Source organism: Amblyomma americanum, chromosome 1, assembly GCF_052857255.1.
Source record: "Amblyomma americanum isolate KBUSLIRL-KWMA chromosome 1, ASM5285725v1, whole genome shotgun sequence".
Lineage (NCBI taxonomy): Eukaryota > Metazoa > Arthropoda > Arachnida > Ixodida > Ixodidae > Amblyomma > Amblyomma americanum.
Window position 1 is genome coordinate 143,545,144 of NC_135497.1, and position 119,036 is coordinate 143,664,179.

Consider the following 119,036-nt stretch of genomic DNA (forward strand, 5'->3'; position numbering starts at 1 on the left):
AGTAGATTGTTTTAATTCTTTAAATCGTGCGGGTCTGCCTCTCAGCTACAAAACCAAATATTTTCTCGACGGTGGCGATGACCAAGACGACGGGCTGGTTTCGTGAGGTGTGCCCGTGAGAAACCGTGGACAAACCGGAAACGGCTTTGGGGGGCTCTGATTGGCCAGTCGCGTGGGGGACTTCCGGGCGACGAGCGAAATTTTCTGTGGGTGCAGATCCGAGCGACACGGCAAGCGACACATGCATTTTGCTTCGCGCGACGGCGTCGCTCGTCGCTTGCCGCTGTCGCCTTCGCGTTCGCGTGAGTTTTCGCGTACATGAAGTCCAGGCTTCATGCGGTTACTGCGCAAAGTAGATCTGTAAACTTTCCTCTATATTGACTAGATCATGAAAAGTTAAGTGTCTGTAAATAAAACCTGGCAAAAGCTTGATAAGACATTAAAAGCTTTTTCTTGCGGCATACGCACTTTTAATTTTTCTTAGCCACTTTTCCTGTTTTAATGAGTCGTGATGAAAATATGAGCGTCCGTGTGGTTGGGACGTTTTCTATAAGTAAAGTGATCGATACCGGGAGCACGGTAGATCTCCACTAGAGGAGATCAGTGCATCTCACCAGTGATCAATCATCAGTGATCAATGCGCATCTAATACGCATGCGATACGCATGTGTTTGCCAACGCGTCTTCAACGTTCCCGGCTAAGGTTATGGTTAGAAATGCTACTAAGCCGTCTTGTTTCATTAATACAAAAGAGATGAAGGTTAAACTTACGCTTGTATTCATTATAAATACGTTTCTGTACGCACGCGAGTCACTGTCTGCTGATGCTCCTCAAGCTAGAAGTAGCAGACGACGCACCCATCCCAAAGCGACCGCAGCGCCACCGCCCAATCGGCAAACGTTTTGGGTCCGTTCTGTTCCCTGGCGCGCCGCCGCAGTTTTCCAATTGCCCTTATCTAAAAACGTTGGTTCTGTGCCACCTGCGGAGTGCTCGTTGAGACAACTTTCTATTCTTACAGCGTGAAGCATTGTTAACCGGCGATGTCTCAATCCGCGCTAAAAACAGACGAACGCACATTTTCTATTCCGGAAGTGACGGCACCGCAACCTCGGAGCGGGTCAAGCGAGAGCGCTTCGCTAGCTTTGCCGCGGAGCGAGTTTCACCAAACCAACTAGTGGAATTCACAATTGCCGCCGTGGAGCAATAAAAGCTGCTCCAGATTAGGCACCCTATCCGGATCGACCGTTGGTTGCAAGGTATCGCGTTTAAACGTACATATCGAGATTGCGCGAGATGTTTTCTTAGAACAGGAAGCACAGGAAGACAGGAAGTAAAATAATCACGTGATAACAAATGGTGGGGTCTTATCATCTTACGAAGGGAGTTGCGATGATGTGACCGTTTGTTCTCAATGTAAATGTTTGGGAGGCCGATCACTTTGTTTAGGCCCGTGTTTTCGAATTTTGCCATTATGCAAGGTAAGACGGTGGTCATGTGTGAACTTCTACTTCTGCTCAGTGCTTTTCTTCGCTTTCTGCAGAATCCAAGGTTACTCTCGAGCAGTGTATTTGCTTTTTTTGTCGTAATGGGTATGAAATAAGCTGCGAGGTGCAGTCTGTTAGGTTTGTATTTTCGTGCACCTTGCTGGGGGTATGTGTTCGTTCGAATCATCGTTGTCGCCTGGCCGAACAGTTTCCGATTTGTTGCTCGTGCCGTTCGTTCCTGGACTGTTGGGAGGAAGGGAAAGAGGCGCTCCGGGGAGGCCCTTCGCGCCGATGTGTTTCCGCCTTGTACCGGAACAGCGAGTCAGCTAACCTCCAGCCCTTCAGCCTGGAGGACCGCAGCGATATTTGCGTGCCCGTAGCTTCGCTTGCGCGTTGGCGCCCAACATTCTTTGCTGTTCATTACATCACGGTCAGATTAGGCCTAAGCCATGCCAGGTTAATTTGCTCGGCTTTCTCGGTTGAGACCTCATCGCTCTGGCCAAGGCGCGACAGCTGCTCGTTCAGCGTCAGGTACTGTCGGCGGGCATATAGTTGGTGCCTGCTGGTTTCAAAACGTTGGCCTCTACGTTCCTGATGTACCGCAAGTTTTAACGCCCGTCGAGTGACTGATGAGCAGCTGATTGGTACGGTATGTTATCTGCTGGCAAACATGCTTCGTGAAACTCGAGCCGACCGATCAACGTTCGCTACCGACGCACAGAGCTAACTTGTGCAACGCTGTGGTCGCTATGCGTCAGCATCAGAATTATTCGTAACGCTAAGAATGCGCTTCCTCCTCGACATGAGTTGAGCCTGCCATACTTGCTGCGTTGTATTTTACCCGCTTTAGGAACTTCATTTGGCGACTAGGGAACGGATGCTCTGAGAATGGCTTCATCGCTCATCTTTCGTGATATAATGGTTACAAAACCTAAGTATGATCTCTGACATTCTCTTAGTTTGACTGTCTTTTTTAGTTTGTCGTTGCAAGGGGTTGTGAAGTGCGACAGGGCATTGCTTTACCGTTGTCTTATTTTCATTTTTTTTTGTTCTTTAAAACGAAAAACCAAGCGTGATAATTGCCTTTTTAAAATACACTTCAGTGACTTTTTGCTGTGTGTGGAGCGCATTTCTAGTATAATTTGCGTGGTTTTCCAGTTATGACATATGTTTACGCAAAGTGGCATACCTCATTAAGTTGATTTGCTAATTTATCGATTTTTGTGAAGTGCTTAAATTCTGTTGCATGCTTCAGTTAATAATATTAAGCAAGGGCTGATATGCTCATAGGATGTTTCTGTTACTTCAGTTGCTCTACCTGGTCAATGCTTCCCTTGACCAGAAGGGTTCAGCAGAAAATGTTTTGCTGCACTCTTCTGGAAAACACCTTGCTCAAGTAGCTTTTGCTGATGTCTAAAGGGTGTGCAGGCTTGTCCATGATGCACAAATGCTGTGCTGCAGAGTGCAGCAGCAGCATTTATTATTGTCTGCTGGCCTCCAGGATGTTTTTCTGTTCGTAAACAGAACTGCCTGTGCAATGACCTTGGCTCATGAATAGCTTTCTTAATCTGTGAGCTGCAGGCACATGTTTCCAATCACTTTTGAGTGTCCCATTTGTGCACTTTGAACAGTGCTGATTTTTAGTACTTTAAATGTCAGTGGCATTCATATGCGTACTTTGTTGTTTTAAAATTTGTAGCAGTTATCTTGCTTGAAAACCTTATCTCCCTCACTGTATTTGTAAAAATTTGAAATCATTAATTTTGTTCTACATTACTTGCTCCACACAAAATTAAGACCCACATGCAAACTGTTCATAATGTGATGTTTCTTGTCATTTAAAAATGTGACAATTTTGATACAGCCTGCACATGCTTACCTCCATGCAAGCTAGTTGCTGATCATCCCAATTTAGCCATTGTCATCAGAGGTAAAAGTCTTCATAGGGGAACCTCATAGGGCTAGTTTGACTCTACAATACAATATATGAAGTACACAAAAAATGATTTTTACCTTACTTTAATAGGTACTGCACTATTCATGGCTTTGGTGGAATGAATTTTCTGTTTGGCTGAAGTATGTCCCAGTAGGGAATTATTGGTTTCATGGTTCAAGTCTACAAAGGGGATCATGTAGAGCAAGTCCTGGCAAATAGTGTGCAATTATTTTTGTTGTGGTGTCTCTGTTAACAATAGTGGGTCGCTGAAATGTGATCTGTAACTGTACCCTTTGACAGTGGTGTCTTTGCTAAGAACCCTGGTGGCCAAATATAGGTCGGTTGGTATTCCCCTTCATTTTTCAGTTGCCCATGTAAAGCTTTTTTTTTTCCTACTGTACTACAGGAAAGTGCTTTGGTCCAAGCTTGAGTTTTTTATATTGTTACTTTTATTTTAAACACACTTCTATTTCATGCACTGCAAGCTAGGGCTTTTGTATAGGCAGGAGAGACAAAGATTGTCTGTAGTTTAGGTTTTTCCAACATTGTGAATACCTTAAATGTACACTCCGTTTCATACATCAGGTGCAACGCTGTGAAAGGCACGTAAGTAGTCAGCACGGGAAAATAAAGGGAGGCGTGTTACTCCGCTCTTGTTCTGTGTCCGAGTGGTCTGTGGCACGAGAAAGCGACGGCGTGTTCTCGGCAATAAGGTGCATTTATTCAAGATCATGACCAATGTGTCAAGTAGTAAGCCTACAGGCAAAACAGTGACTATGTTTCGCTCACCACAAATAACGCACTACTTTCTGGTCGCGGATGCAGGCAGTGCAAACATGAGCGCTAGCTTTGACAGCGTTGCACCTGATGTATGAAACGAAGTATAGTGTTAGCCTAAGTGAAGCAGTGTGACCCTCCTACCTATTGGCTATCTTCCATGTTTTTATGTTTTAACAACTCAGTATATCATTCCACCGCCTGAATTATTTTGTAAGCTACCTTGTTCACCCACTTTTTTTTTCTTTTTTTTTTAGCACGCTGGCCAGTATGAGCTACTGCAATTTCCCACAACTCCTTTTGGTGACGTTCCTGCTTTACTGACCGATTCTAGGCAAGTTTTGCTTTCTTGTACACTTCTGAGAAATCACTGTCACCTGTTGTTTGAACTATATGCTCTTTGATATCTGTGGCTTTGACGCCTTTAGAAAGAATGCTAAGCTTTGTAGTGTCCAGTTTTGTCAGGCTGTGGTTCCCTTCAGCGTTACTGGCTGTCACGAAGGACATCTACATATACACATATTGTGAAAGGTAGCAAGCACTCCTTGATGTGGTTTTGTGCAAGTAGCACTACTGCTGCTGTGACAGTTCTTACAAGGTCTGTTAACACTTGCAGTGGCTTATCATGATAAACACCATGCGTGGCTGATACTACAGTGGCACCAGGGTGTGCAGACAAAGAACAGGAATATACAAGAACATTATTTCTGCACCACATGCCTCTTTACATCCATGAGCAGGGTGTGCAGGAGCACTCATGTAGTACGCAAGGCGTACTCATGTAGACTTTCTCAGATTTTCAGTTACCTGCTGCAACACATGCTCGCATGCAGAGGTAGGTGCATGGCCACGTGGGGCGCACACCTGCCACTGTGCATGCGCAGCAGGCATTCAGTAATTCAGTATACGTGAGTGATGTTCCATTCGGGGAATTTTTCTCTTTTGCAAGGAATTTAGGAGTAAAATTTGGAAAAAGGGAATTTTTGTGTAGTTTTGGGGAGTTCGAAGAACCAAAATTGTTTCATTTTTTTTTTCAGATAGCTAGATTTTTCAAGCTGTTACTGGGAGAAAGGGCCGGAAATAGGGATTTTTTGGGACTAATGAAGGAAATTTTCGGTTATGGCATGAAACATCACTGGTATACGTCTATGCTGACAGATCTCCGCTGAGTTTAAACTATTATCTCTTAATATTCTGCCCTCATATGTAAATAGAATAGAAAGATTATAATCAAATTCTATTATTCAATGCAGTGTTGCATTTCCTGCTGGGTTGGTAATTGCATTATCATGTTTCACTCTCTCATTAGGTCTGTGTCATGCTTATGTCTCCATCTTCGCAGCTTGTTTTGTAGGCCACTTATTTCTGTGCCTGCCTGAACTGCGCCTGACTGCATCTTTATCTGTCCACCAAAATTACGCCTTGCAGACAACATGTCAGAAAAGAGCATACACAGGAAAAGAAGCAGCAAGGTGCTCAGATGTAGGCATATAGATGTGGATAACCTCCATGTCACGGTATAATGTATTGACTGCTGGATGTTATACAGGAAGCCAGTAGTTAACCTAGTGTGGCTACCCTGAAACAAATTGATTGTTGTTCCAGCAGTTCTTTCCCTCCTGGCTGTCTCATATCAGACAAAAACCATTTCAGAAGTCCTTTAACTGAGTGCGGAAGCTTTCTATTCTTTTTTTTCTTTTGAAAAAAGCTCAACGTAACCATATTGGGATGTGTAGACAGCTTTACAGAACCGCGACTACTTGACTTATTTTCTTTCAGGAAAAAAATGCTTTCTGAAGTCATGTTTGTCCTGTGCAGAAAAACTTGTTTACTTGGCGTTCACAAGAGACTTGTTCATTTGAACAATTTCTGAAAGGCAGATGTCCAGATAGACCAGACTTATATTGCAAACAGGTAGCTGGTACAGTCATGGTGCTTGAAATAAAAAAATTCGTATGCGATTTTCAGTGATTCAGGTGGGGTCAGTAAGTTGTTGGTTTAACATTCTTAATATGACGTGGATATTGTTAGTTCATTTAAAATGTTTTTCTGGATTTTGTACCGAAGAAAATTTGGCACTGTGCATGCTCTTATATTCTGTGATAAACTAAAATATGTGTACATTATGCTCTTATGATGCATAGTGTCACTCTCGGGGCATCTTCACAACCACATTACTGCTACAACCCCCGTGCTTCACACATTATTATTAAGTTTGTTTCTGACTGCAAAAGCTTTTTATAGCATGAGGATTGCCTAGAAGTGTGTCTGGCAAGACTGGTTGCTGTGTAGACATGTTATACCCCTGTCACACGGGCACATTCGATCCTCATTGAGTCAATGCTCATCGAACTCAATGAAGATCGACGATTGTCACACGGCCACTTTCAAGCGTAATCGAGCTCGATCATGCTTGACTCGATGCCGATTCCTCAAGAGTGCTTGAGGTTCCAAGCGCAATCGAAAGCACTCTCGCTCTCATGAAGCTATAAAAATAAAAGTTAACAAAACAAAACCACAATTGTTGTTGTTGTAATTGATTAAAATGTAAGACAGAACATTTTCAGGTACTATGCCTGCTTATATGCAAACATTTGAAAATAATCTCTACACCACACTCCAAGCTTCGCCGTCAGTGTAAACAAAGATGGCGTCCTCCTGCTTATCGGCGCGGAAACTGTGGAGCGAGCACGAGACAGCCGCTCTCATCGACTGCTGGCAGGACCGCCTAAATGATTTGGGGCGCCAAAAGAGAAACGCCGCAGTCTATGCAGAAATTGCGGAGGCTTTGCGGACCCTCGGGTTCCATCGCACAGCAGCAGAGGTGCGCCACAAGTTTAGAAACCTGACGCAGATACGCAGATGTACCAATTTGGCTACGGATTGGGCAGCCACTGCCCCCGACTGCACAGTGTTGCCGGACATCTCCATGTTATGACTGTCGGCGGAACATTTGGCGCCACCTAACACACATGAGGGAAACTTCTCAGTGAGCATTGAAAATGCCCGTGTAGCACTGGATGTTTCGAGCATGCTCGAAAATCTCGATGTAGATCGAGTTCAATGAGGATCGAAAGTGCCCGTGTGACGGGGGTATTACTTTTTCATTGACTGCTTTTCTTGGACCACAGCTTTTGAGCATAAGGTTAGGGCACTTCTGCTGCAAAGTTTTCCTTCGAACCTTCAATAGCCATTCCTGCTTCATAAACAGCTGTGGAGTGAAACAATGTTTCTACAGGCACCAAAGCCTGCTTTTGATCTAGTAAGTTGTTTCTTTTTTCTTATAAATTGTATCTTTTTCAGCAGTAGGTGTAAACTGGAAAATGTCAGAAGGCTCTTCAAGTGGGTCTCTCTTTGAACTCAATGTTACAGGCAAGTTCAGATTTTATTGTTGCCATCGTGTGACTTACTGATGTCTGTGGATATGCTTTTTTCACTTGTATCATGCAGTTGTTTCAGCAAAGTTGAATTCATCTGGGATATTATTTAAGCCAGATCCATACGTTGAGCTCAGCGTAGATGGTGGTGTTCCTGTTAAAACTGAGTACAGTAAAAGCACCTGCAATCCAAAATGGGACGAGCAGTTTCCTGTGTAAGTATACTAGTTACTTGTGGCCTCTTTTGAATTGGGTCTGCTAGAATGTTGTCATGTTTTTTTTTTTTTCATTAATTTATGGTAGAATATTACGAGTTTGCATTTGTTGTGTTATCAATGCTATGCTCTATCTGGCTCTTAATGTCACACTTATCGTTTCGCTTTTACTCACTTGCCATGTGTGTATTTTTTCCCCAGGTTGGTGACTCCATATTCAAAACTTCATTTCCGTGTGTTTAACCACAATTCTTTGATGAAAGATGCGCTACTTGGAGAAGGCTGTCTTGAACTGTACCAAGTATTGGAGAAAGCAGATGGGAAATGTAAGTCTTTCTATATTTCTGTTCTGTATGCTAAGCTAATCATGCTGCAGGAGTAGTGGGATGCGACTGCTTTAAGCTTTTAAGGGGGGGTGCGGGTTTTGGAGGTGAAATTTTTTCTTTTTTTACGCAGAGAAGTAAAATTTGCATGCTCCTTAGTAACGCCACTGACTGCTTAAATACAAAATTTCACTGAAATATATGCTTCATTGCTATACTAAACGTGCAGAAACCGTGGGGTAACAACAAAGCAAGGTACGAGTCTGCAGTCAGTCTGTTTTACTCAAAGGAATGGTTCATGCAGTGACATTGTCGAAATATTTTTAGTGGCCTGACTTTTTTTTACACAGAATGTTATATCCACGCTTGCATAATGCTTTCATTATCATCATGATAAGTTAATGGTGGAGTAAAAAATGAGCAAGTAATCCAAAAATATAGGAATGTCATTGTATAACAAATTTCTTAAGGAACATAATGCAACAAACCGCATGAAAATCGTGAAAGACATAAGAGCGCAAACTGGCAACACGAACGAGGAAGGGAACAGGACGAGTTGCCAGTTTGCGCTCTTATGTCTTTCACGAATATGCACCAACAAGCCCAGTTGCAAGTACTTCTTACGCATGAAAATCCATGAAGCGATTGTCATGCGACGCTTTCTCTAAGCAGGACAGTCAAGTAAAAAAAAAACTTTTGAGAAAACTGGCATTTTCAGAGATTTCAGCCAGTCTTTTGCTGCCTAAGGTCACAAAAACATTTTTCAAAGTCACTTCTCGGCTGTTCTCAGGGAAGATTTTTCGGAATATAATCGGAAAGACCTTATATATATGAAATCTGGTGGCCGCGCCCCCCTTAAAATCTTGATGCACTGCACATTCCTGTATTGTCAAGTGCTTTTGCGCATACTTACTTCTCTTTCAGTGGACAAGGTGCCGCAACCACTGGAATTGACTTGTGGCAGCAAACCTGGCCGTAGCTATAGCTACCTGCTGACCATTTTGGATGGAATGAATGTTGATATGAGCCGGTACCCACCAAAGGAAGGCATTGCTACAGCACTCTCTAGAAGAGAAGGTAACCTTTAAAGTTCTGTGAAGGCAGACTTTATGCAATGAACTGCTTATTTTTGCAACAGTGGTGTCTGGAGATGTGTAATCCTGAGAGATTGTAACCCTGTAACCCTCGAATGCAAAACTTGCTGATTATTGGCAGCGCAGTGGCCATAGTGTTCTGCTACTGACCTAAAGGTGATGGATTCGATTCCAGCTGTGATGGGCAACTCCTGAAGGGGTGAAATCCAAAAATGCTTGTGTACCTTTGGAACACCAGCATTTTTGGCGCCCCTTTGGTACACCAAGAGCCCTAGGTGATTAGAATTAATTCGGGACCCCGCATTACAGTGTACCTCATAGCCTGCAGTGCATCTTTTGCACAAAAAAAAAAATGAAATAAAATTCTTAATTTCACTGTTTTATTAGAGATTTTTATAAGTTGCTTAGTTATGAATATAGTACTTGCGTGCCCTGCTGTATTGGTGTGAAGCAAGCACATTTTCTTGTTACAAGGGACATTTTGTTGTTATTCATTCTGCTTGAAATTTTCCTGCTATGCTAAATGATTTTTATGTATTTACCTGCTTTTAGTTTCTAAAAATAGTAATTGGGGTTTTCTCAGTGTAATTTGATTTATGAACATTAGTTGCACTGTGAAACGTGGCTTAAGCTTTCAGTTACAAATTCAAGAGCTGCTTTTAATGCGAAATCATTACTAGTGCCATTACGAGAAAAGTGGGCGGCATGTGTGTGCGTGTGTGTGTGTATTTGTGTACTCACAGATGGTACAGAAAATCCCAACTATGCAAAAAAAAAATATGGTGACGTCATCAAGCAGTCATATTATAATGTACACAGCAAGCCAAGCAGTCCCACTTCAGACAATCCTATACTTGTCATTCATTTATATATACTTCCCACTGGCCAACCTCAATGTGGCGCTAGTTTTCCCGACACCATTTGTACCAAAATTATGACGCAACCGTTGGGCGTACGACGTTCTGAGTGGTGTCATACGATTTCTCATTGCATATAGCTTACACCTGCTAGTCATGTTGGAGGCGCGGTTAAGGTGTCTACCGACTTGTGAGACAGTTACTGCACCATTTCCTTTCCTCAAAAATAAATTGTCCTATCACAATTGTGATGGAACCATTCATCATACAGCGTTCCAGGTGGTAATGCACATGGGTTGGTGGGTGGGTGTCAATGCACCCAGAAACAGTAAGCAGTCTTAGGTGTCTCTGTCGAATTTTTAGCTCAGGATCCATGGACATTGATCCTCTAAGATGCTTTGTACACAACTGTGTACATTGTGGAGCTTGGACTTTGAGCTATTTCTCAGAGCGTGCTCTACCTAGTAGCGATTTCATTATTTCAGGTGAATTTATCATCCCTCACATTGCAAATAGGGTGTGTTTTTGTGCTAGCTAGCAAATACAGCATATAATATTGCTCAAAACAGCGAGCATGCTAACACATCCTTCGTCATTTTCCTGCAGACAGATTTTGCCAGGAGTACTGATGTCAAATATTTTTTTGTTCTGAATTTCTAGTGTCATGCATCTTCAAAAAAGAAAACGATTCCATGATCCCTGGGGTGTTAATTTCCCAATCCTGGCACTTCAATATCACAGCTTCCAACTGTTCTGACAGTTTGTTCGAGATTCTGTTTATGCATGTAAAAAATTAACCTTTGGTGTGTTTCGTAGGAAAACTAGCAAATTGGATTTCTTGAGGCCTGAATACTATTTAGGCAGAAAAATATTTGTTTTGAATCAAAATGGTAAATGGTTCCTGAAATGGTTAAAGAATACCAGTTCATCATAATAGTAACGTTGGATGTCCCACTATGGTCTTGCCTGTGGCCAGTATGTAGCTTTGTGACCCTACATGTGAAACTAGAAAGATATGCTGGTTTGGTTTAACGGTTTGACAAAACGTCACTGTGAAACCAAATTTTTTTTCTTTTCCGAAGAATGTTTTAGCTTTTACCTCTAGTTTACTTGCTCTGTACATGCGAGTAGTTTTTCAGTTTACATAGCTGCTTTAGATTGTCTTGTCAAAGACGGATAAATGCTGCAAATTCAGGTTGTTTTGCTCTGCTATCACTATTGAATGGTGGGACATGGCAGAAGTTGCTTGCAATTTAATTTTATATTCATGCCATTGCTATTCGAAACCTGTGCTGAAGCTTTTCATGCCATAATGGGCAGAATGAGAAGCTTCTATCTATATGCACAACGCTTTCACGATGTTACTGTCAGAGTGTATCTGAAAGTGTGAACCTCTGCCCTGCAGTATGCATCTCTGTTGTAAGGCCGTGTCAGGCACACCAAACTGAGAATGCTATAAGCCAGGTACGCATCTCATGATTCAAAATATGGTCTTATTGTGACCTAAGCGGCCATTTGCGGTTGAAACACTCCCAGTGCTACTTGAAGAGCGCAGATTTCATGTAGTGCAGGACACAAAATATTTGCTGTTTTACTTGATTCTAAAACCCCCTTGATTTTAATGTGCACCCATTTTTCATGGTACAGTAAAACCTCGTTAATTCGAAGTCATCGGGACCGCGAGAAATCTTTGAATTAAGCTGTCGTTTGAATTAACCGAACACACCAAGAAATACGACTCAGCCAAGAAAATTTGTTGCAGGAACACGCTACCTTTATTCGGCATATTCTGAATTACTGAAAGTAATCAGAGATGCTGGTTTGCTGCTTCCGGTAGTTAGCGGCTCCGAAGGTCATGTTCTCGAGTTGGTCAACTAGGTGAAACATTTCAGAACTTCCACTGTGGCACTCAACAAAACTGCGGGCAACGTTCAGCGATCCAGTAACATCACCGAGAGCAGGTGCTCGGGGAGGCTCGTCGGTGTCGTTGTCGCTATCGTCGCTGTCATCGCGCATGTTCGCAACAGCAGTAATCTCACTCTCCAAGTTCGAGTAGTCTGTCTGCTCATCACTCTCAAAGTTCAGGTACTTGGCGAAGCCGACTGCGTGGGACTCACCCTCCTCTGCGCAGAGTGCGTTGATGCCGTCGCAATACTCTGCTCCTTCTTCGTCAAGCGTACATGGGTAGTCTGCATTGGCATCAACAGTGCTTTCACTGGAAAAACCAGTGTGTTCAAAACACCGCCTGAACAATGTGGGCTCCACTTGTTTTCAAGTGTACACCATGAGGCATATGGCTCTGAGGAGGTTGATGGAGTACTCCTTGCCATTGTCATAGCAAAGGAGAATGCGCTTGAGTAGGTGGTGCCGATAAATCTTCCTTGTGTGGAGAATGACGCCTTGGTCCATCGGCTGTGAGATCGAAGTGGTGTTCGGAGGTAAAAATACCATCCTGATGGCCTGAAGATGTGGGATGTCGCCATGTGCCGGGCAGTTGTTGACAACAAATAAGACATTCCCGCCTGTGGCCGCGAACTTGTGGTCTAGTTGCCGCACGTACTACTCAGATAATGCACCTGTCACCAAGGCTTTCTTACTGTGCCTGTAGACAAGTTCATCCTTTGGCGGCAGCCGTGCATTTTTGAAGCAGCGAGGCTTCCACGTCTTCCCAACAACCAGTAGCGGCAGCTTGTGTTTACCGCACATGTTTGCGCCGAACAGTGCAGTAATCCTGTTCTTGGCCTGTTTTCTACCCTTGATTGCGGTGCTCTTCACTGTGAATGTTTTTGTTGACAGCATCTTATAAAAAAGTGCAGCTTCGTCAAGGTTGTAAATGTCGTCTGCACCGCACTCGCTAAGCAGCAGTGCCTAAGTGTGCTTTTTCCAATCCTTGACAACGCTCTCGTTAGTGCTGCCGCTCTTACCACAGATGGTCAGAAATGTCAAATTATTGCGTTCTTTAAAACGGCACAACCATACGTTACTGCACTTGAATTCTTGGTGCCCAAGTTGTAGAGCTAGGTTGTTGGCCTTCTCCCGCAGTAGCGTTCCATTGATGGGTGCGTTTGCTTTCTGCAGCCAGCGAAGCAGAGCAGATTCCACATCTTGATATGTGGGAGCCCGCACTCGTGACCGCATTGAAGAATATGACTTGCCGTAGGCCTCTAGTATCTTCGACTTGTTGCTCAGTATTGCGGAGAACGTCGAGAGGGGCACGCCGTGCCTTTTAGTCAACTCAGTCTTGGAACAAGCGTTCTTGCTCTTGCCTGCTTCTTGGATCAAGCAGAACTTCTGCTGCAGCGTTAAAGTCTTGTACTTCGGCATTTTGTTCACTGGAACGGTCACAAAGCTAGCACTCCTGCACAGCCCCTAAAAAACAACGGCACAGTAGCTGACCCCTAACCACCGCATACAGCACAAAGAAATGGTGCAGGCGAGACCTGTGTGGCAGTGGTGGCGGCTTACTTGCAGTGTCGGAGGCACGGGGGAAGAGCGGTCGTGGTACGGAACATGTGCTCCCACTGACGCTGTGCGGAGAGAGAATGAAGCACGCCATGGGATGGAGTGGGGGCGAGATCACGGGATAAAAACGGGTATGCCCGCCTCGTTACAGTGAAGCAAGTCTTCTCCTCTGCAGGCGCGCATTTCGGCGGTCCGCGGGGCGCACTGTGGACCGATTTTTGTGCCGAGAGTGCCCTGGCTGGTGCGCTTCACCTAAAAATCATCGCCATCGCTATGTGGCTTTGCCTCGCGGCTCTGTAGGGCAGTCGTTTCTCCGGGTTTGAGGCGAAACTTGGATCAGGCATTGCCGCGTAGCACCCAAGAGTGAACGAGGGCGCAGCGTGAGTTGGCAAAAGAGATGGAATAAAAGGAATTTTCGCTCTGCAAAAGGATCGCTTTGTTCTTTCGCGTAACCTTCGCTCAAATCCTCGGATAGTCCTAAATGGAGGCATATTACACTGCGTTCAAGGTCTCAAATGTTCAAGCCACATGAAATAGCCCTGTTCAGTAAACACAGACTACTAATTATTCTTCAAATTAACCGGGCTGGCGCAGGCTGCGTGTTCCGGGATTTCGAATTAACCGAGTTCGAATTATCGAGGTTTTACTGTATAAAAAAATGCTGTGCCTTTGATTGTAACATGCACTAGGCTTTCATGCTTCGGTAATGAAATGAATCTTCTTACTTGGAACAACCAACCTTTATCGCAACCGCTCTGTTACGATGAAGTTAACAGTGCCACTACTTGACTCTCCTTTCCCTACCTGGCCGGCAGAATCTTCTCACTCAGTGTCGCTGTCGGAAGCCTCTTTGTTGCTCTCAGTGGCTCAAAGCATTTCATCCTCAGGGCCGTCCATGGCATTCAAAATTCCACACTACTTCAAGGCCTTGTTGACCATGGCAGGTGGGATCGTGCACTGCACATCTTTCACCCATTCGACAAAGTTCTGCAGTGAGGCACGCTTCATCCTGTTGTTTGGTGTTTTTTTTTTTTTTGATAGCGTTATTAAATAACCTCAGGGCATAAAGGGAGTTGGGAAGTTAGAAAGAAAAAAAAAAGAAGGGGTGTTTGATGTTTCTTTTTCGGCCTGTTAAAACCCTTCCGAGTTGACATGCTGGGGAAAATCTGGTCTCACTGCTTCTGCCAGTCATGCACACAAGTTTCATTAATGCCAGATACACATGGGGAGGCCTGATTGCTGCTTGTCTCTGCACGCAAGATCACCTTTTTTTTTTTTTTTTCAACCTGGTGTCATTGTGAACTCATTGCGTCTTTGCAACCAATAATTCCATGTTGGCTCAAGTCAAGGTCGGAGCCTTGCTGATGTGACAGTTAAATGCTCTTGGGGCCTGTTGGTATTCATGCCTGCGGTAGGCATTGTGGCAATATCAATGCACAAAAGTACCAAGCTGTCATTTTGTGATACCGACGACAGTACAGTGGAATCTTGATCATACGAATCTCACGGGGCCACGAAAAATATTCATATCATCTGAAATTCGTATCATCCAAAACAAACAAAACTCGTGTGCAAAATTTACGCAAATCTATTTTCAGCTGACTGGGCTTATTTATGGCCACGTGCCACCGCTGACTCGTGACGTTGGTGTTGTGCTGGTTGTGTGCTGCCGCTCACTACTCAGTGCACACTGCGCGAGTGACGATCAAGGCAGTGATGTACGGGCCGCTCACTGCTGCTCGCTGCTCATGGCGCGTACTGCGCAACTGGCGATCACGACATTGGCGATGTACGGGTAGTAAATACGTGGTGTTCGAGGGTGCGGTCACGGCTCGACTGTTCGTATTGTCACGTAATGGTGACATGAGTCAGGCAGAAGTGAAGAGGCTTCCGAAAGCAACTATTTATTGGGGTGACTTGTGCTCAAAAAGATCGGAATGACTCGGTGGCGGCAATAGGCAACAAGCAGGCTCAGTGGTCATCGAACAGAATGCCAGCTGCTCTTGGCCGTGCTCAACTTATATCTGACAACAAAGTTGTCGAGATATGGCATGCAAAGTAACCACAACAGTCTCGAACTACATAGAATCGGTTGTGCCTGTTCGTAATCATTCGAGAGAAATCTGGTCACATCTCGCATCACAAAGTGATAAGGCCGCGTGCCAGCGCCACTGAGCGTGAACAAATAAACATTACAGAGCTTTGCAGCAGTGCAATGTGCAGTGGGGCAGGGTGTTGTTCTTAACGTCTGAATTTCTGGCTATTCCACGCAATGCACTCTGGCCAAGGCATCGTACGAATTCGTACAATCCTGAAATTATTGTCAACTGGGATCGTATTATAGAGATTCTACTGTAGGTTGTTGCTGGTGTAGTTTCATTTTTGGTTTGGTTTGTGAGGGTTTAACATCCCAAAGCTGCTGAGGCTATGAGGGACGGCGTGGTGAAGGGCTCCAGAAATTTCGACCAACTGGGGTTCTTTAACGTGCACTGACATCGCAGTACACAGGCCTCTAGCATTTCGCCCCCACAGAAATGTGACTGCTGTGGTCTGGATCGAACCCATCTGTTTTTGGATCAGCAGCCGAACACCATAATCACTGAGCCACCGTGGTGGCCCAGTTTCATTTCTGTGCTCAATTCTAATGCGCATGTCATTTTCAGATGATTTTTTTCGGGAAACAGGTGCACATTAGAATAGGGTAAATATGGTACTTTGACCTTAAGCAGCTACTACAAGTTCACTCTAAGTACACAGCTTTTTGCATAGTTCATGCATGGGAGAATGTCTGGGCAGGTGTGCAATGTTGGCATTTACACTAGGTGAGCTGGTAGCTTTCGAACATCCTTTTTTTTTTTCGTATACTGAGTGCACTGGCCACCTTTGCCCAAGTTTCTTTTTACTGAAGTTGCTTGTATGTGCGGCTTTTTATTGTTTTTTTAACACAGCGCGCTGCTAGAAAAATTGACTCGGGCTGAGATCATAAGCTTGTTGTCTCAGTGTTTTGATAGCATTTGGGTTTTTTTAGCTCTATTTCTGTTTTTAACTTTGGAGGCTTGTTGATGTTCTCTAGTTGAGAGTAGAAACTTTGCGTATTTGGGAAAGTGTAGGTACTGCTGTAGCAGTTGCATTCATTTGAGGCTTTCAGCATCACACCATAAGCACTACTTGCTGTAATAAGGGCTGCTGAGATTTGAGCAGATCTCAACTCTAGGTGGCTGTATGCGGAGTGAACTGCAACACTTATTGGCTTCCTGTTCATCAAGTGAATGTGTGGAATGCATTGTGCTGGAAAGAGAAGTTCCTGTGTTCAAATATTTTTAAGAACATTCATTGCTCTTTTGCAAATGACTTGCAGTAGTCATGAAGCTGGTCACAAATTAAGTCCTCTTGTCTGTGGCCTGAAAGGTCAACTCCAGGTGCTTCTTGAGCTTCACACATTTTACTGGAACATGTACTGTAGGTTCTCCTTTGTCTCCTGATATTTAATACCAAACTTTGCAGCGTTATGATCTTTTGTTTCAGCGAAATGGATTTTGAAGTTTCCTGTTTTGTGACATCAAATGGGATGATTTTTATGGGCAACCATGGGCTTGTGATGTCACAAGCTACCCGCCCATTAATATTCACTCAGTACTTGCTGAAAGGGAAATTTTCGAGCTTTTCTTCAGGTCAGCTCGGACATTTTATGATGGGGTTATTGATTACACTCAACAGTTTTGTCATTCAGTGTGCGTACAGGTTTTTCACGGTGTTGTCTGCAATGTCAACTGTTGGCCAGTGGTGGTATCATTTGTTGGTTGAAACTCAGTTGCAGTTTTCTGTTTCTTATTGCTTTAAAATTCTTCTTGCACATTATTTTGAAAAACAATTTATTGCATATGAGGGGAGACACAGGTATTCAAATCGTAAAAAAAATGCAAAAAGTTCGATTTTTCAGAATTGGCACATTCGGGTTCCATACACTCTAAAGCACCTGCCTACAAAGTTTCAAGATCTAGTTCAACCTCCAGCTACTAAAAAATCGATATATTTCATGCCTCCGAAGACCGGAAATGGTGATTTCGGAGCAAAACGTGGCAGATCTTCACGCCCGACGTTTCCCGCGACGGCGTCTCTGATAGCATCCGTCTTTGTTTTGTTCAAAAGCTGGTGCTCTTCTCTACATCCTGGTATTACTCATTATTGTGAAATCTTTTTGGGACGTTTACACTTCGCCGTTTTGTGAAGTCCCTACAACGATGTCCTAATGGCTGGCGTGCACACTTCAAAAGTGATTTTCCCAGCATAATTGTTTTCTGCCAACATGACTTGTCTTATAGAAGTTTTCATTGTTTTTATGGTGCAGTTCCAATTAATCTTATACTGTTGAACTAAAGTATGAAGCTATGCTATTTTTTTATGGCTGAGTCGAACATATCTAATATTGTGAACCATAATGTCAGCCGATGGTATTTCATAATTACGGTATTTGGACATAATTGAACATTTCTGTATGATCATGTACCTCAACAACAGTATATGTTGCATAGTGCCAGATGGCAGGTGGCTCCGGGTGGCTACAGCTCCATATGAATTGCAACCAGAAATTTTTGAGGGAAAGTGTCTTAATGACCCATAAGAAATTGATTAGGCTTTAGTTATTTTTATATTTCGGGAACTAATTAAGATATACTGAAGCTAATTATATTTTTGAAAACAGGTTTCATTATGATATCTTCAATAATACAACTTTCATTTCAAGACCCGCGTCTCCCTTTAAGAGATTGGGGTCTAGGAAATGTTATGCTATCAACTCAGAATATCCAGAAACCCCCAGAGTTGCCTTTGAACACACCATGAGAGAAATGGAAAAACAAAGAAATGGTGGCTTTGGGAGGTTACGGTTCTATGACTATAATTTTAAGAGAAACAAATGCCGTCGGAAGAAGGTGAAGGTAGAAGCAAATTCCTGTTTTAGCAGCTGTTTTAAGGCATTAACTGAATGTATCATTGGTATTTGTTTACTGTTTCATGCAGCAGCAGCTCCAAAAAGCTCATCATCTGGATCCATCCATCAACAACACAATGGATCTGTGTCTGGCCACCTGAGCGGCAGCTCGGCTGACCTTGGTAGCCGACAGTGGGGTACACCTGCTGGGGCACGAGTCCGAGTGCGCAAGAGCCACAATAGCAGTGAGCCCCCTGTGACCACAGCTGCGGCAGCAGGCTTGGCTTCATCGGCAGCAGAGGCAGCAGGAAATGGGCCCACTCCGTCCGACCAGCCAGCACATCAGAGCAGCCAGAACTCCACAAGTAGTGGCGGAGGTGCTAGACCCGATGGTACTTCTCAAGTAGCCCACATTGCCATGCCGAGCTCTTCAACAGCAGCAGAAGATCCATCCCAACTAGGTATGCTTTATATCGGCCTCTGCATATAGTGCAGTAGAATCTCAATGATACGAAATGGGCTTATATGAATTTTATAGAAATTTCTAAAATTTCTTTGCCTGAGTTTTTTGCGAAAATTGTGTGGAATTTCAGGCTTTCCGAACACTCGCCCACGTTGCTTCGTATGATGCAAATGTGGCAGCTGCAGGAACTGGCAGTAACGTGGTGTGGAGGCCCCAACCGGTTTGGAATTGTGGTGGCAGGAGCACAGCAAGTTCAAACATATAGTGATGGTGTGGCCGAAAAATGAGGGCAGTAGGGAGGACGGGGTGGCATTAAGATTTTTCAGCCGCTCAGCCTGCGCAACGCCATTGTCAAGATTGCCAGTCGCGCAGTAAGTGCCCGCGAACACACACTGCCACTTGCACTTGCACATTGCCGCTTGCACCGTGATGTGTATCCAGCACAACGCCAATTGCATTGTGGTGTGTATTCAGCACATCGCCAGTGCTGCGATCATCACTCTCGCTGTACACACCCGTGAGCATGCGCCAGACCATGTATCCTGCACATTGCCAACGCCCCAATCATCACTTGCACAGTATGCACCGTCAAGCACTAAGCGCTGCCCACACAGCGGCAACACCGTTGTCATCAGTCACAGGTACGCTTAAACCCCATAAGACATGGACGTAACAGACAATAAGAGGCATTTTTTGCTCACTTACCCAAAGTAGACTTTATTTGTAACAGACATTGAATATAAAAGAGATTCGGTAATAAAGAACAAATAATCATTGAATTTGGACCAAGAACCTTGCTTATAAGAGACATTTTAACTTAATCTGTGGGATTTCTCCCTCACTCTGCAAATGCAATGCCATCACTCTCAAAGTGGCAATCGTGTCTGTGTTCCAGAGAGAAGGCAAGGCGTGATCACTCTGGTGATATTTATTACGACAACATTGAACGGCCCAGCTGAATGTAAAACATTGATGAGGGCGCTTTAATTGCGAGTGCTGCACAAAGAATGGCTTCAGAAATACTGGCAGGGATACGGGCGCAAGCGTGCAGGCGTCTGCCCACACCGAGAATGGCAGGAGTGCGTAGCGGTCTTGCTCATGCTACTTCCATAATCAATGAACTCGAAACCCAAAAGAAGCCCAATCAGTCAGGAGTTTGTGTGGCTTGCAGGTTGCGCCATTAACCAATCAGGAAGCCTCTGCCATGCCGCAATGCGCGACTCTTGCCGTCGTGCTGTAGTTGGTACGATTTTCACGATGGTGCTGGTAGTCACTGCACACTATCTCTGCTTCCGGCTTTGAAGCTCGTCAAGTTTACGGTGGAGGACTTCAGGGATGATGCGGGTCTCAAAACTATTTTTTTATGTGGTAAGATTCTTATTAAAATCACTCTAAGTGTACATTTCGAGCCTGAATATGCAATTAGAGTTTGAATGGCTCAATCAGAATTTGAGTTATAAGCAGTTTTGTGATTTTAATTGCTCTCTTTGTTACAGGCCATTAATCAAAAAGTGTTTATAAATTATTTGAAATATTTACAGAATTGAATCATATCCGAGTTGCACTTTGGGCGGTGATGTTATTTTTACACAAGGAAGCGAAAAGCAGCTGAATAAATTTTGGGGTATATTTCGTAGGTACCCAACACAAGATATCCTTGGTAAATTTTATCAGTGAAATCAGTGATGAAACAGCGAGTGGCGAACGTATGTGACCCGCCGTGGTGGCTCAGTGGTAAGGGTGCTCAGCTACTGATCCAGAGCTCCCGGGTTCGAACCCAACCGCTGCGGCCACGTTTCGATGGAGGCGAAACGCAAAGGCGCCCGTGGGATGTGCGATGTGAGTGCAGGTTAAAGATCACCAGGTGGTCGAAATTATTCCGGAGCCCTTTACTACGGCACCTCATTCTTCTCTGAGTACCTCCTTTATCTCTTCTCCTTTCCCCAGCAAACAATTTTCAATTTTCAACCTATGAGACAAGGGACAACCGCCCGCGACAACGTTAGCGACAAAAACTAGTTGATGGCGATGACAATCCAACTGCCACCTCAAAGTGTCAGAGATCGCAGAAACCTCTACTGGCACAAATGTGGTACCAAAATTATGTTAAGTCAATCCAACTGCAGAGTAAATCCATCTCAATCCACGATGGTGCCTTTTGCGGCGGCGAAAGGCCGATAAAATGGCCGATTTTGGCCCGCAGGCGACTGAAATTAGTCAGAAAAATCAAAATATTCGTCGCTAATATGTATGCGCTTCTATGGGGTGACTGACGGTGCCTCATCGAAGTCGGAAATATCCTGCAAGTCCGAATTATTGGAGTCAGAATTACCCTTCGGCTACTGTGTAAAAACACAGCTGGAAGACAGACTGCCGACAGCTGGCAGTGCTCACGGACCGTACAATTGTTCTGTTAACAAGAAATTAACAGAGTACTTTCTTCCAGTAAACAGACAGCACCAAGCCCAGACGAAATTCATTACGAAATGCCGGCACACCTTTCCGAACCTGCTGCAGAGGCACTTCTAAAATTTCTAACAAAACATGGCTATCAGGAGAAATACCGCAGACTTGGGAAAAAGGAAATTTTGTAGCATTGTTGAAGCCTGGAAAGGTGCTAACCTCTCCTGGCAATTATGGGCCCATAGCCCTGACAAGCTGTCTCACTAAATCTTTTGAAAGCGTTCTGAACTTAGGTTAATGTTTGTACCCCCTTTATAACAGACAAGTACTGGAGAGGAGCTTTTGTCTGTTGTATGAGAGGTCTCTTATTAGCAGGGTTTCGGGTTTTCATAACTTACTGATCCGTTGCTGTGTTCAGGTTGTCACCCAGTGACTAGGAGTTTCACAAAAAAAAGTCTATACGTAGCTTGTTACACAAGCTCATTAGCAGAAAAAGTAGCTGTTCACTTCCGTCCGATTGACATATTTCAAGACTCCATATGCCTTTTGCTACACTGCAGCTGCACTTATTGGCAATCTGTGTTTACACTATTTTGTTGCAGAGCAGAAGTACACTTCACCCTTATTAACTTGAAGTCATAAAAACAGAAAAATTTTGAGATAAATGAAGGCCGGAGATATGCAAAGTACTGAAATTTTTTAAGTTACTGATGGTGAATTGTAAAAATTGAAGCCTTCTGTCCAGCGTTATTTTGTAGAGCAAACTCCATTATGCAATGCGTGCACTTAATTATAATAGGGGCTTTTAGAATAGGGTGACCCTATCGATTAGGTGTACAGGGGTATAGCGGGGCACCAGTGCATATGCGCAGGACAATATCCAGGGGGTGTTATTGTCCTGGACCTGTGCACTGCGTGCCTAAGCAGCACTGCCGCAGAACTTTACAGAACTATTGTAGCGAGTGCAGGTGAATCAAAGAGACCTTATATTTTTAGTTCGTGCTCATGTAGACACGTGCATGCATGCACGTTGTCAAAGCGTGAAGTGCTATGCACGTGTGTGGTCTTCCATGTTTTCTGCACAGTGGAAAGGCATGTGTGCATTTAGATGTACTGAAAAACATCTGAGAAGTACCACATGCATGCACCATCACCTCTCATTAGGCTCATAAGTTTTCCAGCGCGGGTCATCATGGGTGCAGTACATTAGGTGTCGGCACACAAGGCAGGGATTTCCCACAAGAAAAACGTTTAAGCTGATATGCCTTCGTCAAGATTATGCATCCCCTGCCGACAGCTGTAGCTGGCAGGTGGCAGACTACAGTTGGGCGGAACGTACCCTGGTTGGTTTCCGTTTACAACCCACTGGAAGCACTTCAAGAATGTAGGAGTGGTAACACCCACAACAGAGTTAATCACAATGGTTGTCTGCGATCATGCATACTGCGTAGTTAGTCAGCAAACGCGTGATAATCGACAGCATATTGCGCCGTTTGATGAGAAATGTGCATGCATTTTTTTCACTCAGATGTGGTGTTGAATGAAATACGTTGGAGCACGACTGCGGCTCACATGCTTTTGAGGATCCCTCGAAGATTATTTGTGCAGTTCATGACAGCAAACAGAACACCGTAGGCTACATGCTCGCGTTATCATCGCCGATCTATACAGGCGTGAGCACTATCAGCAGTTCGTTCTGCAGTCTGCAGCTGCCCTCAGTAACTTCACGAACCGCCATGGTGGCTCAGTGGTTATGGCGCTCGGCTGCTGACACGAAAAACGTGGGTTCAATCCCAGCCGTGCTGGTTTAATTTTAATTGAGGTGAAATTTTAGAGCCCCATATACTATGCGATGTCAGTGCACGTTAAAGAAACCAAGGTGGTCGAAATTATCCAGAGCCCTCCTCTACGATGTCCCACATAGCCTGGGTCGCTTTAAGGATGTTAAACCCCATAAACCAAACCAAACCAAATCAATAACTTCGCGTACTGTCTTTCGCACCCACGGAGTCTATTTCTATTGTACCTGCAAGTTGTAGTGAGGTGCAGACACACATAATGCAGCAGAGAGCTCTCATGGAAATAGGGGGGGGGGGGGGCTGAGGTGGTCTGCGCTTCCACCTTTCTGCCGTGACCACTGATCTGTTGACTTTCGGTTTTTCAGTTTCCGGCTGCGTTTCCAATCTTTGGAAGTGGCGCCTCTTATTAGCCATATTGCAAAGACTTCATGGAAGTGGCATAGAAATGATGTCCGGCAGTTAATTTTTCGCAGGTGTTTTGAATAGTTTCGGGACTTTAATTTGTGAATTTTTTAGCAACGCAATCACCTTTCCATGCAGCAGTGTTCCCGATGAATAATTTAGCCATCTTGCTTAGTTTGATATTCCCCTTTAGCATTCCTTCAATGTTTCGTTTTCGGTAAAAATGACTAATTTGTTTGAATGTGACTGACACCAATCAATCTAGCCTGATTTAATATTCCCCGTTTAAGTGCCGCCTTTTAAGTGCCTCACGATGAACCAGTGTTTCAAGGATGTAAATTTGTATTGACAATTCACAAATACTTTCTAAATTAAGCGTTAAAAAAAAATTAGCTGCATTTAAAATGACTAAGCATGCTTTTTTTCCATGTTCCGTTTTTGCAACATTGGCGTGTCCTATGTACAAGGAAGCTAACGTCGTCTGTTACATGTTTTACGGTCTGTACAGTGTACATTTCTTCTTTTTTTCTATCTAAAGGCTTCCTTATAGCAGCCTGCAGTGTCTTCACAAATTATGTAGAGGAAATTATAGAGAGAGCCACTATACTTGAATACTGTTTCTTTCACTGTGTAAGCCGCATTTCTTGCATTCAGCGCTTCAGAAGCCATTGAAGGCCATTGAAAGCTTTTTTTCAGCATAGCTATGAAATGGACATCCCACGGCGACCCAAGCGTGCCCCTGTTCCGTGACTATGTGACCACCTTCTGTGCCTTGGTGCGCGCTCTAGGAGATGCTGAAATCGGGGGGTTGGGGGGCTTTAATCTTATCCATCATCGTGTGGGTGGCATGGTCGTGAGACACCGCAAACCCTTCGAAACGCTTCTCAGGCACCGCACATAGCTGGGAGGTGAGGCTGCAAAGACACGCGGTAGGTCCAAAATACTTGGGACACTGCCCATGAACGCACAGCCTGCTAACAACTGCAAATCTGTGCCCACACATTTACAGGCATAATGGGACATCGTTTATGCCAGCCAGCGTAGTACTGCGGAACTCTGAGATTTATGCATTCGTCTGTATTTCAATTTTGTTACTGCCGAACACCAATGTTTCAAGAAAGTGACTTTTGCATAAAACTCACTGCCAATGAAACACATACACAGTCGCAAAATCCCTAACTATTTATTATTTACTTTTGCTCTGTTTTGTTCATTTCAAGAATTTTTTTTCCTGCCAAAGGGCTGTATAAACGTCTGGGTGTGACAAGGCCCTAAATATGTCCGTTCCTGAGTAATATTCCAAAGTTGTTTAATAAGTCGATAATAAAAATATAGTTGCAATGTTTTCGACAATCATCATTCAGTGTATGAGAGCAAAAGTTTCAAAGAAAGGTGTATTTTGAAGGGAAATCAAAAAATTTCATATGTTTCAGTTTTGGAACATTGCCTAGTAAAAAGTTAAGCAGCATACTGGGAGATTTTGCATATTTTGTGCAGGTATTTCGGGTGAGAGTAAATTGTTTATGATTTATGGTGGCTGAACGTCCCAAAGCGACTCAGGCTGTGAGGTATGCCGTAGTGAAGGGCTCCGGAAATTTCGACCACCTGGGGTTCTTTCAATGTGCACTGACATCGCACAGTACATGGGCCTCTAGCATTTTGCCTCCATCAAAATGCAACCGCCACAGCCGGGATTGAATCTACGTCTTTGTATCGGCCTTAATATCTGAGAATCTTTTGTGCTGCTCTATTGAAAAAGAATGGGCCCGTGAAACCTTTTCACAATAACAGTGGCAGCAAATGTCATAGTTTGTGTGCCATAGTTAGTAGCAGTGTTTGTGCCTCACCCTGGCTGAGATTCGAGTTTATTTTTAACTCCCTTTGTCGGAAAGGGTGGTTTTGAGAAAATGGGTCGACCTATACACAAGCAAATATGGTACACTAGTGCTGTACTTCAAGGGTGTGACTGAAACATATTTGACAGCTGTTGCATTAGACCTCTTGTGCCCCTCCTTAAAACTATTCATCATTACTTGCTTGCGATTATAATGCGTTACAGCCTCAAATGTCAGGAACCGCAGTATGGTGGTTCAGCACACATTGAGCATGAAAGTTCCTCTGCATGATAACATTCAAGGGGGGACGTGGATCGTAAAATGCGAAAAAAAAGAACGTGAAAAAGTTGGCTTTCTAAAAGTCACACTTTCGGCATGTTTATGCATTCACCTTTCTGTGTTAAAAATATCAGTCTTACTCTATGTAGAAATACGAAAAAATCAGGTTTATACTCCCAAGCGACTAAAAACGATTGATAATGGTGAGACTAAGCCGAAGTTCGTGCCGCTTCCTCCGCTCTTGCACGTCTGATCGCAGTCATTTTGGTGTCATTAGAAAGTTCTCTTTCCTCCACTACGTTTCCTCCTCCAAGAAGACACGGGTCGGGCAGTGCGCGCCCATCGTCATTCCGGCTGACAGCTCTCCTGTGTCGGCAGAAGGGACGGCTGAGAGCGGCGGTAATGCGACGCGAAGAGTTCGTTTCGTGTTGCAACGGTGGCGGGTAAACTGGCACAGATAACATGCAGGAAGAAGCAGGTGCCTCCTCGGCCGGTCTACCAGTGGCAGCGCAGCGGCATGTCCAATTTTTACTCTAGCCCGGTCATGTTGCCTCAGACTCCCCCACTCTCCCCACCCCACTCGTGGCGGCATTGTGCAAGGTGTTGGCGGCTGCTGCAGCAGTCGTGCTATCAATCAGTGCGATCTCGAAACGTTCATCACGTTCATGACTTCGAGCAGTGGGGATTTACTGTGGATTCCCAAGGCGATTTTACCTGCATGTATATTTTAATTTTGGTTTCTGTTGTATATTGCCGTTTCTAGTTTTCACGCCAAAGCTGCATGTAACAAGAACCTGGGTGAACGAAAAATTGTGGACTTCTTTCGATTTCGATATATCCAGGGCAAACTGCACTAATAAAGTATTGCCATCGCCTTGGCTAGATTTGAAGTACACAAATTTAGCTGAATTTTTAATGACATGCACTATCTTGAACTCGTGTAGTTTGTGATAGCTTCAATTTTAGTTGACGTATTCAGAATTCGCACACAGTTTAGAAAATGGGAAGGACATGTCATCTTTACTGGGAAATATCACAGTGAGGCCACTGAGTGCTCATCTTATAACATATGGTCGAACTCCAAATACAGTTTTCTCAGTTCCTTATTCTTGAACGGTTTCATCAACCTTACGCAGGTTTTTGATAACTTCTTTTGTTTCATGCAAGCAACTTTTGTACCATTTTTTTCAGAGAACTGAGGCACCTGATGACATTCTTACTTTTTCTGTTTAGGCCACATATAATAATTTGCAATTAGTTGCATTAATGAGTTGCAGTGTGAAATATTGCCACCTTTAATACTTCGCATAATTTTTCAGGATGGCATATCTTTACAGAAAAGCTAAGAATGTCATCGGGTTTGGAAACTCTGCCTATCAATTCATGTAATTAAAAGCAGCAAAATGCAATGTAAAATTTTATTAACGCTATGTGAGAAATTACCTAATTACACTCTACACTTTGTAAGATAACTTTCGATCTAAAGCCAGCAGCTCAAATATGATCTAAGGCCAGCAGCTCAAATATGATTGCATATTTGAAATCTACAGAGAAAAACATTTGTTTGCAGAGTTTTATAAGATTTTACCTATAAATAAAAAAACAAGGCTCTCTTCCGCCCAAGTGATATTGCTGCACTTTATTGGAAGCACTTGTGCAGGAGTGACATTTGCTGTCCTTCTGGCGCTGCAACTTCTGTGCAGGTGTTGGTAGTGGTAGCCAGCCCTCACCATGGTCTTCTACTTCAACCATGGTTATCCGCATGGACAATAGTGGTGGGGAGGCAGGCGCCCATTGGGCTGCCTCGGAGCCTTCCTCGGAGGGTGCTTCAGTCCAGCAGAGCCGCTTACGCCGAACAGGGGTCCCAGCCTCACCCTGTGGCCGTCCCAGTCGTGCAGCCCCAGCTGCAGGCACCGCCACCGGGACAGGCCCAACAGCAGGCACCCCATCCACTGCAGCTGCAGGGACCTCCGCAGACGAGGAGCAGCTGCCACCGGGGTCAGTGTAGATTGCCCATTTTCATTTTTACCTGGCTTGTGCCGCTTATTGTGGGCCAGTCTGCTGGAAATGTCAATTGCAGACTACTTTTTTACTACCATTCCACTTCTGCTGAGCATGCTCCCAGTAAGTACAGTTCTTAGTGACCTGGGAATGGCAGCTGTGGTTGGATGCCTTTAATACTTAGTGACCTGGGAATGGCAGCTGTGGTTGGATGCACTTCAGTAAGAAATGTTTGATTTCTCAGTGTCTTTTTTTTTTTTGCATTTTTCTGTGTGGGAACAAAATTGGTTAACATGAGAAACATGCTTCATATCTGAAGAGCACTGCCGCTAAAAACAGCACTGGATGCACCCATTGTATTAGTCTTAGCACTTAACCATTCTGCACCACAAACATAAGCTAAGGAGTGTGGCAGTAAGGACTGTGGGCATAATGGCTGCTGCAGAAACTGCACACGTGCACAGAAGTGTGGTGAAATCAGTCGCTGTGTTGTGACCGTATTCTGGTAAGGAGTGCAGGATGTGCTCATTGCAGACATTGCGGATGGCCACTAGTGCTTAGAAAGGTCACTAATGGAATTTCTCTCAATGTGGTCTTAATAACGCTCCTAATTTTCTGTAGTGTAAAATTTTAAATCCTGAAAATTCATATCAAAGAGTCTGCAATATTCCTCAGGAAACATAACCCACATAAAATTAACATATAATTATCCATTGTAAGCAGCACAAAAAAAAAAGACAACAGAACAAGCATGACAACACGAGCGCTGGAAGGTTTGCTAATGCATGCAGAACACCCCTTATCAATGTGATACACTTCGACTAACTCCCTTACTGTTTGATCCTTATGCTTGAAAATGACTGTCACACGTGCAGCTCATTGTTTCACCAGACAGTCATTTTCAAGTATGAGGATCAAACAGTAAGGGAATTAATTGAAGCGTATCACATTGATAAGGGGGTTCTGCATGTGTTGGCAAACCTTCAGCGCTTGTGTTGTCGAGCTTGTTCTGTCGTCTTTCTTCGTGCTGTTTACAATGGATAACATATTCCAGGGGTTCTCAAACTTTTTCACCCCAAAGAACCCCAATTGCCTTAAACAATCGGTCATCACAAGTGTCACAATTGGTCGATGTTGCTTGTGAATGGACCATATGTGCTTTTTTCTTGCTGTTTCATTCACTTTTGTAAGTGCCGTGATAAAAAAACACTATGAAGGCATAACGCACAATATATAGTAGTGTATATTGCCGCCCATACGTAGACTTCCCATCTCACACCCTGCCCCACGTTATGTACCGTGTTTACACGATTGTAAGTCGACCCTTATTTTGAAATTCCGAAGTGGGGGGATCGACTTACAATCGAAACGAAACCTTGAACTGCCAATAAAAGCAAGAAAAACAATCTATCAGGGACGCTACTGCGATGTTAGAAGTTTTTGTTTGCTCTACGGCTCCAAGCATAGCATTCAGGTATTCCGCGGGCTTTTTTGGCCAGGATTTTTCATTTTTTATTTTTACTGCGCTCACCATTACCCACCGCGATGGTTCAGTGCTACTGAACAGGATACACTGGTTAGAACCCGACTGCGGCGGCAGTGTTTCAATGGAAGCGAAACGCAAAGGCGCCCGTGTGCTGTGCGATGTCAGTACAGCAGGTTAAAGATACCCAGGTGGTCGAAATTATTCGGGAGCCCTTCACTACGGCACCTCGTTCTTCCTTTCCTCTTTCACTCCCTCCTTTATCTCTTCCCTTACAACTGGGTTTCCGCCGATATTTGAGACAAATACTGCGCCACTTCCTTTCCCCCAAAACCAATTTCATTTCATTTCACTCGCGGGAAGGGCCGCTGTCCTGCTGATCCAATCGCGGAGTCTGCGCAAGCGCCCGGGACTGTCGCTAGCTGATGGAAGAGCCTCTATTTCAGTTGGTTGCGCAATACGTAACAGCGGCGCTTCTGGGGAATGCCGATGTTTGCTGGAAGAGCCGACGCCCCGACACCGATCACTCTTTTTTTGGTGGTGCTTGGAGTTGGTGCTTTTGACTCAACTGCCGGCCGCGTGCTTCGCCATGAGCTCTCCAGGTTCGAAAAGCATTCGGCGCTCATTCACTGCAGCGTTCAAGAGGCAGGCCATTATTTACGCCGAAGAAACCAACAACTGCACGGCGGGCCGCAAGTTCGACGTTTCTGAACGGTTGGTGCGAGAGTGGCGGAAGCAGCAAGACAAAATTTTCGATTGCGACTCCAAGCGAAGAGGTTTCCGCGGGCCGAAGTCGGGACGCTTTCTGGAGCTGGAGGTCAAGCTTGCAGCGTATGTCACCGAAATACGTGATCGGTCCCTTCCAGTGACATGCGAAATGATCACGCAACAAGGCCAGGTCTTTGCTGCAGAAGCTGGAATACTCCGAACAGATTTCAAAGCCTGCAGGGCTTGGGCTTCGAAATTTATGAAGAGGGCTGGCTTCTCTCTTCGTCGGCGTACTAGTGTATGCCAGAAGCTGCCTGCTGCTTACGAGGAGAAAGTTCTCGCCTTCCATAGGCACTACCTCAAGCTCAAGCCCCCCCCCCCCCCCCCCCCCCTCCAAATTTTGACAGATAGAGCTTTTGTAGTGGCACAAACGGGCTCGGTGGCAAAACTATGTGCCAGCATCGCCGATACCATCGAATCGCCCGGAAAAACACCCAATGAGATTCTCACACTTTTCTTGGCTGGGCTCGGCTAATTCAGCAGTGCGGCCCACAATTTCAGTTGCCATGCACACAAGTGCACATAACATGCGTCGCCTTGTGCACTGTACCCTTTCCACACCACGTTGCCGGCATTCTAAACGTACCACCTTTGCGAAGAATAACCGAGCAGCCACGCCGGCGGCTGGAGTGGGCTTGCAGCCGAGCGACGGTGCTGCTATCTCCAGCGCTGGCCACTGCTCCCTGGCTGTGAGTGTAAACTGGCTGACGTAAGCCTGCGCCCTCACTCAGTATGACAGCACTCCAAAGGCGTGAAATTGATCACTGCACATACTACTACCTGCTTAATTCTTATCATCCAAGGAAGGAGGGCGAGAGCCTGGGCTTACATCACCCAGTTTACACTTCGCAGCGCTGGGTACCGCAGCGCTGCTGCTCGGCTGAGAGTCCGCTCCTGCTACCGTTGCGGCTGTTCTGTTATTTTTGGCAAAGATGGTACGTGCACTGGTGAAACTGAGGAGGAACTAGCGCTCAGAAATGACTTTAACAAACCAGGTACTGTTTCTGCTTCGCGCCCACCCACCAGCAGTGTACCGAAAGGGGGGACAGGGCAGTGCGGGTGCTTGCGGAGCCCTCAAAGGCAGCCCCAGGGGTTCCGCAGAACCGAGTTTGAAAACCCCTGGCCTACAGGGCAGGTGTTGCTGCCATCAAGTGTTCCGACCTTTCAAGCCTCAGTGCACTGTCCCGCGGTGCACCTGCATGGAGAGATGACTTTGTATGTGTACGTATGTGTTTCAAGGCAGTGTGTTTGTTTACTAATGTGTGTTTCAAGGCAAATTACTAGTGTTTCAAGGCATTGTATGCCTATGAAGTGGAGCCCGTTTATAATGAAGTGCTGGACATGTGAAGATATTGTCCGCAAGACTAGCGGTTCGATGTAGCCAGACTTGCGTATAACTAACTTTTGTGAGCAATTCATTACATGCGGGTTTGTCTACACCAGCCAATTCACGTTTCGCCCTTCTAAAGTCAGGAACACAACTTACACCAACTGTAGGTTTAATAATTAATTATTTCAATGTGAATTAACTCACAATGCGTGACATTCAGCAAAACTACTTTTCCGAACTACATTAGAACGCATAAGTACAGTCCCGGCCATAATATTGCGGAGCACGCTTTGGCGATCAAATTCAACTCGCGCCGAGTCGCCGTGGTAGCTGAGTGGTTATGGTGCTCGGCTGCTGACTCGAAAGACACGGGTTCTATCCCGGCTGCGCCGGTGGAATTTCGATGAAGGCGAAATTCTAGAGGCCCGTGTACTGTGCGATGTCAGTGCATGTTAAAGAGCCCCAAGTGGTTGAAATTTCCGGAGCTCTTCACTACGGCGTGCCTCATAGCCTTAGTCGCTTTGGGATGTTTAACCCCATAAACTAACTAATAAAATGAATGATTTCGTTTTTGAACTTAATTTCTGTCCAAGCTACTGAACACAACATTGCTTGAGGTCCTTGAAATTCCTTGAATTTTTTCCTGTAAAACTGCTATGAACCCTGAAGCAGTGATGCTCATTTCACACATTGCTGCGCATAAGCTTTGCCATATAGGATGAATAAAGCTAAGTCAAGGGGTCTGCTTCACATTTTCCTGAGGCTATAAACTTCTTAGGGTGGCATGCTTTCAGCTCATCGCAATGCTCTCTGCCTTCACTCAATCTTACAAGCATGTGACTAGCACCAAGCTTTCCCCCTTGTTTCACTCTTTCAGCTAACTTCTGTTACATAATGTGCCATTCGCCAACTGCTGCATGAGTAAACTTTTACCAGTGCAAGAGAACTGCCACTGCGCGAGAACGGCAGTTCTCCAGTTCGTCATAAGGCACCAGCCTTATGGTGCTATGGGTTGTATGAGATTTGAGGTTTCACTTTGTGCCTTTTGAAAGGGATCACTGATACTAGACCATGCTTGCAATGTCGCATGTGTGCATCAGTCTTTTCTTCCTCTTCAGATGGGAAGTGAGGTATGACCAGTTTAACCGCAAGTACTACGTGGACCACAACACCCGAAGCACGACATGGGAACGACCGCAGCCTCTGCCTCCCGGGTCAGTTTAGATGCCTTGTGGTTTGCATTGTTTGTTTCATTTTTGATTGATTTTCGGAGCTTGGAAATGTAATGTTACTGCTACTGGCTGCTGCTGCTGCAACTTCTTTAATGCAGAGTGGCACACTTTAGTGCAGCCAAACCTTGTTGTGATTGGGCCCTTCCATATCTTGCGGTTGCGATTTATCTTTTTCTTTTTGTAGCACAGATATATGCTTAAGGTATAGAACAACTCTGTTCAGCAATATGGTGACTAGGGCTGGCTGGTTACATTACAAAACATGAACAGCACAAGACGTAGAGACAAACAGGTAGACATCATAAGTACTGAAAAGTTTATTGCAGCTTTACTATCTTTAGGAAAAGGGTATGAAACAAAGGAAAGATAAAAAGGGACATGGACAGAGCAAAAAATTGTCCTTATATCCATTAACTGTAATGCAAGTCGGTAATTTGAAAGTATTTCTTCATTGCATCTGCAGCTGCATTGCGAGATTACATTCCATGTGATTGCAGTGGTAGGAACATTGTGATAGTGGTAGGAGCTTCGTGATGGCAGCACGAGCAAAGGGCAGTTGATGGTGCTTACATCTGCTCTCATCTTCCCGTGAGTTCCCTGTCTCATTCTTCATAACCATCACTGAAAATAGTGGGAAATGCACTGTATCCCCGCCTTGCTCATCAGGTGGTATGTGTAATGGCAGGCTGGCGCGGAATCAGTCCATGGCATGGTTTGTGACATGACCTGTGGCCGCTTTGCACATGTTGGTGTCTGCAACATGAGGTATGCTGCGAACAAGGGCAATGCGGACATGACAAAAGCATAGCTCCGTCTCGGATACTACAAGCTAATATTTACGCTTGTAAGCACTACATGAGAAATGCCGAAACTGACGAGTTTTCAAAATCCTGTTGTTTTTTTTTTTCTTTGCAAAGTGATTTTGTCTTCTAAGTTCACAGATTTTTTGGATTTTTCAATTATTCAGACCATTTTTCATGTTCGCCAAGTCCAAAATGTCAGTCAGCGACTGTATTAACTTTGTGGGGATGTAAGGTGATACTCGAAGTCCACAAAAATTGCAGAGGTGGATGCTGTCACGTACACCTTGCAGTGCAAGCATAGATACGAGAACTTCAGAGAAGTTATGCCAAAATTATCTTTTTACATTTAAGCAGAACAGATGTGAAGGCAGCTGTATAGACCATATCTCACATTGATTAGCATGAGGTAGGACCAAACCATCTTCAAGGTCTTCCATACTACTTATTGCAACTATAGGCGTGCAAAGATCTCTCTCTAAAGGTGTGGGTCCAAGATCTTGGTAATGTATTGCGGTTCGTGTTTTCTGGAAAATGGGGGAGATTATGGGGCAAAAGCTGTGTCCCCTTTCTCATGGCTTACTAAGAAGAGTGCCCCCCCTCCTCGCTTTGTCTTGTGCACCTCTATGAATGCAACAGATAGTCTGTTGGCCTCTTTTCTGTAATATTGCGAAACTGCACTAGAATCACCAGTTGTCTCTTGGCGCTTGTCATATACAGTAATCCCTCGCTATAATGCAGTCAGTGGGACGGCAGACAAATTCGTTATAAGCGGTAATTCGATATGTGCGACCACCCGAGAAAATCTAAAACAGTCTAGCTTTAATTTTGCTGCAACTGAGAGGAAGTCAAAATACAATGTATTCAGTGAAGCAAAACTTTATTCAAGTGCACAAAAGGCAGTGAGCTTTGGCTGTTTCAAGTTCTTATCGGGCACGTGCAACCCCGGCTCTAATCTGACCAAGCACTGCACGATGCCGCTGTCGACGCCCATGCATTGGACCATCGGGGTATTTCGAATCTCAAAGGCAGTGGCCGCTTTTATGGGTTTGTTTCGGGGTATTTCGAAGGCAGTGGCCTTTTTTATGGCGTGCGGGGCCACGGAAGACTACATGAGTATTGCACTGGAAAGAGCCGCAAATGTCGTGGCTCGGGTTGGAGATTGTGTTTGTTGTGCTCAAAAAACAGTTAGCCACTCATTGTGGGTATGCAGGGCGATCGTGAAAATGGAACGGTTTTGCAGTTAAGGCTTTGCATGATTACTGGGCAATTTTTTCCCGAGGTGTGCAGCCGTGAAGTTTGCAGAGCAAGAGTTTTCGACGCACCATTGTCGACGAAAATGGGCCAATTCTACGGTTTGAGTGTTAGTGTTCGCGCAGCGCTGCGTCCGCGCTGTTGACAAATGTCTAGAAACAAAATTGAATGTCCCTACCACGCATTTAGACCGTTTGTCTAGTCTTATGGCGTGAATTGAGCATGATCGGCCCGAGAAAATTGCCGGGGAAACACCGTGGTTGCACTGACCCGCCATTTGACGGCCTGACTCGTCGCTGGCGACGCTCGGATTTTTCGTGTTTTTGGCAAGTTATTGGTTGATTTGCACCGTCAAAAATGCAATGAGGCTAGGGGCGATGTTTCACTGCGATGCAGGCCGGTTATGGCGAGCGGCAAGCAAATCTTTAGACCAGCTTCCCCAAAGTCATCGTGCCTTCTCGCGTCGAACACGGCAAAGGGCATGCGACCAGCAGTGGCTTGCGACAAGGCAGCAGCTCAACAACACCGTTGTTTACACTTGCAAGTGCGGCCTGCGGTCACCTTCTCGTCAGAAACAAAAACTCTCAGGAATGACGTTGTTCATGCACTTTCGAGAGTTTCATCTGCTTCGGCCAACGTGAAACGGTTAGTTACGACTACGGCAGCAAGGGAGCAGCCCAGTTCGTTTCCCGGCGCGACTGCGGACAGTGTCGTTACTGAAAGCTCAGCTCGCTTGCGACTTGCATGTGTGAATGGTCTCATAATCGGAGGGACACTTCTTTTGTGCTTTTTGGCACGTTGCAGCGCCAGAAGGGCTCTTTAGAGTGGTAAAATTCTGTTCATCGAGTGCACCCCATGGAATGCTACAGCGCAAGGCTGCCCACGGTCTTTTGGTCATTTTTCGGCATCCAAGAGACTGCGGTTTTCTGGCATCGCAAAACTTCGCAAAAACTTTAAATTCGTGTGGATTCTATCACGGGGGGACACCAGCGATGCGATTACTACCGATTCAAGCGCGCTGCACCATGGAATTTGACAGCTTCCGTTCGCTTTGCTGTAAACAGCTGGGGGCACTCGACTCTCACTTGGTACCCGTTACTAGGCAGGTCATCGGTCGTAGGTTTGGTACTTTTCTCGCCTATTCTGTGCCTGCAGGAGACTAATTCATCGGCGGTATTAATTTAACACTGCATGCGCAAAAGGGTCGCCGTCTCTCAGCGGTGATGCCTCCGCTCGCCATTTCGCTCTGAGCGGGCCAAGCTCTTCATGTACTTCGAGTAATGTGGCTTAAAATGTGTGCGTTTGGGTCGGGACTGGAAGAAATTTCGAATAAAGCGATATTTCGAGTAAAGTGATTTCGTTATAACCAGGGATTACTGTATTCATTCATCTTTTTGTCTTGGCTTTTCATAAAATCTAACAATTTTGTTGTCTTGTGTTGTAGTTCAGCTTTAAATGATTCCCAGTGGATTTACTGCTGGTGAGCTTTTAACTTTTCTTCAAATAAGTGCGAGGTGGATCGGAATAATTAGAGGTTTCTGGTTGCTGACACTTCAATGATGCCTTTGAACTGAAAAAAAGAGGATTTGAGCTGAAAGTTTTATTAGTTTAAAATAAATTTTTTAGTCAGCACAGGAAGAGTTTTGCAGTGCCAGAAAATATTTAACTTTTTATACAAAGCCTCATTGCTGAATTAAGTGTCACTGGCATCTGGTGTTTTTTTTCAGATGGGAAATGAGACGTGACAACCGAGGGCGAGTGTATTATGTGGATCATAATACCCGGACAACTACATGGCAGAGGCCAACCGCAGAGAGTGTGCGAAACTATCAGCACTGGCAGTCAACCCAAGCTCAAGCCATGCAGCAGTGCCAGCAGCGTTTCCTGTATCATGTAAGAACATGATTCTGGAGCTTATTTTTGATACACCTTGCTAAGCCTGCTAACTAGTAGACCTTTTGCCAAGGAAAACATTCAAGGTAAGTAGTAAAAAACTGCTTAGAGGTGCTTGTTGTCATTGGCACCTACTGCATTAACCCGGATATAATGCAGCCACGATTGTAATATGAGGGCCAACTTTGTGGGTCTGAAACGTTGAAGAAGAAAAAATGCACAAATGTACAGACCACAGTATACTGAAGGGGGGGGGGCAGAAGTTTATGACCAAAAGCACCCCAGAAATGGCTTTCCTATGACACTTTTTGTAAGGAGGAGGGTGAGGCCACTGTCAAAGTATAGCAGTTGCTTTGCTTGCTACCACTGCTACGTGTGGAGATTCCATTCTCCTCTTCTTCTTTAAGGTGAGTCACTGGTCTTTGGGACCAAAAAATGGCTCAAAAGTCGATTTTGATGATAGTGAATTTTTATGGCGCAAGGGCATCTGTGGCCAAAGAGCGCCATGGCACAAGGCATTTTCTTTTGCTCAACTGGGCTCAAAGACCCATTTCCCAAGCATCTTACCCTGAATAAGCACCAGGCAGGTGAAAAGTTGTACCCATTGTATCACCAGTAGGTACTTGCCGGCACTAGGGATTGAACCCCGCACCTCCAGCATGTGATGCGGGAAAAGCCGATTTTCTAAAAACGACATTTCTGGAATCTGCAGGTATTATTCTCCAACTCTACCATTTTTTTTCCTTCTGAAAATCAGTATTTTGACCATAATATTACATTCAGATCATCGTGTGGGCTGATTTTGTGTTGGAGGAGTTGATTTAATGGCATGAAAATTTTGGCCTTTTAGGTTGCCTGCAGTGCAGCGCCAAATTCGAACTGGCTGCCCTGTCCAAAGAATTGTAATGCTCCCTCAGCCGTTCGTTAAGACATCGCCCAGTCTGGCCAACATACCACCCACCGCATGAAAGAGAGATCTTGTATACTACACCTTCGACGCACTCAACCCTCCTCTCATAGTGACAAGGGGGGTGCAGCATGCATTAGCAAGCCCTCATTATCATTGGCTAACCACGAAATCACCTGCTTGGAGCATGCATTTGCAGCAAGGTAGATTTAATGTGTTCAGTGATGACGCAGTGTTTCTTGAATATTTTTTGTTCTGTGTAGTGTTTGGTGGGAATAGTATATGTACACACGTGCGTAATAAATCACCAGTTGAAATTCAGCGCTCGTGTCGTCGTGTTTGTTCCGTCCTTGTGTTTTTTCCACGCTGTTTTACCATGGAGCACAAAGGGGTCGGAGGCTGGTTATCTCGCATCGCGGCGCCGGGTTTATGTCGTCCGTTCGCTGTAACCGATCAGGGGGGCTTAATGATGTTCGTTGTACGTGTGATTTTGTGCCATTGAAACAATGCATATTTTGATGGTTGCACAGGTCTCGTTCGTTATAAGCGAAAGTTCGTTTTAAGTGGGGCCGTTATATGTGGGCTCGACTGTAATTTGTTTTGGCGCGCAAGAAAAAGCGACCTAGGAGCTTGGAATAATGTTTGCTTTCTTCTTGGTCTTCTGTGTACACCTGTTCCCCCCGCCCTCTTTCTTTTTTGCATTAGACACCAGTACAAGTTGACGATGATGATCCACTAGGGCCTTTGCCAGAAGGATGGGGTATGTAGAAAACTTCACATTCCACGTGTTTTGCCACTTTGTTACTGTATTTTGCTCACTATGTTCCCTACTTCAACAGAGAAAAGAATCGACCCAAACAACCGTGTGTACTTTGTGAACCACAAAAACAAAACGACCCAGTGGGAAGACCCACGTACTCAAGGGCAAGTTCCATCGCTACTTTTTCAGCTTGACTGTTTGAAACTGTTGAAAATGGTTGATGCTTAGCTTTTTTGTCTGGTTGTTGCAGAAAAGAGGAACCGCTGCCTCCTGGTTGGGAAATCAAGTACACAGCAAACCGAGTGCGCTACTTTGTGGACCACAACTCCAAGACAACAACATTCAAGGACCCTCGGCCATCGTAAGCTATTGAATGCTGCATCTGTCACCATTGTGGATGCGGCTACATTGGTGACAAAAGGAATGTGGGGGCGTATTCAGCAGCAATTTGTTTCGTTTTTCATTTTGTAAGTCATCCTTTGTCATTGGTCATGGTTTCCCTGTGAAGCAGACCATGGCAGATGACGTCACACTTGTCTGCATAATAAGCGAGTTCGTGCCGCTCCTTTAGTAGGTATGCTTATCATAAAATGTGTTTTTTTTTTGATAATGGGTAACTTAATTACAAAGGAATGAGAATTGCATTACTATTGATGGTAGAGGCACTGGCTGATTTCGGCCAACTTGTGGACTAGCATGACGGCACATTTGACGTGCCAGATGAGGTTTTTTTTGTGCTGCTTCTGTCTAGAGATAGAAACGTGCAGTGGTTATGTTAGAAATAGGGTAACAAGTTGGAAACTATATGGGCATCAGCACTTTTACTTGACTGACAGACGTTGCACACACATCAGTGCAGACAATGTGTACTCTTTAGAAGGAAAATAATTAGCAAAGATGACCACTGACATCACATCACATTTTATGATCAGCTGTTTTCCTATGCACCACCATACCCCCCCCCCCCCCCCCTCCCCCCCCTCTGGAGATTCGAGGTAAAAAATTGCGCTGAAAAAAAAAAAAAACATGGTTTGCTTTCCATCGTTTTCTGCTTGTGTCAAGTTTGAAAGTACATTCTGTGGAGCATGGCTCCTTTGATTGGTTGTTTTGCTACCCCATGTTGTTTTGCTACCCCTGCTTTTGTCATGATTGATGTTGCACCCAAACCAATTGGAAAATGAAACAAATTGTTGCAAAATGCAGCTCCTGCGTTTGAGTGAACCATTTAATTAAAGTTTGCTCCCTTACCTGACCCTGAGAACTGTCCTGGGCATTCCATGCAAGGTATAAATTATGACTATGGCAGAACTTCGGTGTTAGGTATTAATGGGACCATGAAGAAAAAAAACTTAACAGCTAAATACACGTTGTGAAAAAACAGTATATTGTTTACGTCATTTTTTTTATGTCCCGCAAGTTCAGTGTGCTTCTCTGAAATTTGCAGAGTTTTGTGGCTCGCACGATCATTCTGGATGCATAGAGCATTCGAAACGCCCTGCGGTGGCACTCCAGCTGCCTGAGCAACTTTCACAGCGACGGGAGGCAGCTGTGAGGATGAAGTGTGCATGGAGAAATATTGGCAGCTTTCATTTTCTTGTTTTCTGGGTTGAAAATGCTCAGCTACGCTAGTGCAACATGCTTTGTTGGCCTGGCCATTTACCTCATAGTTGTGTAAACCATCTTACTCAATGCGGTCTTACACTTTTTTGTCTAAGTAAGGAACCCAGTGCATCCGCTTAACTGATGTCAGGTTGTGCTGTGGAGCTCATTTGGTGTTTCTTGCTTCAAAGTCATATAAGAGTTAAAGGTGCTACAAAAGCTCCAACACCGCTCAGCCTGGCACCAACCTCTGGGGGACCCTTTTAGACTTATACCTGTGTTCCAGAGCTCTCACTTGTTTATAGATCGCAAAAGTTATGTTGTCAAAAGAGCATCTTAGAAAAAAATTTTTATTAATGAAGTCACAATTATGAAATCTTCGGGGAACATGTATTTTTGTGTGCTGATTCCAAATATGGAATTTAATTTCATGTGCAACAATTTCTTGAGCACTTATGCAATATGTTATGTAACTTTTTTTGGAAAGCTTTCAAGAGATCCTGATGCAGGGAGCTTGCTAGAATGCATGCCATTGGTTTCTCGTGACATTAAGCTATGCAATAAAGCTAAAATTATCATCCTGCCTGTTATAGAAGCTGAGTTATATAGAATTTTGAAGTTTTCACTTCAGAGACAGGAAGACAAATTTTTCTTCCCGTTTGAGAAGTACGAAGTTCAAAAGCCTGTAACTCAACTTCTGTGATAGGCAGGATAATAATTTTACCCTTATTGCATAGCTTGTTGTCAAGACAAGCGGACGGCATACATTCTAGCAAGTTCCCTGCAGCAAAATTTCGTTAAAGCTCTTCACAGAAAGTTACATAACATATTGCATCAAGTCCACAAGGACTTGTTGTACATTAAATTAAATTCCATATTTGGAATCATCACACAAAAATACATGTTCCCTGAAGATTTCATAATTGTGACTTCATTAATAAAAATTTTTTTTCTAAGGCCAGCTTACCCCCTTTAAGTGGTATACAATAATTTGTTTTATTTATTTGTTGAATGCTTTATTGAATACATTTATTGAATAGATTGCATGTCATTTTCATTGTCATAGCTTACACATGTTGGCTTAATCAGTGACCTGTGCTGTCTGTTAAGCTTTAGCGTGGCTGAACCCAGTCATACAGGCAAGTTTTTATTACAGTAAAAATTACTGAGACCTTCCCCATCAAGGCTTTTACCATGGTGTTAGAGACGGGGTCACCAGTTGAATTGAGAGCAGAGAATACCCTCATTGAATGTCCGTTTTCATGCAAAGAAGAAAGAGTGCATCTAAACTTGCATGGAATGCAGTGAACAAGGTTTACAGACCCTGAACTTCACTTTCTGGAATCTGATGGATGTTGTATGAAGTTATTTTTTGTCTGCCCCGGTCACATGTGCAGTGGGCTCTTCACATTCGACAAAGAGTGAGCCTGCTACAGACACATACTGCTTCAGAATTTCGAGGAAAACCTTTAACCACTCTTGATTGTCCGTTGGGTGTTGCCCAACAGTGAAAAAGTGAAAACCTGGTCAGCGATTGATTTTCCCTTCCATTTGTGGTGAAAAGGTGTGCCATCTGATGGGAAAGGGTGTAGCCTGTAGATCAGCCAGTTTATTTCCCCCAAGGGATCTCACCTTCATAGTGGTGCAGAAATATATTTTGATCACGTGGTTTTGAGGTCCTGAAACAGCGCGAAAACGTCACAGCAGGGCTTTCATTCTACCTGTCATGTTTTGCGGACTGTTGTCAAATGATTTTGTAGGATGTGAAGACGACTTCAGTGATGAGGAAAAATATGTGCCTCCTTCAATGCAGGAGTTAATGTGAACAGCAAATTCCGACAGTGGAGCTGAGGAGTACATCAGCACAACCTGAAGTGTTTAATACATACCGGAGAGTGCTTGGAGAAATACCACACTCTCGAGAAGCTCCATTAAGAACATTGTGAAGCAGAAAAAATGCTGTAAAGAAATATCTCAAATCATGATGTGGCATCCCTTTCCTTATGAGGTGCTTAAAGGCCCAAAAGAACTTTAACTGGAGCAGTAGTCAGTGGGGAAATTGCACCTGACCGGTAGGGGTCAAAATGAGCCTGGCTTGCATTGGTGCAGATGCTGTGCTTGCTCTTGTTCCTTACTGCACATGTATGGTACGTTGCGGCTGTGCGCATCTGGTATTGGATTTGTGCTAGTCCCATATATTCCTGCTGTATATTCTTTCCTATTCTAGTGTTAGCACATATTTGCCAAGTATAAATGACTATATGTTTTGAGTATCTGCCATGATCATTGTGCCAGGTGATACTTTGCTTTTTTTTCAATTTTTTTTTTTTCAGTCCAAAGGGAGCTTATGGTGTGCCATTAGCTTATGAACGAAATTTCAAGTGGAAGCTTACACAGTTTCGCTACTTGTGCCACGTAAGTTTCTGCCATATTTTTTCTGGTGTCTAATGTGCAGACATGACAAAATATTCAAAAAAGTCAATGCAGAGTTCTGTCCGTGGTGTTATTTATCCTGTTCCTTTCCTTCCAGTGTAACTCCTTGCCTAGCCACATAAAGATAACTGTCTCCCGAGGAAACATATTTGAAGATTCTTTTGGCCAAGTGAGTGAACTTGTGAATGTGCTCTGACAGAGCTGCTGAACCATTTGCATGCATTTGTACTGTACTGTTGCGATAGAAAGAAATGCAAACAGCACGATGCCTTCACCGTGCTTTTATCTTGGTGGTAAGAAAATGACGAGTCGACCTAGAATGCATCATTGACGACTCTAGCATCTTTTTGTTACCACCAAAGTAAAAGCGTGATGAAAAGAAGTGCGAACAGCAGAGTGCCTAGACTCCGCTCTGTTCGACTTTCTTTCCATCGCGGTAGTACATATTTGCACAATTAGAAATGAACAGAAGCACTTGTATTTCATTTCTTTTATTCTACTCTTCTGGTTGTGTTTGCTTTGGCTTAGTGGTGTCACTGTCTGCCTTATGCTATAATTTTGGCAATTAACTTATTGATCGAACACCTTTATAATAGACGAGGACTGGGGAGGAGTTTTTGCCTGTTAAAAAAAAGATCTCATAAGCAAGGTTTTATGCTTTTGTTACTTACTGATCTCCCGTTGTGTTTATGTTGTCACGTAGAGACTAGGAGTTTACAAAAGAATTCGGTAGCTTGCTACACAAGCTTATTAGCAGAAAAAGTAGCGGTTCACTTTTATTTGATTGGCTGATTAGCAATGTCAAGACGCTACATGCCTTTTACTGCACTGCAGCTGTACCTGTTGGCGAGCTTTTTCTGCACTTAGCCCTCAGAAACTTGGAAGTCGTAAAAACAAGATAAATATTGTGAGAAAGATGGAGTTCCAAGATAAACAAAGTACCGAATTTTTTCCAGTTTACTGATCATGAATTGTAAAATTTTAAGTCTTCTGTCCAGCGTTATTTTGTAGAGCAAACTCGGATATGCAAATCAGGCACTTAATTATAATAAATCTAGCCCCTTGTAGCAGCGCTGTAGTGCATGAAACATGACCGACGAAGAGCGTGCGATCGAATACGCCTTTTTCACAAGGCCGCTCCGCTCATGCGCGCCTGTTCTCCTCCAGCTCCTCTGGTTGAAAACAGCGTTTTTTGTTAGGCCAAGGGAAGGGAAAAAAAGGGCTCATTATGACATACATGACAGAAGCCAACAGTCACCAAAACCAAGGAATCATAGGAAAATTCTTTAAAATTTATCGTGTTTATTAATGGGAGATCAATTGGGTAATTATTTTAAAGGTAATGGATTTAAAGATAATTGTAGAAGAATTGAGGAGTTGCAAGTTCAGCGCCTTCGTGTGTCTCGTCTCGTCCTCTGTGTGTGTTTTTTGGCGCTGGTTCTTAATGTGATGGACCCCCTAATTTCGTGTCCGGTGCTCTACCAACTGAGCTACAGTGACGGCTGTCCAATGTTCTGCTTTTGGGAGTATTAATGTGTAGTGTAAACGAACCTTGAGAGTGTTCACCTGCACCACCCTCGTCTATAGTGGTGGACGTAGTATGTCTTGTATTACCACCATTGCCACTTAGGAATGTGATCGAACGGTGAGGACGGAAGCTATGCGAAATTCGGAGGTCATGGGTTCATATCCTACCTGCGGCATGTGTTTGTTTTTTTCTTCTGCTTTCTAATCAGTTATCTTTAAAATAATTACCCAATTAATTTTTCATTGACGAAGACCACAAATTAAAAAACAACATTCCCAGTGCTCCTTGGTTTTAGTGACTGTTGGCTTCCATCTTGTAGATCATAATGAGCCCCTGTTTACCCTTCTCTTGTCTGCTCAGTAGCTAACGAGGATGTTACTTATTTAAGGTGTTACTTTGCACATTTTGTTTTTTGCACATTTCATTAAATTTAGGTTCGTTATATCAAGGTTTGACGGTGGTAATGGCTGTTAAGTATATTGTGTTAACAGCAGTGGAATACTCCTTCAGCCTTAACTTATGCCATTGTGTAATGGAAGGCAGCGTGAATTGTAATCTGCATATTTTTGTGTGAGCTGTCAAGCGCCACTTTGTTTTGGAATCTTTCTTTGATGAACGTGTGCACCTGTTAAACTCTTTCCTTGCCTTGAAAAAATGACTGATTTTGTGTTTTAAAATAAAAATTATTTCTTCAAGAAGTGTTAAATGCACTGTGCATTGTAATACGTCAAACTGTCGCTTATTGGTTATACTTAAGAATGACAAGAAATGCCAAAGTTGTGTGTGCAAAACTTTTCAAAAATTTATTGTTTAAATATGCTGGTAACACAAAAAAGAATACAAGCAAAACAAAAATAAGGCCCTGCACGGAGCTAGAAGTTGATTACAAAAAATTTAAAATATACAAAACATTGCACATGTTCTTAGCTACCATTCTTGTGATTTCCAGCTGCGTACATAATACACTGCATTTTCTGAGGCCTTTCGAGTTAGTGAATATAACTGCTGTGCTATTAGAGAATGCAGTCACGTGGGAACGTCAAGTAGACATGGGATGTGCTGTACGTTACACTTGTTCTGATCTTTTTTTATAGCAGAGCTTGCAGTTCCTCCTTTTATTATTTTTTTTATTTTTTTGTGGGTAGCAAATGGGCATCATAATAAAATATCTGCTGGCACATTTGGTAAAATGTCTAAAGCACCAAATAAAATGCAACATGAATGGTAAAACGAAACACTTGTGAGCGTTCGCTGAGGTTCGGGGCTCTGAGGCAGTCTCGCAATCAAAACTGATATCTGACCATTCCTCATAGTTGTCTGACTTACCACTGCTGCTCTAAAAAAAGACTGCATAAGAACTGACAAAAGTGCTCAGTGTAGCCTTTCGCTTTTTGAGGAGCATGTGGTGAAACAGACTCCAAGTTCGCCAACTGTAAGACATGTCGGGTCAGTGTCATTTTTAAGGTCGCTTCCTTGTGTTAAAAAACGGAAAAAAACTGATACCAAAGAAATGGTGTTATACAGTCGAGCCTGGATATATAGCAAACCTGGTTATTTTGAATTATTGGTTATATCGAGCGCACTGATTATCGCCTTGAAAATCTTGAGCAGAATTAAAGGAAAGTCAATCAGTATATCGCACTGGTCATTCAGAATATCGAACGGTGCACTGAGCCTTTGCAAGTGGAGTTCCTCCGAACAGCGCTTTCGATCATTTTTTGCTCGTGGATACGGGTGGGCTACACGACCTTGGAAACCTGCTGGCAGTGCTTGCGCATTGAAACAGCGTGACAATATAAAAGTTGGTGCACTTTGTCTGGGGTGGCCGTTGGTCTCTACTACTCAAATTTCAACGCCACAACGCTGTCATTTGGTAAAGCCAACCTAAACTAAAGCCTAGCGACGCCCTTCTCCAGGTGCACTTTGTCCGCGTTTGCTTCCGAAGGCGTTGTGGTAACAAACGGTACCTTAATTTTAATAAGTGATTATTCTACATTTAGTGTACTGGTAACAGGATTAGGCATCATAGACATGACAGGCAGTGGCTAAGTCCAGATCACCGTCTGCTGCGGCTTGTATGCGAAGCAGGTTAGGCCAGCACGCTGACGGGCGGCACGTCGCTGCAAGAAGCACGTCCCTGGTATCGGTGCAATGAATTCTTGCCTCTAGCTTAGAAATAAGTTTATGTACTGCCATTTTTTACATGTCGATATATCGAACTATAGCACAATCCCCTTAGAGGACAATATGTTCGGGTTTGACCCTTAGAAGCAAACTAGTTGGAGCAGCTTGCCAGGAGCGCAATCTTGAATTTTTGGTGGCAGGTTCTAGTCATATATGACCAATGGCCTATGGCACAGTAGCGAAAGAGTTAAAAAAAGAATGGCTACTTGCATATAAATGTGTCATATTTAGAGGTCTTTCATACCTGAGCTGTGGCAAGTCCGCTTTCATGGTAGAAGAATTGTGTGAATGGCATGGGACAAGCCAAGCACACTCCACAAGGACTAAGTGGCAAGAAGAGGTTTCGTCATTGCAACATGGAAACACATAACTAATGAACAACACTTGCACCGCTTGCACTAAAGTGACAGACTTATCACAAGGACTAAGAAAAGAAAAGCACAGGAAATGTTGCTACAAGACTTCTGTAAGCTCACACATGTAGGTTCTTGCTTTTGACAGTCATGCTGGTAAAATTTTTGTTAGCTGTGGCTGAAAGATCTTGCTAGTTTAACTTTATTCTGCTTTACAGTTTAGTGAATTCAGATGCCGTCCACTCATAAATCTTGGAAAAGTTATTCATTAAACGTTAGAAAGTCGCTTTTGCCATTTCTCTGGTGCTGCTATGTATTCTTTCTTACAATATTTCATTTGTGGTTTTGCTTGCAGATTATGCGGGTTCCACCGCATGAACTGAGAAGAAGGCTCTTCATCACATTCAAGGGGGAAGAAGGCCTTGATTATGGAGGAATAGCCAGGTGAATTTTTGTGCATAACTGAAAATTGGAAGCCAGGAAGGTGACTCGCCACGGTGGCTCAGTGGTTTGGGCGCTAGGCAACTGAGCCAGAGTTCCCAGGTTCGAACCCGGCCGCGGCTGCCGCGTTTCGATGGAGGTGAAACACAAAGGCGCCCATGTGCTACAGTGTACAACGTCAGTGTGCATTAAAGATCCCCAGGTGGTCGAAATTATTCTGGAACCATCCGCAGTGCCGCCGTTGTGGCTGAGTGGTTATGGCACTTCGGCTGCCGGCCCGAAAGATGCGGGTTCGATCCCGGCCGCGGGGGTGGAATTTCGGTGGAGGCGAAACACAAAAGGCGCCCGTGTGCTGTGCGATGTCAGTGCACGTTAAAGAACCCCAGGTGGACGAAATTTTTTGGAGCCCTTCACTACGTCGTCTCTCATAGCCTAAGTCGCTTTGGGATGTTAAACCCACATAAACCAATCCGGAACCCTCCGTTATGGCGTCTCTTTGTTCTTTCACTCCCACCTGCTTCCATTCCCTTACGGCGCATTTCGGGTTTCCACTGAGATGTGTGACAATTATTGCGCCATTTCTTTTCCTGAAAAACCCGTTTCCAATTTCCAAGCCAGAAAGGAACTTTGCATTTTCTTTGTTTTCCAGAGAATGGTTTTTCCTTCTGTCACATGAGGTCCTCAACCCCATGTACTGCTTGTTTGAATATGCGGGGAAGAACAACTACAGCCTGCAGATTAACCCAGCCAGCTCTGTGAACCCAGACCACCTTCTGTACTTCCGGTTCATTGGAAGGTTCATTGCCATGGTAATTTTTTTTTTCCTTGCTACCCAGTGACCTGGCCATACTTCTGGCTTGATGGCCATGGCTCAGCTGTATGTGGTTCTTTACAGGCTCTCTTTCATGGGAAATTTATATACAGTGGCTTCACGCTGCCATTTTACAAGCGCATGCTTGGCAAAAAGCTGACCATGAAGGACATCGAGTCTATAGACAATGAATTTTATAATTCTCTCATCTGGATAAAGTAAGTGATACAGTGGCAGCTTTTTCTTGGGAAGCGGTTGATTAATATATGTTTTTGTTCTTTCAGAGAAAATAATATTGAAGAATGTTCACTTGAACTGTACTTCAGTGTAGACTTTGAGGTGCTAGGCCAGATCCAGTCTCATGAACTTAAGCCAGGTGGCGGAGAAATTAGAGTGACTGAGGAGAACAAAGACGAGTACCTGAGGTGGGTGCCTCTATGGTAGGCCACCTTGTATCACATGGACAGTCTCGTGATTTTCCATTCTCCAAACAGGTTGATGACAGATTGGCGGTTTTCACGAGGCCAGGAGGAGCAGACAAAATCCTTCTTGGATGGCTTTAATGAAGTCCTTCCTTTGGAATGGCTCCACTATTTTGATGAGCGAGAGCTTGAGGTGGGCCTCCTTTTGTTCTACATTTCCTGGTGTATTCTACAGCATGTGCACATACTATACTGGTGCTGGTCCCCCTCAACTAGTACTTGTTGCTGCCAACAGTGCTTTTATATTGGGCAGGGAGACATGACTACACTAGGAAATCAAATTGTAATTCTCTAGCGTGGACTGTAGTTTTCTAGTTTGAAAGCTTCGCAATTTTTCGTTTTCTTGAAAATCTAGCTGCAATGTGAAGACTTAGTGGGTAGAATTTCATCTTGCATGTAGTGATTTAATTGGCACAATAAGTTGATGAGTTTGGCCTAACTGAAAGAACCCTCCTTTCTTAATTAACATTACTCATTTTTCTTGTTTTATTTTGCATAATTAAATGCCCGCACTGTATCTCTTGAACAGTTGGTGTGAAATTGCCACAAGAAAATCACCAGTGTACAATGTCTTAGTTTTTATTGTACAAATCGTTGAAAGATACAAAATTATCAAATAATATTTCACATCTCCACATCTTGTGATGCCTTTTATTTAGGGGTATGTGAATGTTTGAAATTTAGAATGCGAATTAGGTATGTTTATTTTGTTCATATTAGATTCTAGAAATTGATATTTGAGTATTTCTGAATATTCGGGAGCTATTGAATACCGTGCCAACATTCATAAATCCGACCAAGTCAAAACCAAACGCATAGACAAATTATCCAAAGGTCGAGTTTAAAATGTCAGTAAGGCATCCTTTTCGCTTTCATTATCGTTTATCATGTAGACGGGTCACAAGCGGACGCTACTAGGCTTGGGCCTCATTCAAAATTCCTCAAGTGGGCTTTCCCACCTGAAATCAAAATGGTCGACCACCTGCTTCAAACAGTCACTACACGGAAGTGCATTTTTTTTTCGGTTTGATCCTTCCATTATGTTTCATGCTAAACACCCACAGCCAAAGCAGCCGCCGCGGTGGCTGAGTGGTTATGGCGCTCGACTGCCGGCCCGAAAGACACGGGTTCGATCCCGGCCACGGCGGTCGAATTTCGATGGAGGCGAAATTCTCTAGGCCCGTGTGCTGTGCGATGTCGGTGCACGTTAAAGAACCCCAGGTGGTCGAAATTTCCGGAGCCCTTCACTACGGCGTCTCTCATAGCCTGAGTCGTTTTGGGACGTTAAACCCCCATAAACCAAACCAAACCACAGCCAAGGCGCTCGACCTGTCGCCTTTACAACTCTTCTAGCTAGATCTCCGCCGTCTCATTTACTGTGATATGCTGGAAAACCCACTCGTGGAATTTCTTGTGGCGCTCCCAAAAGGGGGCCGAGCCCAGGTGTCCCCAGCATGGCATGTGAGGGTGTAAAAATTCCGCCTTATGCATGGCGCATTGGTAACCGCGCACCTCTAACATGTGCGTAACGCCAGGTGTGGTGACGATGATAGTAGGGCCCCTGTCGCTAGGCAAAAAAAAAAAGCCTGGCCACGTAGTTCTGGTTTCTGTGCCAGCCCGCAGCAATGGTGGCTGCCAGTCATGCATTTTCCAGCCGTCTAAACCCAGCTGCATACCGCTTTTGGACTCCAAATGACACCCCGTTTTCTTTTTAGAAGCAGTCTCGGCATTCTGATGCCAATGTGTGTTCTCCCTTATGTCCACGTTATTGTTCCAGCACGCTGAAACTACGGGCTTGTTACTGTTTGTGGGAGAGGGCCTCTTCACAAGGCTTCACTGCATTTTTGCAATTTTGCAATTTTGCAATTTTGGCATTTTTTTTCCTTGGGGACGGTCAGTGGAGGGAACTTAAGAACTCAACCTTCGAATAATTTAAGTGTTTTGTCACATCCCTTGAAGTCTCAATTGATGAGGTTTTACAGCCCATCATGTTATATGTCAGTTCATGGATTCCATAGTGTCACTCATTTTGCATTGCCATGCAACATACAGCATAGACAGCTTATAACGCATGCCGCGGGAGTCGGGAAAATCCTCATTATAAACGGTACTGCACTGTAACCAAATTGTAGATTTTCCATGCATTCACATTTTCAGAGCTGCCAGCCTACCTTTCAAAGTGCACCTGACAACGCATCAGACGCAGAACACTGCAGTCACAGGCAACAAAGTTATCTGATCGTTTTTTTTTTCGAAGTGTTGTAATAGATGAAAGAACGACGTTAATTTAGTCTGGCGCTGCTACTGAACTGCATTGCTAATGGCTTCATCTTCAAGAACAGTGAGGCACTTGAGCGCTTGCTCGCTGAGGTTTTTCTGAGCGTAGTAGAGGCGCAGTTTGTTGCAACCGTCGAGCGCTTCTTTGCACAAAACTTCTGCTGCTCTTTCACTCACTTCGTCAGGCTCATCCTCTTGTAGAGGCTCATCGCGACCGCACACCGCTGCCACAGTGTCTTCATCTGTGGCGGCTACTTCACACATAATACCGTCGGGGTCGGCGACGATGATGAGCTTATCTCGTGCCAGTCCTTGAAACGCTGAATACAACTGTTCAGTGGATTGAAACCATCATGCCCCAAAATGTGTGCAAAGCACCTGGCCTTGGTTTGCAATATCGGGCCGTTCATGGGAACGCGCTGGGCCCGGACCGCGCGAAACCATGCAAACAAAGCGGCGACATCTTTGTACTTCAATGCATGAATCCGCTTCCTTGCAAGCAAAGCGGAGTCTTCCTGCAGCTGTTGTCGTAACTTGTCATTGTTCTTCCAAATGGCGGACACAGTAGCTTCGGCGACACTGTACTTTTTTGCCACCGTAGCCTTTTACACGCCGTTCTTGACGTGCCTCACAATGCTCTGCTTGGTTTCGAGAGCTTGCCATTTCCTGACTTTCGGAGGCGCAGACTCCATCGGAACTGAAGATAGCCGAGGCTGGTAGACTTGCCCATGTTGTCCACTTTTCGCTACACGTGACGACACATATCGCGCTCATGGGCTCAGGCATGACAAGACGCTGCCGAACGCGCGTGTGGTACAAGCAGTGCTTGCAGCGCCATGCCATGCGGCTGCCGTTCCAGCATGCTCGTCTGGCCGTGCCATTACGTGCTTCCCAGCTTTGTGCAATCAGTGTCAGTGTGCCCAATGGAGACGCATCGGAGAGAGAGGAAAAACGCCTGCTTTGGGACTTTTTTTTTCCTATCCTCTCCTGCCTTCAGCCTTGCGTGAAAAACCCTGCCTGTTGCCCCCTTCTTGCACAATCTGTGAAGCGCGCTCCTCCCTCTCGCCCGGTACCCATGGGCCTGCGCCGGTACGTGGGCCACCAGGCTTTCAAGAAATCGCACTATATGCGGTCTTCGGTTACACGCTGCCGCGTATTAAGCAGTACGCCAATACATTTAACTCTATGGGAAGCGAAGCAGTTGTCACAAAAAGCCGCATACCATGCGGTCCCGCATTATAAGTGGTTGCGTTATAAATGGTCTGAGTGGTACTGTCATGCTGTCTAATCGAGCAGTGTACTTTCCTTTGCAAATCACGTTTTTTTAATGTTTGGCAATTTATCTGTGTCTGAAATTTTTTTCGTACTGAATAGATGCTCAATTCGATATTCAAAGAATTTTTTCATCATAATCTTATTCAATCTGTATCCTGAAATTTCAGTATTTGCACACCTCTACTTTTATTATTATTATTATTTTGTGAGTGATGACAGCACTGTTACCACACAAAATTGTGGTTGATCCCTTTGTACAGACAGTTTTGTTATCTAATATGAACAATTAATTGAAAACAAAAAATAATGAATACTATCACGGCCATTATCTAAATATACCCTCTAATGTCCTGATGCTGGTTAAAACAGGCAATGTTGGAAACATACTCAACTAAATTTCCTGTTCAGGGTAGAGGGTTCTAATGTGGCCTAGTTTGTTGATAAGACAAAGGATTGATTGTCCATTGTACTAGCACAATAAAACTATCGCCAGTGTGAGCAGTGCAGAGTGAAAGGCCTTTTTTTTTTGCAATATTTTAAAGATGTGCAGTACACGCAGTCACAAAACTATGTGTGCAGCTGCATGCGAGCATACAAGTGGCACCATAGAATCTAGTTGATCAACAGTTTTGTGTTAAGACTGATTTCATGTACCCTGTGCACACCATCTTTTTTTTTTCTTAATGTGTACTTGCAATGAACACGTTACTAAATAAAGTTCTTGCTTTTTTTTTTTGCTTTTGAGTTTTGTTTAAGATTCGCTTTGCATTCTGTGAGTGATAAGCTGAGTTTATGCAGGCAGCATTTCCTAGCAAACAGTGGCAATCTGTGACCTGCATTCACTTTTCTCCCCTTTAGTTGATGCTTTGTGGAATGCAAGAAATTGACATAGATGACTGGCAAAGAAACAGCATCTATCGGCACTACACTCGTAACAGCAAACAAGTGATCTGGTTCTGGCAATTCATTCGAGACATGGACAATGAGAAGAGGGCACGTCTACTACAGTTTGTCACAGGCACTTGCAGAGTACCTGTTGGTGGATTTGCTGAGCTTATGGGTGAGTTTCTGCAAAGGTCTCCTTGCCTTCTAAATATTTCTTAGAGCTGCAGCAATGGAGAGTGCAAAAAGTAGTGTGCCTAATGTGTGATTAGGCAAGTATTCATGCAAAATTATATATGAATAATATTTCCTTAGTTATGATAAGGCAGAGGAAAGGTGTATAGAGGTAATAAAAATGCAGTGGCAGGATGGTAGTGGTTTGGTAGTTGCAACTATAATGGGTTTAAAGTAGTTTTGCCAGCAGTAATGTTGCACTGAATTAGAACAAAGCTACTGTGGTGAAAAAATCTTCAAAGTAGAGCTTTGAAGCATTGAAATATGAGGAAGAACGTATGAGAGTTAATGTCGTTGCTGGGGAAGACAGCAAAGAAAGCTTCTTAGCTGTGCACATTTACAAAATGTGTATCGTTATGATTGTGTCAAGCTAAGCACCTTTGTCCAGTCTTGTCTTCTGTTTGTCATATTTTTTAATTTCACAAATTGTAAGGTTATAGTTTTATTCCCTTGAAGGTCAGTGCTATAGTAAACTCGCATAAAATAAAAACACTGGTGTAGTAAGCTGAAACTCCAGTCTCATTAGGCCTCCCATAGACGACTGTAGATTCTTTTTTGTTTATCATAAAGGAATATTTACTAAAGAAATTGTTATAATAGAGAGCGTTTGGCCATGGGGGGGGGGGGGACATACTTCCCGTGAAATGATATCGCAGCACGTGAGGTGCGATGTCATCATTCACTTTACAAAGGCCTTGGGGTTGTAGAGGCAAAGCACACGGTGGGTGGGGGGAGCAGGATATAGAAGTGGTAACAAGGCAGGCCATTGAGAAAGTAAAGGCAGTTAAAGAACAGTGAGAAGTAGGGGAGAGAAAATGAAAGTCGATTGGTCACAGCAGTGAGAGTGCTAAGCATGAAGCAGCGACGGCAAGAAGCAAAGGCACTATGGCAATGCTTGGGAGGTTTCACCGCGCTTTATTGTGTTCTGTATGAATCTGAACTGTTGCCTCTAAAATGAAACAGGCCACAGAAGTTTATGCTGTGTTCACACCAAGCTTTTGCTTTCATATAGACTTAGAGCCCTCCTTCTGTTATATTTGTGGCCGCATTATTTGTGCAAATGCAGTACTTCAAGACTTCCACGAAATTGAAAATGGGACAACCTAGGCATGTGCAAATGTTCAGTAATTCCGAATATTTGGTCAAATAGTAAAGTATTCAATATTCGATTCGATCCGAACGTTCGGTTTTCAATTCTAGAAGTATTCGTCTCAAGTGAATACATTTCTGGAATTCTTGCTGCGGGTGGTTTCAGTTCAGTGTACTTCCTCCGGTATGGCACCGCAGCGCACGCTCAACCGAAATCCCGACTCCGCGCTGCCGCACGTTATGCCGGAGTTGGTCTGCGCATGCTCGCAGCAGTAGACGCGAGCAGGCAGAAGCGTGGTGCCTAGATCTCTATCTGCCAGGTGTCTGTGGCCATGCTACTCGCAGTGCGCACTTGCCACAACTGGCACTGCCAAGTGCATGAGTAGAGAGATCTAACATAGCGTGATCCACTTCCGCACGCTGCCAGTGTGCACACGCTGATTGGTCCCGATGGGGCAGACGTGCAAACAACTAGCGGGTGCCTGGCACCTTGTGGAGTCCTCAGGGGGACCTGTGCATGCGCATGGCTCCCTGCGGAAGCCAATCACATTATGTTAAATCTCTAATTGGAGGATGCGCAGCTCCCTTGACATCCGCAGAATGAGTCTGAACTGACTGCAGCTGGCGCAGCCACTCTTCTTTATGTGACATTCGCTAAACAGGCATGACAGGGTGAATACAAAGGGGAGCTAGCATGAGACATATGGTGATGGGTGCCCCTTTGAGACTCCTGACTGCGGTACGGCACTGGGAGCGCAGGTGCGTATGCCTAGGAGGTGCCGTGGAGTCACCACTTAAAAGCAACAGCTGCAAAATGACAGTCGCAATTAAAAACAGCTGTTGGAGGCCCCACATGTAGGTCGGCTCCCCCCATTTCCGATGGCCATTTATGCAGAAAGTCGACACAGCTTTTCAATGAGTATGGTAAAGCTTCAACGCACATTTAGTTTTTTCTTGTAATGGTCTTGTGTGTTCGAAAAATGCATGATTTTGAAAATCCTTATTGTACCGTTCAACCTATTTTGTGTGCCAGTGGTATTTGAAATATTTGCTTCGAACTAAAAAAAAACCACTATTCGCACATGCCTAGACAACACCTCTCCCTGTCCTTTTTCTCACGCTAGCCACAGCTAGGTGCTTCAGGTTTTGTTGGCAGGTGCCGCGGCTAGAAACATCTTTTCCTTTAATTGTTATTTTATTAAGAGGCACTAATAATGAAATGGGTAACTGAAAATAAATTGTTAGAACGTAATGGGATTATTGTTTCTTTTCTAAACCAACAATATGTGTTCAGTAAGTACTAGCCATAACACCAGAGAGCATCATCAGAGTTGTGCCACCACCAACTGAATGTAGTAAAGATTGTTGCTGGTCTTAGCAACTTCACTGTAGAGGTACTACAGTGATGTTGAACAGTGGGGCTGTCTAAGCAGTGCCACTTTTAGCCCTTTGATCACAGTACTTCAGAGACTCTTGTTATCCTGTTGCATTTCAGTGAGTTTCTCAGAAGGAAGAGAAATCTCATGTGGGAAAAAAGAGTTGACCATGAATCTATGCTATATTTGAAATTTGATATAAATCTATGCTATATTTGAGAGTGCTAGAAGATGAAGGAATGTAGAGTAAATAAAAAATTTTTGGCTTCTTTTACTTTTAATTTGTACTTCAAAGTTAGTACTTGTCAATGGCAATGAATATTTTTGCTCCTTTAGGTTCTTAGATTCTTTTTATATTTGCTTCTTTTGTGTCCGATAGAAAACTGCAGCAGAGTGTGTAACATCACTTCCTGCTAACTGATGAGAAATAATTTAGCGCCGCCTCAGTTCTCATTCCGTGTGCATGCTTAATTATGAAAGCTGTATCTGTTTTCATGTAATGTTCCATCATTTGCTCTATCGTTAATGAATAATTTAGTGCCCTCTCACTTGTTTCGTGTACATCTTAATTATGAAAGTTGTAATACTTTTTTTCATGTAATGCTTTATCTCATCTATTGTTAACGGATAATTTAGTGCTGCCTTACTTCTCATTCTTTTTGCATGCTTAATTATGAAAGTTGTAGAATCTGTTTTCATGTAATACTTCATCATCTCATTTAATGTTAATGAATAATTTAGTGCCCCTTCACTTCTCATTCCTTGCACATGCTTAATTATCAAGGTTGTGTATCGGTTTTCATGTAATGAGGCACTGAAAGTTCTGTTGGTGAAATAAGAGGTTAGTGTGAATGAAGCTTATGTAAAACTGCTTTTTCCATCTTGAAGCATGTAAAAAAGAAAGCTAGCTTACACACATGGCAGACCTAGGCTGTGTTTGATGGATGATGGTCCTTGTAACTTGCACTGGTTTCGATAACCTTTTTTCAGGGAGCAATGGGCCACAACGTTTCTGCATCGAGAAAGTTGGCAAGGAAACATGGCTTCCCCGCAGTCACACCTGCTTCAACCGATTGGACTTGCCTCCCTACAAAAGCTATGAGCAGCTTGTGGAGAAGCTAACCTATGCCATAGAGGAGACTGAAGGTTTTGCTCAGGAATGATGCTTTCTCTTCCCCGTACATCTGTTCTTCGGGCCGCCAGCTTTCAAAAAAAGTACATGGGGACATCCTCAGGCTGAAGACGATAATGTAGGGAAGTGTTAACACGGAGCTTAGATCTCTCCAAAGCCAGCTTTCCAGGGCATTTAGGTTATATGCTAATAAGGCAGCAGGCTGCATTGCCTAATGATGTGCAATGACTTAAGAAAAGAAAGAACAGAAAGGTAATTTTTGCTGTGTTGTGTTTTGTTATCCTTAATTCTGCTTGCTTCACGTTATTCATGCATCACACGTTGCTGCATTCAGGTCCAAGAGGGTGCAGCTTTTTGGCTTGAATTTTTCTTGCGTATGTTTTTGTACTGTGATAAGAGACGCCACCACCCAGACACTAGATGTGTGGTGCAGCAGTTTATTCTAAGTAGTTGGCTACTTTAACCTACGTTTGCTTTTATCTTTTAGTCAGCACTAGATGCTGCTTCAAAGGGGCGTCCGGTGTAATTTAGGAGGTTGGTTCCTGTATTGAATGGTCTGTTGGAGTGACATTTCAAAGCTGTAAAGTTGCTATTACGAGGCTGATGTCTGGGAGAGGAAGAATATGAAGCCATGACCTGCTTCTGTGGTTTATATATTTATTTTGTCCACATGTTCACTAGGCTAGGAATACTTGCCTGGAGAAGATTTTATTTTGGCTTTTATTTTTGTTAAGGCATGTCAAACATGCAGCCCAGAGAGTGACAGTAATGTGTGCTAAAATTGTCATTAGTCCCGTGCCAGTGAAAAAAAAAAAAGAGTAGGCAACAGACACTGTTCTCTCGTCCCAGGGGCACCAGAGGACCATAGCATTGCACGCTTTTAGTAAAATAAAGAAAAAACGAAATCCAGCCACTTGTCTGCAAAAAGCTCTCTTGGGTTTTGAAGACAGCTGCAAAGCAATGTTTTGATTCTCTCTGCATCTTGCCTTGTCATTTTGGTGCAGCTGCAGATCCAGTTTTAGCTGTGTACCTCAGAGCAGGGCTCTGAAGCTCTGTACATGCACATACTGATCTTTGTATTGGCCCAAAAGAATCCCATGAGGGACTACAACGAAGAATGTCAAATGAGAATGCATTCATGCTTCGAGGCACACTAGGAGGTGTACATACTGTGTAAAAGAGCAACAAAAGGGGAAGGGGCCTGCTCTGCACACTCTTGATTTGGTGTAGACTTTTGCCATTCTGAACATATGCTTTGGGTGGCAATACAGTTCTCTTCCAGTTCAACAGCAGTGGCCTTGTCTGCTGCACAGTTGATATTCCACTTTTCACGGCAAATTTTAGAATTCGCATACTGTTGACTGTACTAAAGTGTGCTAACTACAGTTGGTTTGGGGATTTTGCTACCAACCTATGTTGGTATGCCAACACTGTCTGCCAATGTATGGCAACAAGCTGCCCTTTCTGGTCCTGTCTGTGCTTCAAGTTGATTTTTATTGGTTTCTGCTGATTTAATGGAATACGGCCTATTTGTTTTCAGTGTACTGTCTCGGCTGTGGTTGTGAAAATGCTTTTTTCTGCAGTGTCGGTCAGTTGTAATGCACTACTTTGGTTGTATGTGTATATACTTGTTTAAAGTGTTTCTCGTCTACCATGCTGCTCACCTTGGCATATCTAGGTCTTGTGAAGCTTTGCTGTATCGGTCCTTTCCATTATTTTATAATGGAGATTCAGATACAAAGTGAACAAGACTGCTGAGAGTGCATATGCAGGTGTTTTGTCACCATGTAGAACCACCACCTGCAGGAATAATCGACCTGTAATTATTGTTTTAGATAGTACCCTATACTGAACCATTATTTCCTGAAAGTCATTGCCAAGATGTCATACACCAAGGTTACTTTGTGTAGTATGTTACTATGGAGAGAATATATAAATATATATATATATATAATATACAACAAGAAGCTGTGCAAGATTGGCACTTTATCAAGTTTGACTGTACATAAACGAATTAAATTTGGGTGCAAAGTCATTTGTGTCTTCAGTGTGTGATTGTAAGACTAGTGTAAAGATTGCCAGCTGCACTGCAGCTCTAAAAATGAAAGGGGTATGCATAGAAGAACTCAGTCAGCTGTTTTAATCATGAAAAAAAAGTGGTGGACAAGACCAGCACTAATAAATAAATTTTGCTTGGTGTGCTATATGTGTCTTGAAAACATTGTCAGGTCTTGTAAAAAGCTTGTTCTATAAGAGTGAGACGTAAAAGTGACAGGAACAGTCAGATATGTGGCCATTGTGGTATTGAATTCAGGATGCAGAAAACATGTTATTGAACATTGTCTGAACATTGTCTACAGTTGATGTCATAATTACCTCTATTAGTGTAAGTTGGAGCAGTGCATAATTGGAAACCTGTTTATCTAGTAAATTTATTTGGAAGCCGCTGCGGTGGCTCGGTGGTCATAGCGCTCGGTTGCTGACCCGAAGGATACAGGTTCGATCCAGGCCGTGGCGGTCAAATTTCAATGGAGAAGAAATCCTAGAGACCCGTGTACAGTGCGATGTCAGTGCACGTTAAAGAACCCGAAGTGGTCGAAATTTCCGGAGCCCTTCACTATGGCGCCCCTCGTAACACAAGAAAAAAATTTTTAAGAATTTATTTGGAGGTAGTGCATTTGCTTGATGGTGTGCGGGCACGACCAATATGTGTCAGGGTAGGCACCACATACCTGACAGCGAGGGTGGCTGGAGTGGTTGAGAATTGTGGTGGTTGTAAAGGACACAAGGTAGCGAATTAGTTTGTGCTTGTCTTGATGTAAGTAGATTTGCAGCAAGTAAGATGTGGGAAAAGGGCGAGGAAGGAGGCAGTGGGTGTGTCTTAAGAAGTACTTTGGTTTGGGCTAGTTGGTTCATAGCTAAGGCTGATTGTGAAGGCGGCAGAAAAGAGAAGGACAAGGAAGGCACAACTTCCACTTTGGTGTTTGTGGGGCATAGCCCCTTTTTCCTATCCTTGCGATTGTAATCTCTCTGCTAAAGGGAAGGGGGGCTGCTTGGATACATGTCATGAGCGAGAGCATGAGCGCATTAGCTTCCTTGTATCCCCTGATGGTCAGGGACCCATTCCAAGTGGACATGCAGGTGTGGATGCTAGTGCAGGTAGATGTTTAGCGGGCTGTGGATATATTCTCTTGGTAGCAAAATCTTGGAGGGTGCTCTGGCTATCCGTGCACACTGTGATGTTTGGTGAGGGTGGTGAAGAGATTTAATAGTGAAATTCTGTTAGTTGAACAATTGCTGCACATGTAAGAACACTGGGAAAATTTCTGGGACGCAATGCCCAAAATATAATTGTAATGTTATATTATACAGTGTGTTCCACAGTTTTACACGCTATGTAGAATACTTCTCTCAGCTACATTGGTGAATTGTTTGAGCTGAAATTTCACACAGAAATGGCATTTGGCCGGCAGTATTGTTTTACACCACATTTGTATGGGGTACTTTACTAATTCGATCGGAAGTCTGATATTCGCATAGTCTGTGGCGACGGTGAAGCAAAACAGTCGACTGATCCCCTGGTCGCACAGTGATGACACAATGCCTCACTGTCTATACCAACCAACATTCATCGCTGTCTTCGACTTCGCCCTGCTTCGGGCCCCATGGCCATTGATTTCAATAGCTGCTGCTCGCTCTTTTCTGCTTTTTAGCACAGTCCATGTATCTGCTAAACGAATGCTTCAAGAGTACAGGATTCAGCATTTACTGCGGGGGTGTGTAATTCCCCTAGGAATGCGGCCATGACTATGGCGTAAGTTTAGCTGCATGTGTGCAGGCAGCAACTGTATGTTATCCAGCATGAAATGAAAGCTGCGTTGTTATGCTTAGGTTAAACAGTCTCTTCTGCGTCGGGTATATGTTTACTTATTTACGCAGTGAGTTAATTCACTATAAGCGCCAATGAATGCGAGCGCCAGTCTGGGGAACATGTACTGTCTTTATCAAAAGTTACCAGGCAAGCAGGAGCGCGGTCGTGAGGTGGCACTGCGTTCGCCGGCGCTTGCTCAGAGGTTACTGCTGATGACGTTTCTTTGCGCCATGGGAAAGAATTCATTCAGGAGAGGCGGTTACGTCACATTTTCTGAAGCTGAATGTGGTCTTTTAACCGACTTCAGCGCTCCTAAGAGTGTTACAGTGCCTCAAGAAGTTCATCGATATCGTGCTCAGACCGAATGCATCTTCAAAGGCTACTGGACACATTCTTGCTCTACAACTAGTGTGAATAAAATCGCAGGTTTGCATGTCCTGACCTGTGAGAACAAGGATAGCGGCAACAGGGAAGCACTGCTGCATATTATATGCAAGAAGTTCATCAAACCGTTGCTAACAAACCATGCACTTGACATAGCAGTTGCGAAGATGTACATGTACAACAAGAAACATCTTTCCCGAAAATTCTTGAAACTGCAGTAATAATAATAATTGGTTTTGGGGGAAAGGAAATGGCGCACATCTTTCCCGAAAATTCTTGAAACTGCAGTAATAATAATAATTGGTTTTGGGGGAAAGGAAATGGCGCAGTATCTGTCTTTTATATCGTTGCACACTTGAACCGCGCCGCCGTAAGGGAAGGGATAAAGGAGGGAGTGAAAGAAGAAAGGAAGAAAGAGGTGCTGTAGTGGAGGGCTCCGGAATAATTTCGACCACCTGGGGAACTTCAGCGTGCACTGACATCGCACAGCACACGGGCGCCTTTGCGTTTCGCCTCCATGCATCGAAACTCGGCAGCTGCGGTCAGGTTCGAACCCGGGAAATCCGGATCAGTAGCCGAGCGCCCTAACCACTGAACAGCAAGAAACAATTTCCGCCACCTTCATCACACCGATGCATGCCATTTTTCCTTGTAAGTGCGCACGTGTCTGTGCCTCCAAGCGCAGTTTTTTTTAATATTCACACGTCGCTCATCATGTCTGATGCTCCCCTTGTTCCAGTTGTCACTTCATCAATGCACGTATGTGCTTGTCATTTGGATAAATCCGGTCAGTCAGGCCTGTTGTGTTACTCACGACGTCACTGTGCGCGTGTGCATCACACAGGAACCTAGTGAGCTGTTGCGGAAATAATAGACAAGAGGGGCATGGGTTTATTTGAAATTTGTCAACGTACGTTAGTCAAGGAGGTACCGTTCGGCGAAAGCTCGTCGGGAAAAATGACTAGAAACAGCGCAGGCTGGGCCTTCCAAGATCTGCTTCACCCGATCGAAACATCTCTCGCAATGCTCCGCAGCAAGATTGTAACAAACGCGCACTTCGCAAAGTTCTAAGAACATTAGATATGAGGGATGTGCCCCCTGCGGGCCACTGACTACCCAGGCAAGTTGCCGAAACGTCTCCGGCTTCCATTCATTGAGCGCCATATGCAGTTCTCCTTTGCTATGGGTCACCTGGCTACAGTTGAGAGCTCAGGTAATTCCGGACTTCCTCCTGTCCTTATTCTATCTCGTGGATTATTTCCCCTTTTTGCTCGTCCGAAGTAGTTTATTTTTTGCCATTGGCAACAGTACAATATACACAACTATGCATCATGCAATGTAAATACTTATTTTGCGGTATTTCTAGCCACTTCAAGCACCTGCTGCAATATGGATGTTTCGAACATGCTCCTTTCGTTGTAAACCATCCAAAACGTACTGGTTATGCAGCAGACAAAAGGTCCTAACGGCTTGATAGAACGGGGTGCACAGCACGCTTTTATATTTCGAAATCGAAACTGATGATCCTTTCAGTAATATGTGGAGTCAGCTTAGACTTTTTAAGCATTTGCTGCACTCCGAGAGATCCTAGAACATGTTTTTTGTCGTTAACAAACTAAATGTTGTTGCTAAAAGCCAGAAAAAAGGAAAATGATTGGGCACTGCGCAGCACAGTCTCCCAGCCATTGAAACCGAAATTGGATGGATGGGTGGACGGACGGACGGACGGATGCGGCTGACCAAGGGGCGGTGGCTCAAGCCCACTGATCTCCACTAGGGGGCTGGATGCCGCATCGGGCGCTCAAAAGTGAAGCCACCGGAAGTTGCGCGGCATGTCCCGGAAGTCAGCCGTTGGCAGTGCACGAAATCGGACCTCGGCACGGTTTTTCAGTTTTCATTTTCCGCTTAGCATTTTGTCTTTTCAACGTTCTCATCTTCGTGAGAATGCCTACCTGTTGCATTATCAACTTCATGAGGAAAGCAGCAAAGTCCTCGGGAAAGACGTTTCAAAAATAAGGGTCCATTGCATCGCTATGGGGCGACACTAGCAGACGACAGAACGTCGCTACACACACTACTACGTCTGCTCAGCTCTGTGTCGTCCTGTTGCGCTAGCGTCGCCAACTCGGCTCTTTGTTGTGATGCACGTTGCCGCGCTCTAAGCCCAAGTTATACCATCAATGGGGGATAAATTTAAGAAAGAATAGGTGGGAACCTTCATTAGACAGCCGACTTTGCAGTGACCATTTTACTGAATTATGTTTAGACCGAACCGGAGTGAGCTAGGGCGAGGCCACAATCTGGTGAGGTGCCGTCGGTGTTCTGCTGGTTCACATTAGAGCGTCCAAAATGTATATGGTACTGCTTTTTCGACGAAGTGTATCAAGTACTGTTTCGCACTGTCGCAAATTATGCCTGAAGGGGCTGTTATTCGTGATGCATGGTGCAGTTGACTTCTAACAGCGCTTGTCACATCTTCTTCTTCTGTCACATGCGCTGCTGCATTCGTCTTTCTCGTCAGTCGTTTCTCTCGTGCTGTGTAGATAAATGTGGCTGTGCTATAGAGTTAGGTTAAAAGCACGTATAGAAGGTAAATAGCACACTAAAGCGATTAGCATCACCTGTCGTCGATCAGAAGAGACATCGTCCGCCATGAACCCAAAATTGAAACAGCGGCAGCTGTATAACAAATGGCTCTTCAATCAGGATTTCCGCGCCATTGCCTTTTCTTTGCTACACGAAAATTTGTTTTTAAGGTGACCTAGGCTCATCGTCATTCCACTACTTCTCCTAATTACGCTCGGAAGACAAGAACCAGGTCAGAAAATAGTGTTTTATGCACGTACCCCTTTGCTGCGGCATGGTGAGACATGCATACCTGTTCACTTCGGTTCCTCTGAAATTACAGGGTTCCCCGAACAGTGCTCACATTTACCACGTTCACCTTGCTTGCTTATTTATTTAATTATTACAACCTCAAAGGCCCCATTAAAGTGGTATTACATGAGGGAGTAGAATTCAGGGCACGCAGTTGATTCGATGGATATTTTTAATGATGATGGGTCGGAGTGAAGCACGACGGTGTTGGGCAAATCATTCCAGTCCTTTGCAGTGCGGACAGAAAATGATGACAGGTGAGCACTAGTCCGGGCAGGGGGAGGGTAAACGGCCTTCTGGTGGTTCGTGCGGCTGGAGATGCGATGGGCAGGGCTGATAATAGACTTGGTCATGGGGTGATAGTAAAATTTATGTAATAGTATGGTGGTCTGCCAAGTTTGTAAGATGAGCATTACGTTTTAGTTCAGTGATACTTACATGATAGGAATAGGCCGAGTGGATGAATCTTGCTGCGCGGTTTTGTGTTGCTTCCAGTAAGTTAGAAACGTTACTTTGATATTACAGTAGATGTTACACGAAAACAACACGAAGAACTGAGCACGGAAGGGTGAAAGACGCGACATTTTTTATTGAAATACAAAGCAGACACCGAACTTCCGGGACATGCCATCCAACTTCCGGTGGCTTCACTTGCGCCCACTTCAGAAAGCGGGAATGCGGCATCCAGCCGGCCACCTAGTGGAGATCAGTGCTCAAGCCACCTAGCCGTGACTTATGAAATTGTACTCTTGTCTTAGCCACCAATCATATAACCTTCGCTTGGTTACTTCTACCCGCTTAAAGTCTACTTTCCCTTCACTATCCTTAAATCCCAATGCCTTGGGTAAATCAGCCCCGCTGCTTTCCACTGTAGGGTGAAGCCCTTGACAGAAAAGTATCAAGTGTTCAGCCGTTTCCTCCTCCTCTCCGCACGCAATGCACAACGTGTCTATCTCGTGGTACCTGGCTCTATACGTCTTAGTCCACAAAACTCCAGTCCTGGCCTCAAACAACAAAGAGCTTCCCCTACAATTATCATAGATATTTTCTTTGGCAATTTCCTGCTTAAAGGTCCGGTATGTTCCCAGTGCCGATTTCGTCAGCATCCCCGTTTTCCACGGAGCTCTCTCTGTTTCTTTAACCTTTTTCTTAACCGATAATTGCTGATTTGCCCCCTTACTGCTGTCCAGACATTTGCTTGTCAATTTTCTAGTTCGCTTTTTCCATTTCGTGTCAACATTCTTTATATACAGGTATCTGAAAACTTTACTAGCCCACTGATTTTCCCCCATTTTTTCTTAATCGTTCCTCAAATGCTATCTTACTGCTAGCCTCTCTGCTCTCAAAAGACGCCCATCCCATATCACCCTGTACCCCCTGATTTGGTGTATTGCCATGTGCCCCCAAAGCTAACCTCCCTACTCCCGACGTTGTTTAATTTCTAACCTTGCTTGAACCTCTGGTCTCGTGCACAGGACCACATTACCGAAAGTCAGGCTAGGGACCATTCCCCCTTTCCAGATCCCTCTTACCACTTCATACCTATTGTAATTCCACAGTGCCCTATTTTTCATGACAGCTGTATTCCTACTAGCTTTATTCATTACATATTTTTCATGCTCTGTCAGATACTCAGCACTGTTATTTATCCACACTCCAAGATACTTGTACTCATCCACTACTAGCATGAAATCCTGTATTCTATGCTCGCCGCCCTCTTCATTAAATATCATGACAGCAGAGTTTTCCTTACTAAACTTCTTTCTCCCTCTGTACCACAAATGTGTATCAACTTGTGCAAATCTTCCTTGTTGTCGGCTATTAGTACTATATCATCCGCGTACATTAGTCCTGGTAATTAGTGTTGAATCCATTCTCCTTGCTTGAAGAAAGGAAGTTTCAAGCCTAGTCCGCTCATCTCTAGTATGGTCTCTAACCCTTGCTGGTGCAACATGAACAAGAAAGGGGACAGAGGACATCCTTGCCTAAGCCCCCGCTGTATCTCTACAGGCCCTGATACATTTTTTTCCCATTTTATGAGCACTCTGTTACCTTTATATATATCTTTTAAAAGATTAATTACTTCATCTTCCACATCCAATGTGCGCAGTATGTCCCACAAATACTCCTGAATAACGTCATAGGCTCCCCTAATATTCAGAAATGCTAGCCATAGGGGCCTCTATACACTGCGTCAATGAAAGTAGATTGTCCTCCAACCTCCTTTGTTTCCGGAACCCATTTTGTAGTTCCCCTAGCACCCCCTCGTTCTCCACCCAAGCCTGCAGTCTGTCCTTTATAATCTGCATCACCACCCTGTAAACCACAGATGTCACTGTTATGGGACGATAGTTACTTACGTCTGCTTTGTCCCCCTTTCCCTTATATATTACGTTCATTCTACTTAATCGCCATTCATCAGGGACTTTCTCATCCACTATCATTTTGTTCACTACCTGTATTAATGTTTGCTTGGATTTTAATCCTAGCTTCTTTATCAACATAATCGGGATACCATCTGGTCCTGTTGATGTGCCACTAGGAACCTTCTTCTCTGCCCTTTCCCACTCTCCTTGCTAAAGTGAAGCTATTGCTGTAACCGGTCTATCCTCCTTCGATAAATTGTCATCTTTTAGCACCGCCTAGCGGCCAGTCTGCGCAATGTCGAGGCGATCTTGAGGCCCATTGAAATCGAGGAGACGCTTCAGGCATGTTCTTCATGAGGCATTGTTACACAGGCGGCATAGGCGTTTGACTATCTTCTAGTTCACTCTAACGCAGCTTTCGTTAAATTTCTTGCAGAGTAAGTTCATTGTCGGATGAAGGGTCGACGACGGGTTCCTCGTGCGAAATACAAAGCATCTATGCTTCTGTAGTGACTAGAGCAACAGCGTTCTGCGACGCGTTGAAACCGGCATTCTGCGGCATATGGGGTGCAATTTTCGATGGCTGTTCCTCTGCTCTCAGCCAATGGCCTGACCGACCGCTTTGAGGCGCCGCCGTATTAATACACAGACGTGAAAGACGATACTGTAAGCACAGGAACCTTCGCACTAGCATACACAGGTAGGTGGATGACCATGCACGCAAAATACATTTTTTCGCGTGGCTCGCTCAGCGCCAATATCAATGGAACGAACGCGGCTTACCTAAATGCGAAGTAGCGTTCGGCAGACTAAAATACGCACATTCAGACGTGCAAGTAATTTTTATCTTCGTAGAAGGTAAGGTTGCCACGCTCCGTGTGCACCGCCATAACGCTGCCATCGTCCAGGCGGACTTGCGAGGCTGCACTGCAAACCGCTCGCGACATTTACAGCCACAAAATGGCGTTGTGAGTTTGAAACGCGTGCCTTCTTTTTTCGTCTGCTAGCCTACACCTCCAAAGAAAGTGGTGTAGGAAGTGTAGTTACCGTGCTATGCTGCGCATAAAAGAAATACTTGTAGGTGGGCGGATCGAGCTACACTTTTTCTACACTGGTAAAAAAAAAAATGGACCCATGCTACACTAGTTTAGCTAGTGTGCAGGGACTTACGTTTTTATGTGCCAGATTTTTAAAGCAGTTCTTGTGCGCAAAATACTGGCCTAATCGAGAGTAAACACTGCTCACAAGGTAGAATATTATTGCCTAAGTTGCTTGAGATCTAAATAAACATCGGTACTTGCCTGTGTTTGGTGGAATTAGCGAGAAACTGCTTTCGGCTACGAGTACAGTTTTTGCAGACGAGAGCCAAGCAGCCGGTCTCTCGGGCTGCGCCATCTGCCCGACGGCGAGGCAAACGATGTCTCGGCTTTGTGGATGCGAGAAGCACGGAAGAACGTCGATATAATCGCCGATTCAGTGTTTTAATTCACTACAGTGCTGGAGGCAGCCTCCCTCAAGAGCCAGAATGGCAACGAATGCGGAAGCAGCGATTATATTGCACTTTTTTTTTTGTCTCGCGTGACCTGTAAGCCCACGTTGACGTCACAGTCTTCATTCGGCTGTCAAAACGGAAAGTGAAACAGCACGAGATAGAAATGCGATTATAAATTACTTAGCAGTCGTAGGAGGATACTAGGTGGTAATCCATGTATAATAACGCATCAATACAAACAAGAAAACACGCCCCCAAAAGTTAGGTGTCCATACTCCTTTAATAATGGAGTATTTACTCATTGGCATCCACCCACGCTACAATGAACTAGAATATTCTAGTTCACTATACCCAAGCGCAGTCATACGGCTACAAAGGAAAGCTATACAGCTTTCTCAGAAACTTCGTAGTTAAAGAAAAATTCGTCCTGGTCCGTTTTTGACCAAAATGCATTTGTGTTAATGCATTACTTTGACAATTTAAGATATTAAACAACCAATGTAATGCAAGGACCAAGTGTACTGTACACGTTGAGTGGCATATGAACCAAGGCACTCACACGTGGATAATCTAGTCCGGTGAAAATGTTGCTTATTTCGCACGAAACGCGACCACAGAATGGAAAAAGCCAATTCAGCAGCGAGAAGAGGTAATCGATGTGTTATGGGTGTGAAAAATGAGATCCATGGAAGGGGACAGTATGCCGAAAAAAAGAACTCCGGTCCATAATCAGTGCGGCATTCTTTCGGTTTTCCGCAGCAGTGCCTCACGTACAGCCAACGACACTCAATCACATGGACCATACTGTACCGTCTGTTGCAGAAGTTTGCAGCCCACTGCACCGGGCGGAAGAGCACTCGCTCCCGATAGGCGGCGCGCCGCCGGCGCTGCCTGGTGACGCAGCTACAGAGAGTGAGGAGGCTTGTTCTCTTCCCCTCATCCCGTGGCTGAGAGCAAAGATGTGCGATATCAAGTCAGACGTTCGTCTCGCTGACGGCTGCGGCCGAGAGGCGGCGGTTCGCACAGATGGCAGCCGCGGCTGCAGCGAAGCTTTGTCGCCGCTGTGCATTAGGGGCCGTCAGAGCTGCATCATGCTTAAACTATCAGACTTCCTCTCGCGCGGTATTTGTAGGGATAGCCTAAATGAACCGTTCCTAAGAAAAACCGAAGATGCAAAGATGGCTCATCGCGAACAACTCAAAACTGTGCTACTTAATTGACAGCTCTAGATCTAAGCGCGTACGAATCATACGTGCGCATCTCTTTATTTGTTGCAACTACCGGCCACGCTGTTCTGTTCGTTCGTTTTGCTGACGGTCTTCTTTTTTTCACCCATACTAAGGCGGTCATTCAATCTGGTGTTGGCAGGAAATACCATCATTTTGCCATGTGGTACTAAATCTCTGCCCCTAGTGCTGGCAGTGACAACAGCACAAAACAGTTTCATTCTTGGAGCAGTTTATTACGAACAGCCTGAAAATAGTGAGACGCTTTGCTGTGTGGTGAGGTTTAGTGCCGCGTGAAGGCTCCGTTTGCATCAACTACATCTTGAACACGTCGTGGCAAGGATGCATAAAGATTCGCCATGAGGTTTGGATCCTCCCTGAGGCAATTCCATTCCTCTTCGATAGCCGCCCAGAAGTCCTGTTGCATCTGCGCCTCGAAAGCGCGTCGGGAGAGGTTTCGCTTCATGAAGCCCCACACGCACTCGATAATGTTGAGATCTGCCCCCTTGGGTGGCCAAGCCATCACTTGCAGGCCCAACTCCTCGAGCTTCTTTCTTACTGCCCTGTAGACCGGTAAAGGAGGGGGGAGTAAGAGTAGTTTAGATGACAATCAAAAGATTGTCACGCACCCTTTGAGTTGATGAAGGATGCCTCCTTACGTCTGCTCCTTCAGCTTCAGAGCGAAAGCGCCTTGATTAAGGAGTGATCACTGCGGAGCGGATTTTTAGGCACCAAAAACGCATGTTTTAGGCGCCAGGAAACAGGCACATAAAAGCACATTTTAGGCACCGAACGAGAAAAATAGCCCCTATAAATTTGAGTAGATATCAAATGCAAATGATATCAGATCTGAACGTATCCGCAGTATCTGCCGCAAAATAAACAAAATCAAGGATACTTTGGGATCATAACAAAGGCGCTTAGAAACAGATTATTTATATATTGCAACATATCATACAACTCACATGCTCTAGCAGAGCAAAGGAGCCGGTCACTTTCTTTTGTGAGAAAGCTTTGCAAATGATGTTATAAACGTTTCTATTAGATTTTCAATGAGCTCGGAAACAACAATAAAATGCAAGGAGAACTGATAAAAAGTTTTCAGCTGCTTTATAAAAGACAGGTTCTATGTTTAGCGCCAGAAATAGCCTTTCATGCTCCAAAACTACTAACAAATGGTGAACGCGTTAACAGGAATGCATTTAGAAATCACTAAAATTATGGTTAATGTAGCATATCTGACATATGAACTCAAAATCGTCACTCATATAGAAATCAAACTTGTCTTTTGTCGACATACACAATGCATGAACATAGTGAAACGTTGCCACTTATGTAAATAGTGTTTTGTAGCTATTGTCTGAAGCCAAACCACTTTGTAATGGTGCTAGCCGTTAGAAGTGTATGGGCACCACAAATGCCAGAGAATGCAGGTGTGCAGTGCTGCTTGACGCTGAATATGCCGGTCAGAACTAAGGTAGGTCTGCACGGGCGTGCGTTAGACTACTGACGGACCACCACCAACGCTATCAATCTAAAAGGAGAAAAGTAAAGGAAATGTGTGGAGGCCGGCCGGAGAAGATGGTATCAGGCTCCTCACAAAATGCGATGTCAGGACCTGTCTTCTAATTTTTGCTTCACGATGCTACTTTACCAGCCTTGTTCTTAAGCTTTCACAATGAAATAGCACAAAACAGGAAAATGGTTGTTGTGGTATTTTCGGATGACATGGTTGGCACTGTTAGTACAGCTGTAGGTGGTGCTGTATTTGCCGCGTTCAGTGGACGAGGTCATCTATAAGCATTGCCGCGCAGGGCTATTAGAAACCGAAATGTATCCGAAAGCGAAACCGCACTGGATTCACGGCTCCTTTATTCAAAATAGGACATTGTTAGGCGCCAACGTCAGAAATAGGCATACCTCAACCCCAAACACCCCAAAAAGGCATTTATAGGCACTATAAAAGCAGCATTAAGCGTGTTGTCAGCACGTAATCCGTACTTACACTTAGTACATATGGTGTGGCTGCGACAAGGAGAAAAAACGCATTTGCTTGAAATCCGATCTCTAGTGATCACATTGCTTTCGTAAGTTTTTAATTACTTTTCTCCCACATACGCGTCAGTGCTTTTGGGTTTTAAGAAGGATGGTGGCGGTCATTTCTACAAAGTTAATGCTGACCTGAAACAGCTGTTTACATACCTGGCAGTGTGGATAGGGCTTCTGTCGTGCTGAAACAGGAAGCAGCCATCGGGGAAGGGGCCATCCAAAGTGTAGGGTATGAGCACTTGCTCAATTATGTCTTGATATTTGTCTGCAGTGAGCGTTCTATCAATTCGATGAAGAGGCCCCAGTCCCTGCTGGCTTAATGCGCCCCAAACACTGACGGCACAGCGGCCGCTCGCAGCAACCTGCTGGATGTAGTGTGGATCGTACCTGAAAAGTATTTGCCATGGTCAGTTTCGGCATGAAAAAAATTTTATGACGTGACATTACTGGATAAGAATGCAATGTTCATGGCTGTTTTCTGATTATTCAGAATAGCTGTTCTACATGGGAGTACTTTCACAATTTTGCACCTCTTGAAACTAGATTAAAATTTATCTCTGATGTTCTAACTTGAGATAAATTTGATTACAAGCGGACAGCCAGACACTGAGATCTTAAAGATGCTTTCGCTTTGCAAGCTCAGCAAGATGTTTTCGTAGCAGTCATTTAAAACTTCCATATATGGTATGATGGTATGTGTAATTTGTAAAATTACGGGAAAAAATGAAACGGTAGAGGTTGCGTTGCCACAAATGCAAGACAAAACATATCATACTACTCATAAAATATGCCCTCGTTTTTCACAATCACGTTACTAAAAAAACTTGCAACATAGTGTCAATGAGCCTGTTTCGCACACCTTGTACACTCTAAATATGCAATAGCCGTGAAATAAAACACATTTGCTGCGACATCAACACCGAAAACAGCGCAGCGCTAAAAAGGCAGTGATGGACACGAGACGACAAGGACGCCCTTGTCGTTCCCTAGGTCTTGTTTTCTGAAACGCGTGAAAGTGCACTTCATTTGTGCAACAAAAATGAAAAGCAAATAGTACTAATATCAAAACAGGCTCGCATAACATAAGATGTAGCTGTTTCTGATCCAAAACTAATACGAATGAGAGAACGCCAGCATCAGCGATTTCTCATCATTTCACGGTAACCTATTGCTTCATTACAACATCGATTGATAAGAACAGATCGAGTTTAACACTTACCTTGAGCCAACGAGCCTCCACACGCGCTGTCGCTGATCCCAGCGGGTCACAAAGGTAGACTCATCGCTGAAAATGACGGCGCTCCACTCTGTATTGCCCCATTGCACGTGCTCTCGTGTGAAGTCCAGATGTGCGCGCTTTTCTCTTTCATTGAGGAGCAGCCTCTGGCAAGCGACTCGGCTTCTTAGGCCGGCCGCATTTAGCCTTCTTCGGATGGTGTGCCTCGAAACCTGAAGCCCCAGTTCCTGACGAATCTCGGAGAGTGAAAGCGATGGATCGCAGTTCACTGCCGCAATTATTAAAATGTCGTCTTGAAGGGATGTTGCTGGTGGTCTACCAGACCTTGGAGCATCGCCGATACTGCGTTCATCTCTGTACACCCGCACAGCACGATCAACGGCAGCTTTGCAGCATCCCACTTCTCGTACTATTGCGCGTCGGCTTAGCCCAGCGAAAGCAAGATTTATAATTCTTTGCCTTGTGGCCTCGTCCAGCCTGGGCATGGCGCCTTGTTCAGGGAAAGTTTGCTCTGCCACTTACATACGACTGGGCCGAATGGAAGTCCCAAGAACAATGTCAACAGTTCCAAATGTGCTGATATATATGAAGCTTTGCTACGTCGGGTGATCTAACAGCAAGTCATGGTTGCTGTTTCCCTTGCTTCACGTACTACCAGTAGGATTTTTGAGCACTGCCAGCGCCTTCGTACTGATAACTAGGCATCGTCCTGAGCTACATCATCACATACGTTGCCATCTGCTTTCTTGCTTTCTTTCCATGCTAGTTTATCAGCTTTTAAATCGGCATTGTGAAGTCACCGTTCTTTATTGGCATCGCTTTCGTGGTGAAGAATAAGCAGACCTAGTCAGAGGCATCACCGCACAACTCAGAATGCAGGCCAACATCTCGCTGTAATTAAAACCTCCCCCCCCCCGGACCCCAGTCGACAAGGCAGCGAGAAAAAAAGCTCGAGGCGCTCGGCCAGAAGTTGATGCCATCAGCATCATCGAGTGCATGCAAGGCCTTATGAAGCGCAGCATACCCCGGTGGTTGCATATTCGAGGTCCAGACGCCAGAGTAATCCCGGGCGGTCGTTAAATATGAGCGGGATCGGCCAAGGGAGAATCGAAACGTGGAGAATCTCTCGGAATCCTTGCCATGTGCATGAGACGCACCTGAAATGTCGTGAACTTGAAGGGTGCAATCACATGACACTAAACTACATCACGCCGCGAGTTGCCTGACTCTTTCCCTGCACGCTCTACAGTTTTGACAATTTCATTTTGCTTAGTGCTGTTTGCACTGTCAACGAATGGGGCAGGAATTTAGTTCCGAATGGCAATATAATGCTATCTCCTGTCAGCACCGAAAAAAATGACCGCTTTACTATAAACATAATTGCCCTGGGAATAAGCAGAGGAGAACGATCCAATTGGGGGACGTTTAAGTATCCTTAACAGTTAATGTGAAAGCACTACTGCAAGAACATATGCAATGTCTCTAATGATCTTAGTTACTTGAACGTTAGTATTTTACTTTCGTACTGCTAATTAGTAGCAATATGTAGTAGGGCTAATTAGTAGTACAGCTTAGGAGAGCTAATGAGAACTAATTAGCAGTGCTAATATAAACATTACAATGTAATATGCTGTTGCTAATTATGGTTCGTAATCGAACTGAACACATGTTCCTGAGTGTTCGAAAGGTAAAATGGTCAGATCGCGCACCAAGGACAGTGCTTCGAGACCCCGCTCGATCACCTTTTTCTATTGAGCAAAACTGCTTTGTAATGTTATTTGGATGTCGCCACTATTTTTGCGGTGACATCACCTCAACCTGCCAGGGCAGCTTTCAACTCGGGCTTGTCTCCTGTTCCTATGGTCACATGCCCTGCTGACCAATCAGAGCTCGGTGATGTCAATTGCTACCTACCACCTTACCCTAAACTCCGCCACCAAATTTCCTATTGTTCTAGAGGTTGCGGGCTTCGGGTGCTGTCTTGACGTCGTGCATCCCGCCGATCAATTAACGCTCAGCCATGTCAGGACCTTGTGATGCCATCAACCTCTGGACTAGTCGAGATTTCTAATGACAGGAAGGCTTTTCTTGTGAACGGTTCATTTAGGCTATTCCTACAAATACCGCGCGAGAGGAAGTCTGATATTCTAAGCATGATACAGCTCTGACGGCCCCCAATGCACAGCAGCGACAAAGCTTCGCTGCAGCCGCGGCTGCCATCTGTGCGAACTGCCGCCTCTCGGCCGCAGCCATCAGTGAGACGAACGTCCGACTTGAGAGCGCACATCTTTGCTCTCAGCCGCGGGATGAGGGGAAAAGAACAAGCCTCCTCACTCTCTGTAGCTGCGTCACCAGGCAGCGCCGCCTATCGGGAGCGAGAGTGCTCCTCCGCCCGGCGCAGTGGGCTGCAAACTTCTGCAACAGACGGTACATGTTTGTAAACAAAGGTGGTGCTGCGGTCGGCAGCGACGCGGAGTGTAGGCATAACGCAGCACGCCTACACTGTCAAGCGACGCTGCCTTCGAAACCAACCGGTGTATGCGAATATTCCAAAGCGTGCGCGTCGCTTGGGGTTAAAACATTTTTGTTGATGCTCGGAGAGTAGTTCTGCACTCTTTCAGCCTGTTCGCCAGACGGAATTAATAGGCGGAGCGCTGCATCAGGTGCTTCTCCGCTCCTAGTTGACCACACGTAAAAGTGCATTAACACTCTTGTCTGGGCGAGTTGGTTCATTTCTAACAAAGAATGTACTTGCGCAGAGAACACAGGACACAACAAAGCAACACATACGACAGTTCATACCAGCATGCCAAGTTCATACCAAGGGTACAACCAGATATCATTCTGTCAAACTGATATGATACTACAAACATAACAATCAAAACATAAAACCAAAAAAAGAAACTGAAGATTCATGAGGTGAACAATGAACGCGGGGAATATGACATATCTTAGCAAAGCAGTGTCAAAAAAGCCATAACAAAATAAGTCAAACATGAAAGTGATACCTGTCAACGGGTAAACTATCCTCGTTGCAAATGCAGTGTCAATAAAGCGAGTCTGAAACGCTAAACACATTAAGCCACAGAGATAACAGCACCGAGTTTCACCGATGTAAAGCAACCTAAAGGACATCGAACTTACACGTCCATCTCAGAATGTTATCTCTTTGTCGAGCAGAACAACTGAAGCAGTACTAACGCATTCGTCACCGGTGTTAGTGATATGAAAAGCCTCAATTATTTCTCTCCGAAGTTTGGTCTTAGCATGGGCCAGAATCGTGGTATTGGTAAAGGTGGGCTTGCATCCATGATCCACAGTATGCTCTGGTAGGCAGCGTCTTTCATTGTTTTGTTATTGTCCTCTCGTTGACGCACTTTCCCGTTTGTCCGATATATACGCAACCACAGGTTAACGGAATTCGATACACGACGTTGGTAGCGCATTGGACGTAATGATAATCGTGCTTCTTTTCACATGACTCTACTAGAAAGCTTACCGGGGGCGGAAAAAAGAACCTTTACGTCATATCTGTGGCCTATCTTTTTCAAGTTGTGGGAAATTCTATGGATATATGGTATGACCTTCATGCTCTGTCTTGGGATTGGGTGGCTCGAAGTCTTCTTGTTGCCTTTTTTTACCTTCTGTAGAAGACTGACTGTGACACTGGTGATGACGTCAGCAGTGTCACAGTCATATTCCCTGCGTTCATTGTTCACCTCATAAATCTTCAGTTTCTCTTTTTTTTGGTTTTATGTTTTGAGTACCATATCAGTTTGACAGAATATCTGGTTGTACCCTTGGCGGCGACATGCTGGTATGAACTGCGCACGTGGTTTATCTTTCTTTTTGTTTTGTAATCTTTCTGTTGGCCAACACTGGTATATATTCAAGTTGCCTGCTCTTAATAAACCAGTTGGAAGTTGCGTTCTGTTCTTGTCGTATGTGTTACTTTGTTGTGTCCTGTGTTCTTTGCGCAAGTACATTCTTTGTTAGTAAAAGTGCAGCGCTACGGCGGGTGAAAGCTCGAGGAATGGGGAGGAACTAATCGTCCACAGTTTTCAACTTATGGGCCGATAAAGCATATCGGATTGCTAGTGCAAGATAGGACGACGTGATGCACGACGCGAATCAGCTTTCTCGCACGACGAACCTCCAGATACCGAGGAAACTCCGGATACCTTAGAAATTCACTATAGCTGCTTTGAATATGGCAAATGCGATACGAGAGCTCTGCGAGCGCATGCATAGACGTTTTCCTCGAGCTACAAACGAAACTTACGCTTAGCATAAGCTATAAAATTTTGCTTCTTATTTTACTATTTATTCATGTGCGCGCATTCTGCTTGATCGGAGTGGCTCTTGGCGTGGAATTTGCTGTGTTCGCCAGGTTCTGATCGACCTACAATGTGAAAATTCAAATAATTTGGGAAATAACACTGCTCGGCTTTGTCGACATTCTAGCGTCGTTGAACCGGCGCTGAAACGACACACTTGTCGAAATTCGCGAAAATGAAAACAGAAAAAAAAAAACCGTCGTGCGTGCTACTACCAGAGTCCTGTGCTTCTTCAAGCGCGGCACGACGTGAACGCTGAAGGCGACTGGCGGCAGCTTTTTGTCGTTTTTTGCGCGAAGTGATGTTTCAGTACGTTGTCCGGATCAACGTTACGTTGGTCCGGGTGATACGCATCTGAAAATGGCCCCCTGCGTTCAACTTCCGATCCCAAGCGCACGGAACATGGAGGCTTCCTCCATGACACGGAATATCGCGCCACTACGCTAACTACGCTGGGAGAACCAGTTGCAGCTTCCGTGCAACACCCTCTAAATATGTTCCGTGCCGCATCTCTTTGACGTCACGGCCTGACACTTCTGGTTGAAAGAACCATTTCGCTAGTCTAGCCACCTTAATTTCGCTATGGACTGGCTTTAAAATTGTCACAATGTTATCAAACTTATGACTAAAAATATTTTTCATACCTAGCAGCAGTCAAGAAAGAAGCATTATTATTATTATGTTGGAGCCGTAGTGGCCGTAGCCGTATTCCGTACCATAGCCGTACGCATGGTCGTAGCCGTACGTGATGGTGGAAGCTGTGAGCTGTGTGAGCTAGTGTTTGCGAAAGCTGTGAACTTGTTTAGAACCTGCAGTTTATGTGGAGCTATGGAGCCTGTAATGTTGTTAGGTGCACGCGTGAAGCATTTAGTCGTTGACTCTGGCGGCTTCATAAAAAATGCGGCACTGCACGTAAGCACTGGCGTCTTTTTTTCAGCAACTTTAATGCGGATGGATTTGGTCGCATAAGCATGCTTGTTTCGTCCCCCAGGAAATCGGGAAGGAAATTTACACACTACCTGAGGTTGTGAATGAAATAAAAGACAAGGCAACGAAACAGAGGCTGCAGGTCCTTCCGTACACGATCAACTATCGAGTGCCATCTCCTGAAGCGGTAAAGATAAGTGAGTAAAAAGAGTGCTGTTATCCACGTGCTGTAGAGTCCTGACACTTGTGGTTCGTTTGTGCCTACAGTAAGCGATTTCTCCAAGCTCACTGGAGACTACCCGAGTTTGTCGGCTGTTGACATCAAAGTCCTGGCTCTCACATATATGCTGGAAAAGGAGCATGTGGGAACCGACCACCTTTGCAAGAAACCCAAATGCATGGAGGTGATATCCTGGTCCTCACTTTACCGCTGTGCAGCATGTTTTGTGCGTGTGTTAAACTTTTTTGTGGTCGAACGTGGGTCCTGGTACCATTTTGTGTGGCTTTCATTACTTTCTACGCATTAGTCGCGAACAGTAGCGTACCAGCTAAGCCTGCTGAAACCTTGTTTATTTTTTTTTTGTAGGTGCAGGGAACCGGTGCCCCAAGAGATGCAGTCGCTTCACCTGGCTTTTTTGGGGCTCTTACCATTGTAAGTGTCATCAGAATGCCATTCTGTTCAGCAGATGGTTGGTTTCTAGCAAGCGCTATGACCTGGGGACACAGCTTAATTGCTTCCTGTTGTGTCATTTCTTTTCCGTGTCCCTTTCTTTCAGGGTTTGCTGTCTGTCGACATATATCTGCTCCTATTGCATGGCGTGCTGCTGTGCAGCAATAGCTCGTTTATAGACAAGTACACTGCTTTGTGCCCCAGGGGTGCAGGCTGAGGCAACACTATTTTTGTTCTTTTTTGTGCCGTTATTGCAGAAGGTGGATCACGATTTGCTATTTAAATAATTCGGTTCTCAGCTGCTAATTCATATCAGTATCTTGTTTATATAACTTCAACTCTTACCTAGTTTTAGCAAGTCAAGTCTATAGTCTGTAATGCTAACTCCTTGTTAGGACATCTAAGCTGTAACTTTTCCTGATTTCTTAATTAAAACTGCAAATGTATGAAATGTTAGCTCAAATTGAACTTGAATACACTACTGCAGTATGAGACACTTGCTCTGACACATGTAAATTTGCTTGAACATTTGCAAAACTATGCTGCATTTCATTTTGCATAACTGAAGCTGCGCAGCTAGTGTACCATCAGTGAAAAGTTAGTTGCAGCTGCCTTCTCTTGCCTCTTGCTTTAAATCCTCTTGCTTTAAGCCTCTTGCTTTTTCAGGAAATCTGTTTCCCCAGCTTTAGTTTGCACCCTGAGCTAATTCTCTACTGTCACATTTCCTCTTGCACTGGTCATGGTCATAAAGGCAGAATAATTTCATGCCAGACTAAAAGTTCTTTTCAGTTTCCTTAGATTTTGCAAGATTGGAACCACCTTCCTGGTCCTACAACCAACATTCCAGATCTCTAGTTTCACACCGCAATATATAATTTAGTATGATGAGCATCCAACTTAAGTGGACATTGTATAATCTCGCACCGTTTAATTGCTTTTGCTAACTTTTGTATTGTATTTGTGATTTCTCATCCTCTCCCCTGTGTGAAACTGCCTGGCCTTCATGGTCTGTTAAAATGAACAAAGGGAAAAACACAGCGCATGTCAAAAAATGGCACATTTCCTTCATTCCGCTAGTAACAGGAACAGTCATTGACATGTTTTAAAAAAGCCTGAGACCGTAGACCATACCTGGAAATGGTTTTAAGACCATGAGGGATGACACAATAATTGTTTGATGCCTGTTTCTGTGTAATACACACTTTTATGTCTAGCATCGTTTGAACTATTTGTGCAATCTTAGAAAATTTCAGGAAATTTTTGTGGTTTTGATTTGACATTGTATGGTTACTGAAATGATGTGCAATGCCTTTTATGCACATTATGTAGGAAGAAAACACACAGAAGCCCAAGTCTGTGGAACCCGCTAGTTGTGCGGATGAAACCAGTGAAGATGAAGCAGATTTGGCAGAAGAGGACTCAAGTGATGGTGAATGGATTACCCCAGGCAATATTACAGAGATAAAGAAAGAAATGGGCCTGCTAACACTGGAAGAAGTACCAATTCCAGTTGCATGTATATCAACTGATTTTGCTGTGCAGGTATGGTATACTTTTATCTGATGTGCTTTGATTGGGTTCCTATATATTTTTCAACCAAGTAGTAAGCCAGTAATCTGCCACTTTATCCACCACGGTGGCTCAGTGGTTATGGCGCTCGACTGCTGACCCGAAAAACACAGGTTGGTGGTCGAATTTCGATGGAGGTGAAATTTTAGAGGCCTGTGTACTGTGTGATGTCACTGCACGTTGAAGAACTCTAGGTGGTTGAGATTTCCGGAGCCGTTCATTATGGTGGCCCTCATAGCGAGTCACTTTGGGACATTAAACCCTATAAACCAAGCCACTTTATTTAACTAAACTTTAACCTAACTTTTGCCCTATTGCCCTGTAGTGCATATCTTAACAGGATCTGAATTTCAGTTCTATAAATGTAGTCTAGAGAGTCCAAAAAGCCCACTGAATTTCAGATCCTGAATTCAGATATTGAAAATGGCTGAAAAAGAGCTACCTGAAAGTCTGGGCACAGCCCGGCCTGTAGGCCGGGTTCAGGCTGCGTAGCACTGATTTCGTTTGGGCCTGGGCCGAGCCTGGGTTTTTCCATAGGCACAGACTTAACCCGAACTGGACAGCAAAATTTTCTCTCAGGCACGGGTTGAGTCTGGTCATTTCAAAACGGTAGTGCAAGCTCCCAGCCTCTGAAGAGCTGACTAGAAATCACCTAGTCGTTTGAGTGGGCCTCAAAAAGTAGGCCTATACAGTGCTCTGCTTTGCATGCGTTGCTGAGCGTAGTCTCCTCTTAAAATCTTGTTAAGTTTTGTTGCAGTTTATTGTGAGAATTTTTATGTCTTATGTTAGCACGGAAATATCAAGGCGTTGATGTGGTGCAAGAACACGAGAGAACATTGCAAATTAGTCTGCTCCTCATAAACCATATAATTTTTCTTGAGATTGGATTATATTGTCTGCAGAAATTTTTGGGCTTGAAGCATAGACCAGAATCCAGAGCCGTTCTCCAGCGCAGCCATTTTCCACTGACTGGCGCACCGCGGCATGGGCGTTTCTTTGGGGACCGCAGAGTCAGCAGCTCTGTGGCCACGCCTCCATATAATCGTGATTTCTGTCCTTCGTGCGCTGAAAAACATTGCCTAGCATAATTCCACAGCGTAGTTGTGTTGCAGGAAGTCTTCATCAGAAATGAATTAATGCATTGATCATGGCATTTAGTTTGACATTCATGTTAATTGTGCCGGCGCTTAGCACGTGCTTGTGCTGTCGCTACTGTCTTAGTGCTTCATCGCAGAGAAAACTTTTTTGGTCAGTATCAAGCATTGGATGTATGGCTAGCATGCAGTTCCAATTCTGATGCGCTCTTAATCCTTCCTCCTGGCCATAAAGCACCCCCCACTAATGGGCTTTGTCGTTGCCTGTGTTGTAGTGCGCTAGTAACATCAACAAAACAAATTATCGTTGTGAGCTGAACTGAGCTGCAGGGCTAACAGAAAACAAATTTTGTCATGGTGTATGCTATCTGGCGCATAAAAATGTGTTATTCGTTTCACTTAATTTCTCAAAGCTTGAATGAATATTAGCAGAGAAGCCAACTTCCGAAGCCGAAGTCGCGTTTATTTTATTCGGAAGCCCTCGGCGCGTATGACAGCATTGTGTAGCCGTTTCACCAAGTGTCATAGAATGTAATAAAATCGTGTATACTATATTATGCTGTGATTCAGGCAGACAACAACAATATACTATGGTCTGCCCTTCACCCCGCTGATCCCTCGGACATACATGCGGAAATAGCAACTTAAATTGGTAGTGGTCGTGCTTACATTCCCATACACAAAATGTGTCTAATGGGAACGATAGCAAGCTCAGTGCATGGATGCCGAAGACGTACTGGTGATCGAAAACTCGCTTCGCGTGGACAACCTTCAGTCTGCAGCTGGTCAGTTCGGTTACTGCTTGCACATTACTATACCATCGAGTGAAATCCATAAATCTACATTCTGATGTATAAAACTATGATAGATGGTAGCGCATGTAAAAGATGGCAACAAACAGCACGTCAGTGCAGTCCGCATCCTACCTGGTCGACTACCCTCGGATGTCACCTGAACAAGTAACAATAACCACAGTAGATAACCACAGTAATCAGATAACCGCTGTACAATATGATAGAAGAAAAACATGAGTAATGATGCACCGTGCACATCCACATACGTTGGGTGATGGAGCGCATCAATGACGGAAGCAAAGAACACGTAAACATGCTTTCTCCACGCGGTGCCGGCATGACCTGCAGTCCACTGGGCTGTGTGTGCCGACAGATGGCAACTGGTGTCGAGAGTAGGAGTGCGCCCGCATCCTGGGTGCGAGGGCAAAAGAATCTGGTATGTAAGATATTACTTCCCAAAAATTATCTGAAGTTTGGAAACAGTGCTGGTTAAAGTGTTCTTTAGAAAACATGCAACTTCAAAAATGTCTTGATACATATAAACTGTTCTTTAAGATTCCTTACATGCGCACTAGAAGCCATAAACAGCTGTCTAAAAATGGACTTCTGGAGGAGAGAAAGTTGGGTGAGTTGGTTCGGTTGCATGATTCTACAGCGCAAAACACGAAGACGAAAAGAACGAGGCGAGACAAACACAGTGCTGTGTTTGTCTCACCTCGTTCTTTTTGTCTTTGCCTTTCACGCTGTAGAATCATGTAAAAATGGACCATTGTTACGGATGATTGCTTTAGTACGCTGGTAGGCCTTCGGATATCTGTGGGATGGCGCCGTGCCTGAGTTTCAGCTTCTCGTGTTGCAGCGACACTGCTTCTTCGTTGACCTCAAACACGTCAAGCCGAATTAAATCCGTGGGGCCAAATGCCTCTCGCTGACACAGACATGCTTGGAGTCGAGCTAAATCCACCGCTTTCTTGTCGGGGTATCGCCCGCTTCCGTATTTCACGCTGCTTGGTGTCGCTCGGCAGACAGAACAGCGAGGCCTTTTCCTACGTATCTTGCGTAGACGGAGCGGCAACCCGTCACGCAGCAAGTATTCGGCATCATAGGCTTGCGCATCACATGCACTGTACTTGTTTGTGAACGAAAGCAAAATCAGAAGAGAAAATAGCTGCTGCCACATTCCCGGTGTCCAATTCCGGCTCTAGACTCACGGCCATACAGATAGATGGTCACTTGCTCGCGTCATTGCCGCCACAGGACTCTTAGCGCCACCTTGTGGAGGGCGCAGTCAACATATGAAGCTCTCTCATAGCGTTACGGAGAAGTTTCATGACCATAAAAGCATTGAAGGACTATGGTATAACTTATGATGACCTAATTTCTCAAAGTGATGTAATAGTTGCACATGCGGGCTCATATGTGGCACCTCCTCTCTTAGAACTGCATTTTATTATAATAACTGCGGTGTATAGACAAGTCGTGATATTAAAAATGACTATTTCTTTCAGAATGTTCTGATTCAGATGGGTTTGAAAGCTGTTTCTGTTGATGGAATGGCTATCAAACATGCAAGAACATTTGTCTTGCGCTGCCATGCCTGCTTCACGTAAGCAAATGCATGTTTTTTCTGTTTTTTTTCTGTACCATGATGGGTTGTTTCTGTATAAATAAAAAGAAGAAAACAGACTTACAGATGGCTTAAGGTGGCAACGTTTGGTTGCGGTCATAATACAGTGCACACTTTTGTGATTAAACACCTCTCACACCTTAACTCTTTACTTACTGCAAAAAATGACCAATTTTGAGTGTTTAAAATGAAAAGTTATTTCTTTAAGAAGTGCAAAATGCACTGTACATTGTAAGGCATCACACTGTAGCTTATTGGTTATACTTCCAGATGAAAAAAACACCAGAGTTGTGTGTGCAAAACTTTTCAAAAAGTTATTGGTTAAATATGTTGGTAACACAAAAAAAGAATACATGCAAAACAAAAATAAGCTGCTGCATTGAGCTAGATATTGATTACAAAAAATTTAAATATACAAAACATTGCACATGTTCTTGGCTACAATTCTTGTGTTTTTCAGCGGTGTATATGATACACTGCATTTTCCGGCTTTTCAAGTTAGGGAATATGACCGTTGTACTACTAGAGAAAGCAGTCGCATGAGGACATGAAGTGGAGGTAGACATGGGATGTACTGCACATTACGCTTGTGCAGAGTTCTGTTCTTGTTTTTTTTTTTTTATAGCAGAGCTTGCAGTTCCTCCTTTTCTCCATTTTTTTTTTTCTATGGGTGAAAAGGCATGGGCTTCCTTGTCATTAGCATAATTAAAAATCTGCTAGCGCATTTGGTAAAATATCTTGGCAGTATGTTACAGAGACTCTAAAGCACCAAATAAAACCACTCTCGTCATTTACAAATCAAGTGCACTAGGTAAAATACAACGTGAATGGTGAAGCGAAACTTGCGTGCACGTGCTGATGTCCAGGGGGGGGGGCTTTGAGACGAATTCTCGCAATGGGAACTGAAATCCGACCAATCCTCATGGCTGTCTGTCTCACCAGTGCTGCTCTAAAAAAAAAAAAGATGCATAAGAACTGACAAAGGTGCTCAGTGTAGCCTTTCATTTTCGGGCACACAGATGCCATGATCGCTAGCCGGTGGACTTTGTCCGGTCAGAGTTCCATTTTTCACGTTGCCTCCTTGCATAAAAAATGAAAAAAAAAAAATTGAACCCAAGAGATGGTGTTGAAAGAAGCAAACTAGATGGTGCAGCTTGTCCAGGAGCGCCGTCTTGAATTGTTGGCGGCGTGTTCAAAACGCCACTCATATGTGACCGATGGCTTATGGCACGGTAAGGAGAGAGGTAAGGGGAGGCAGTTGACCCTCATTGTCTGATGATGTGCAGCTCGCCATTTGAAATAATTTTAAAGGCACCTTTCACTGAAAAGGATAGACAGCGCCATAATTATTTCACACTTAAAATTCCAAATGAAGTTTATGTGTAGGTGCAGCCAAAATAATATAGAGCACACTTAAGCGTTTTAACTTTTTTTACGTGTTTTGTAAAGAAAATATGAAGATTTTTTTTTTTTTGTTTTATGTGGGTGTACTGGCAGCATTTCCAGCCACATACATTAAGCCACTCTTAATTTTTTATAGCTAATTGTCATCTCCAGCAAAATTTTAGTCTGGTCTGGCTAGAATGCCTTTCATTGTGCTGGGCTCGTTATAAAACTAATCGTGACAAAGTTTCAAGCTTGCTGGTTACCTAGCTTTGTTACAAGCATTTAAAAACCTCTGTTGCTGACGCATGCACCTGGCAGTGTCTTGCGTAGTTATGCAATTTACCAGATATGATGTGGATATGTAAAACCAAGAGCACTCCTCAAGCCTGCTCCACTATGAGTGCAACGGTTTATGGACGACGTGAAGTGAAAGGCTGGAGGCTAAAATGCAGCTTGGGAGTCCTAAATTTGGGGCTGGGCTAAAGTTATTTGAAATTTCAGGTGCAATTACCATGCCAAAGCACTGTGTAGCAATGGGGGGTCCACGAATGTGCACAAAGCACACGAACGCACACATTTCGTAAGCGCCGCGCATAGCTTTTTTTTTCCGAAGCGGACGACCGGTGATCAGTGTTTGCGAGTGCAAGCAGATGCCCTTTGCGCAGTGAATGTGTCGACACATAAAGCGAAAAGCATTCGTTTCTGTAGTGTTGTCCCCCAGTGCATAAATCTTGCAGTATGAGGTAAAAAGAGGATTCTGGTGTGGGCTAGTTGGTTCATACTTTCTACGACACAGATTGACACAGCGCAGCGTAGACTGAGGTAAAAAGCCTGCACAATTTCCCTAAGTACAAAAAGCTGAAAGCACTCTGGAGCCTATCGCTGTGGATAGAGAATAAAGGGACAGATCTGTTCTGTATGTTTATGTTTATGTATGTTTATGTTCTGTATGTTTATGTTCTGTAGTTTTGTAGATAGGGCGAGGTTAAAGCAGTAAATTAATGCCAGACATGGCTAATTACTGTAATTTAGCAGCAGTCAGCGGGTCTCAATTTTTTCTGAAAACAAATTTGGTTCAGAAGATTGTTCATGCCTGATGCATGTAGCCTGCAAGGACAACATGTGCGATCAGCGCATAAAAATGTGTGTTCACGCACAGCGGAAGTATCAACCTCGTAATAAAATAAGTGTAGGGGATTTTCTGCCATATTTAGCGATATTGAAAGATACTGTATTGTCCGCACCTATAGATAGCGTAATGCGCAAACTTAAGCTTTTAAACATGTACAGCCCGCGGACTGTATACTGGAAATTACACTACATGGAAGCCAATTGGTTAAACAAAGGACCGAAAAAGTCACATCGAAGTGTTTACTTTGTGCCCTGCCTTCCTTTGCGTTTTTTTTTTGTAATTTATCAAATTCTGCAAAACTGCCTCTTGGCAGTCAAAGCAGGAGTGGGTACATTGTTCTTGAACAATCGCCAAGCTGAGTTTAACAGCGGCAAGGAAAGAAAACGTGGGATTGACAATCAGCCACGAGGGAATGCGCACAATCAACAAATAGAAAAAAGAAAGAAGGAATACACTTCGAAAGGCGGACGGCAAAGCAAGAAGCGTTGTAAAGAAATGCTTGCTGCATCATAGATAAGGTGACACAGCCGTTACAAAAGATTCAAGAGGGCATGTCAGGAACCTATGATAGGGTAAGGCGTTCCACTCGGCTATGGTTCGAGGAAAGAATGATGAACGGTAGGCGTTAGTTTTAACCTGCGGCATTACAATTGTCTTGCTGTGCTTGCCTCTCGTTTTCCTGGATTCGTTGAAATGCATGTAAGTATGAATGGTTGTGTGGTTTCAAGCAGTTAGTGGATAACATGGCTACCATTGAAAGGCATCTTATCCTCTACGACGCAACGCTGGGTTTCTTAAGTGTGCGACTGAATCTCTTCGATAGAGACAACAGGGCTGGGAGCTGCACGCTCCTTCATGTGCGCGTTTCTGAGGCACCTCCATCACCACTATGTTCTCTATGACGGCGATGCCGTTGCACCCCCTATAGGTGCTGAAAAGTGCAAATAGAGTACTGCATTCTGATCACTAAGAGACCACTCTCACTAAAAGCAAAGCTTTTTTAAAGTAGAAAAAAAAAACAGGTGTCGGATTTCGCAAGCAAATTGCATGCAGCCATGCCAATTTTTGGCACTGATCCAAGAGACTATGCCATATCACCTTTCCCTTCAAAACAATGGTTGCCCGTTCTTTTTGGTAAGGATGTCAAAAGTTTGAATCGACTGACAGGAAGATTTTTAAATGCACTTTTCTCTCTGGAGAATGTGTCTATTGCTGCCCGACTGACGTCAGCGTAGCCAGAAAGAGGCAGAGAATTAATTTTCACTTTGAACAAAAATTGAATTGAGTTTTCCTCAGTCCCTTACATGGCAGCTCCGGCGATTTTTTTACCACTGTTAGTTAATGGTCGAATGCTGAAGGCTTTCACAGCAGAGTATGCAGCGTGATTTTAAAAAATATTCAAACTATAATTTTAAATAAGAAAAAACAACTGAAATTCTTGCGCGAGGCTTGGAGGCTGCTTTGCGTGACATCAATCATGATGCTGCTCCTGGCAAGTGAGCTGCATTTGCATGCTGCCACGATGCGTCAAAAGCAAATCGGCGACAGTAAGGCAAATACGAAGACCAACCTCAAATCCACGGTTCTTTCATGTTTTCTGACAGTGCAAATGACGACTCGGTAGATAACTTCAGTATAAATGACTTGCTGTTTACCTATGGCCTACCGCCAAGAGGAAAGAGGTCTGATCAGGGCAATGATGGGCGAGCGCAGCCTTTCAGTCTTTTTCCTTTATAAATCAAAGGTAAAGCAAGCATTGTGAGCAGGAGGAGTGCAAAAGTGCCGAGGTGACTGGTAGCCTGTAGACAGAAAACTGCCTTAGAAATGCCAGTTCCTGACACATGACTAGGTAGAAGAAAAATAATTGCCTGGTGTTGACAACAATAACTTGCATACATTTCTAACAAGATGAGGATGAGTGTGGAAGCTTAGGTAGAGCTAAGGCATTAGTGCAACGAGCTCTTCAAAGTCTTTGCTAGAATTTTTGACATTGTGCATGCTGACACCTTGGTGCAAGCAGCGTATTTCTTTAAACAACGGCACCATGAGTATGATGGCAACTGAATGTTATTGAGAGTCCACACAGTAATAATTATAGCAACAATAATGTTTTATTTGCATTGAGTCGGGTGCGGTTTCCTGGGTATGCCTAAGCGGCCGATACCTGCTCTGTGCAAGTAAACTTTCTGTAGTTTAGCCACAAGTATTTTTGTTCCTGTTCACTAGTTGCAGTAATTTACGCAGTGTTAACTAGAATAAGACACCCTGAAACTATCTTCTATACTTACCACTTCTTCATAGGCAGCACCTTGACAAATAGGCAGTGTAACAGGCATTGTGTATTAGAGCATTGCTGGTGCAGCGTCTGACCTCAACAAGCTCCTGCAATATTGTTGCGAAACCAAACACCTTTATTAGGTATGCATTGCCTTTGTAGCCCTTCCGTGTAAAATGTTCCGAGCAGATGTGCCCTTGGAGTTGGGAACAACATAATTGCTGGACAACATAATTCAGCTTCTCTTGTGAAGCTTCTGAAGTGAAGCGCCCTGTTGCTTTGCGAAGGCACTCTCATCGTTTTTTCCGATTGATTCGCATGCATTCCTCAACCCCACAACACACGTCACCACAATCACTTCAGGGGCCGCAAAGGCACGAACTGTGAACCTAGGACTACACCTGAACCCACAAAACCTGTTTGATGCTGGGAGCATGGCTGCAGTTTGTCTGCTCCTTGCCAGGCTGTGCCATGCACGATGTCACCATGCTCAGGGTTGACTGTAAAAATTTTCTGTTTGACAGCATGAATCAGGAGGTTGAGGGGCTGTCTTTAAGGTTTTTTTGTGAGAAGAAAATGGTTCTCAGTCATGTTGTTTGGCACACACTATGTTGACTTGAGAAGAACTTACAATACAAGCTTTATTGATATTTGTGATAATTGAAAATTTGTTGGAGTTGCCCTTTAAGCCTCCACCCTGTGCAGGCCAACTGCGGCAACACGCTGTGTGATGTCCAACTGGACCGTGTTTTTGAAACAGTGGTAGAAGAAAACTATGATGTGCCTTGTTTGAAGTTTGTGCCAGTTATTCAAAAAGTATTTGAAAACTTGAGCATATTGGATTCGTTTTGAATCATCTTGATCATGTACTATTTGGTTAGTTTGGCAAATCAAATAGAATAATATTACACTTGTGATTAAAAAATTTGGTATAGTAGACTCTCATTAATTCCGACTTTCAGGGACAAGAGATTTTTGTTTGAATTATCATAAGTATGCATCAGTATGGTCAGAGAGAAAACATGATTTGCTTTACGAATATCTATGCATAAAATAGTATTTTTGAACCTTTCTTGTGGCAAATGTAGCTGTAAGCATTAGCACAACATAAAATATGGATAAAAGGTGCTGATTTGTTTATTCAACCGGCAGTCTCCAATTTGTTGTGTACGTAGTTGAAAAAGTCATCAATGGGAGTAAAATCATGCTAAATGGGATTTCAGGGGGCTAGATTAAACGCTCATATTATCCAAAAGTTGAAATATCAAATGCCTCCTAAAAACACAAGTAAACATTGTGTCACGTCATAGTAAGTTTAGTTATAAAAAAATGGCAACGGTTGTTGCCATTTGCACAGTTGCAGTTTTGCACAGCTGCCAAAAATGGCAGCTGTGCAGCTACAACAATTCTTGGACGACACTTAAGCTACCCTTAAGAGTACAATGTGAAGCATTGCCGCTTTGTCACACAAGGCCTCCACTATTGCACTGAAAAAACACTCCTCGACGGTGTAGAGTGGTGCGGTGCAACCCTTGCCCGGTTGTGGCGTCCTCTCTCATGTTTGCTGCCCCCTGCGATAATGCATTGTAGCGTGCTTGTCTCATTGCTTCAAGGAGGAATGCTGTAGCCACAAAGTACGCATCTTCATTTGGAGCAGGCCACGAGGCACGTGGCCTGCACATTCAGAGTAGCGCATGCCAGTTTCCATGGCAAACTGCATGGACTCCACAAATGGTCTCCATAGACACCCATGTATGTGCTCGTTGATGGTTTCACTGCCGATCCATGGCTGACTCAAGTTGAGATTAGCAGTTTTCTAGTAGATCTTAAGCTGATTTGAACATAATCAGCCACTCACGTGTGCAACAGTTAAGGGGGGAAGAGGGTCTTAGAAAATTTTTTTTATTAATGAAGTCACAATTATGAAATCTTCAGTGAACATGTATTTTTGCGTGCTGATTCCAAATATTGAATTTAATTTCATGTGCAACAATTTCTTGAGCACTTATGCAATATGTTATATAACTTTTTGTGGAGAGCTTTCAAGAAATCCTGCTGCAGGGAACTTGCTAGAATGTATGCCATTGGTTTCTCTTGACATTAAGCTATGCAATAAAGCTAAAATTATCATCCTGCCTGTCATAGAAGTTGAGTTACAGAATTTTGAAGTTGTCACTTCAGAAACAGGAAGACAAATTTTTCTTTGTTTGTGAAGTACGAAGTTCAAAAGCCTGTAACTAAACTTCTGTGATAGGCAGGATAATAATTTTACCCTTATTGCATAGCTTGTTGTCAAGACAAGCGGACGGCATACATTCTAGCAAGTTCCCTGCAGCAAAATTTCATTAAAGCTCTCCACAAAAAGTTACATAACATGTTACATCAAGACCACAAGGACTTGTTGTACATTAAATTAAATTCCATATTTGGAATCAGCACGCAAAAATACGTTCCCTGAAGGTTTCATGATTGTGACTTCATTAATTAAAAATTTTTTTCTAAGACCAGCTTCCCCCCTTAAGGGGCTCACAATCTTTGCGCAAGGCAGTGCATCGTTTTTCACAAACCCTCCAATGTGTCCCACGTGCATTTCGTTGTGACCTATAGGCGACTTTAGTCACCTTTCTTGTATTGTTTCTTTCGAGGGATGGTGCAGTCAGTTCAATAAACTTCTCCTGTATCCACCATAGTCGCTTTTGTGCAGATGGGTTGTGGTGTACGTTGTAAGCATGACAGCTATCTGTAAACGCATTTAGGAAGTTATTATGCAACAGCTACTGCAAACTGATCTCGACCCTTCTCACCTGCCCTCGCCGTAACCCCCCCTTCACTTTCCACCTTATGCTTTTATTTTTCACTCTTCCAATGCTAGCCCCGCCTATGCCTTTTCACTCTCGCCATCCCTTCGTTTTGTCCATACTTTCATCCTTCGCCGTGCTCTTTTCTTTGCTATAGCTTTGCCGGTTATGCCGACACCGATGACGGCACGCAAGCCAGGAATGGGCGCCTAAGAGCTGGGCTCTAAAAGACCAGCGATGCGTCCACTGGTGTCCGAAAATGCGTGTACTTGAGCTTGGCTGACTGATGTGCAACCGCTAGCTTAGCAAAGCTCGGACAAAGAAACCATGCGGCGACAGGGGCCTTCCAATCTTTTCTGTGCCTGACATTGTGTACACGTCAGAGTTCAGTTTGTGTCATGCAATTCAGGCTAGAGGAGGGATATTTGAATGTTCCCTTGCCATGACGAGGTACGAGCGGTGAATTCTTTACTGACACGGCATTGCTAACTTGATGTATTCGACCTCGACCATCACCTTTTCGCATGCCAGGACAGTTGCAGCAAGACAAACAGTTTTAATTCAGCAGAACTGCGGGACAAATTAAGCGGCTTTAAAGGGGCTATGCAATAGATTGAGATTACGTAAAGCAGACGAGAGATAGGCATTCGATCATTTGTCACCCCAGTGTAAGAATTTTTGAGCTAGCATCAACAACAGTGAAGATATAGACGATTAAAAATTACGCTCCTCCTCTCCCCCCTCAACTCGTACACGAGGAGCACCAGAAAAAAATAAACAGCTCTGGGACTGGTCCCCGCCCATGAATACGTCATCCGCTGACGTTTATTTTCCAACTTCCGGTTGTCGCTCCTAGCCCACCAGCAGCAGCGTCGGCGGCGTGGCGGCATCTCTCCGGTCTCTTTGCCTTCCTGGATTGAGGCACGCGTTGGGTTTTTTTGCTTGTCATATGTGGTAATTAGCAGTAATTAATCCGGACCTCGAGGTGCGACTGCTCGCTTTTACGGCCGCGATGGGCATCGAGCCCTATGCGTGCGCACGAAAAGCCGTGCGAGTGACTCCGGAACTCCCGAGAGAAGGAGGCGGCAGAGGAAAATTGAAACCATATGCGCGAAGGCAATGGCCTGGCTCGCACTTGCCCGAGAAGGTCGCGCGGCGGCACGAGCAGACGATTTTCACAGCTACCGGAAGTGTGTCCGTGACGTCGTGGCTGCCGTGGCTCCAGCGAATGAGAGCGTGTGGTGGCCTGGCGACGTCATTAGTAGTGTGACGTCTTTCTTCAACGATTTTAGTTCCAGAATCGGTCACTACGAGCCCACCAATCGGCCCGCAGATTTTAAAAAACACGGTTTTTAAAAGTTCATAATAAATTGCCGACTCAGTTCTGAAGTCTCATACTTGGTGTGAATGCTTCTTAGCATCATTTCTAAGCATTGAAAACGTTTACAAGTGACTTTTTATTCGTTGCGTAGTCCCTTTAAAATGCATTGAAGGCATAGCTGTCCAGCCAAAATTTTGAATTTTGTTTGAATTAACCAAAAGTAAGAAATTTTCAAGCTTGAGTTATCATGAGCATACTGTATTCGCACACCCCTGTTATAACAGTCGGGAGAAATCTCTTTAGCCACTCCTGCATAGCGTCACTGAAAGATTATGCTCTCATTGCCATCCTAAGTATTTTGGCTGTAAAAAGCACTATGACACATCTGTTAGAAACAAGTGGCTTGCCTGCAGTTGAATTAGAAAAGCTTCAGGAGCAGTCACAGATGTATACGAGTGTGTTTAAAGCAGCACTGTGTACCATAACCCCATCTGGAAAGGTGCCAACCACTCTTTGTTGCCCTTTCATTCATAGCTGCGCTGCTAGGATTAATTTCTGACCATATATCTAACTTCTGTAGAAGATTTATTACCAGTTAAAAGGTAGTGAAAGACTGTTTTTTTCTTTTTTTTTCTAAGTCGGTCACCTTAACCCTCTAGCGGACTTGGATGAGCCAGGCTTGTCATAAGCAGATTGTCATTTCTGGCTCCTGACAAGTCCAGGTGGTTGTGTGCTGCCTGGCACTCTGTATCTGGTTTAAGGCGGGTAGGGCTCATCCAGGGTATTTTTTTGGTTTTCTGACAGATGACAGCATAGGTACTCAATGACCATTGTGTGCCATCTTTGGAAAAAAAAAGTGCCCGTTCGGTAGTTAAGGTGGAATGAGACATCGAAAATGGTTTTAATAGTTGGCTTTAAAGCAGTTGTAATAAAAGCTACGGCCATGAAATTTGCTAGCAATCTTCTAAATACATACTCCTTGCATTAGCACTAAAAACGATTGAAATTTTGTCGTGTTTTTACAAATTTTTTTACTAATGTACCTTGTTTTTATCCACAAAATCTTTTAATATACTACTAGTCTACTAATATCTACTGAATGCAGTGTGTTGAAATTTTGCATGAGAGTAGAAACTGTTGTTCTACACAACTGGCACCAGAAGTATGCACTTTGAACAAAAAATAGACATAATTTTTTTATCTCTGTGCAAAATTTCCACCCAAGATTGGTTTTTTTAAATCATAAAAATAGAAATTAGGCTTTTGATTTTGATGCCAGTCATGTAAAAGGCATTTGTGGAAACCTGGGGAAAATGTTGTTTGCTCATGAGTAATCGTTCCTGAGCAAAAGGTATATAAACCTCCAAAAATGCTGTTTTGAGAAAAATGCAGATAAAGCATCTGAAAGCTCGCACCTTCCCGCTCGACGTTACCACGAAAAAGGATGAAAAGAGCATTTTTGAAGTCACGAATAGCCAAGTGTAATATGTTTTCTGAAAGCTCACAAAATACCCTGTCAGAACTTTGGTAAATCTGAAAATTAAAAAAAAAAGTTGGGTGAGGAAATCGCAAATTGAACGTAAAAACTTTCACCTTTGTGCTCGATGTTACCACGAAAAAGGATAAAAAAAGTATTTCTGATGACTCGTATACCCAAGTATGATATGCTTTCTGAAAGCTAAAGAATTGCTTAATCAACAGGGTGCAAAATCTAAGAATTGATTTTTTTGAGTAAACAAAATCTTACCCCGCCTTAAAAGGGCCCCAACCATGCTGTTATCAAAAATGTCAGACATCATCAAGCGAATGAGCTTCTGTGAAAATTTCCTCTGAGGACTTCTTGATAGCAGGGTCACAGCCATTGCAATTAAGCAATTTTGCTGCACTTCTCTTGGCTGTGCTTCCTCCTCAGGCAGTTTCCCATGCCTGCCGGGGTGACTAGCCTCGTGAAATTTCCCTTTTGGCTCCCCACTAGTCGGAGGCGCGGAGCAGCATCAGAACCTGCCCTGTGGCATGTGTACACCAGTACCTTTCACCTGGGTGTGGTGGATCACAGCGCACTCTGTTATGCTGAAACACGATTATCACAGCTGTGGTGTGGGGCATGGTAACGTGAGAGAAGTACATTGAAATGTACTCTTTGTAGCAGCATGTGCAGGCCGTCGTTATGAAGGGCAACCCAAAAATGAGCTAGCAAATGGATGAAGTCCAAGTGCAAAACAATGCATAGGCCTCAAAGAAATAATCTCACAGCTTGCTCACATTGGAGCAATAGCTATGAGTGTGAGGCGGCAGCTTCTAGAGGTGTGCCTTACTCGTGTGCTTGCGTGCCAACCACACAGGTTTGAAAGGCTGCTTCATGCTCCTTTCGTCCATTCTGCTGCTAACAGGTTGTGAGATAGTGAGAAACTGTTCCTCTTCACGTTTGAAAATCAGTGACGGAATGAAAGAGCTCAACTGCAGGGCGCAGGCAACGAGACAAAAGGGAGGCCCGTCACCTATCACAGGATGGTCATGCAATGAATTCTCGGCCTAGGGCTTAGCATGGGTGCGTCTTTGCCAAGTAGATCTTGGATGGAGGCTTGTAGTTGGTTTGACATCTCTCATTCAATTCTTTCATTTCACAGATTACAGATTACACAGGAGAGGGCAAGAGAAGGACGCGCATTCACATGTTAGCAATGTAGTGATTGTTAGTTATGCTTGCATGTGACTGTGTCCTATTCTTGTCCTAACCTGTGTAATTTATACATGCACAAGAATTGAATGGGAGGCACTTTTGCCATCACCAGCAAAGGAAGAAAGATTGGCTGGTGAAAAGGGAGTGCGAACTAGCTTTGGTTTGATTTTTTTTCTATCTTTCACAGCATGCATGCTTACGTTTTGCTAAGGTGATCGTAACTGTTCGAACTGCACACTGTGGTTGTTCATGTAGAATGTCAATACCTGGTCTAGCCTACACATCTATTCTGTATATTACCTCATCAAACTGCAATTGCATAGTGGCTGTCTTTTGGAATGACGCAATGAGCTACTTTGTAAAAGGCATTTTTTCAAGTGCTTTGTGCAGCTGAAGATTGAGTCAAAAGCGTAAATGTTATGTAAAGGCGTCCCTGTTTTTTTTTTTTTTTTTCACAGTGGTGTTGCTGATGTGTACTTCCTTTTTGCAGCATCACAAAGGTGATGACGAAACAGTTTTGTCCTGCCTGTGGAAATAAGACACTGAAACGTGTCTCAGTGTCCGTAGAGGAAGATGGCTCTACCAAGCTTTATATCAACTACAAAAGACCAATAAATGTCCGTGGAACACGGGTAAGATATGGGGATGTATGATTTTGTCACTCATACCAAGGAATACATTTACAGAAGGTGCTCCAAATGTACGTTACAGGATTCTTCAGAAGAATCTACAAATCTTTATCTCCTTCAGTTTTGCTTAATACCAGGTATTGGGTTTAAAAGTGTACATCACATCTAAGTAGTAGATTGTTACGGGAAAAAAAAATTGTTTGTGATGAAATGGTGCAGTTGTTCTCCAACTGTGGCAGTTGTATTTTGCAGTGATCATACTTGTGCCACTTGTGCCAGCTCTATTGTTGTGTTCTAATGCGTCTCATTATTACATTGGAAAAAGGTTCATTATAATATATTCAACAAAGAACTTTATTGGTCAAGACAAAACCTATGCTAAAACTGGATTTGGTGCAGTGATTTATAGCTTCACATCAGTTTATTGGATGAAAATGTGCATATCCAGAGCCTATAGTTCATCTCTGAAGTTGTTTGCAGTGGAGTGGAAGCTGTGAGTGTGAGGCGACAGCTTTGAGAGTTGTGAGGTTGGCTGATGAACATGTGAGAGCAGCACCCTTATGAAAGCTGTCCCAGTGCGCTTGTAGCTTCTACTTCACTGCGAACAACTTGTGAGATGGGGTATAAACACAATCACTCAGTACCTTGAAAGCCGCCTAAAGGAGGTGTAACCTGAAAGCTGAAATAAATACTGGTGAGTAATATTTAATTGCAAACAGGTGCTGAAAGATGGTCCAAAGAATCCTTCGTGGGACTTTTCTAAGCATATCTCTTTTGGAAAAAATAATCACAAAAAAGACACACACACACACAGTCACAGACACAATGACCGTGCAGGGGTACCCAGCTGTAAGCAACCGGTGTTTGGGAAAAAGATTACTGGACAAGAATACTGTTAAACGTCTAGTGGTTTTGTATGTTCATAAGGTTGCCGATCATGTGAAGAAAGTGGAAAATCAACATGGCATGCCAGTGGTGTTCTTCACTCTGATGAAGCTTGCCCAACTTTGCTCACGCATTTCATGCGTTGAAAAAAAGAGTGGATGCAAAAAGAAGCATGCTAAGCAGTTTGTCAACCGCAGTACCGGGGTCATTTACGAGATTCCGTTGACCTGCGGGAAGGCCTACACAGGTCAGACTGGGCAATGCGTAAATGATTGGGCGGGGCATCATTTGCGGGCATTAAAGGGTGTAGGGACAAATTTAGCAGTACACTGTGCGAACTGCAGCGTGTGCGAGCCAAGGCTGAGTGAGATAAGATTCTTAGGCACAGATTGCAATAAGACAGCACGTGAAATGTTTGAAACGTTTCATTTTAGAAAGAGGGGAGATGGGTGCATTAGTGGTAGATTTGTGAAGCTCTTGAGGAAAGAAATCAAGTGCCTTGCTTGTTTTAGTAAACGTTTTTAGTAACTGGTTACTGTGTCATTTTACAGTAGTTTGTACTGCGCATGTCTTGGTTTCCGTATATATTTGCTGGCCTGGCTGCAATTCAACAGATGAGAGTAGCGCTTGTCCAGTGTGTTTCTCGGACTTTTCGTGTGTGTGTCTTTTTTGTGCTATTATTTCTTCCAAAAGCTATGCACCACCTTGCCCAACACTGCAAGTTTTGTTGAGTATATCTCTATCAAGTCTCTTGTTTGCTTTAGTAAAACTGTGGTTTTCATACCCTGTTACAAATAGATGTAACAGATATTTAGTGAGTGACAAGACTACAGACATATTTCTTGCATGTTTTGCTGGTTTTTATGCTGAAAACAGAACTTTGAAGTTCAGTGATGCTGGCAAAATAGAAACTTTTTGGAGTTGTCCTTTAAGCGTCAAAGAATTGCAGTGAAGTAAATGCTTTCTACTGTTTTCTACTGCAGACATATCTAGAGCTGTCATTGCTAATTGCATAGACACAAAAATTCCCATGTATTTTCTTACTGAGTTTTGCTGTCGGTTAAAACAGCAGTCATTTAACATTGGGCCATGGTCCGCAGTAGTATTACTCTGCTGGCCAATCACGACAGTGAATAAAGTCAGCTTTTTTTATCAAGCAATCTAGCAACATAAAAATTCCTAAGGTTATCATTGTCTTCTGTTAGTGTTTTGTTTAGGTAACAAGAAAAGCTTTAGTAACGAACTAGTTTTTTATTGCGGAGGAATTCTGTGTGGCAGACCTGAATGTGGGCGGAGCTATGTGAGCGGAGCTTCACTGCAGACTTTTTGTATCCAACTTTAGGACACATTCTTTCCACTTTCGGGTTGCATGATGTATTTCATTGTAATTTCAGATAACAAAACATTGCGTTAACAAAGTAAAAATGCACAAGAGTACGTTTGCATACGAGGTGTAAAATTATATTTACACTCGAGGGAAGGATTCAAAAAGCGACCCAGCTGCCTTGTATTGCCACTGAATACACTGGGTTATTAGGCACTGACCACATAATCTGAGGAAGTTTAGTAGGGATATTAACATGATAGCGTTAAGGAGCTTGTGTCGCAGAAAATCCGTCACCGTCGTTGGTGTTGTTGACCATGAGGGAAAAATTCTCAGAGAAGCAACCTGGGAGGCAGCTGGGCCATCTGGGTCACGTGATCTTGCGGCGTCCTCACAACCTGCCCACTGAATTTTGAGCAAACTGTGCACCATGGCAGGTGGCAGTTAAATTAATGACTGGTCACGAGTGGTTGCTTGGGGTTGCTCGGGAACAGCAGCACGGGTCGCACAAGCCCCACCGGTGGCAGCACCTGCCATCGCAGAGCAATGGCATTTCGCTTAACTGCTGCACCACTGTACCAGGAGTGGTATGAGGATTCGCAGGGATCTATGAATGTTAAGGAGAGAATGACCAATTCTGCATATATGGACATTAACCCACTGTGCTATCGCATCATACCCTTAAGGCGGAGCTTAAGTGTCTCCTCCAATTTTTTCACTGTGAATTACTGTATTTACTCGTGTAATTTGTGCAATTTTTTCTTTAAATTAATGCTTCAAAAAGGAAGTGTGGAAATTATGTGAAGATTTTGCAAACACGTCCTAAAACACTCTACAAAGGTCATAATGCGCATATGTACTGTATATTGCCACCTATACATCGACCCCCTAACTTGCATCCCTAGCCGACCAAAAAAAAGTTCGCTCCATATATATAAGATGCATACCCCCCCTCCTGCCCTGTCCCACATTATGTAGTTTCCTGCGGGATGGCATTGCAGTCTGTGTGCACCTGAAAGCAATAAGTGCGCAACAAAACAGTTGCAAAGCCAGTAGTCAACAGAAAATGGAGATAAAAGGAGATGGAACAGTGCCCTCACGTGCGGCTCGGCTGACTAGCAACAAAGCAAACAGCAAACTGTTCGGCAGTTTTGGATTCCGGCATGTGCCGTAAGGAGTTTTCTCTCGCAACTGTTCGTTTGGGAAAGCAACTGCTAGTATGGGCGAGCCAGGTAAATGGCACGCAATTCGTCCATTTGCCACTCGCACCTTTTTGCGGCTGCACAGGGCGACATGGCTGCACCGGTCTTTCCAAGCCTGCCTTTCATGCACCCGCATGCATGCTGCTGGTCTGGCACATCAGAAAGCGTAAAAAATGCGAGTAAAAGCTTTTTTTTTAGAAACCCTGGTGATAAATTACGCTAGTAAATATGGTAATTCTATTATGGATATGGTTAGTCTTCTGGCTCATCATTGACTGCTTCTTTTTTTTACATGTTACAGTACTCGCTTCCAACGCCCAAAGGAGGGAAGCATTCAACTGATCCCATTTTGTGTGAAGACCAGCCAGTACCGCAGAATCGTTTGTCGAAAATGGCTATGAGCCAGGTTGATGTTCTTGACGCAGACTATCTGTCAAGAAACTCTCCTTTTAAGATCAACGATGTGTACTCTCGCTCTGCCCATCTCAACATGCGAGCTGGTCGTCAAGGGTCTCGAAATCCTAATCAAGTGAAGCGCAACACTGGCAATCACAAGAAACGGAGCAAATAAATTTTTCACTGAAAAGACGGAGTGACAAAAAGAATGGGCCTGTATTTGTTTTGTTAAAAAAATGTATGCCACTTAAAAAGTTCGTAAGCAAGAAGCATTATATTATTGTTCTGAAAATGCATACATCAGCCAAGTGTGATGTGTGCTGGTATGTTAATGCTTAGTGTGGGAAAGTAAAAATGTTTATTTTCATATGCAGAATAAGTACTGAGAACACATATTTTTCATGTAATGAGGCAAGCTAGAAAGTAGCAAAGGTATAAATGCCAGTAATGTCTGCCTGATTGCAGCCATATGGCTACAGCTGCAGGGTTATAAAATTTTTTCTTGGTCTGGGACTTGAGTTTGGGGTTCTTGGTCTGGGACTTGAGTTTGGGGCCACCCCCTTGCTGGGGGCAGTGTTTCTACTAACGCAGCTGACAAAGCAGGCCAGAGGTTGCTAGGTCGTGAAGCGAGAATGATGCTAGTCCTAATTGCTTAGAGCAATCCCCTCAGGTGAGTTGGCTGCAAGCAAGGAACAAGAAACGCGGCACCTGGGAGCATAGCAGCTGCAGGACTCTTGTATTGGGCCTGTGTCGCAACATAAGCGAGCGGCTTCAAAATGCCCTGTGCTCTTTCTGCTTGTGTGTGCTATGTTAATCGCACGCGGGGAATGCTGGCTGAGGACAGAGCTTTAATTTGAGCATATGTGCTGTGTAATAATGGGCAAGCCTTAGAATTGTCACTGTCAACAGCATTTTCTGGGTAAAAATGTACGTAAAGTGTTTTGGAAACGGCCTTTCCAAGGTACCCCATAAAAGGGATTCCTTTGAAGCAGTTAGATTTTTATCTAGCGTTTATTACCTGGCATAATTGTTTCCAAATTTGTTGCAAGATGGGCAAGCCACGTCTAGAAATAGAGCTCCTCCAGACAGCTCCAAAATGCCAATATGGCTGCTCCAAACTGCTCCAAGGTAACTTTAAAGCTGCTCCACAGTACTCCAAAATAAATTTTTGGCGCTTTAAATCACGGTTTGATGGTAGCGCCACTCAATGTCCCGAAATAGTTATTGAACATGGTAAACCATTCCGGATTTCAATCGCATGTGAACACCTGAGCCATACGTAGCTGCTTTATGTAATGATGATAGCAATAACACTACAGGGTGTTTCACCTAAGACTTTCCACAGTTTTAAAAAATAGGCTTTTTGAGTTAGAAAGCGCTTTTTTTGGCATGGCATTGTCAGTGGTGTTGTACTTCAGAACGCAGCTAAGTCGTGATAACAAGCAGGCTGGTTAACTGATATTGAATAATTAACTTTTTAACCAATACTGTTAGGCTCCTTAATTGTTGAGAGGCATGTAGCCTACCATAAGTAATATCCATATTAATTTTTAGAATTTCAAAAATGCGATTACCCTCGGTGCTAGGGCCCAACAAAGTTTGGCTACATCGTGCCAAAATACATGTGCTTTCGGGAAGCTTGCAGGCAAAGCAACCTTTCCAGTGCACATAAATCGCCGAAATTCTTTCATGAATGATTCACTTGGGTGGTAATCGTATATTTCCAAAATCAGCATCGTGTTGTAGTTCAAAAATTGTGCATGTGAACAATAACAACTATGGACATTTTCTACGTCATGAAGAAACCTTATGTGCAGTACATGTTTTTATATATTTTGGCTGGCTGTTGATTTCAAGACTAATTAACAGTAATAAAGTCTTGAGGAAAATGGTGACATAAATTTTGTGACATTTGCAGCAGTACATGGGGATACCAATATACTGGGCCTATTATTTGGGCAAGTTTTTATGCCAAAAAGTTTGTGTGTTCCAGGAAGGAATTTCATATATTATGCCCAATGTTTTGAAACATGCAGCAATTTCAATAGGAGTGGTGTAATGTTATGTATCTTGTTTTTCTATTGCTATATATTTTTTTCTTTTTGCTTGAAACAAGATGCATTTAGTCTTGAAAGTATCAACCGTGCAGGCAGTGTGAAATTTCCTGATCTGAGTAATCGTTCACTATGTTTCCTGTTAAATGGCACTCATACCCTCGGCTTAAATGATAAATTATGTGATAAGGACAATGCTGGCATTATCTTTAAAGAGAAGGGGCCTCAAAATGATGCCTTAGCTCCTCGAGAAACTTGCCTCTGGGCCCTTCTTGCTGTGTGTGTACTCCCCGTGCTACGTCTGTCCGTTGTCTCCTCTCCTCTTTTTTTTTGTGAATTTATATGCGCCAAGCTGTTTTTTTTTTTCAAGTTTCAAGTTGCCTCTGCTTTGGTGTTGTAAATAGGACTGTAACAAAGATGCCATGAAAAACATACCACTGAAATTTCTGAGTTAGTACTACATGATTAATGTGATCAAAGACTTGCATAAACCCTAATTTTTATTCCAAGGAACAGTTGGCCTTGCTAAAACATAACGTATAGCACATAACATATGTTCCTTTAATGCAACAACTGCAGATTGTAAAAACTGTACTATGAAACTCTGAAAGTTCATGCTTTTGCTCATATTTCTTAGCCCTTTGACACGTAATGTACTCAATTGTTTACAAAGCAAACTTGCAGCTTTTCTGAGAGTGGGTTGCACCTAGCAGTGATTTTTTTATTTCAATTGATTTTTCCTATCCTTCATGCCACAAATAAGATGCCATATAACATGCAGTAAATAATATTTCACGAATGAGTGAGTGGGATAACATGTCAGCCATTTTTGTGTAGGCCTATTTTGCCACCAGAGTAACATCATCTTGTTTTGCCAATTTGAAGCATAATGTGCACTTTAGAAATAGACGTTATTTCTACGATTCTTCAGGTGTTTACTTGATAAGTAGCAGCATTTCGATTTTGCTGTTTTCGTCACCTACGACACTTTGTACTAAATTTTGCATATCCCTGCCAAAAATTCACCTCTGGTAGTTTGTGTTGAAAAACTATTGAGTAGTCTTTTTTAACAGTTTTTTGCCTTGGGGAAAATGACCATTTTTTGCAGGTTTCAGTAGCTTTTTTTTTTCTGCAAAAACTGTTGCATTTAAAATGTATTGAAATACATAAAATCAGCTTAATAAATGTACTTTTTAAGTGTATTAAGTTTTATTATGAATTGTGCGTTAAAACAAAATTTTGATTGCAAAATCGAGATTTTATGTAGAAATTATCTTGAGAAAGACTCGTTTGTATCGAAAAAGAAAGAAATGTTAAGAATTTCCTAAAATATATAAAATGTTTGGTATTCTATTGGCCACTATCTATGAAAAAATCTAACTTCTATCTTGAACAATATTCATGCTACAAGATAACGAGAAACTCTATAGTTGGGCATCAGAGCACGGCTGCCTGTGTTCCAGGCTGGTTTCCGTCAATACCGTTGTCAGAACTGAATCCCGACAAAAAGGCGCTATCTTCAGACTCGCTGCTGCTCAGGACATCGATAAAATCTACCGCAGAAAAAGCGGAGCCCTGAGATCTGTGACGTTTTAGAGCATGCATCGTGCATGCGGAGGCTACCGAGCGACATTGATGCTAGCGAGCCTTCGGAGCGCGTTCAAAAAATAATGCCTTGCGGGAAAAAAAAAACTACATTGGAAACGAAACTTAGGTTCTTTATCTACAAACCTGACGTGCAGCGTGCCTGTAAGCAAAGCGCATGGCTCCGGAGCCGATTGGCAAAGTCGTTAGTGGGCAACATGGCGGGCAATGAGCGCAGTACCGCGTCTTCGCAGCGCTGTAAAGAAGTGCTGTCTCACAGGAAAAAAAGAAAACTACATTGGAGATGAAACTTGTGGGTTTCTGTAGGCACAGGCCACTACCCACCGCGGGTTCGAGCTTCGCGCGAGCCAAGGGCCCCGATCAGCCGTCACCACACGCACCCTGGGGCACCGCTGCGGCGGCGTTCAACCTCTGAAGAGAGGAGAGCGGCTCGCCGCAAGAAACAGGCCTCCAAGTTCACGAAGGAGACGTTTATTGACGCCGTCCTCCAGCGGCACATACACACACTCAACAGTCACCCCGTCCCGGGGCGCGCTCAGAGCAAGGCTCCGGTTTGCGCTCGGGGCAACAAGAGAAATGCGCGCCGCTAGCACGCCGCTGCAGGAGATTGTCCCCGCGGCAGTGCTGTGATCTCTCTCGTGTCGGCCGATGGGCCGTTTGCGAGAGAGAGTGGGCAGTCAACGCAAGGTGCGCCTGTCAGAGGTCATTGGACCCCTGGACAGGCTCGAGCCGCGGTGGATCGAGGACCCACGCAGGCGAGCTCGAGTATGAACTGGTCCGAACGGCAGAGGCCGGCCCGGACGAACAGTAACGTACGCACCTTACGCTGTCTCGGAGGGGTCTGGTGGCTAATCGCTGTCATTCGGCCGCAGCTCCGCCCCCGGCTTCCCAAGGGCCTTTGCCATTGGTGACTTTTGGCGGGAATTCGGGACCCGTTTGGGGTGGTCGCGCGACCTTCCGAGCGGGGCCCAGAGAGAGAGGAGACCCCTCCGAGACAGCGTAAGGTGCGTACGTTACTGTTCGTCCGGGCCGGCCTCTGCCGTTCGGACCAGTTCATACTCGAGCTCGCCTGCGTGGGTCCTCGATCCACCGCGGCTCGAGCCTGTCCAGGGGTCCAATGACCTCTGACAGGCGCACCTTGCGTTGACTGCCCACTCTCTCTCGCAAACGGCCCATCGGCCGACACGAGAGAGATCACAGCACTGCCGCGGGGACAATCTCCTGCAGCGGCGTGCTAGCGGCGCGCATTTCTCTTGTTGCCCCGAGCGCAAACCGGAGCCTTGCTCTGAGCGCGCCCCGGGACGGGGTGACTGTTGAGTGTGTGTATGTGCCGCTGGAGGACGGCGTCAATAAACGTCTCCTTCGTGAACTTGGAGGCCTGTTTCTTGCGGCGAGCCGCTCTGCTAGCGGCGCGCATTTCTCTTGTTGCCCCGAGCGCAAACCGGAGCCTTGCTCTGAGCGCGCCCCGGGACGGGGTGACTGTTGAGTGTGTGTATGTGCCGCTGGAGGACGGCGTCAATAAACGTCTCCTTCGTGAACTTGGAGGCCTGTTTCTTGCGGCGAGCCGCTCTCCTCTCTTCAGAGGTTGAACGCCGCCGCAGCGGTGCCCCAGGGTGCGTGTGGTGACGGCTGATCGGGGCCCTTGGCTCGCGCGAAGCTCGAACCCGCGGTGGGTAGTGGCCTGTGCCTACAGAAACCCACAACTGGCGCCCAACGTGCTAAGTCACTGGCTCTTAGCCTTTGATAGCACATTTGCCGAGCAGGTCGCCTTGACGATCACGCTTGCGCACCATGTCTGCCACCCCCATCGGGGCACTCGGCAGCTACGTGTCGGCTCCCTTAGGAGTCGAAGCGTCCTTTGATCCGTTGGCGGCTGTTTCTTCAAATAGCCAAACACCGTGGTTGGCCGCGGCCCCCATTGGGGAATACGGCGCTACAACCCCCAACGTCGATCACGCAGCTCCCATTGGAGCTGTATCGGGAGCACCCTGCGGTGCACCCGTCAATCACATGCCTCCGCTGTGCGTGCTCTGCACCCCGTGCGAAAGCGGTGCGTGCGACGCTGCCGCAACCGGCCGTCCTGCACAGCAGCAGCCGTGTCCCGCGAGCAGTCAATTCTGCTCTGGGAACGGTGAGGCGCTGGCCCGGCTCCCTGTGGAAACCGCGCCGCTCATCGAACTGGGCGCCTTGCCTCCTGCGTTCGTGCAGCCCGCCCAAGCCTCCTCTGAGGCCGGGGCGCAGTCGCTGCTAAGAAGTGCTGCCCAGATGATTCAGTCGCTGTCAGGGGCGGTTGAGACGCTTTTGGCCGCGCCGAAGGTGTCTCACCCCGCGGTCAAGTTGCCCATGCCAACATACCGCGGGTATGATGACCTCCTCAGTGCCCGGGATTTCCTTGAGTCCCTCAACCATTACCAGAGAGCTTTGGGTCTCACTGATCAGGTTGTGCTTGCACACATCATCCCCGCAGCACTGACTGACACCGCAGCTAGGTGGCATCGGCTTTCCGGCCACCGGGCAGCGACTCTCGAGGAGTTCCGTGCAGCATTCTTGCGCGAATTCCTGCCCGCTGACTATGAGCGTAGGATGCGGCGAGAGTTGGAGCTCCGTGCACAGGCTCCGGATGAGTCACTCCTGGAGTACGTACGTGCGATGGAGGACCTTTTCTCAATCGCCGAGCCCAGAGCCTCGAACGAGGAACGTGTGGAAAGGACTATCAGGCAGGCACAGCCGACTTTTTCGGCATACCTGCGCGGAGGCCGGTTCCGAGATTTTGAGGAGCTGGCCGCCGAGGCAAAGCGCATTCAAGGCGACATTCTCGCCGCGCGCGCCTATCGTCCGCCACCGCCGGCAAGCGAGGCCCTCGAGCCACGCTGTGCATGGAGAGGGGCCATGCCTCTACCCAACCGGCGACCACCTGCACACGCTGCCTCGGCAGCCGTTAGCGGGCAAAACGAAGTATGGGAGTTGAGCGATAGAGCTCTCGATCCCTACTCCTACAGGAGACGGACAGCCTGCGCTGCACCGTTTTCTGGACCGCCTGCCCAGGGACGCCAAGCGCCCCAACGCACAGCGGAGGGGGAAACCCGAATCAGCCGGCCCTTTGGCCGTGCAACGGGCGGAACCAGGCTGGGAGAGGCGCCATTGTTCCGCGACCAAGCTCGCGGCGGTGTGCGCTGTTTCCGCTGTCAAGATACGGGGCACTTAGTGAGAGAATGCCCCGTAACCAGGTCTCCTTTGAGGCAGGGAAACGGCGGCGCGGGTCGGTCGTAAAGGGACGACCGGCCCAATCCTTGCTAATCCCCTCTGCGTACAGAGCAAGCTCCCTTGCTAATGCGCACGCGCCGTTTATTCCGGTCACCATAGCTGGCCGCGAATTTTTGGCGTTACTGGATACGGGAGCCACTGCCTCCTTGTTCGGTGAAGAGGTGTTGTCCCACTTGCAAAAGCACTCGTTGCGCTTGCGGGACTGCCGTACGACATTCAACCTTGCGAAAGGCGTAGCCCATTCGGCTGGCGCCGCGAGGTTGACTGTCAGGTGGGGAGAGCGGACGAGACGCACTCGTTTCATCCACCTCCCAGGGCTCAGTGTGCCCGTGATTCTCGGAAGGGACTTTCTCCTGAAAACCGGGATCGTGGTGGACATTGCGAATGGCGGCTATCGCGACGGACCATTTTCCCAGCTGAAGCCGTTCATCTGCCCACCGGCGTCAATAACTGCCTCCGCAGTGAAGGCGTTCGGAGAGTGCCACGCTCAGCGATCAGGGCCAAGCCCTTGTGTCGAGCGTTCCGTCGTTCACGCTCCCCTTTGGGACCGAGCGGCGCGGCACGACCAGGCACCACATCCGCTGGCCGCCTTTGCGGTAACGTTGGATGACACACAGAAGGCTCGTTTGACAGCACTGTTGTGTCAGTACGATGAGCTCTTCACGGATCAACCTGGCTGTACTAATTTAGTGAGCCACAAGATCCACACCGGAGATGCGCTTCCTTTGAAGTGCAACCCCAGACCCGTCAGCCTTGCGAAAAGGCAGGTGATCGATGGGTTGCTGGATGAGATGCTGTCGGCGGACATTATCCGTCGCTCGTCCAGCGCTTGGGCGTCTCCGGTTGTGTTGGTGCCTAAGAAAGATGGCAGCCACCGGTTGTGTGTGGATTATCGCCGTCTGAATGCGCTGACTCGAAAGGATGCCTATCCGCTCCCGACGATCAGCTCAATCGTAGGAAACCTGGGCAGTGCGCGGTACTTTTCCACGCTAGATGCCTCCAAAGGTTACCTACAGGTCCAGATGGCGGACGCTGACCGGTCTAAGACCGCGTTCACGTGCCACAGAGGGCTGTTTGAGTTCACTCGCATGCCCTTTGGTCTCTGCAATGGTCCTGCGACATTTCAGAGGCTCATGGACCGCGTCCTAGGGGAAGCGAAATGGTCTCACGCCATGTGCTACCTGGACGATATCGTGATTTATTCACGAACCTTCGATGAGCACTTAGGCCACATTGCCGACGTGCTCGCGAGGGTACGGGCTGCTGGGATGACTTTGAATCCTGCGAAAGCCCAAATAGCGCGGACCCGAGTTCAGTTGCTAGGGTTCACGCTGGGCGAGGGCTCCATTGAGCCCGATGCGGACAAACTCCGAGCCATACTCGAGTTTCCCGTGCCCAAGGACGTACGCGGCCTCCGCCGTTTTCTGGGAATGGCCAATTTCTATCGGTCGTTCATCCCGTCCTGTGCCCGCGTGCAGGCACCCTTGACCAAGCTCTTGGGAAAGACTGCCGCGTGGCGATGGGGGCCCGAGCAAGAGCGATCCTTTCGCCTCCTGTCTAGTGCCATTGCCGAGACAGCGCAGCTCAGGCTACCCGACCTGACCAGACAGTTCGTAGTCCAGACTGACGCGAGTGATCTGGGTTTAGGAGCAGTTCTCCTACAGGATTTCGATGGCGTGCTGCAGCCGCTGGCCTTTGCCAGCCGCTCCTTGCTACCCTCGGAGAGGAATTATTCCGTGACCGAGAAGGAGTGCCTCGCCATCGTGTTTGCACTGCGTAAATTCGACGTCTACCTTGACGGAACGCAATTCGTGGTGCAGACAGACCACAGTGCGCTCAGTTGGCTGATGCGGCTCCGCGAGCCTGCGGGTCGGCTGGCGCGCTGGGCTCTCCTGATACAGCATTACGACTTTTCGGTGCAGTATCGAAAGGGGAGCACGAACGTGGTAGCTGACGCGCTATCCCGTGCCCCACTCGCCAGCGGCGCCTTGACGCCAGCAGGCGGAGCGGGCGAAAAAGCGGACGAGCCGCCGGGCGGCAAGGAGGGGGAGCCTGCAAACGGGCTAACCCATTCCGCTAACCAGGCAAGCAGCGCTTCGCAAAGCGGGCGAGAGGCAAAGCTCCGCGTGAGCGCCTCGGAGACGCCGTCGCGAGCGGAAATTTTGGCTGCAAACCTGAAGGGGGACGAGACCAGGCCCCCCTCTGGGGTAACTGGAATCGTTTTCAGCCGGAAAGAGCTGCTGAAAGCCCAGCAAAATGACCCCATGTGTCGCGAGATGAGCGACGGTCTCAGGGAGACGGAGCGCCGGGACGCTACTTGTATTGTAGCGGGCGCAGGGGGTGAAAGCCAGCGTGTGTCGCGGCGAGCCCCGGGGGATTCATATTTTCTGGGCCATGACGGGCTCGTGCTGAAATACATAGCCACCGATGATGAGTCCATTGACCCGTTCAAGGTGGTTATCCCCAAAAGTCTGAGAGGCGCACTGTTGCGATTTTCTCATGACGAACCACTGGCCGGTCACCTGAGTGGCTCCAAAGTTTTTGCAAAACTGAGTCAATCGGTGACGTGGCCCGGCATGAAGCGTGACATTTTCCGCTATTGCCGTTCCTGCCATGTCTGTCAAGCGGTGAAGTCAAGGGGCGGCAAGCCGCCCGGAATGATGAAACCAATTGACAGTGTGCGTCCGTGGCAGATGGCCACCTGCGATCTGATGGGGCCTTTCCCCAGGAGTAAGCAGGGGTTCATTCACCTGATGGTAGTAGCTGACCATTTTTCCAAATGGGTCGAGTTGTACCCGCTTCGGAAAGTGTCAGCACGAGCGGTGCTGGATAAACTCCAGGAAGTGTTCTGTCGGTTCGGCTTTCCGGAAAGACTGATCACGGACAATGCGTCCTATTTCACCGCTCGGGTGTTCGGTAACACGTGCCGTTCCCTCGGAATCGAGCACTACACCACTTCACCCTACCATCCCCAGTCCAACTTGACCGAGCGAATCAACCGAACGCTCAAGCCAATGCTGGCGGCCTTTGCCGAGTGTCAAAAGGACTGGGCAGACCATTTGAGCGAATTTGCGTTCGCCATTCGAACCGCTGAGAATCGCTCAACTGGTTTCTCTCCCACCTTCCTCAATTTCGGGAGGGAGCTGGCGAATCCGATGTCAAACGTCGTGCAGAGCCAGCTCGGGGATGAGCAGACGCGGGCAGACTGCTCTGCTTATGCGTCGACGCTTCGGGACCGGCTTGGTCGGGCTCTCAATAGAGCAAGGCAGAGTTTGGCGGCAGCCAGAGCCCAACAGAAGGCTCAGTATGACCGCAAGCACCGCAGCCTGACTTTTCAGGCGGGCGATCTTGTCCTGAAGCGTAACCACGTTCTTAGTGATGCGAGCAAGGGGTTCTCAGCCTCGCTCGCTCCTAAGTGGCTTGGTCCGTACCGAGTGGTCAGAGTCTGGTCGCCGCTCGCGTACCTGCTGGAGGATCCCATTACGGGGAAAACCAGCCGTGCCCACATCGCAGACCTGAAGGCCTATGCGTCACGGTCTGACGAGTTTGCGTCGGTACCCATTGGTATCACAAGCAAGCGCAAAGGCACAACTGGTGCTGCGGAACGCACTCGTACCGAGCACCGGTACAATCTGAGGCGACGGTCACCGATGTGATTGATGCCGAATGGCGGACTCTTCCGCAACCGAAGGCACGCAGCCTCAGCTAGCTGGCGAGCTTTCTCGCCGGGCCCTACCCCAGGTGAAGCACGGCGATTTCTTTTTTGTTTTGTTTTCCGCATGCTCAGTTCCAGCCTTGTGCAGTTATTTAGTCGTTTGTTTGTTTTAGTCAGTCTGTAGCATGTTTTTGTTTCCAGTTTATTCGTTGTATCTCCTAACGTTCCGAGATCTGTACATATGTAATATACGTTTGCGTTGGCGTTGTTTTTTTTAAACCAGACTTGTACATATGTAAAGTTCAGCCTACTCGCGATTGCACTTTTCTTGTAGCGCAGAGATGGCCTTCTTTTGTACAGCGCACCTTCTTTTCATTTACGTTCTGACCCCACTGGTGCGGCCTGTCTCGCGAACACTGGACCGGCTGGTTCGCGGAGGGGTCGGCGAAAGTCTCCCCTTCCGGCTGGGGAGTGGTTGGCTCGTTAAGGAGCGAGTGTCTCGCGGCATGGTCTTTGTGTGGCTATGGGGAGCGTGAAGAGTGCGTCTGAAGAGTGTGTCCTTTGACCCCTGCCACGGCACCTCGGAACGATTCCGACAAGCGGGTCGTTGTGACTGATCAATGTCCGCTTTTGTGCCGGTGCGTGCCTGGGATGATGTGCGTGTTCCCAAGATCAAAGGCAACGCCGAGAGGGGGGCAGGAAGGACAGCACCCATTCCCGTGCGGGTCCTCTTCGGGATCGTCGAGCGTCGTCAACGTCCCCATGCTCAACTTTGATGACCTTGTGGAGGACATGGGACCGCCGTCTATTAAATCGTCCACCAGGACCCTGAAGGCAGCAAAAGCGTGAGTTGGCCGCCGACAGGCCCAATGGGCCGCGCCATCGAACATTATGAGGCTGCAGGCCACCTGTAAGCTGGCCTTGTGTACAGTGTACAGTGTAGTTAGTTTTGTCTCCTTGGAACGTATGCACGTGTTGTTTGTTTTCTGTTCTTATTTGTTTGTCGTTGGGGTATGGCTGGAACTGAAGTGTGGTAGTTTTATGTGGATTTTTTTTTATTTTTTTATTATTTTGCCGCATGCTTTCGCCGATGGGTAGGAGGGCATTTAAGGAGAGGAGGATGTGGGAGGCCTGCTAGATTCCCGCCGTGGCGTCTGCGCGGCATCCCGCGTCGCCCTCTTTCCCTTTCTCCCGCCTCGGGCGGCGGAGAGACGGCTGGTGGCTAATCGCTGTCATTCGGCCGCAGCTCCGCCCCCGGCTTCCCAAGGGCCTTTGCCATTGGAGACTTTTGGCGGGAATTCGGGACCCGTTTGGGGTGGTCGCGCGACCTTCCGAGCGGGGCCCAGAGAGAGAGGAGAACCCTCCGAGACAGCGTAAGGTGCGTACGTTACTGTTCGTCCGAGCCGGCCTCTGCCGTTCGGACCAGTTCATACTCGAGCTCGCCTGCGTGGGTCCTCGATCCACCGCGGCTCGAGCCTGTCCAGGGGTCCAATGACCTCTGACAGGCGCACCTTGCGTTGACTGCCCACTCGCTCTCGCAAACGGCCCATCGGCCGACACGAGAGAGATCACAGCACTGCCGCGGGGACAATCTCCTGCAGCGGCGTGCTAGCGGCGCGCATTTCTCTTGTTGCCCCGAGCGCGCACCGGAGCCTTGCTCTGAGCGCGCCCCGGGACGGGGTGACTGTTGAGTGTGTGTATGTACCGCTGGAGGACGGCGTCAATAAACGTCTCCTTTGTGAACTTGGAGGCCTGTTTCTTGCGGCGAGCCGCTCTCCTCTCTTCAGAGGTTGAACGCCGCCGCAGCGGTGCCCCAGGGTGCGTGTGGTGACGGCTGATCGGGGCCCTTGGCTCGCGCGAAGCTCGAACCCGCGGTGGGTAGTGGCCTGTGCCTACTGAGAAACCCCACAACACTGAGAAACCCCACAAACTTCGGTCCTCTGACTGCAAGTAAGACAAAGTGGCACATTCCGAAATCGGTGCATGAGATCATTGTTAACGGGATCATTGTTAGTGGGCACAGTACGGAAAGAGTTCAGGCCCGGGTTATACCATTTAGACAGAAAAACATTTATTTTCAATGGAAACAAAGAATGGCGTGTTACAAGGGTTAAAATGGCTTAATGCAACAGTCAACAGCTTTAGAAAAGGCAGATAATGCTATCTGCACACTGCAAGGAATAACAGCAAGGTTGAAGTAAAGGTTAAAAATATGTATTAGGATTGGTACAAGGTCAACAGCGTACTTAAAGGGCAAGTGCACCATTTTTGAGAATTCCGCAATATTCAGTGTTTCATTTCACTTCACTGTTCACTGTTTGCTTCATTTTTTTGGACTATTCCGCGTACACCAGTGTTGCATCTTTAAAAAATCGTGCCGAATTAGATCCCCTATCACTACAACGAAAACACGCTCGCCTATCTCTTGTTTCACAAGCTTTTATCGCCACAACGTTTTGCATGACGACTTCTTTCAGCCACCTTGCCTAATCTTCCCTCGCTGTGTTCAACCTTACAAAGTCAATCGCCCAGCCTGTCAGTCATCACTTCACACACAATCATTCATACCTAGAACTGTAAGTGACTGGAATAACCTACCATCAGATATTGCTACCGAGGTTCACACAGACAAATTTCACAAAATGCTGCATACTCACATCAGAATTTGGCGTCTCTGTGCACCACTTCACTTTTATAGAGTTCGTAATCCTTCTTTTGTGTTCCCATGAATACCACTATCTTCTTCTAGATGTTTCTTTTCCATTGTTTTTTTTTTCTTTCTGGGTTGTTTTTGTACCCTTAATCCCAGCTGTTTGAATTTTTACACTTTTCTATTTGCACCATACTGTTGTTTTTTACTGTACTTCAAAATTGTGTCTGTATTTTTTTCTCTCTTTTCTGTTTCGAGAAAAGTGTTGTCAAAGTGATTCGTGTGTCCCCCCTATGTAATACCCTCCCTGGAGGCCCTTTAGGGTATTTGAATAAATAAATATCAGCCTGACTGCCTCGACTGTAGGACAAATGCCTCTCCCATACCTTTCCAATTAACCCTATCCTGTGTCAGCTGCAGCCACCTTATCCCCGCAAAACTTCATTATCTCATCTGCCTACCTAACTTTCTGCCATCCTCTACTACTCTTGCCTTCTCTTGGTATCCAGTCTGTTACCCGTAATGACTATCAGTTATCTTGCCTTCACATTAGATGCCCTGCCCAAGCCCATTTCTTCTTAATTTCGACTATAGGATGTCACTCTGCCCTTTTCCTGTCTCTTTACGTTACACCTATCATTTTCCTTTCCATAGCTCGCTATGTTGCCCTGAATTTAAGTTGAACCCTTTTCGTTAGCCTCCACGTTTCTGCTCCATAGGTGAGTACCAGTAAGATACAGCTGTTATATATTTTTCTGTCGAGGGATATTGGTAAAGTGCCATTCATGATCTGAGAGAACTGGCCAAATGCACTCCACCCCATTCTTATTCTTTCCCTCTCGTGATCCGAATCAGCAGCCACTACCTGCCCTAAGTATCCTTTACCACTTGCAGCTCCTCGCTGCCAATTGTGAACTGCTGTTTCCTTGCTAGACTCTTCAACATTGCTTTGCTTTTCTTTGTGTTAATTTTTAGACCCACCGTACTGCTCTGCCTGCCTAAGTCATCAACAAATCGCACATTACTTAGGTACTCTCCATTAACTCTTATCCGCAACTGTTCCCAATCCAGGCCTCGGAATACCTCCTGTAGACAGGTGGTGAATAGCATTGGTGCGATTTGTGTCTCCCTGCCTGACACCCTTCCTCATTAGAAGTTTATTGCTGAATTTATGGGTGACTATGGTGGCTTGCAGTCGTTATCGATATCTTCCGGTATTTTCACATAAGGCTCATCTACACCCTGATTCCATAATGCCTGCATGACTGCTGAGGTTTCCACTGAATCAAATGCTTTCTCATAATCAATGAAGGCTATATACAGAGGGTTATATCCTGAGCTTTTCTCTCTCACCGGATTGATAGTGTGAGTATGGTCTATTGTCTAATATCGTTTACAAAAGCCTGCCTGATCTTTTGGTTGATTGAAGTGTAAGGTTGTCTTGACTCTATTAGTGATTACCTTAGTAAATACCTTGTAGGTATTGGGCAGTTAGCTAATAGGTCTAGCTTTTCAAGTCCTTGACGTCTCCTTTCATATGAATTAAGATGATGCTAGCGTTCTTCCAAGCTTTCGGTACACTCGAGGTTGTAAGGCATTGTATATACAGGGTGGCCAGTTTTTCTACCACAATCTCCCCACTGTTCTTCAACAGATCTGCTGCTACCCAGTCCTCAACAGCTGCCTTCCCCCTTTTGCATTGCTAGTAAAGCTTTCTTTACTTCCTCTTTCTTTACTGGTGGGATGTCCCATTGCTGTGCGCTACTGGCTGTCTCAGTAATTGTCGCGATTGCATTGGCTACTCTATAGATTTATGTAGAACTCTTCGGCTACTGTAACTATCTTATCCACATTACTAATGACATTGCCCTCTTTGTCTCAACGCATACATCTGATTTTTACCTATGCCTAGTTTCCTCTTCACTACATTTTTAGGCCACCTCCGTTCTTTAGAGCATGCTCGATTATTTCCATATTAAAATTCCTTATGTCGGCTACCTTGCACTTATTAATAATATTAACTTCGATTGCTCTGCTAGTTCTATCCTGTCTGTAGGCTTAGCCGCCCTCATGCTTTGGCATTTCTTAATCGGATCTTTCATCTCCTGAGATAGTTTGCCGGTATCCTGTCAAACCATCCTACCACCTACTTCTATGGTGGACTATGGTAATGACAGTAGTGAGATCATCATGAATTGTTTGAACATTAAGGTTGTTTTCCTCAGTTAAAGCCGAATATCGGTTCTGCAGTGAAATACTGAATTCCTCTACTTTCCCTCTTACTGCTGACTCGTTAATGGTCTTCCGCTTCACTAGTTTCTTCCGTTCCCTCTTCAAATCTAGGCTATGAGAGCTTGCCATTCTGTGGTCGCTCCAGCACACCTTCCTGAGGACCTCCACATCCTGCACGATGCCAGGGTGAGTGCATAGTATGAAGTCTATTTCATTTTTCATTTTTAGTCTCACCATTGGGGCTCTTCCATGTCCACTTCCTGTTCTCTCGTTTGCTGAAGAAGGTATTCACGATCCATAAATTATTTCTATCTGCAAACTCTAGTAACCCCCCCCCCCTGCTATTTCTAGAGCCTATGCCATAGTCGTCTACTGTCGTGTCTCCGGCCTGCTTCTTGCCTATCTTCACATTGAAATCGCCGATCAGTACAGTGTATTGTGATTTTACTTTGTTCATTGCCGATTCCACGTCTTCATAGAAGCTTTCAATAAACTGGTCATCATGGCTGGATTTAGGTGTGTAGGCCTGCACCACCTTCAGCTTGTGCCTCTTGTTAGGCATAATTACGATAGCTGCAACCCTCTTGCTAATACAGTAGTACTCCTCTATGTTGCCAGCTATATCCTGATTGATGAGGAATCCCACACCTAGTTCTCGTCTGTCCGCTAATCCACGATAGCACAGTATGTGCCCGCCGCTTGGTACTGTATACGCCTCATCTGTCCTGCTAAGCCCTATCATATCCCATTTAATATCCGCTAGTTTCTCGAACAGTACTGCTAGACTAGCCTCACTGGATAAGGTCCTAGTTTTAAACGTTGCCAAGTTCAGTTTCCAGTGGCGACCTGTCCAGAGTCAGAGGTTCTTAGCACCCTCTGCTGCATCATAGGTCTAACTGCCGCCTTGGTCAGTTGCTCCGCCCGATGGGGACTGAGGGCCGAGGGTTAATTGGCTTGTTCATAGAACGTTGTGGCCAAGTACTACACCAGGGTTGTCAAATCTTGCTCTTGTGAGGGAGTGCGCTGGTGGTTCTGGCCACTGAGATCAGGCCGCACCCCAGGCCTGGTTATGCAATTCCATTGATACTTGGAATAAGAGACTGTACAGTCATTTCTAATGTACAGGAAATGAAAGATGTGTTAAAGCCAGAAAGCTCTTGCCTACATCTGTATGTGTGCTCTTGGTGCCAGATGTCACACTAACTAGCCCACTAGGCTTTCTATGTCACCTTTATCAATTCCTCTTAGTTGATCCTAGCTGCGGCTAACTCGCTTGAAGGGTCTAAGTTTTTTTTTTCAACTACTACCCTCGATTGTCTAGGTATTCATGCTTGCTTCTGCATTAAGCCTTTCTGTCTGGCTTATGTAAATTAGTGTACCTGCATGTTTGTCATACTGAGGCCTGAACATCTGTACAAATATGTTTAGTTACAAAAGCAAGTCTTAAAATGAGCGCCCAGTGAGTTGGGGTTTTGTTTTTGCTAAACCATATAACATTAGCATTAAATTGTCTACCCTAGATTTCGTTTCATTTTTCATTGTGTTTATATTTAATGTCAGTATGCAGATATGACTGCAGCGGCGGCCTAGTTGTTTGAGCATCCACCTCGTGAAGGAGGTGCGGGGTTTGATCCTCGGTGCTGCCAGGTACCCACTAGTGATACAGTGGGTACAAGCTTTCCCCTGGCCTGGCACTCAGCTTTTCTTGGGTGAAATGCTACGGAAATGGGTCTTTGACCCCATCTTGAGTAGTGCGAAATGTCTTGTGCAACAGCACTCTTTGGACAACCTGCCCTTGCACCATAAATAAAAAATATCATTATGCAGATAACACTCGTGATCATTAATGATAAAGGCAAGAACAGCATCTGATTATTCACAGCAATGTTGAACCATTCAGTGGGCAGTAACATGGCAAGCATGGTGTTTAGTTTATCATTTCATGATCACTTTTTATTGTATGTCACTTGGGCAGTATTTCAGTTTCTCTTTTAACCTGGAGACACTGCACCTATAGCTGCCATGACAAATGGAATGGTTTAGGTTTGGTTTGGTTGATGGGGTTTAACGTCCCAAAGCGACTCAGGCTATGAGGGACGCCCTAGTCAAGGGCTCTGGAAATTTCGACCACCTGGGGTTTTTAACGTGCACTGACATCACACGTACAGTGCACGGGCCTCTAGAATTTCGCCTCCGCCACGGCCGGGATCGAACCCGCGTCTTTCGGGTCAGCAGCCGAGTGCCATAACCACTGAGCCACCGCGGTGGCCTGGAATGGTTTAGATATAGTTTTACATGATGAAAGATGGTAAAAATTTACTGTATGGGTACAGCATGTATCAGTAAGCATGACACAAGGCTGCCCTGTTTTATCATAGAACAGACCCAATTTAGATTCCTTTGCGTTAATAGATTGCATCTTCAGTGAAAGCGTTTACAGTAGAGTTTAAGGAATGATGTTTCTGCCATACTTTCAGAAGGGTCGCGACAATAGTCCACTTACCAGCTTTCTTTTGGACACAAGTTTGGCCACTGTTCTTTGCCTCGGATGATGTACGTGAAGTTTGCCGAATTTTCCTTCACATAAATGCCACCTGGTTTCTGAAGTCTTTTTGTTCTGGCACCATTTGTCAGTTTCCGTATGCCAGGTGGACATGTATACACAGCAGGAGGAGGAGGTAAACTTTATTAAAGAAGAGGTCTTAGGCGCGGGTTGGGGTGACGTTCCCCTCCCCGCGGTGGGCTCCTCTTCTAGGCCGGACGCCAGGTGGCCGACCGACGATTTCGTTCGGCGACCTCTTCGGCCCGCTCCGTGACTCGGAGTTGAACCTCCGGGTCCGAGCTGACCAGCGCGGCCTTCCACTCGATTGGGTAGAGAGCTGCAGACTGTACGATGGCTTGTATTGATTACATGTGTATAGGATGTGTGGTGTGTCTGCCTTTTGGCGCCTTTTGCCTCAGAGAGAACAGACGGGGCTGAACTACTCCAGGAACCATATGGAGTACATGTATGGATTAAAGAAAGTGTCTGTTTGGCGCTGCCACCAGCTGACTTGTGTTTTACTTAGAGATCTATGTGGTTCTGGGAAGATTCGTCTTTCTTTCTTGAAGTGGGTAGTAATTTCTTTGTAGGTCGTCACTCGCTCCTTGGTCGCGACCTGAGCTCGGGGCAGCGCACCTCCCGGTTAACTACGAATCCTCGGGCAAATTGGTGCGCTGCCTCGTTTCCAGGATGGCCCGAATGGGTGGGGACCCAGGTCAATGTGATCTGGCGGGTATTGGAGATTTTTTGTAATATTTTGATGGCTGCGGAGTGGGGCTTTCCTTTGGCAAAATTTTGAATTGCAGTTTTAGAGCTGCTGATGATGTATTTGGCAGTGGTGGAGGTAATGGCTAAAGCTATGGCAGCTTCTTTGGCCTCCGGAAATTTTGTTTTATCGATTGTCGCCGATGCGAGAGGAGAACCTCGATGATCGACAACTGCCAGGGAAAGAGTCTCTGTCCGCATGTTCTGTCATGTCCACATGCGCCGTGTCTTTCTGAACTGAAAATCTTTCGTGAAGTTTTTCTGCCCTAGCCTTTCTTCTGTCCGTATCGTAGTGTGGATGCATGTTTTTGGGCAGAGGATGGACTATTAAGTGTTCATGCACGTGTCTTGGAATTGGCAAGGTGTGTGCACAGATTCCTTCATATTGTATTCCTGCCTTCTTTAGGATGAAACATTCCGTTTCAGTGCCTGATAGTCTTTTGTATTGTGCGGTGAGGTGTGCTTCCATCATTTCCGCTAAGGTGTCATGAATTCCTAACTGTAGTAGTTTTTCATTTGTGGTATGACGGGGGAGGTTGAGCGCAATTTTGTAGGATCCTGGTCTCGGCTTGAACTCCTCCTCGCCTATTCGCGATGCGTCTGATGAGGAGGGAGATTTGGTTGATGGTGTTTCTCAGTTTCTTAATTAGTGTGTCGTTTTTTTGGTTTGACTATATCAGCATTCCCAATATTCTTAGTGTTTCCACTTCTGGGATGGCTGCCCCTTCCGCGCAGATTTTTATCTCAGGTGCTTTATTCTTTCTTTGACGCTTTGGGTGTAGGATGAGGACTTCGGATTTTTGGGGGGAACACGCAAGTCGCGCGCGCGCGGCTTGTGCCTCCTCTATTACTACATCTGCCGCTTGTTGTAGCGTATCTTGTATCGTGCCGATACTCCCCTCGGTGGTCCAAAGGGTGATACCGTCCGCGTACAGAGTGTTCTAGGTCTGGGATTTTGGCGAGTTCGTGTGCCATTTTGATGAGGGTTATATTAAATAAGAAGGGGGACAGGACAGATCCTTGAGGCATTCCTCTGTCTTCTAAACTGAAGGTGTCGGATTTGATTATGCCAATTTGAATTTCAGCCGTTCTATCAGAGACAAAGTCCTTGATGTAGTTAAACGTTCTTTCGCCTACATTCAATGGTGAAAGAGAATCTAGGATTGCTTTGTGTTTGACGTTATCAAATGATTTGGTTAAATCTAGGGCTAGAATTGCGCCCTTGTACTCCTTTCTTGCTCCTGAGATAGAACTTCGTCTGCTATAGTCTGAGCATCGTATCCTGTGTTGATAAATGTGATCTAAAGCCGACCATAGTGTTTGGGTATAAATTCTCTCTGTGCATGTGGGACTGCAGTCTGTCTAGTATGACGTGCTCTTATCAGTTTTCCTATGCAAGAAGTAAGCGAAATAGGTCTGAGGTTTTCGAGCGCGAGCTTTTTGCCCGGTTTTGGGATGAATTTAACGATGGCATGTTTCCAAGACGCTGGGAGTTTTCCCTCCCTCCAACACTCGTTCACAAAGTCCGTAAGGGCTGTGATAAAAGCGTTGTCTAGATTT

General features: G+C 45.1%; 2 protein-coding genes across 12 annotated transcripts; both read left to right on the plus strand.

Moving 5' to 3' along the window:
- The first annotated feature begins 1,088 nt into the window (after positions 1 to 1,088).
- Positions 1,089 to 58,196, plus strand: Su(dx) (WW domain containing E3 ubiquitin protein ligase suppressor of deltex). 11 transcript variants are annotated; one of them, XM_077647121.1, is made up of 22 exons: positions 1,089 to 1,257; positions 4,456 to 4,532; positions 7,505 to 7,570; positions 7,649 to 7,790; positions 7,992 to 8,116; positions 9,038 to 9,190; positions 18,546 to 18,917; positions 27,341 to 27,635; positions 32,338 to 32,433; positions 36,233 to 36,398; positions 38,011 to 38,065; positions 38,145 to 38,229; positions 38,316 to 38,426; positions 41,998 to 42,079; positions 42,195 to 42,266; positions 46,518 to 46,606; positions 47,253 to 47,412; positions 47,499 to 47,632; positions 47,699 to 47,839; positions 47,909 to 48,029; positions 52,307 to 52,508; positions 56,020 to 58,196. In XM_077647121.1, the coding sequence occupies exons 3-22, from the start codon at positions 7,522 to 7,524 to the stop codon at positions 56,190 to 56,192; spliced, it is 2,823 nt and encodes a 940-aa protein (XP_077503247.1). In that variant the 5' UTR covers positions 1,089 to 1,257; positions 4,456 to 4,532; positions 7,505 to 7,521; the 3' UTR covers positions 56,193 to 58,196. The 11 variants fall into 11 exon arrangements, with proteins under 11 accessions (XP_077503247.1, XP_077503252.1, XP_077503249.1 ...); XM_077647126.1 differs by having other exon boundaries at positions 1,101 to 1,257; positions 7,502 to 7,570; XM_077647123.1 differs by lacking the exon at positions 1,089 to 1,257 and adding an exon at positions 1,282 to 1,479 and having other exon boundaries at positions 7,502 to 7,570.
- Positions 58,197 to 76,709: 18,513 nt separating this feature from the next.
- On the plus strand, positions 76,710 to 98,918 carry LOC144113795 (RNA-binding protein NOB1). Its single transcript, XM_077647130.1, has 8 exons — positions 76,710 to 76,912; positions 76,992 to 77,124; positions 77,195 to 77,331; positions 77,514 to 77,579; positions 78,927 to 79,139; positions 82,563 to 82,660; positions 94,764 to 94,905; positions 98,615 to 98,918. The coding sequence occupies exons 1-8, from the start codon at positions 76,730 to 76,732 to the stop codon at positions 98,882 to 98,884; spliced, it is 1,242 nt and encodes a 413-aa protein (XP_077503256.1). The 5' UTR covers positions 76,710 to 76,729; the 3' UTR covers positions 98,885 to 98,918.
- The last annotated feature ends 20,118 nt before the right edge of the window (positions 98,919 to 119,036 follow it).

Bases quoted from the DNA above. Each gene is read 5' to 3' on its own strand.
- LOC144113795 (XM_077647130.1), top strand. From the start codon at position 76,730: ATGGTCGTAGCCGTACGTGATGGTGGAAGCTGTGAGCTGTGTGAGCTA. The intron at 77,332-77,513 runs GTGATATCCTGG...TTTTTTTTGTAG, and splicing joins AGAAACCCAAATGCATGGAG to GTGCAGGGAACCGGTGCCCC. The intron at 79,140-82,562 runs GTATGGTATACT...TATTTCTTTCAG, and splicing joins CAACTGATTTTGCTGTGCAG to AATGTTCTGATTCAGATGGG.